The sequence below is a fragment of the Lissotriton helveticus genome, chromosome 11, assembly GCF_964261635.1.
Source record: "Lissotriton helveticus chromosome 11, aLisHel1.1, whole genome shotgun sequence".
NCBI lineage: Eukaryota > Metazoa > Chordata > Amphibia > Caudata > Salamandridae > Lissotriton > Lissotriton helveticus.
In genome coordinates, this window is record NC_136072.1 from 313,999,264 (window position 1) to 314,143,442 (window position 144,179).

Here is a 144,179-nt window from a genome sequence, read left to right on the forward strand (position 1 = left end):
CTTCTTGCCACAAGAAGGGCACTTGTCAAAAAGGGAAGGCATATCAAGATGAAAATGCCAAAAAACAAGAGAAAACCTACTTGACTAGTTGAAAAACGTCGAAGTAAGGGTAAAAATGTAGAAAACTGAGAGAATTTTCTGTCAGAAACAGAAAAAGAGTGGAGCTGTGAAACCAGGATCCTTGCTGAAGGAGCCGGAAAGAACAACTGACCCAACTGTCACCCCTGAGGCATGATGGGATACTGGGGGTCATGAGTGCCTTAAAGGCACGGTGTCAGTTTTTTGTAGCATGCAGCTACAGGTTAGCTTTTCAGTCTTTTTAGACTGTGTGTTTGCAATGCAGCCTGGGAGCTTTCTATGCTTTCAGGATATAATAAGAATTTGTACTGCTTTTTCAGCATTAAAACAGTTTCAAAACAATCTTTGGTGTGGTTTTTCATGTTTCTAATGCATATGTTTCATGTATGGTGAAAATACTTTACAGCATAATCCAGCTCTATTGTGAATTTGGCTGCAATTGCTTGTTTATATATATATATATATATATATATATATATATATATATATATATATATATATTACCTACTGGCGGTCGCCAGTAGGTATATATAGTTAGGATTTTTTCTCTATGGGTTTTTTGAAAATTCTATGTCTAATAACTTTGGCGTTTGTGGACGGAATTGGCTGAAATTTTCAGCAAAATGGAACATTTTGTTTCTGAGCAGCCACTGGAAATTTGGGGGGAGTTGGTCCAGGGGGGGCCGAGAAAAAAGGGGGGTCCCAAAACGTGTTTTTAACATTGAGTTTTCCATAGGGCGGTTAGCCTCACTTTTAGCCCGAACGGCTGAATGGATTTGCACGAAACTTGGCAAAATTGTAGGGACTGGTAGCCCGATGTGCCTTTTGTAGGTCTCAATATATGTGCTGCAGTGGATTTTGAGAAAATAACGTTCAAAAAAAGATATATATCTGTAAGCGCGGACCGGGCAGCGCCCCGGTACGCGTACTTGACGCGTAACGGAACTTCGCGTAGCGAAGTTGATTGGCTCTCCGGTGTCTGTCAACATTCTAAACAGTCCGGAGCGGCCGCCATCTTGTCTCTCGGTAGGATCGAGTGACAAGAGGAGGCCAAAACAAAGGGGGAAATGACCATAAGGGGGCATAGTAGATCCTCCCTGACCCCCTAGGTTTGATGTGGAGGCTTTAAAGGGGCCCCGCGGTTTTTCGTGGTTAGCGCCCGGTACGCGAACCGGGAAGCGTTCTGGGGAGCGTACCACAATGAAAAATGAATGATAGACTTTTCAAATGCTGTATGTTAATTGATTGTTGGTTTTGTTGATTATTTTTTTTTTTTTTTTTTTTTTAAGCTTTTTTTATTGTGTTTCATAATTTATTAAACTTTCTAACATTTCATTGTCAGAAATTTCATAATAATCATGGAATATAGATTGTAGTCTCTGAGGTTGTAAAATGTCCTCATTTGCAAGGAGGTTATCTACTGCTTGTACACATTGCAGTAGTTCTTGGTCCCAAGTTTCATCCATAAATTCAATCTCATTTGGATCAATGATTTCTGTGTTGGACTCTGGAAGGACAATTTCAAATGAAATGTTTTGTTCACTTTCCATTTTCCCTGAAATTTGCATAAAAAAAATATATATTAGTAGAGGTAGGGCACTGTTGGGATTAATTTTAGATAGGCAGTTTTTAACAGAGAATTTATCTTTGGGCAGTGTATAGTATCAGAGTGGAAGTAGGAATATAAAAAAGTGTATCTAAATTTATAAGTACTACAGAGGGATAGTATATAACTAACAGAAAAAGTTTGCCATATTAACTTAAAGTGCACAATATACTTCAGTTTTAAAAATAACAACTTACCTTTAAAAAGAAGTTGAAGTTATTAATGAAAATCCTATTGAAATGTACACCAGGAAGTAGTAGTCAAAATGGCTGTGTTTCCTTCTCTTCCTTTATATATATTCGGGTACATAACCAATCAAATGTGAGGTAAAAAAAGTAGAAAATGAAAGTAACATTTTAATTGGTTGTCAATTCCAATATTTCAGATGTGTTTTGTGAAGTAATTTACCTCACGGTATTTAGAGAGGTCTACAGGCTAAATGGCTAAATGGAATTCCAATCAAATTTGTGAAAATGGTAGGGATTGGTATGTAGTATGAGCTAATCTATATTTGGTGAAATTGTCTCCAGTGGCTTTTCTGTGAACTACTTTCCCACCTTTTTTGATGGTGCGCTTCCCAGGGAGCGACCCGGTACGCGAACCGTTGAGCGCCCCGGTTCGCGTACCTTAAGCGTTCCGGGAGTCCACCATTTTGTGTTTCGGTCGAATTAAGATACAAATAATGTTCAGAATGGGTAGAAGGGGGCACGGTAGACTTATCTTGACCCCCTAGGTTTTCTGAGGGTGGCTGAGGAGGTTTATATGTGCGAAAAAAAACATTTTTTTTAAAAATTTCGCGAGGTTAGCTCCCGGTACGCGTACCGGGTAGCGCCCCAGGGAGTGTACTTTGTTGAAAATTAGTGAAAAAAGTTAGAGTAAAATAATAATTGTGAGTGATTAGATGTAGGGTAGCTCTGAGAAGAGCTTTTGGGTTTATGGTACATTTTGGTACTTATAAGTAGGTACCAATGCACATTTTTAAATTCAGAGTGAAAACTCTGTTGCCCTCATCTGAGAAGTGAACTCCATCTCCTCTGTAGATATCTTGCATGTAGTAACGCAAGTTATTGTTGTACAGGGAGCCCATTCCATGGTCTCTCATGTAAGCTGAAACAGATTTGTTTACATGCTTCCTCGACTTCTCAATTTGTGGACAAAATTGGTTTGACCACCTCCATTTCTGTCTTTGGCATATATTTGAATATACCAAGGCAGTCTGAGGAAAAAGTGCCATTAATTGCTCAAAGGTGTCCTTTAAAAGCATTTCCAGACCTACACCAGTCAAAGTGCCCAAGTCATTACCTCCACAGTGCACAATTAACAGGTCAGGTTTTGGCAAATGCATAAAGGTTTTCACCAATGGTATCAATTGGTGACATTTTAATCCTCTGTGGCCAAACCACTTAATTTCCACATCTTGTAAATTGAGGTTAGGTAAATTCCTGCTTTCAACGTACCTTTGAGCCCAGTGAATATAACTATGACCAACAATCCAGACAGAAAACATGGTGAGAGAAGGTTCTCCTGCAGTCAGATGAAGTGTGGCAATGAAATGGCAGTTGAAAAAATGAGAGTTTGAAATGAAAAAAACTGTGGAGTTTCTGTGTTCATGAAGTAGTAACAGTGATTGGTGGATTTTGATTGATGAAAACAGAAAGTTAGGGTGTACAGATGTGTTGTTTGAAAGATGTATTTTGAGTGGTCAATAAAAAATCATTAAATGAAAGAAAGCACTGGATATGCAGGTGCACTGAGAGTTCAGAGTTCAATTGCAACATTGTTGTGTGAATTTGCAAACACCAGAGTTTCTCCAAGAGGTGGTTGCTATGGAAAATAGGCAGAAAGGGCAGAGGGGGAAGGGTTTTCATTTGAAAAAAAGTGAGGGAAGAGTTTTGATTGGGTGACATGAGAAATATGTGTGAAGAATTACACCATTTCTGTGCTTTTGATAGCTGCAGACTCTGGAGTGCATACCTTTTGCTCTGCTGAAGACAAATTGGTGTGTTTCTTAGACTGTTTTCAAACTCAAAGTATTTGCTAAGGTGAGAAAATATTTCTTTACTTTAGATAGAGAATAGTGTGCTTTAAGGAGAAAATTATGATTTATGTGGCGCAAATTGCTTGTAAATATGCTCTCACATGTGCATGGAAAATTTTGATTTTGAATGTTTGTGTTACATAGCCATGTTAAAAGTGACGCAACCATGCTGAAAAGCCAATCAAAAAATGATTTCATGTGTTTTAATGACATTTTAAGTCATTTTCTGATGTGCAGTGTTTAGAAATTATGATTTGAAAATCGTTTTTGTGGAAAAGGAATTGTTTTTAAATTCATGACAAGGATATAATGGTGTATGGTTCTTTATAAGGCAATTGACTGTCCTTGATGTTATTTTTCTCATTTTAGTGTAAGACCTTTCTCTGTGGCGCAAATTGCTTGTAAATATGCTCTCACATGTGCATGGAAAGTTTAGATTTTGAATGTTTGTGTTAAATAGCCATGTTAAAAGTGACCAAACCATGCTGGGAAGGCAATCAAAAAACGCTTTCATGTGTTTTAATGACATTTTAAGTCATTTTCCCATGTGCAGTGTTTAGAAATTATGATTTTAAAATCGTTTTTGGGGAAAAGGAATTGTTTATAAAATCATGACAAGGACATAATGGTGTATGGTTCTTTATAAGGCAATTGACTGTTCCTGATGTTATTTTTCTCATTTTAGTGTAAGACCTTTCTCTGTGGCGCAAATTGCTTGTAAATATGCTCTTACATGTGCATGAAAATTTTAATTATCAATGTTTGTGTTACATAGCCATGATAAAAGTGAACCAACCATGCAGGAAAGCCAATCAAAAAACGCTTTCATGTGTTTCAATGACATTTTAAGTCATTTTCTCATGTGCAGTGTTTTGAAATTATGATTTGAAAATCGTTTTTGGGAAAAAGGAATTGTTTTTAAATTCATGAGAAGGACATAATGGTGTATGGTTCTTTATAAGGCAATTGACTGTCCCTGATGTTATTTTTCCCATTTTAATGTCAGACCTTTCTTTGTGGCGCAAATTGCTTGTAAATATGCTCCCACCTGTACATGGAAAATTTTGATTTTGAATGTTTATGTTACATAGCCATGTTAAAAGTGACCCTACCATGCAGGAAAGCCAATCAAAAAACGCTTTTATGTGTCTTAAGGACAATTTAAGTAATTTTCCCATGTGTAGTGTTTTGAAGTTATGATTTGAAAATCGTTTTTGAGGTAAAGGAATGTTGTTAAAATTTATGTGCGCCATATGCCCCCAAATTTCTTTTTCAGGGTTGCAGCAGGGTGTTCTTGAGACACCCCTGCACCTTTGGAATAAATTCCTAATTTGTGATGAGCAAATTGTTAATCGCAAATTGCACCTTCATTTATATGAGCCTCCTAGCCCATGGAAATGAATGGGTAATTTGCAATTAGCAATTTTCTCAAACAAATTTGGAATGGTAAAGAATCGCTATTTATTCCTTAAAATTCGCTTTTTTGGAAATGCAAAATAGTTATATGATACATATGGCGGTTGATGTCTAACAAGATAAGAAGCTTATGGATACATTTATGATGACTGGTGCAATGAAGTAGAAATCACTTACTTCATTGGTAGGCCTTTACAATAAATTATCTCCTCTGTATTCTTCATCAAGCGTAACTTTAATCTGCAATCCTGAGTAGGCCTCACCTTAAACAAACCTCTGGATAGGCCACATCTTATTGTCATCCTGATTTAATCATTTATAATGCTAGGGACAGATTTATGATAGGTGTATACCTCTTTTGTGCCACTTAGAAAACATTGTCCATGGGGAAATGACTTAAAATGTCATTAAGACACATGAATGTGTTTTTTTAAAACGTTTGCAATTTTTTTGGGTCACTTTCAACATGGCTATGTGTCTGAAACAGTCAAAATCTAAATTTGCAATGCACAGGTGGGAGCATATTTACAAGGAATGTGCTTCATGGGGAAAGGTCTTATAATGTAATATGGGAAAAATGACATTAGAGATACTGAAATGCCTTATAGAGAAGCATACACCATTATGTCCTTGTCATAAATTTGCAAACCATTACTTTTCCCCAAAAACGATTTTCAAATTATATTTTGAAAACACTGCACATGTGGAAATTACTTAAAATGTCAATAATTCAAAATTTGTGATTCCTTAAATGCAATGTATCAAAAAAAAAATATGTAAAAAATGATATTAAGGATTTGGAAACTACCACCAACTTCTAGTTTGTGGTAATTTGCGAATTCTTTTCAAAAAGCATTTTTTTTTTAAAAAAAAAAAGGTCCCATATGACGCCCATACATGCCATTAGGGCATGTAGGTGTGCCATGTGCTCCCAAATTTCTTTTTCAGGGGTGCAGCAGGGTGTTCTTGAGATACCCCTGCACGCTTGAAAAAAATCCTATTTTGTGATGAGCTAATTGCTAATCACAAATTGCAACATTAATTCCTATGAGCCTCCTAGCCTATGGAAATGAATGGGTAATTTGCAATTAGCAATTTGCTCATTGCAAATTAGGAATAGTAAAGAATCGCTATTTATTCCTTAAAATTCGCTATTTATAATATGTAAAATATTTTGATGATACATATGGCAGTTCATCTGTAACAAGATAAGAAGCTTAGGGATAGATTTATGATGAGTGGCGCATCACCAGGGATGTGACAGTCATCCTGCGCCACTGTTCCGCCACCCATGTTGTGCTGCATTTACAATGCGGCGCAGCATGGGGCAAAAACGGCACAGATGCGTGACGCATCTGTGCCGTAAAGGTGGCGCATTGCTGGAGTTGTATCGTAAGTGCGATGCAGCTCCAGCAAGGCTCAGGGGTGCCCCATCTCTACAATGCTGCGTCAAGACCTATGCCAGCTTCAAGCAGGCGCAGGGTTTTGAAGCAGCTTTCTCCTATCTGATTGTAAATGCGGCACACCATGGGTGGTAAAGCAGTGGTGCACATTAACTGGTGCATGCCTGGGGATGTGCCATTTAATATAAATCTGCACTTTAACATTTGAGTATGTGCAGGGGACACAGAGTCGTTGAGGCTTATCCAAGGTTAAGAACAGATGAGTCCTGTTCAGTGAAAAATTAGACATAGGCTTCACCTGCTCAGCATCGCTGGACATGGCTAAATAATAGCTGCAAAATGTTACTCTTGTTAAATAATTTTACTATTATAATCTGTGAGATTTGTCTCTTACTCTGCAACATCTCATTGTTGTTATCTTTCTTTAAAGATAAAGACAACCTCAACATGAGCGACAATCTGCAATCAGTTGATTTTGACCTCATCATTGAACTTGTAATTGAAACATCAATGGATGTTGATCCATTGGATGATTTAAATCCTGAGGATGAAGAAGAGCGTGATGAGGATGCAGATTTGTCCGAATTATATGATATAGGATGGGAAGCTGACCTGCTTGAGCCTTTGGAATTATAAACATTTATTTTTAAAATTTATAATCAATAAAAAGTAAAAAGGTAAACCGTTTAATTTAAAAATAAAGACACCTTCAAAAACAGGTTATGTGTAGTGTCTTCAATAAAATATTAAAATATGCTCATAAAATTAGATCAGATTCACATATAAAATAGCATAGGTAACATAAATATAAATGTCATTTCTTTTCTGGTATTTCTGTATTGTAAAAATGGCAATGACTAAAAAATCTTCAAATTAAAATGTCAAGTAGTGTGTTATGTTTTTGATCACTATTACTGATTTACTGTTTGATAATAATGTTTATTAACATTTTTTATTATATTTTTCCTCAGATTCAACTGCAGATCATTTCAAGATTTCAATATGCCTACAAAAATAAGAGAGATAAAGGCTGCAAAACGTCAAAGACAGCAGGAGAAAAAAAAAACGCAGCAGTCCTCTAACAAAAAGATTTCTCAAGCCATGAAGAAAGCACCGGGTAAGAGCTCTAAATATTTCATAAGAAATATTTCTAATAAAAAAAATATTAGTACAGAAAATGTTTCAATCCATAACACGAGAAGTAAATCAAATGGAAAGAAAAGGACAAATGAAAATGTTACTGCTAGAGCAAGAGATAAATCTGTGCATGATAGTAGAAGGAAACAACAGTTTAGGGAGATTCGTAAACGAATGTTCCGTAACAGGATAATTGGCAATTTGTTAAAAAATATTAAGAAAGGTCAACAGAAATTAGTTTTTTATAAGAGAAAAAAAAAAGTTGAGAAAGTTATTGATCAGGCTTTTGAAATTAAACGTAAGTTATTTATTTTGATAATCAATAGAATTAGGAAGCTAAACAAGGCAATTTTTGATTTCAAAAGAAATAGTAGATGGAAGAGAATAGTTAATCGTAGTAATTTTTGTGAAGTTTTTTCTGGAGAATGGATACATAGTTCAAGCTGTGAGGCATTTTTTAATGAAGAGAGTTATTTCCAGGATAATGATTTGGTGCATGCAGTTGACATCAGTGGTCGTGCTTATGAAGTGAAAGATGGTTGTCCAGTTGAAAAAGAAAAACTTGTGACAACAGAGGCAGAAGAGTTGTTAGGTAATGAGGTTTTAGGAAGACGTGCTAAGGGTCCTGTGTACACCTGGAAGTGTAGTAGTATTTGCAGTGTGCGACAGGATTCCATCAATTTGCTTTGTGATTTTGTACGGACATTTAACAAGAAAAGTTTGAAACAGAAAATAAGGTTGTTGCAAGAATTAGATCCTTGCAGAGTGAGAGAAGTGACAGGTTTGCATGGTCATTCACTGGCTTGTCTTTCCAGGAGAGTATGCCAGAGTGTTTTTCATCATTTCAGGATGCTAGCAGTGCATCATAACAAAGTGAGGAAGTTAGTTAGACTGTTGTATTATGCTAAGAGTCCAGCAATTATGCTGAAACAATTATGCGCTGCTCTTTTGCATGGTTCTGAAATAGATGTGAAGAATATATGTGAAGAAATTGAGTTTTGTTACTTTGGAAGTAAAGAGGAGAATGTTGAAATTGAGCAAGAAGTAGAGGGTCATTTGGAAGATAGTGTACATGTTTCCAGTACAGATAATTTCCAGAGGGAAATTGCGACGTTTGACATGAAATCAAGTGAGAGGCCTAATTTCACTTGTGTGTGTTGTAGACGCACTTATTATAAGAATCAGACTAAGTTAGTGGATTTATATGCAAAAAGTGAAAGGGAAAATAATAGTGAATGGAAGGATTTTGCAACATACTTGATGGTAGAAAATTGTTTTGATTTGGGATTGGATCAACGTGTGTGTACTTATTGTTGTAACAAATTAAAACAAAACCAGATGCCTGCTAGAGCAGTTCATAATAATCTGGAATTGGTTGAGATTCCTTCTGAATTGAAGGACTTAAATACTTATGAATCTATTTTGATTCAAAGTATCCATCCCTTTCAGGCTATTGTAAGAATGGAGCCAAAGACAGGGAAATTGCCTCCATCAGATTTACAGAGAGGATTAAAGGGAAGAGTTGTTTATTTGCCTCTAGATTTCAAGAAAAACATTAACACAATTGGAGTAGAAAAAGTGGAAGAGGAACCTCTGGTTATCTTAGTTAATGGGGTTCCGACAAAGAATAAGAAAATATGGCAAGATTTAGTAGATGTTAGGAAAGTTAAAAAGGCAACATTGTATTTGAAAAAAAATAATAAATACTATAAGAATGTATATGTTGCAGAAGAGGAAGTAAGTGAGGAAGAGGATAGCGATTTGTGTGCTGGTCAAATTGAGAAAGTAGAACCCTCTACTAGTGAGGAAATATATGAACATTATAGTGTTCATCCTTTGCATTCAAAGGAAGTCATGGGGAATGCTATTGAGTTGTTTCAAATGAAACAAGCCAAAGGGAGTCCCATTAGTGTTTGGGAGGAAAGTTTGGAAGCTCGGTGTTTCCCACAGCTTTTTCCAACAGGTCAGGGAGGAAGATATGATGAGCGACCTCATCAAATTCCTGCTTCTGAATACCGGACTTTGCGATTGTATGCAGGAGATGCTAGGTTTCGACAATGCATTCCTTATTTGTTTCATCTCCTGTTTGAAAGCGATCTGTCTGGACTGTCATATGCAGTGAACCACATCTTGAAAAGTGGTATACACATGCAAAACATCTCGGCAAGTGATTTTATGGATAAAGTGAATGTCCAAGATAGTATTTTGGATTCTCACCTGATTAATCTCATGGCGTGTCAGCGTGGTACTAATGAGTACTGGTACCGTCGTCATGGTGATTTAAAATGTATGCTGAGGAACTTAGGTACTCCCACATGGTTCCTCACTCTGAGTTGTGCCGAGTATGGCTGGGAAGACTTACTTCAATTTCTACGAGAGGCAAATGCTAACGTAGAAAACATCGAATTCAAGACACCCGGAGAACTGTGCTCTTTGGATCCAGTCAATGTATGTAGGTACTTCAATCATAGATTTGAAGCTATGATGTCTTTCATCATGAATAAGAAGAATCCACCTCTTGGAGAGGTGTTGGATTTCTTCTGGAGAAAGGAGTACCAAGCAAGAGGTGCTCCTCATATACATATGTTGCTGTGGATCAAGGATGCACCTAAATTTGGAACGGATCCAGAAGACTCAGTGATGAGTTTCATCCAACAGTATTCTACGTGTGCTGTTCCAAACGCAAAGGAGAAGAAAAGCCTAAGAGAAAAAGTTCTGCGTTTCCAAAGCCATCGATGTGGAAAGTACTGCCGTCGTAAATTCCGAAACAAAGACAAGTTCTACACCAAATGTCGTTTCGGCTTTCCACGACCGGTGATTTCTAAAGGAAGAGTAAACAGTTTGATGTCTTCGCTGCGACATAATGTGATGAAGAAATCACCTAAAAACACTTACAATTTGAAGAGGAACGAAGAGTCCAAGTACATCAACGACTACAACCCGGTGATTTTGTCCATGTGGAATGCTAACATGGATATACAGTTTGTGGCTGATAACTGTATGGCTGTGGCTCGGTATGTGACGTCTTACATCACCAAAAAAGAGAAGACAGAATTGAAGGATATGTGGGAGGACATTTCCCATGAAAAGAGCCTCAGCAAGAAGTTGTACAGTTTCAGTCTGAAGATGTTGTCGCATCGAGAAATCGGAGCGTACGAATGTTCTGACCGGTTGTCTTCAGCAAGTCTCTATGCCAAGTCCAGGAGTATCGTTTGGGCGAGTCTTGGTCTTGCTGCAACGCGTAATCGAGTTCTCAAACCTGTGCGGGAAATTGAGTATTTGGCGGAAAAGGAGCCAAACAGTACCGACATTTTGAAGACAAACATGTTGGATACATATTATCCAAATCGAAGCAGTCACCTAGAGAATGTTTGTCTGTATGAGGTTCTGCAAAATTACATGTTCAAGAGGAACATCAAAGAAGATACTGAGAAAGGAGTGTATGCTGTAATAGGAAGTGAGGGATGTCTGGTCAAGCAAAGAAAATGCCACTTGATAAACCATCGAAAATTGAGTGGCGAATCTCCTGAAAAAAAGGAGTTTTTCTATTTAGCACTTTTGCAACTTTTCAAGCCTTGGCGTGCAGAAGAGGAACTGCTTGGAGATTTCCTCTGTTACGAAGACTCTTTCAATGCCGCCAAGGAGACCATAGAATGTCCTGCTTTTCCCAAATATGTAGAAATGTTGAATGCGGAAATTGAGCAGGAAGCAACGATTGCAGCCGAGATTGCCAGAGACAGTTCTCAGGACAGTCAGAGTTCTGCTTCATTGAGTCAGGATCCACTAGGAGGACCTCTTATTGAAAATGAAGCTGCCACTGCTATGAATGAGGTGGAAAGAGCCATGGCACATGCTCAAGAGGATGCGGTTAACTTAGAAGAGTTGGAAAGGCAACTCAACGTTGAGCAGAGGAAAATATATGACGAAGTTACCATGCAAATTGATCATGGATTAAGTCATGATAAGAAAGAGTGCTCATGTACGTCGTTGAAGCCTGTCCGACTGTACGTGAGTGGAGAAGCGGGAACTGGAAAAAGTTTCCTCATTAAAGCAATTTCATGCTATTTGCAGGAAAGGACAGAGTCATCGCTGTCTTGTGTTGTCACTGCTCCAACTGGACTGGCAGCACATAATATTAAAGGGATTACTTTACATCGTTTACTGATGCTGCCAGTGGAGCATGACAACAAATTAGAATATCACAAGCTATCTGGAGATGCTTGTTTTGAAGTTTCAAGAATCTTGAGGAAAATGAAACTTCTTATCATTGACGAAGTAAGCATGGTTTCCAATGTCATGCTTGCCTTTGTGCATTTGAGGATGCAAGAAGTTCTCAAAACAGAGTATGATGTGTTATTTGGTGGCAAACACATCATTGTTTTCGGAGATCTTCTGCAGCTGACACCAGTGAAAGGGCAACCTGTGTTCAAAATGCTCACGCATGAAGATACCAGGAAGTGCCTAGGCAGCATTGGCAACGTCAATATATGGTTAAACTTCAATTATGCTGAACTGCATGAAAATATGCGTCAGGCAAAGGATGAAGTTTACAAGACTATTCTACAAGATGTTAGAATTGGAAAAGTGACCGAGCATGGGAAAGAAGCTTTACATGCACGATTACTGTCAAATTTATATCCAGAACAAGATGTTGTGCCTGAGAATATTTTTCAGAAAATTACTGATAAGAAATCTGGAATATGTTTGATGCCAACTCTTGCAGAATGTGCCAAATTTAACAACAAAATGTTGCATTTAGAAAAGCAAGAGATTGTGAAAGTGGAAGCTATTGATAGAGTAGAGCATATGGGATCAACAATTATTTTGTCTGAGAATCTGAAAACAAAATTGGATTCATTAGAGAAGAGTATATCTAAAACTGCAGGTTTTGAAAAGACTCTGAATGTGTGCTTGAACTGCCGTATAATTTTAAGAAGGAATTTACATGTTGAAAGAGGTCTGGTAAATGGATCAATGGGTAATGTTGTTGATTTTGTGAAATACAGAAATAGAGATGGAATTGAATTTTTAAAAATTAAATTTGATGGCATTGAGGAAGTACAGCTAATTGCTCGTTGTTCTGCTAGATTTTTGCTTGTAAAAGACTTATATGTTCGCCGTAAGCAGTTCCCTGTTTGCTTGGCATATGCGGTGACAATTCATAAATCGCAAGGTTTAAGTGTAGACACTGCATTGGTGAATATTGGCAGTTCTGTGTTCAAGGAGGGTATGGCATATGTGGCATTGTCACGAGTTAGAACTTTATCGGGATTGTACTTGATTGAGTGTGATGTCAGAAACATTTGTGCAGATCTAGATTGTGTTAAGGAATACAATAGGTTAAGAAGAGAGTATGCGCCACATTTGCCTCAGTTTCCTTTGTTTGAGAAACGTCTGGTAGGCCGGAAACGAAGAAATGAGAACAATACTGGGGAGGTTGTAGCAAAAAGACAAAAAGTGAATGAACCTAAAATTACAAGCAGAAACAAAGAGGATTCTGTTGAAGATGTTGTTGGTTTTCAGTTTGAAAACAGTTCTGGTGTCAACTGCTATGCTAATGTAGTAATTAATGTTTTGTTTTCTCTAAAAAATGTAAAAGAAGAGATTGTGGTCAATTCTGATCAAAGATTTTGCAGTTTGTTAAATTCTGTGTTAGAGAAATGTACCACTGATAGAAGAAACATAGAAAGTGTGTCTGAAATTAGAAATCTGTTAGATAGATGTTCAGGCCAAACACAATTCTCTCAAAATATTCAGCAAGATTGTCAGGAGTTTTTAATGTATATGCTTGATGTATTACATGCTGAAGGTGTAGATGTAGATCAGCTGTTTGGGCTTTCTTATCAATGGCAGCATGACTGCGAGAACTGTATGGTATCAAGTACTACTAGTGTAGACTCAGAAAGATTTATATATTTAACTTTGCCAGACAGTAAATCAGTCTCCTTTAATAAGCTAGTAAAAGCTGCTAATCACAACATGGAGTGTAGCCAATGTAAATCTGAAATGATGTCCACATTATTTATACGAACATATGGCCAGTACGTCATTTTAATGTTCCAACGATGTAGGCCTGATGGAACAAAATTGACAACTTTAATAAAAAAATTTGTAGCTTCGCAGTTGTCAATATCAGGAAGGACTTTTGTAACTACAGCAATTATATATCATGACGGCCCTTCAATATCATCAGGACATTACACAGCTTATTTAAAGTCTAGAAATGGCTGGTCATTCTGCAATGATTCTGTTTTAATTTTCAAAAAAAAATTGCCGTATGACCTTAAAAACTCTTACCTGGTGTTTTTAAAACCAAAATTTTAGGAAAATAATCTCGGGATATGATCTGTGGAATTTCAAGAAGTTCTAATGGCTCCTACACAATTTGGCCTTGAGGATAAGTGTAGTTCAGAGACATAACTTCTAATCATAGGATTGGACATCATGGAGATGTATGTGCACTTTGAATGAGTTCAGAAAAACTGTTTCTTTTCATAAGCTAATTGAAGCAGCCAATCAAAACATGGAGTAGAGGGAATGTAAGTCTGCAATGCTGTCTACTGTTTTACATTGCTTTGTGATTAAAAGTGATGTAGAGAATTAAATAATTGTAGTACTCATAGAGGTAGTGTAAGTCTGCTTCATATTAAGCAGTATCAGTGTCATAGGAAATGTAGAACATGACTGAGCAAGAAGGGGAAGATATTACTATTCCAGGATTGTGAAAATGATCTTCAACATTTTAATTCTGAAAGTTGCGGAAATGCCAAATGATGGGATTGGCTTACAAGAAATCCAAGAGTTATAAATATCTCTGACTAGATTTGGCCTTGTGGAAAATAGTGGTAGAGAGCAAGAAGTCATTTATTGCATGTAACGTGTTTTTAAAAACGATGGAGGTTTTCTTTCAGAAAGTGGCGGGCTGAAAGTAATAACAGCACAAAAGAGTGTAAGCTGTTCATAGGACATCCTTGGACGTCATGGAAAGTAAGTTAACTTTAAGGAGTTCTGAATTTTAATTTCTGATGTTGTATGGGTTTTTTAAACACAATCATTTTGATTGTGTTTTTTTTTCCCCGCTGTTACATGATGAATACCTTCAAGTCACTGTTTTTAGTGAATTTTGATACATTCTGAGAACAGCAAAAATAAACCATTTAACATGTATAATTAATTCTGTACTGTTTGCATTTATGATGTATATGTAGAACTGTGTAGGAGGCATGGAGAAGGTGAGTTTTCTGTAAGTGTTAAATTTATTGTATGCAGTGCTGCACTTCTACGTATTCTTTCATATGCTGGACTACATCTGCACAATGAGATACCTAAGCAAAGGAAACACAAGTGATGTGATTGTGAAATGAGCAAAATAAATTGCACATATTTCAATTACATCACCTGTGTTTCCTATCATTACGAATCACATTGTGCAGATCAAGTTTAGGTCTGTCCAGGGAAACATAGGAGGTTTCTACTTTGTTGAAGAGTGCAGTGGACATGACTCACTTCATTAGTAGACTTTCACAGATATTATCTCCTCTGTACACTTCAACAAGTGTAAATCTCATCTTGAACTCTGAGTAGGCCTCACCTCAAACAAATCTCTGGATAGGAGACATGTTATTGGCATACTGAAGCGACACTTTTCTGAAACAAGAGCAATGCAAAAGATGCACCATGTTTTAAGATAGGCCTCACTTCATCTGCATCAAGATACTGTTAGTTTAAAATGTATATCTTTAGGATTGTGTAGAGGACTTGGAGAAGCAGAAGCTTCTGTCAGTGTCAAAGTTGTTGAAAAACTATTTGTCCTTCAATATTTTCCCTTGTCTTTTGTAATTTTTAAATACATATTTTAATTTTTTTCAAATGTTGGTTCTCTCTTTCACAGATTGAAAGTATAGAAATAAAATGTGATTAATTTAACGGCAATTACAAGGTAAATAGTTGTACTCTTTTCGTTACATTTCTATCACATTCACCTACTATTAGATCCACTGCTTCACTTCTTTAATCCTCAGTTTCCTGCCTTTGCTACTTTCCTCATTCCTTTCTCTATTACCTATTTACTCAACTCCTTCCACTCTTTTTCTCAGTCCCTCTGTTCTCATAGTTCCTCAGTCTTGTTCACTCACTCCATCTCTATTACTCTTAGTGTCTGTGAATTACTTTCCCAACTTTTTTTTTTTTGGACCGCTTCCCGGGAAGTTGCCCGGTTCGCAAACCAGCAGCGTTATGGCAGTCCACCATTTTGTGTTTCGGTCGAATCAAGATACAAGATGGAGGGCAAATAATGTTCAGAATGTGTAGAAGGGGGCACGGTAGATGTATCTTGACCCCCTTGGTTTTCTGAGGGTGGCTGAGGAGGACCATAGTTCTTCACTCTTGTTCACTCTCTCTGTTTCTATTAATGTCACTGTTTATGACTGATCAAAAAAATGTTTTTTAAAAAAGAACAGTAACTATAAGGGAAGGAAAGAGACAGTTATGTTAAAAGAAAGACAGCTATAGGGAGTAAACTAAGGATACTGTTACCTACAATCCACTGCTGTTGATGTTACTGACCATGTCATGAATGATGTAATATGTGACATCATCAGCAGTGGATTGTAGGTAACAGTATCCTTAGTTTACTCCCTAGAGCTGTCTTTCTTTTAACATAACTGTCTGTTTGCTTACCTTATACTTACTGTTCTTTTTTTTAAAAAATATTTTTTTTGGTTAGCTTCCGGTACGCGTACCGGGTAGCGCTCCGGGAGCGAACTAAGAGAAATAGAGGTTGGCAGAGTTCCAAATATTCTACCAATTTTTTTATAATGGGGAGTTAGTTCTGAAAAGAACTTTTTTTTTTATGTTTTTGTTGTTTTATATTTTTTTTAGTATTTTTTGAACATTTTTTTACTTTTTTTGTATTTTCTGAACGTTTTTAAATTTTTTTTGGTTTTTTTGGGGGGGGGGGAAACAAAAACGATCCATTATAAAGGGCTCAACAGGAGCAAAAAAAAAAAAAAAGAATTTATTTTTTGGTGCGTTTCGTACAAACATTAATATGATTTTGAATTGCTCGCAAAATCAAAGTGATGCTACTTTCTCTGTAGCAGATGAAAGTGCCACATTCCACGCACACTTGCTTTACGTGCCCAAACAACATTTGGATGTTTGCGATCATCTCCCTCGCCTCTGGTCCCGACACCTCTGGAACCACCGATCTTCTTGCCATTGGGAGGGGATTTTGTTGTTCGTCACGTAGCTGGGCAGCACTATAATTATTTGGGTGCCACCTACTCATATGCCGATGCATAGTATGATTGCCATAACTGTATTTTTTATCAGTGCCCCTTGACAATCTATCACCGCATATACGGCAAAACACGTAGCGTGCATTCACTTTCTTTTGCCCCTCAGGAATTCTGTAGAATTGCCAGATGTAATTCTCCTTTCGATTGTACCTCCTGGGCTCCTCTGGCAAAAACTCATGCTCTTCCTCCTCTTCCTCCTCTTCCTGTTCTTCCTCTTCTTGCAAAATTACTTCTGCAGGTGGTCTTCTCTTTCTTGGATTTGGTGGAGGTGGTGGGCTAGCACCAGCTGAAGCTACTAATGAAGCCATCTCAAAGTCTCAATAAAGGGTCTTTCTCTCACCAAGATGAAAGTCAGAGTGATGAAAGAAGGAGGGGTTTTCATCATTTGGGAAAAACAAAAGTTCTAAACCAATGAAAAGTGTTCATTTTAGATCACATGACCTAGTATTACATCATTAGGAAACCAAAAGTGAAATGAACCAATGAAAAGTGTTATTACCGAGTCACATGACCTGCTATGTTTACGTTACGCGGTCGGCGCCGCGCCGCGGATCGCTTCCGGTTCGCGTACCGCTGCGCTTCCGGGTACGCGAACGTAGCACGTAATATGACGTATTACGCGAGAACGCGAAACGTCATGCTGACGCGAAGCGTCACGATGTTGTTTTGTAACGCGAGAGGTGCGCAAAAGGAACGTTTACCGGTTCGCGTACCGGGTCGCGCCTCCGGATTGAGCTAACGGGAAGCTAACCGGTACGCGTACTGGGAGCGAAACAAAAAAAAATAAAAATAAAATTGTATAAAAAACATGTAAAAAATATTTTTCTTTTTAAAGAATAATACATTGTAAAGGTTTTGATATTAGCTATTAAAAAACCAATGAAATTCACTGAAAAAACCATAGGTTATAGACCATATATAGTTAGGAATTAGCATTTACAAAACCTTAAAAATTCACTGACAAAAACCATAGGTTATACACCATATATAGTTAGGAATTAGCATTTAAAAAACCTTATTTTACTCACACAAAACCAATGAAATTCCATATATAGTTAGTTGTACTAACTATATATCACGCACCCGCAATCCACTGCTGATGATGTCACATATTACATCATTCATGACATGGTCAGTGACATCACTGATGACATCACTGATGACATCTCAAATGACATCACTGATGACATCACTGATGACAACATCCAGTGACTGTATTTTTCTGTAAAGTTAAAATATGTCTTACATATTTATGAATGAGTCGATGTATAAGTGTCTGGACGAAGGATTTAGTAGGTGCATGACTGAATGTATGAGTGAGTGATTAAATGTGTCTCACTGAGTGCATGGGTTAGTGACTAAACTGTCTTAATTTGTGCATCATTATGTCTGTTGTTCTGTAAACTGCTGCATGTGTTGATCAGTAGCTATATGAGTAACTATATAGGTTATTGATTGGTTGCCCAAGCATTTGTATGGGAGACTGAGTGTGTGTGTGGGTGGCTGGGAAGTGTATGACTCTGTGCATAGATGTATGGATTCAAAAGTGCATGTTGGAAACAGCTGTATGGGCGGTTGACTGTGTGCATGACTGTATTGGTGAGTGAATAGATATCTCAGTGCTACATGTCAAATTAAGTACATATGTAAAATACAGTACATGTGAGAGTTGACATATATAAATAACTGTGCATAAGAGCCAGTGAATGTGTGAGTGGCTGTATGGATCATTGTGAACTTGTATCCAGGATTGTATAAGTGAGTAAATATGTTTTAGTATATGTTTGAATAAGTAAGGTGTGTTTAACTGTATAGTTAAGGAAACGGAGGTGTGATTGATTGTTTGCATGACTGTCTAGGTGTGTGTGTAACTTCATGGATGAGTGACAATCTGTGAGTCTGTGTTTACACTGAGTGTATCTAAGGTTATATTAGAGTCTGAAGAGGTTCATCGTATTATCACATGAATGATTTTATCAGTGATGTCATCAGTAATGTCATTTGAGATGTCATCAGTGATGTCATCAGTGATGTCATTTGAGATGTCATCAGTGATGTCATCAGTGATGTCATTTGAGATGTCATCAGTGATGTCATCAGTGATGTCACTGACCATGTCATGAATGATGTAATATGTGACATCATCAGCAGTGGATTGCGGGTGCGTGATATATAGTTAGTACAACTAACTATATATGGAATTTCATTGGTTTTGTGTGAGTAAAATAAGGTTTTTTAAATGCTAATTCCTAACTATATATGGTGTATAACCTATGGTTTTTGTCAGTGAATTTTTAAGGTTTTGTAAATGCTAATTCCTAACTATATATGGTCTATAACCTATGGTTTTTTCAGTGAATATATATATATGTATATATATATATATGAGTATATATATGTGGGGCACATATAATATAGTGTTTCTGGGGGCCCGCGCATGGGCGGGAATATTCTAATGCGTATGACTATTGATGAGGATCCCCTGGAAGAGAATCACTGGAGCAGCGAAGGGGACAGAAGGAGAAAAAGGCACAGAATCATGAGGGCAGCGAAGGGGACAGAAGAAGAAAAAAGGCACAGAATCACGGGGGCAGCGAAGGGGACACAAGGAGAAAAAGGCACAGAATCACGGGAGCAGAAGGAGAAAAAAGGCACAGAATTACGGGGGTAGAAGGAGAAAAAAGGCACAGAATCACGAGGGCAGAAAAAGAAAAAAGGCACAGAATCACGGGGGCAGCAAAGCTGAAAAGAGGCACAGAATGCCGGGGGCAACAAAGGGGACAGAAGGAGAAAAAAGGCACAGAATCACGGGGGCAGCAAAGGGGACAGGAGAAAAAGGCACAGAATCACGGGGGCAGCGAAGGGGAAAGAAGGAGAAAAAGGCACAGAATCACGGGAGCAGCGAAGGGGACAGAGGAGAAAAAGGCACAGAATCACGGGGGCAGGGAAGGGGACAGAAGGAGAAAAAAGGCGCAGAATCACAGGGGCAACGAAGGGACAGAAGGAGAAAAAAAGGCACAGAATCACGGGGGCAGCGAAGTGGACAGAAGGAGAAAAAGGCACAGAATCATGGGGCAGCGAAGGGGACAGAAGGAGAAAAAAGGCACAAAATCACGGGAGTAGCAAAGGGATAGTAGGAGAAAAAGGCACAGAATCACGGGGGCAGCGAAGGGAATAGAAGGAGAAAAAATGCACAGAATCACGGGGGCAGCGAAGGGGACAGAAGGAGAAAAAGGCACAGAATCACGGGAGCAGAAGGAGAAAAAAGGCACAGAATTACGGGGGCAGAAGGAGAAAATAAGCACAGAATCACGAGGGCAGAAAAAGAAAAAAGGCACAGAATCACGGGGGCAGTGAAGGGGGAAAGAGGCACAGAATCACGGGGGCAACAAAGGGGACAGAAGGAGAAAAAAGGCACAGTATCACGGGGGTAGCGAAGGGGACAGGAGGAGAAAAAGGCACAGAATCACGGGGGCAGCGATGGGGACAGAAGGAGAAAAAGGCACAGAATCACGGGAGCAGCGAAGGGGACAGAGGAGAAAAAGGCACAGAATCACGGGGGCAGGGAAGGGGACAGAAGGAGAAAAAAGGCGCAGAGTCACAGGGGCAACAAAGGGGACAGAAGGAGAAAAAGGGCACAGAATCACGGGGGCAGCGAAGGGGACAGAAGGAGAAAAAGGCACAGAATCATGGGGCAGGGAAGGGGACAGAAGGAGAAAAAAGGCACAGAATCACGGGGGCAGCGAAGGGGACAGAAGGAGAAAAAGGCACAGAATCACGAGAGCAGAAGGAGAAAAAAGCACAGAATTATGGGGGCAGAAGGAGAAAAAAGGCACAGAATCACGAGGGCAGAAGGAGAAAAAAGGCACAGAATCACGGGGGCAGCGAAGGGGAAAAGAGGCACAGAATCACGGGGGTGACAAAAGGTGAGAGAAGGAGAAAAAATGCACAGAATCACGGGGGCAGCGAAGGGGACAGAAGGAGAAAAAGGCACAGAATCATGAGGGCAGCGGAGAGGACAGAAGGAGAAACAAGGCACAGAATCACGGGGGCAGCAAATGGGACAGAAAGAGAAAAAGGCACAGAATCACGGGGCAGCGAAGGGGACAAGGAGAAAAAAGGCACAGAATCACGGGGGCAGCGAAGGGGGCAGAAGGAGAAAAAAGGCACAGAATCACGGGGGCAGCGAAGGGGACAGAAGGAGAAAAAGGCAGAATCAGGGGGCAGCGAAGGGGACAGAAGGAGAAAAAGGCACAGAATCACGGGAGTAGCGAAGGGGACAGAAGGAGAAAAAGGCACAGAATCATGGGGCAGCGAAGGGGACAGAAGGAGAAAAAAGGCACAGAATCACGGGGGCAGGGAAGGGGACAGGAGGAGAAAAAGGCACAGAATCACGGAAGCCGAAGGAGAAAAGGGCACAGAATCATGAGGGCAGCGGAGAGGACAGAAGGAGAAAAAAGGCACAGAATCACGGGGGCAGCAAATGGGACAGAAGGAGAAAAGGCACAGAATCACGGGGCAGCGAAGGGGACAGAAGGAGAAAAAAGGCACAGAATCACGGGGGCAGTGAAGGGGGCAGAAGGAGAAAAAAGGCACAGAATCACGGGGGCAGCGAAGGGGACCGAAGGAGAAAAAGGCACAGAATCAGGGGGCAGCGAAGGGGACAGAAGGAGAAAAAGGCACAGAATCACGGGAGTAGCGAAGGGGACAGAAGGAGAAAAAGGCACAGAATCATGGGGCAGCGAAGGGGACAGAAGGAGAAAAAAGGCACAGAATCACGGGGGCAGGGAAGGGGACGGAAGGAGAAAAAGGCACAGAATCACGGGAGCAGAAGGAGAAAAAAGGCACAGAATTATGGGGGCAGAAGGAGAAAAAAGGCACAGAATCACGAGGGCAGAAGGAGAAAAAAGGCACAGAATCACGGGGGCAGCGAAGGGGAAAAGAGGCACAGAATCACGGGGGTGACAAAGGTGAGAGAAGGAGAAAAAATGCACAGAATCACGGGGGCAGCGAAGGGGACAGAAGGAGAAAAAGGCACAGAATCATAGGGCAGGGAAGGGGACAGAAGGAGAAAAAGGCACAGAATCATGGGGCAGCGAAGGGGACAGAAGGAGAAAAAGGCACAGAATCACGGGGGCAGCGAAGGGGACAGAAGGAGAAAAAGGCACAGAATCACGGGAGCAGAAGGAGAAAAAAGCACAGAATTATGGGGGCAGAAGGAGAAAAAAGGCACAGAATCACGAGGGCAGAAGGAGAAAAAAGGCACAGAATCACGGGGGCAGCGAAGGGGAAAAGAGGCACAGAATCACGGGGGTGACAAAAGGTGAGAGAAGGAGAAAAAATGCACAGAATCACGGGGGCAGCGAAGGGGACAGAAGGAGAAAAAGGCACAGAATCATGAGGGCAGCGAAGGGGACAGAAGGAGAAAAAAGGCACAGAATCACGGGGGCAGGGAAGGGGACAGAAGGAGAAAAAGGCACAGAATCACGGGAGCCGAAGGAGAAAAGGGCACAGAATCATGAGGGCAGCGGAGAGGACAGAAGGAGAAAAAAGGCACAGAATCACGGGGGCAGCAAATGGGACAGAAGGAGAGAAGGCACAGAATCACGTGGGCAGCGAAGGGGACAGAAGGAGAAAAAAGGCACAGAATCACGGGGGCAGCGAAGGGGGCAGAAGGAGAAAAAAGGCACAGAATCACGGGGGCAGCGAAGGGGACAGAAGGAGAAAAAGGCACAGAATCAGGGGGCAGCGAAGGGGACAGAAGGAGAAAAAGGCACAGAATCACGGGAGTAGCGAAGGGGACAAAAGGAGAAAAAGGCACAGAATCATGGGGCAGCGAAGGGGACAGAAGGAGAAAAAAGGCACAGAATCACGGGGGCAGGGAAGGGGACGGAAGGAGAAAAAGGCACAGAATCACGGGAGCAGAAGGAGAAAAAAGGCACAGAATCACGAGGGCAGAAGGAGAAAAAAGGCACAGAATCACGGGGGCAGCGAAGGGGAAAAGAGGCACAGAATCACGGGGGTGACAAAGGTGAGAGAAGGAGAAAAAATGCACAGAATCACGGGGGCAGCGAAGGGGACAGAAGGAGAAAAAGGCACAGACTCACGGGGCAGCGAAGGGAACAGAAGGAGAAAAAGGCACAGAATCACGGGGGCAGCGAAGAGGACAGAAGGAGAAAAAGGCACAGAATCATGAGGGCAGCGAAGGGGACAGAAGGAGAAAAAAGGCACAGAATCACGGGGGCAGGGAAGGGGACAGAAGGAGAAAAAGGCACAGAATCACGGGAGCCGAAGGAGAAAAGGGCACAGAATCATGAGGGCAGCGGAGAGGACAGAAGGAGAAAAAAGGCACAGAATCACGGGGGCAGCAAATGGGACAGAAGGAGAAAAGGCACAGAATCACGTGGGCAGCGAAGGGGACAGAAGGAGAAAAAAGGCACAGAATCACGGGGGCAGCGAAGGGGGCAGAAGGAGAAAAAAGGCACAGAATCACGGGGGCAGCGAAGGGGACAGAAGGAGAAAAAGGCACAGAATCAGGGGGCAGCGAAGGGGACAGAAGGAGAAAAAGGCACAGAATCACGGGAGTAGCGAAGGGGACAAAAGGAGAAAAAGGCACAGAATCATGGGGCAGCGAAGGGGACAGAAGGAGAAAAAAGGCACAGAATCACGGGGGCAGGGAAGGGGACGGAAGGAGAAAAAGGCACAGAATCACGGGAGCAGAAGGAGAAAAAAGGCACAGAATCACGAGGGCAGAAGGAGAAAAAAGGCACAGAATCACGGGGGCAGCGAAGGGGAAAAGAGGCACAGAATCACGGGGGTGACAAAGGTGAGAGAAGGAGAAAAAATGCACAGAATCACGGGGGCAGCGAAGGGGACAGAAGGAGAAAAAGGCACAGACTCACGGGGCAGCGAAGGGAACAGAAGGAGAAAAAGGCACAGAATCACGGGAGCAGCGAAGGGGACAGAAGGAGAAAAAGGCACAGAATCATGAGAGCAGCGGAGAGGACAGAAGGAGAAAAAATGCACAGAATCACGGGGGCAGCAAATGGGACAGAAGGAGAAAAGGCACAGAATCACGGGGCAGCGAAGGGGACAGAAGGAGAAAAAAGGCACAGAATCACGGGTGCCGCGAAGGGGGCAGAAGGAGAAAAAAGGCACAGAATCACGGGGGCAGCGAAGGGGACAGAAGGAGAAAAAGGCACAGAATCACGGGAGCAGAAGGAGAAAAAAGGCACAGAATTACGGGGGCAGAGGATAAAAAAGGCACAGAATCACGGGAGCAGCGAAGGGGACAGAAGGAGAAAAAGGCACAGAATTATGAGAGCAGCGGAGAGGACAGAAGGAGAAAAAATGCACAGAATCACGGGGGCAGCAAATGGGACAGAAGGAGAAAAGGCACAGAATCACGGGGCAGCGAAGGGGACAGAAGGAGAAAAAAGGCACAGAATCACGGGGGCCGCGAAGGGGGCAGAAGGAGAAAAAAGGCACAGAATCACGGGGGCAGCGAAGGGGACAGAAGGAGAAAAAGGCACAGAATCACGGGAGCAGAAGGAGAAAAAAGGCACAGAATTACGGGGGCAGAGGAGAAAAAAGGCACAGAATCACAAGGGAAGAAGGATAAAAAAAGAACAGAATCACGGGGGCAGCGAAAGGGAAAAGAGGCACAGAATCACGGGGGCAAAAAAGGTGAGAGAAGGAGAAAAAATGCACAGAATCACGGGGGCAGCGAAGGGGACAGAAGGAGAAAAAGGCACATAATCAGGGGGCAGCGAAGAAGACAGAAGGAGAAAAAGGCACAGAATCACGGGAGTAGCGAAGGGGACAGAAGGAGAAAAAGGCACAGAATCATGGGGCAGCGAAGGGGACAGTAGGAGAAAAAAGGCACAGAATCACAGGGGCAGCGAAGGGGACAGAAGGAGAAAAAGGCACAGAATCACGGGAGCAGAAGGAGAAAAAAGGCACACAATTATGGGGGCAGAAGGAGAAAAAAGGCACAGAATCACGAGGGCAGAAGGAGAAAAAAGGCACAGAATCGCGGGGGCAGCGAAGGGGAAAAGAGGCACAGAATCACCGGGGTGACAAAGGTGAGAGAAGGAGAAAAAATGCACAGAATCACGGGGGCAGCGAAGGGGACAGAAGGAGAAAAAGGCACAGACTCACGGGGCAGCGAAGGGGACAGAAGGAGAAAAACGCACAGAATCACGGGGGCATCAAATGGGACAGAAGGAGAAAAAGGCACAGAATCACGGGGCAGCGAAGGGGACAGAAGGAGAAAAAAGGCACAGAATCACGGGGGCAGCGAAGGGGGCAGAAGGAGAAAAAAGGCACAGAATCACGGGGGCAGCGAAGGGGACAGAAGGAGAAAAAGGCACAGAATCACGGGAGCAGAAGGAGAAAAAAGGCACAGAATTACGGGGGCAGAGGAGAAAAAAGGCACAGAATCATGAGGGCAGAAGGAGAAAAAAGGCACAGAATCACAGGGGCAGCGAAAGGGAAAAGAGGCACAGAATCATGGGGGCAAAAAAAGTGAGAGAAGGAGAAAAAATGCACAGAATCACGGGGCTGCGAAGGGGACAGAAGGAGAAAAAGGCACAGAATCAGGGGGCAGCGAAGGGGACAGAAGAAGAAAAAGGCACAGAACCATGAGGGCAGCGAAGGGGACAGAAGGAGAAAAAAGGCACAGAATCACGGGGCAGCGAAGGGGACAGCAGGAGAAAAAGGCACAGAATCACGGGGGCAGTGAAGGGGACAGAAGGAGAAAAAAGGCACAGAATCACGGGGGCAGCAAAGGGGACAGAAGGAGAAAAAGGCACAGAATCACAGGGCAGTGAAGGGGACAGAAGGAGAAAAAAGGCACAGAATCATGGGGTCAGCGAAGGGGACAGAAGGGGAAAAAAGGCACAGAATCACGGGGGCAACGAAGGGGACAGAGGGAGAAAAAAGGCACAGGATCACGGGGGGCAGCGAAGGGGACAGAAGGGGAAAAAAGGCACAGAATCACGGGGGCCACGAAGGGGACAGCAGGAGAAAAAGGCACAGAATCACGGGGGCAGCGAAGGGGACAGAAGGAGAAAAAAGACACAGAATCACGGGGGCAATGAAGGGGAGACAGACAACAGCAGTCACGGACACCAAGAGAGGGCAATACAATGAAATGACAAATGACAAACAAACCTAAGGCCTACCACTGGCCACCAGGGATAAGGCGCAGGTAGTAGCCTGCAGGTGGTGGAGGGCCTCAAACTTCCTCAGCAGCAGCAGCTGAGGCAGGGGACACCCAGGCGGTGATGTGCGGAGGGGGATCATCCTACCTGGTGGGGTTAAGAGTCGCTCTCCTTACCGGACAGCGGCCAGCCTATATGGGGAGGTGGGAGGGAGGAGCAGCGAATTAGCATTCAGGGGGGTGGGGCCGCACGGGACGCAGCGGTGGGAACGGAAGCAAGGGCAGAGAATCCCGGGGGCAACGGAGGGGACAGATGGAGAAAGGCACAGAATCATGGGGGCAACGTAGGGGACAGAAGGAGAAAAAACGCACAGAATCACGGGGGCAACGAAGGGGACGGAAGGAGAAAAAAGGCACAGAATCATGGGGGGAGAAGGAGAAAAAAGGCACAGCATCAGAAAAAAGACACAGAATCACAGGGGCAGAAGGAGAAAAAAAGGCACAGAATCACGGGCAGAAGGACAAAAAAGGCACAGAATCACGGGCAGAAGGAGAAAAAAGGCACTGAATCACGGGGGCAGAAGGAGAAAAAGGCACATAATCACGGGGCAGAAGGAGAAAAAAGGCACAGAATCACAGGGGCAGAAGGAGAAAAAGGCACAGAGTCATTGGGCAGCGAAGGGGACAGAAAGAGAAAAAGGCACAGAATCACGGGGCAGCGAAGGGGACAGAAGGAGAAAAAAGGCATAGAATCACGGGGTCAGCGAAGGGGACAGAAGGGGAAAAAAGGCACAGAATCACGGGGGCAACGAAGGGGACAGAGGGAGAAAAAAAGCACAGGATCACTGGGGCAGCGAAGGGGACAGAAGGGGAAAAAAGGCACAGAATCACGGGGGCCACGAAGGGGACAGCAGGAGAAAAAGGCACAGAATCACGGGGGCAGCGAAGGGGACAGAAGGAGAAAAAAGACAAAGAATCACGGGGGCAACGAAGGGGACAGCAGGAGAAAAAGGCACAGAATCACGGGGGCAGCGAAGGGGACAGAAGGAGAAAAAAGACACAGAATCACGGGGGCAACGAAGGGGAAACAGACAACAGCAGTCATGGACACCAAGAGAGGGCAATACAATGGAATCACAAATGACAAACAAACCTAAGGCCTACCACTGGCCACCAGGGATAAGGCGCAGGTAGTAGCCTGCAGGTGGTGGAGGGCCTCAAACTTCCTCAGCAGCGGCAACTGAGGCAGGGGACACACAGGCGGTGATGTGCGGAGGGGGATCAACCTACCTGGTGGGGTTAAGAGTCGCTCTCCTTACCGGGCAGCGGCCGGCCTATATGGGGAGGTGGGAGGGAGGAGCAGCGAATTAGCATTCAGGGGGGTGGGGCCGCGCAGGACGCAGCGGTGGGAACGGAAGCAAGGGCACAGAATCCCGTGGGCAACGAAGGGGACAGATGGAGAAAGGCACAGAATCATGGGGGCAACGTAGGGGACAGAAGGAGAAAAAAAGGCACAGAATCACGGGGGCAACGAAGGGGACGGAAGGAGAAAAAAGGCACAGCATCAGAAAAAAGACAGAATCACAGGGGCTAAAGGAGAAAAAAGGCACAGAATCACAGGGGCAGAAGGAGAAAAAAGGCACAGAATCACAGGGGCAGAAGGAGAAAAAAGGCACTGAATCACGGGGGTAGAAGGAGAAAAAGGCACATAATCGCGGGGGCAGAAGGAGAAAAAAGGCACAGAATCACGGGGGCAGAAGGAGAAAAAGGCACAGAGTCATTGGGCAGAGAAGGGGACAGAAGGAGAAAAAGGCACCGAATCACAGGGCAGCGTAGGGGACAGAAGGAGAAAAAGGCACAGAATCATGGGGGCAGCGAAGGGGAAAAAAGGCACAGGGGCAGAAAGAGAAAAAAGGCACAGAATCACAGGGGCAGAAGGAGAAAAAGGCACATAATCACGGGGTAGAAGGAGAAAAAAGGAACAGAATCTCGGGGCAGAAGAAGAAAAAAGGCATCTGCCCCCCTGCACCCACGCCAATAACATCTGGCAAGAGACCGAGCAAACCCGCCAACACGGACAGACCTAGGGCACAGAATTCAAACAGCACAGGGACACTGGACACCCAGGAAGCTACAGACAATATCACCAGTAGCAACAGCTAAGGGGTCCCAGGGTCATCTGTGCATGCCACCACAGGTCCTGCCCATGTGGCTAGGGGTGGTGGGAGGGGTGTTAGGCAGAGGTCACAGCCTGCAGAGGGGCCTGAACTGCATGATGACCCCCAACTGCTACGCATCATGGATGCGTACCAGGATAGCACCGGAGGATTCGACCAAGTAGTGGGGATCCTCAAGGACATGCAACAGGGGCAGGCTGGCCATCATGCACGCATGGAGGCCAAGTGGGGCAAACTTACTGCGGTTCATAGCGACTTATTCACTTGTCTTTGCCATATCAACAGAAATATGTCCATACCTCCCTGTGTGCCCACAACATCTGTTGCTGCAATAGTGGTAAATGCCACAGGGAGGGAGGCTGAATCTTGTGGAGAGTCTGATGCACCGCAGCCGCCTGCACTTGAGGATCCCCCCAAGAAGAAGAAGAGGGATCGTCCGAAGAAGGACAAGTAAGCCACAGATGTCCATGCACATCCCCCAGGAACCCAGAAGCTGTTTTGTATATTGGTCTTTGTGTGCAAAGCGTTCACCTTGTTGCACATGACACAACTCCCCTACATGACATGGAGGGTTCATGTTGTTCTAATGTAGCAGGCGAATGTGGACTTTACTGTGGATATTTCATCTACCAAGACTTCAAACTCATCTGTGAACTTTAGATTCCAAACCTTATGTACAGCACCCACAATCCTGTGCACTGTCTCCACACATGTATGTAAATAAACTCACTATTACACTATACTTGCCTATGTTGTGATTCAAACTGGGTATGTATCATGGAGATGATGATTTGCCGAAGAACACAGTGCATGCCAACTACTACAGCAATGTCATTACCGTAATGTGACTCATGTTGATGTGACACATATGAGGGAGACACACCACTAGGGCACCACAACACATACTCACCATGGCCATGTGACACATTGCCTATAAAGATGTTTCCCAGAAATACAGTGGAATGCACAGACACCACACCTATCCACAGTCAGTGGTGACAAGCCCACAGGTGAGGTAAGCAAATGTCAGTCAGATGTGTGATCTGTTGTGATTCAAACTGGGTATGTGTCATGGAGATGATGATCTGCCGAACAACACAGTGCATGCCAACTACTACAGCAATGTCATTACCGTAATGTGACTCATGTTGATGTGACACATATGAGGGAGACACACCACTAGGGCACCACAACACATACTCACCATGACCATGTGACACATTGCCTACAAAGATGTTTCCCAGAAATACAGTGGAATGCACAGACACCACACCTATCCACAGTCAGTGGTAACAAGCCCACAGGTGAGGTGGGCAAATGTCAGTCAGATGTGTGAAGACAGACAACACACATAACTAAGTGAAGCACAGGTTCATTACACATCAGCAACAAGTTTATTACACAACAATTGCAAGGTAATTCCACCTGACAGTGGGCACACGGTCACCAAGTGTTGTAGAATTGAGCTTCTGGGGTGTGTGGTACATCACATGATGGGATACTAGAAGTTCCACCCTGAGATTGGATTCTGGTTGTTCTGTGTCATAGTTGACCAAGCAACAGGAAAAGTACCTTGGGAAGGACAGCTATAAAACACAGTCAGAAGCACACCAGAACAGGATAGAAATGCAATACACGTCACAAGAAAACTACACAGAAACAAGTTAGCATGTCAACACTATTGTGGACTACAGACAATCTGACAGGACACATCACTGCACGCATCTAGTCAAGTACCACATGACAAACTCAAACAGCAACTGAGCAGCACCAACACATCTCAGGCTAATCAAAGACATTGACCTAACAACCACGTAAACTCACATTCAGCTGAAGAAGTTGTTGATGAGCTGTGTGCGGATGTCACCCTCATCATCATCATCACTGGCATCGTGGCCCAGGCCAGGATCCTCCACAGGTGGGGGATGTTGGTCATCGACATCCTGTATGAGAAGCACCTTCTTCCGCACTGCCATGTTGTGTAGCATGCAGCATACTATGATAATCTTGCACACCTTTGCAGGCTCATATGGGAGGTCCCCTCCGGTCTTGTTGGTTTCAGGAAACCAAAGGTACTCTCAATCACTCTCTTGGTTCGACCATGTGCCTCATTGTAGCGCATCTCAGCTGCTGTCACAGGGTTCCTGAGGGGTGTCAGCAACCACGGCATGTTGGGGTATCCAGAGTCACCTACATACAAAGGATTGCACATTCGTTGAGTCTTGTAAGAGGGTGGGATACAACATGGAACACACAATGGAAAACAGTACACACCAACAAGCCAGACACGCTGGTTTGGCATCTGTGACATCATCAATGCAATGCAATGCGACTCCTCCTCATGATGTAGGGATTGTGCGCGGAATCGGGGAAACGTACACACACATGTGTAATACACATGTCCACTAGACATACCACCAGAGCATTGATGGAGTGCCCGTGGTGTTATTAGGGCCACATGTGTACCATCAATTGATCCAATGACGTTCGGCATCCTCCCAAGTCTATAAAAAGCATCCTTTATGTCAGTGAGTTCACCAGGGCTAGGAAACCTGTTGTACAAGTCAAGGAAATGCAACATCCCCTCCAAGACATCACGAAGCACACGGCTGAACATAGTTTGTGACATCCCACCAGCAGTAGCCACAGTGTACTGGAAGGTACCGGTGGCAAAGAAGTGCAAGGCTGCCATCACCTTCACCTTTGGGGTGAGTGCTGTAGGGTATGTCCGGCCAGGTAGAAGATGTGGCGCCAACTGCTCCGCCAACTCCTCAATCAGTGGCCTGGTGAAGTGGTACCGTCAGATGAAATCGCGTTCCACCATGCTTTCAAGATCTGTCAAAGGTCCATGGACAGCTGGTGCCCTGCAGTACAGATATGGGCAAAGTAAGATTATACATTTCTCCACCCATGTGGCACTGACCTTGCAAAATATCACATGATACATCATAGGAATACACAATGAACTGAGGTGTGTGCTGTTGGGTATGGACACATATGTCACCTTCATGCCCATCATCTCACATATCAATGAGACATGTGTACAGAAGTTCCATGGAGTGCAATGGCAAATCATTGGGCTGTGGCACAGTACCTATGTACTGCTGTCACATACAAAACACACAATACAGTGACAAGTGAGGACTGAAGTTTCACAGGCATTTCAACTCCATGACAGGAAGATTGCCATGGTCCCTGTATTGCCACATGGGCACTGCAATGACAAGGGGTATCATGTACACGCCACAACAAATAATGAGTCCCACAGGAAGTGGCCCCTGTGGTCTCTGCAGGCCATACATGGACGTCTCTGAGACTCACACACACTATCAATGTTGATGCACAAAGCACATGGTGGAGACTGACTCCCAGGGGGCACATGGAACCAGAGACATCTGAGATACAACATGCACACAGACTGTAGGTGTACATCATAATTGTGGCAAAAGGTCGCGCTGTGACGTACATAGCATGGACTCAGGGTGAATGTGACAGGTCATACACATATCCAAATTGCTACTGTATCCATGACTCATGCCCATAAGTGAACAGTTGCACATTATATTGGTGAGGTGCACAACACAAAAATGATTCTGTCCCCATGAACCCGTGCCCAGCCTGGGGGTGGCTGCACCAAAGTGCCACACAATAAAACAAATGTTGCCCCCCATACACACACAGGTAATGCAGCCTTACATGCCATGGGATTTTTATGTGTGGCACATGCTTTGGGGTTGTAGGTGTGCCCCTGGCACGTAAATCAGTGTGGGATCCATCTAAAAGTCACACCAATGTCATCCGACGCGGGTGACTTTTATGCAGACGCGTCATACATGCATGGACCGAGTTGTGCGCACGCCTTGGCCATTGACTGCACGACCCGTATGCATTGAAGTCGGTTCACATTGAAGTCAATGGCCAAGGCGTGCGCACGGCTCCGTCCGTGCATGTACGACGCCTATGCAATGTGAACCGACGTGGGTGACTTCTACAGTGATGCGTCGTGCAGTCCTGGACCGAGCTGTGCGCGCGGCTTGGCCTTTAACACCAATCTGAACCCACGTGGGTGACCTTTATGCAGACGCGTCATACATGCATGGACCGCGTCGTGCGCACACCTTGGTCATTGAATGCACAACGCGTATGCATTGAAGCTCACCCGCGTCGATTCACATTGAAGTGAATGGCCAAGGCATGCGCACGGCTTGGTCCATGCATGTACGATGCCTATGCAATGTGACCCGACGTGGTGACTTCTACAGTGACGCGTTGTGCAGTCCTGGACCGAGCAGTGCGCATGGCTTGGCCATTGACAGCAATCTGAACCGACGCCGGGGACTTTTTTGCAGACGCGTCATACAGGCATGGATCGAGTCATGCCCACACCTTGGCTTTCGAATCGTATGGAGACGGTGCGTGTGGATTTTCAAAATAGGCGTCGTACAGTCAGTTTACTGAGCCGTGCGCACTCCTTGGCAATGGACTGTCATGGAGACGGGCGCGAATTCAAAATTTGTACGAGTCGTGCACTGGAAATTCAGTTGGATGCCTACAACAATGTTGCAATCCTAGGGTGTCAGAAGGTGAAATTTTGAACGATGCGGAAGACGTGTACGAGTCTTACATTTCCTTGGATTGGACAGATTCATAGCATGCAACCGTGTTGGACCTATCAGTAAGGAAACATGGCACATAATCTGCCTCTGCAGCACTGATTTAAGGCTGGCAGGCTCCCAGAGAGCTTACTTGCCTGCACTACATGCTACAGGACCACATCTCTACTACCACTGCTGCTGTCTCTGCATCCTCTGGCTACTGCAATGGCACGTACTCTGGAGAGGGCCCCAGCCTTCACAGAGGAGGAGAACCAGGCCCTGCTGGACGGGGTCCTCCCACAGTACTGCAAGCTGTATGGGAAACCAGGGGAGCAGGTGAGTGTGCAGTCCACTGCCTACCAATTGTGCAAGTTGTCTGACTAGCAGTAATAGAAGTGTGCACAGCGCTGGGAAGCATATGCACTGAGTACTTTCAGCACCCAAAGTATGTAGGTATATGTGATGAACAGGTGTCCTGCTGCAACAGAACAGTAGTGCTAGCTTTTGATTCCCAGGCAATGTTACCATGTAAGCCCTGCAACACAAATGTCCTTTTCCATGGGTGCACTACCTGTGTACCTATTTTAGCTTTCTGATAACTTCATGTATTTTCAACTGTGTGCAGCACAATTATGTGGCATGTGTGGTAATGTCTTCTTTACTTTATCATCCTCACAGGTTGATGCCCAAAACAAGCAGAAGACCTGCCTGACCATCGCCCGGGCAGTAAGATCAGTGGGGGTCTACAAGAGCCGGATCCGCAACTGGCAGAAGAGGTGGCAGGACCTTCAGGGCTGAACCCGGAGGATCGCAAGGGTCCAGCTGAAGCTGTTGCCTCCTCGCAGTAGGGGTGGACACCGGACCCTGACCCCCCACATGCTCCGGATTTTGGCCATGGTCTTCCCGGACCTGGATGGGCAACTGAAGGCCAGACAGCAGCAAGGAGGGGATGAGTCCATGCCCAATTTGTTAACTATGTCTGACATGCTATTTGCAGTCTCTTGGCCTGGTCATACTTCCACATTACGTTGGTCTTGTAGTCCTGGACTCATGTCCCTCAATTGTGTAAAAGGAATAGGTGCTGCCAGAAGCGGAAGCAAACACTGTGCACTGTGCACTGTTGTCCCTAGAGACAAACAAAGGTTATGAACCAATAAACAGCGGTCAATAACTGATCATAAAAAAAGACTTCATAAATTGCAAAAATGATTTTATTCATCAGTAATGCGTTATATCAACATCATCATTATGATATATAAAATGATTGCAATAACCTCAAGTGAACATCAAGAATGTTGCTGTATATGATCATTACATCATGAACAATACTGATAATAGTGCGTTAATGTTAGACAATAGTCAAATTCTTGCAAATAATCAAATTCTTGAGAACAGCCCGATGCATTTCGGGACAGTGTCGTCCCTTCCTCAGGGGAAATCTATAAAGAAAACAAAGTGCAACTCACATGTAATAGAATGCAATATGGCTTCATACACATCAGACAACCACCGGATGCGAGGATTCCAATAAGGTATGTACATACAAGAACTCAATTTAGGGTTGGTGTTACTGTTAAAATTAAAAAAGGAATAATAACTATAGAGATTCAGGTGTGTAGGATATAGATGTATAGCGCAAAGGCTGGACTAAGGAGCCGCCCAGTGCCCCCACAAACAAGGCCGTGAAAAGTGCACAATGAGCACCGGAAAATGGGATAGTGACACCGAAATACGACTTAAAGCTGAGTGCATAGTAATCAAAACCGTGTGAATAGGAGTAGAGAAAAAAAGAGAGCACCACGTGCACATGCTGAAGTTGAATAACTATCGTGAAAAAGTGGAAGCGGACCACCGCAACTACCTGGCTGAATGAAACTGACAAATGCTGCAAAAGAAACCAAAGTCACTAAAGCTATTAGAACAACAGGTCATGGAGCTATGGAAAGAACAAGTGCCTGAACATACACCCACCTGATACGCACGAAGGAAGATAAGGCTTAAAGGTAAAATCGTCTGCAGGGTGTGTGGGAACCAAAAGACACCTATGAGTAAAAACAGCTGAACCTGTGGGTCCATATACAGCCGTTTAAGGTGAAGTATAATGAAACCCACTCACCGAATGGAGAAAATGCTCAATGCAGAAAAAGTAGACTGCCACAGTATCCCACGTATTAAATTCTCATCGCCTGGTCAGCGAGTAAACTGCAAACCTGGAGTGATGAACTTAATCTGCTTGAACCCGCTTTAAACTGTCAGAAGGCTTGCTGACGAGAGTTCTAAGTTGAACCAGGAAAGAACGTAGTGAAAATTAAAGGCTTACCTAGAGGGTACAGGAAAACAACTCGTCTAGTCTCACTATCTGCCGCCGTGTGCTAATGAACGCGGCTTCCGGGACGGGTTAAATGTTACGAAGAGGAGAAAAGAAACAAAGGACTAGCCTGAATCCAAAATCGGGCGCCATATTGGAATGGAGAATCTTGGCGTGCTACATATCATGTTCAGAATGGAGATAAACGTGGGGACAGCGAGGAACTATCTGAGTCCAAGAATGGAATTAAGAGATAGACTAAAGAAACTAATCAACTCTGGGATGTAACTAATGTGTGTGCCAGTAGTGCCACCGGAAACCCATGTGGGAAATGTTCAGATAAAGAGGGACAGGAGTAAAATAAGAAAAGCGGAAAGAATCATGTCAAAGCAACATAAAAAAATAATAGTAATAAAATTTATTTGGTTACAGTCAAACCCACAATATGAAAAAATAATACGACAACTGCAACATTTAAGACCCAATTAGATGTGGGTAATTCACAAATAACAGTAACAAGTAATAACCAGGAGACAACAATATGGAGGAAAAAAACACAATTTCATCTACCGAACATGTTCATAAGTCTACCATTGGTACTGAGAGTAAAGTAATCTCAGTAAGTAGAACAACAAGATCGAACATTAGCGAAAATGGTTACATACGGCCAAACATATAACAGGGCCAAATTACAAAATAAAAGGTTGACAAATTAAATGCTCCAAAAACATTAGATATTTCAAGATCACTCAAAAACATATACAGTGTAACTGTGGTACATTGTGACTTCACAGGAAGCACGACATGTCAAAACGATCATTAAGCCCTGTCGGGTGCATTGTCCCTAATGTTTGAATCCAAAATAGTTCCCTTTGAAGTAATAATCTGTTGGTGTCGGAACCTGGTCTGTCAATTATTTGTTCGATGACTTGAAACCTTAATTGTGATAGTGCATGTTTCGCCTCATCCCTATGAGTGGCTAAACTTGAGGATGTGCTTTTTGTGCGTATCCTGCTCTTGTGCTCAGTAATCCTGATTTTCAATTTGCGCGAAGTTTTACCAACATTTGCCTTGCCACATGGGCATTTAATGCAATAAATCACATGAGAGGAATTACAATCAGTGGTATGTTTAAGCTTAATTTTTTGACCAGAAGTAGCGAGGGTCAAAGTGTTACCAATCGTCACGTTGTGGCAGTGTGTGCAGTTGTTGCAACGTCTCGTACCCAAATGGTTATGCAAGTGCAGAGCAGTTTGCGGAGTAGCCAACAAAGTACGTAGATTTTTACCTCTAGTGTAGGCAAACAGAGGTCTCTCATTGAATATGCCATGAAAATCTTCTTCATGCTGAAGAAGGTCCCAACGTTTGGAAATAATGTTTTTGACTGATTGGGAAACAGTAGAGTACTTAGAGACATATACAATACGATTGCTTGTCTGGATCGGTTATTTGGACAACAATTCGTTACGTGTTTTTTGCTGCGATTTTTGCAAACATTGTTGTACTGTGGCCTGTGGGTATCCACGTGCATTGAATCTTTGAGAATACTCTTGGAGTTTAGCATCACAAACTTCTGGGTCTGAACAAATTCTGCGTATTCTAATGAACTGAGAATACGGAAGGTTTTTAACGAGGCTCCTTGGATGAAAGCTTGAATGCAAAAGTGTGCTATTACGGTCAGTGGGTTTAGAATACACGGCTGTATGGAATTTATTGAGATTGGTCTTATGCACCTGCACATCAAGAAAATGAATGGATTCTGGGTGTATGTTGAAAGTTAGATGTATACGTGGATTAAGATTATTCAAGGTATCAATCATCTGTTTCAATGCCTGCTCAGAGTCTTGCCATAACAAAACAATATCATCAATATATCTACTATATAAGAGGATGTTCTTCCACCACGTAGGGTTGGACATAATATTGTCGGATTCATATCCATACTAATATTATAAAGAGAGAGCTCAAATCTTTGAGGCGGGTAATCTCAGTAACCACAGCACCAATCACAACACCCAATACAGCATTGGAAAGGGCAGTTGCAGCAGAAGGACATAGGCTATGCAGATGGCCACCATATACATTTAAAAGGTAAAAGAACCGTGCCAGCAAAGTAGTCCCTTGTGGGCGTGTCTGCATTCTGCTGTGGGCGTGTGCTGGGGGCGTGACAAACGTTGGGGGCATGTGGTACGTTCTGCCCTTCATGCCATGTGAGTCGTAATTGCGCCGCATCAAGGGGCACGCTGGGGGCGTGACAGGCTGGGGCCATGACAAACGCTGTGGGCGTGTGTCCGCCCTTCATGCCATGTGAAGCGCCAATTACACAATTGTGCTGCATCAAGGGGCACGCTGGGGGCGTGACAAACGCTGGGGGCGTGTGCTACGTTCCGCACTTCATGCCATCTGGGTCGTACATTAATCAGATCGTTTGCTGTGGCCGTGTGCTGGGGGCGTCACTAAGGCATTCACCTCGAAGCGTGGTAAGGAACCATTCGCAAGACTCCCTTGGGGGACTGCACGTTGTCTCACACATACTGAGGGAGCCGAATGCAGTGTGTGCCTTGGCCTGGGTGCGTCTGAAAGGGCCGAACGCAGTGTGTGGCTTGGCCTGGTTGCGTCTAAACAGCATTTGGGGCCGAAGAGCGTCGGTGTGGGTCATAAAAAAATAAGAACAGCGGGAAACAATCATTCAAGACTCAAACAATTCTAATTGTTAGACGATCACCGCTGGCCCTCAAGCGAGGGCACACGTGACTGAGCGTGTCTGCGGGGACAATTACTGCAGCCTCTCATGCGCGCTGTTACTGAACTATCACATTAAACAAAATTACACGCGCCTGCTTACATCAGCTAGGGCTGTAGCCGGGCTCAGGCGGCGGATCACTACACTAATTACATGCACCTGCTAACAAGAACCAGGGCTGCAGCTGGGCCTTAAGCGGGGGGACACGCACCTGCTAACATCAACCAGGGCTGCAGCTGGGCCTCAAGCGGGGGAACACGCGAATGACCGTATCTGAATACACACATTACACACATTCTATTTCATACCCGGACAAGGTCGGGACGGGCTGCTAGTTGAGACATATAAATGTTGGCGTATGGCGCATGGAGGTTCCCGTTAATTGTATGTAGAAGTGCTGTTGCCTTTGGAAGTAGCTGTTGTGCAAGCAGAATTTGAGTAGTTTGAGTATGAACAGTTTTTCCATGGTGATATTGTCAGAATGGAGCAACGCCCATTCGACTGCCTCTAGTCCTGCTGCATGCGGAATCGAAGTGTAGAGAGCTGTCACATCAATAGTGCAAAGAAAAATTGGAATGTGCGGGTCAATGTCTAATGTTGCAAGTTTCTGAAGAAAATGGGTGGTGTCTTTGAGGTAAGAACGCCAATTCTGGACAAAGAGTTGAAGATAATAGTCCAAACATTTCCCAACTGGGTCGAAAATGGATCCACATCCCGACACAATGGGTCGGAATGGTGGATCACTCGCATTTTTATGCATCTTAGGTATCATGTAGATGCAGGGTCGCCGTGGGTTCTGTGTGGTCAGGTATGCTAGGGTCTGGTCGTCTATCCACTCATTGCTAAGAGCCTCATGCAACATACTGTGTAGCAGGTCCTGAAGTTGTGAGGTAGGATCATACGTGAGTAACATGTATGTTGCAGGGTCATGTACATGTGCATTGAGCTTTGCTTCGTAATATTGGGTGTCCATAACCACAAGGGCACCGCCCTTGTCGGCCGGTTGCATGACAATAGTAGGGTCATTGGCTAATGTGGAAATCACATTTCTTTCATGTTTGTAGAGGTTGTCATGTTTTTTATTAGTAAAAGACAATTTTTGTATGTCTTTGTGAACTAGCGCCTAAAAGGTATCCAACATTTTGTGTGAAATTGGAGGTATAAATGTATTTTTAGGTTTGAAGGGATGCTCCATCTGAGATAAGCTTTGAGGATTATCTGGAATCACGTTACTAAAAAAATGACGCAACCTCAATGATCTCATGAATTTGAACAGGTCAGCTTGAGCCTGTAATGGTGTTGTTGTGTTAGTTGGTACAAAAGATAAACCACGATTCAAGACAGCGAGCTGCAGTGGCTCAAGTTGTTTTGAAGAGATATTCATAACTAGGGCACAGTCTTGCCGCTGCGCAAGGACCATCCTGCTTTTTCTTTGTCCTCTCCTGGTTTTGGGGCAGATAATGTTGTTTCTGTCGCTACGCTTGTTGGAGGCCGGTCTAAATCCGGAACCTGTGCTAAAAAAGACACTGCCGATGAGGATTGTGGTTTTTCAATGGCTATGGTAGAAGGTCCAGTTGTTTGAGACTGTACTAGCTGGTTTGCCGGTGTACGGCTCATCGTAGTATCTTTATCAGATACTAAGCTCTCTTCAGAGGAAGCAGTGGTGGCGGTCGTTTTGCGTTGGTCAAACCTTCTTTTGGAATAAATTTCAGCCCATGTATAAACTTCGTTGAGTTTATAATCAATGGTATCTCTTTTGTATTTGCGAAGTTTTCCCTCTTGGAACTCTTTTTCATATTTTTCTAATTTTTGGTTGAGGACCTCTAGCTGGAGTGTCCAAGCAATAGATTCTAAATGAATTTCAAGTTTGCTTTTTAGTGAGTAAATGTCTTCCTCTAGATCTCTAATAGTTTTGGTCAGTTCTTCAATAATAAGTAAAATCAAATCTAAAGAACATTTATTTAAAATAGAATACCATTTGTCCATAAACGCAGAATTCAAATGAAAACTAAACAAAAGTGGTTTAATCGCTAAGCGCAGGCCCCTAGGAATACGTTTGGCCCTATGATACTGTACTAGGGTAGGTGCATGGAGTTTCTGATTAAGTTGACGCTTGTTAAAAATTCCAATTGACGCAGTTGCTGCGTGATGGATCCCCCATGCGTGTCTGAGGTTTTAACCTCTTGTATAAGTGCGTAAATATCACTAGCCTCCAGATGTGTATGCTTTTGTGCTGGCTCTGTTTTCAGTTATGTTGGTGATTGAATCAAACGACATTATTAGATTGGGGTGTTACTTCCTCATAGACAGAACAATGAATGCGAAAAAAGGGGGGGTAGGCGAGCACACCTCTAATAACAAGATAATCACGTGATCAAAATCTATAGCAATGTGTAATACAATGGTGCTACAGTGTAACACTTGCTGTCTTACAAGTGTAAGCTGAACAAAAGGAAAAGGTGCTGCCAGAAGCGGTAGCAAACACTGTGCACTGGTGTCCCTAGGGACAAACAAAGGTAATGAACCAATAAACAGCAGTCAATAACTGATCATAAACAAATACTTCATAAATTGCAAAAATGATTGCATTCATCAGTAATGCATTATATCAACATCATCATCATGATATATAAAATGATTGCAATAACGTCAAGTGAACATCAAGAATGTTGCTGTATATGATCATTACATCATGAACAATACTGATAATAGTGCGTTAATGTTAGACAATAGTCAAATTCATGCAAATAATCAAATTCTTGAGAGCAGCCCAATGCATTTCGGGACAGTGTCGTCCCTTCCTCAGGGGAAATCTATAAAGAAAACAAAGTGCAACTCACATGTAATAGAATGCAATATGGCTTCATACACATCAGACAACCACCGGATGCGAGGATTCCAATAAGGTATGAACATACAAGAACTCGATTTAGGGTTGGTGTTATTGTTAAAATTAAAAAAAGGAATAATAACTATAGAGATTCAGGTGTGTAGGATATAGATGTATAGCGCAAAGGCTAGACTGAGGAGCCGCCCAGTGCCCCCACAAACAAGGCAGTGAAAACAAGTGCAGAAAGAGCACCGGAAAATGGGATAGTGACACCGAAATCGACTTAAAGCTGAGTGCATAGTTATCAAAACTGTGTGAATAGGAGTAGAGAAAAAAAGAGAGCACCACGTGCACATGCTGAAGTTGAATAACTATCGTGAAAAAGTGGAAGCGGACCACCGCAACTACCTGGCTGAATGAAACTGGCAAATGCTGCAAAAGAAACCAAAGTCACTAAAGCTATTAGAACAACAGGTCATGGAGCTATGGAAAGAACAAGTGCCTGAACATACACCCACCTGATACGCACAAATGAAGATACGGCTTAAAGGTAAAATCGTCGGCAGGGTGTGTGGAAACTGGAACCTAAAGACACCTATGAGTAAAAACAACTTAACCTGTGGGTCCATATACAGCCGTTTAAGGGGAAGTATAATGAAAACCACTCACCGAAGTGGAGAAAATGCTCAATGCAGAAAAAGTAGACTGCCACAGTATCCCACGTATTAAATTCTCATCGCCTGGTCAGCGCGTAAACTACAAACCTGGAGTGATAAACATAATCTGCTTGAACCCGCTTTAAACTGTCAGAAGGCGTGCTGACGAGAGTTCTAAGTTGAACCAGGAAAGAACGTAGTGAAAATTAAAGGCTTACCTAGAGGGTACAGGAAAACAACTCGTCTAGTCTCACTATCTGCCGCCGTGTGCTAATGAACGCGGCTTCCGGGACGGGTTCAATGTTACGAAGAGGAGGAAAGAAACAAAGGACTAGCCTGAATCCAAAATCGGGCACCATATTGGAATGGAGAATCTTGGCGTGCTACATATCATGTTCAGAATGGAGATAAACGTGGGGACAGCGAGGAACTATCTGAGTCCAAGAATGGAAATAAGAGCTAGACTAAATAAACTAATCAACTCTGAGATGTAACTAATGTGTGTGCCAGTAGTGCCACCGGAAACCCATGTGGGAAATGTTCAGATAGAGGGACAGGAGTAAAATAAGAAAAGCGGAAAAAATCATGTCAAAGCAACATAAAAAAATATTAGTAATAAAATATATTGGTTGCAGTCAAACCCACAATGTGAAAAAATAATACGACAACCGCAACATTTAAGACCCAATAAGATGTGGGTAATTCACAAATAACAGTAACATGTAATAACCAGGAGACAACAATATGGAGGGAAAAAAAACACAATTTAATCTACCGAACATGTTCATAAGTCTACCATTGGTACTGAGAGTAAAGTAATCTCAGTAAATAGAACAACAAGATCGAACATTAACTAAAATGGTTACATACGGCCAAACATATAACAGGGCCACATTACAAAATATAAGGTTGACAAATTAAATGCTCCAAAAACATTAGATATTTCAAGATCACTCAAAAACATATACAGTGTAACTGTGGTACATTGTGACTTCACAGGAAGCACAACATGTCAAAACGATCATTAAGCCCTGTCGGGTGCATTGTCCCTAATGTTTGAATCCAAAATAGTTCCCTTTGAAGTAATAATCTGTTGGTGTCGGAACCTGGTCTATCAATTATTTGTTCGATGACTTGAAACCTTAATTGTGATATTGCATGTTTCGCCTCATCCCAATGAGTGGCTAAACTTGAGGATGTGCTTTTTGTGCGTATCCTGCTCTTGTGCTCAGTAATCCTGATTTTCAATTTGCGCGAAGTTTTACCAACATTTGCCTTGCCACAGGGGCATTTAATGCAATAAATCACATGAGAGGAATTACAATCAGTGGTATGTTTAAGCTTAATTTTTTGACCAGAAGTAGGGTGGTTCAAAGTGTTACCAATCGTCACGTTGTGGCAGTGTGTGCAGTTGTTGCAACGTCTCGTACCCAAATGGTTATGCAAGTGCAGAGCAGTTTGCAGAGTAGCCAACAAAGTACGTAGATCTTTACCTCTAGTGTAGGCAAACAGAGGTCTCTCATTGAATATGCCATGACAATCTTCTTCATGCTGAAGAAGGTCCCAACGTTTGGAAATAATGTTTTTGACTGATTGGGAAACAGTAGAGTACTTAGAGACATATACAATACGATTGCTTGTCTGGATCGGTTATTTGGACAACAATTCGTTACGTGTTTTTTGCTGCGATTTTTGCAAACATTGTTGTACTGTGGCCTGTGGGTATCCACGTGCACTGAATCTTTGAGAATACTCTTGGAGTTTAGCATCACAAACTTCTGGGTCTGAACAAACTCTCTGTATTCTAATGAACTGAGAATACGGAAGGTTCTTAACAAGGCTCCTTGGATGAAAGCTTGAATGCAAAAGTGTGCCATTATGGTCAGTGGGTTTAGAATACACGGCTGTATGGAATTTATTGAGATTGGTCTTATGCACCTGCACATCAAGAAAATTAATGGATTCTGGGTGTATGTTGAAAGTTAGATGTATATGTGGATTAAGATTATTCAAGGTATCAATCAGCTCTTTCAATGCCTGCTCAGAGTCTTGCCATAACAAACAAATATCATAAATATATCTACAATATAAGAGGATGTTCTTCCACCACGTAGGGTTGGACATAATATTGTCGGATTCATATTGAGACATTTAAATGTTGGCGTATGACGGAGCCCCCGAAAAACCCATGGAGGTTCCCGTTAATTGCATGTAGAAGTGCTGTTGCCACTGGAAGTAGCTGTTGTTCAAGCAGAATTTGAGTAGTTTGAGTATGAACAGTTTTTCCATGGTGATATTGTCAGAATGGAGCAACGCCCATTCGACTGCCTCTAGTCCTGCTGCATGCGGAATCGAAGTGTAGAGAGCTGTCACATCAATAGTGCAAAGAAAAATTGGAATGTGCGGGTCAATGTCTAATGTTGCAAGTTTCTGAAGAAAATGGGTGGTGTCTTTGAGGTAAGAACGCCAATTCTGGACAAAGAGTTGAAGATAATAGTCCAAACATTTCCCAACTGGGTCGAAAATGGATCCACATCCCGACACAATGGGTCGGAATGGTGGATCACTCGCATTTTTATGCATCTTAGGTATCATGTAGATGCAGGGTCGCCGTGGGTTCTGTGTGGTCAGGTATGCTAGGGTCTGGTCGTCTATCCACTCATTGCTAAGAGCCTCATGCAACATACTGTGTAGCAGGTCCTGAAGTTGTGAGGTAGGATCATACGTGAGTAACATGTATGTTGCAGGGTCATGTACATGTGCATTGAGCTTTGCTTCGTAATATTGGGTGTCCATAACCACAAGGGCACCGCCCTTGTCGGCCGGTTGCATGACAATAGTAGGGTCCTTGGCTAATGTGGAAATCACATTTCTTTCATGTTTGGAGAGGTTGTCATGTTTTTTATTAGTAAAAGACAATTTTTGTATGTCTTTGTGAACTAGCGCTTCGAAGGTATCCAACATTTTGTGTGAAATTGGAGGTATAAATGTACTTTTAGGTTTGAAGGGATGCTCCATCTGAGATAAGCTTTGAGGATTAACTGGAATCACGTTACTAAAAAAATGATGCAACCTCAATGATCTCATGAATTTGAACAGGTCAGCTTGAGCCTGTAATGGTGTTGTTGTGTTAGTTGGTACGAAAGATAAACCACGATTCAAGACAGCGAGCTGGAGTGGCTCAAGTTGTTTTGAAGAGATATTCATAACTAGGGCACAGTCTTGCCGCTGCGCAAGGACCGTCCTAATTTTTCTTTGTCCTCTCCTGGTTTTGGGGCAGATAATGTTGTTTCTGTCGCTACGCTTGTTGGAGGCCGGTCTAAATCCGGAACCTGTGCTAAAAAAGACACTGCCGATGAGGATTGTGGTTTTTCAATGGCCATGGTAGAAGGTCCAGCTGTTTGAGACTGAACTAGCTGGTTTGCCAGTGTACGGCTCATCGTAGTATCTTTATCAGATACTAAGCTCTCTTCAGAGGAAGCAGTGGTGGCGGTCGTTTTGCGTTGGTCAAACCTTCTTTTGGAATAAATTTCAGCCCATGTATAAACTTCGTTGAGTTTATAATCGTTGGTATCTCTTTTGTATTTGCAAAGTTTTTTCCTCTTGCAACTCTTTTTCATATTTTTCTAATTTTTGGTTGAGGACCTCTAGCTGGAGTGTCCAAGCGTTATATTCTAAACGAATTTCGAGTTCGCTTTTTAGTGAGTAAATCTCTTCCTCTAGATCTCTAATAGTTTTGGACAGTTCTTCAATAATAAGTAAAATCAAATCTAAAGAACATTTATTTAAAATAGAATACCATTCGTCCATAAAGGCAGAATTCAAATGAAAACGAAACAAAAGTGTTTTAATCGCTAAGCGCAGGCCCCTAGGAATACGTTTGGCCCTATGATACTGTACTAAGATAGACGCATGGAGTTTCTGATTAAGTTGACGTCTTGTTAAAAATTCCAATTGACGCAGTTGCTGCGTGATGGATCCCCCATGGGTGTCTGAGGTTTTAACCTCTTGTATAAGGGCGTAAATATCACTAGCCTCAGCAGATGTGTCCTCTTTTGTGCTGGCTCTGTTTTCAGTTATGTTGGTGATTGAATCAAACGACATTATCAGATTGGGGTGCTACTTCCTCATAGACAGAACAATGAATGCGAAAAAAGGGGGGGGGTGGGAGAGCACACCTCTAATAACAAGATAATCATGTGATCAAAATCTAAAGCAGTGTGTAATACAATGGTGCTACAGTGTAACACTTGCTGTCTTACAAGTGTTATTTGAACAAAAGGAATAGGTGCTGCCAGAAGCGGTAGCAAACACTGTGCACTGGTGTCCCTAGGGACAAACAAAGGTTATGAACCAATAAACAGCAGTCAATAACTGATCATAAACAAATACTTCATAAATTGCAAAAATGATTGTATTCGTCAGTGATGCATTATATCAACATCATCATTATGATATATAAAATGAGTGCAATAACGTCAAGTGAACATCAAGAATGTTGCTGTATATGATCATTACATCATGAACAATACTGATAATAGTGCGTTAATGTTAGACAATAGTCGAATTCTTGCAAATAATCAAATTCTTGAGAACAGCCCAAAGCATTTCGGGACAGTGTCGTCCCTTCCTCAGGGGCAATCTATAAAGAAAACAAAGTGCAACTCACATGTAATAGAATGCAATATGGCTTCATACACATCAGACAACCACCGGATGCGAGGATTCCAATAAGGTATGTACATACAAGAACTCAATTTAGGGTTGGTGTTACTGTTAAAATTAAAAAAAGGAATAATAACTATAGAGATTCAGTTGTGTAGGATATAAATGTATAGCGCAAAGGCTGGACTGAGGAGCCGCCCAGTGCCCTCACAAACAAGGCCGTGAAAAAAAGTGCACAAAGAGCACCGGAAAATGGGATAGTGACACCGAAATACGACTTAAAGCTGAGTGCATAGTAATCAAAACCGTGTTAATAGGAGTAGAGAAAAAAAGAGAGCACCAAGTGCACATGCTGAAGTTGAATAACTATCGTAAAAAAGTGGAAGCGGACCACCGCAACTACCTGGCTGAATGAAACTGGCAAATGCTGCAAAAGAAACCAAAGGCACTAAAGCTATTAGAACAACAGGTCATGGAGCTATGGAAAGAACAAGTGCCTCAACATACACCGACCTGATACGCACGAATGAAGATACGGCTTAAAGGTAAAATCGTCTGCAGGGTGTGTGGAAACTGGAACCAAAAGACACCTATGAGTAAAAACAGCTGAACCTGTGGGTCCATATACAAACGTTTAAGGTGAAGTATAATGAAAACCACTCACCGAAGTAGAGAAAATGCTCAATACAGAAAAAGTAGACTGCCACAATATCCCACGTATTAAATTCTCATCGCCTGGTCAGCGCGTAAACTGCAAACCTGGAGTGATAAACATAATCTGCTTGAACCCGCTTTAAACTGTCAGAAGGCTTGCTGGAGAGAGTTCTAAGTTGAACCGGGAAGGAACGTAGGGAAAATTAAAGGCTTACCTAGAGGGTACAGGAAAACAACTCGTCTAGTCTCACTATCTGCCGCCGTGTGCTAATGAACGCGGCTTCCGGGACGGGTTAAATGTTACGAAGAGGAGGAAAGAAACAAAGGACTAGCCTGAATCCAAAATCGGGCGCCATATTGGAGTGGAGAATCTTGGCGTGCTACATATCATGTTCAGAATGGAGATAAACGTGGGGACAGCGAGGAACTATCTGAGTCCAAAAATGGAAATAAGAGATAGACTAAAGAAACTAATCAACTCTGGGATGTAACTGTGTGTGCCAGTAGTGCCACCGGAAACCCATATGGGAAATGTTCAGATAAAGAGGGACAGGAGTAAAATAAGAAAAGCGGAAAAAATCATTTCAAAGCAACATAAAAAAATAATAGTAATAAAATATATTGGTTGCATTCAAACCCACAATGTGAAAAAATAATACGACAACCGCACCATTTAAGACCCAATAAGATGTGGATAATTCACAAATAACAGTAACATGTAATAACCAGGAGACAACAATATGGAAGAAAAAAACACAATTTCATCTACCGAACATGTTCATAAGTCTACCATTGGTACTGAGAGTAAAGTAATCTCAGTAAGTAGAACAACAAGATTGAACATTAACGAAAATGGTAACATACGGCCAAACATATAACAGGGCCACATTACAAAATTAAAGGCTGACACATTATATGGTCCAAAAACATTAGATATTTCAAGATCACTCAAAAACATATACAGTGTAACTGTGGTACATTGTGACTTCACAGGAAGCACGACATGTCAAAACAATCATTAAGCCCTGTCGGGTGCATTGTCCCTAATGTTTGAATCCAAAATAGTTTCCTTTGAAGCAATAATCTGTTGGTGTCGGAATCTGGTCTGTCAATTATTTGTTCGATGACTTGAAACCTTAATTGTGATATTGCATGTTGCGCCTCATCCCAATGAGTGGCTAAACTTGAGGATGTGCTTTTTGTGCGTATCCTGCTCTTGTGCTCAGTAATCCTGATATTCAATTTGCGCGAAGTTTTACCAACATTTGCCTTGCCACAGGGGCATTTAATGCAATAAATCACATGAGAGGAATTACAATAAGTGGTATGTTTAAGCTTAAGTTTTTTTACCAGAAGTAGCGAGGGTCAAAGTGTTACCAATCGTCACGTTGTGGCAGTGTGTACAGTTGTTGCAACGTCTCGTACCCAAATGATTATGCAAGTGCAGAGCAGTTTGCGGAGTAGCCAACAAAGTACGTAGATTTTTACCTCTAGTGTAGGCAGACAGAGGTCTCTCATTGAATATGCCATGAAAATCTTCTTCATGCTAAAGAAGGTCCCAACGTTTGGAAATAATGTTTTTGACTGATTGGGAAACAGTAGAGTACTTAGAGACATATACAATACGATTGCTTGTCTGGGTCGGTTATTTGGAAAACAATTTGTTACGTGTTTTTTGCTACGATTTTTGCAAACATTGTTGTACTGTGGCCTGTGGGTATCCACGTGCACTGTATCTTTGAGAATACTCTCGGAGTTTAGCATCACAAACTTCTGGGTCTGAACAAATTCTGCGTATTCTAATGAACTGAGAATACGGAAGGTTCTTAACAAGGCTCCTTGGATGAAAGTTTGAATGCAAAAGTGTGCTATTACAGTCAGTGGGTTTAGAATACACGGCTGTATGGAATTTATTGAGATTGGTCTTATGCACCTGCACATCAAGAAAATGAATGGATTCTGGGTGTATGTTGAAAGTTAGATGTATATGTGGATTAAGATTATTCAAGGTATCAATCATCTCTTTCAGTGCCTGCTCAGAGTCTTGCCATAACCCAAAAAATAATATCAATATATCTACAATATAAGAGGATGTTCTTCCACCAGGTAGGGTTGGGCATAATATTGTCAGATTCATATTGAGACATATAAATGTTGGCGTATGACGGAGCCCCCGAAAAACCCATGGAGGTTCCCGTTAATTGTATGTAGAAGTGCTGTTGCCACTGGAAGTAGCTGTTGTGCAAGCAGAATTTGAGTAGTTTGAGTATGAACAGTTTTTCCATTGTAATATTGTCAGTACGGAGCAACGCCCATTCGACTGCCTCTAGTCCTGCTGCATGCGGAATCGAAGTGTAGAGAGCTGTCACGTCAATAGTGCAAAGAAATTTGGAATGGCCCTGTTATATGTTTGGCCGTATGTAACCATTTTCGTTAATGTTAGATCTTGTTGTTCTACTTACTGAGATTACTTTACTCTCAGTACCAATGGTAGATTTATGAACATGTTCGGTAGATGAAATTGTGGTTTTTTCCTCCATATTGTTGCTTCCTGGTTATTACATGTTACTGTTATTTGTGAATTGCCCACATCTTATTGGGTCTTAAATGTTGCGGTTGTCGTATTATTTTTTCACAGTGTGGGTTTGACTGCAACCAATATATTTTATTACTATTATGTTTTTATGTTGCTTTGACATGATTTTTTCTGCTTTTCTTATTTTACTCCTGTCCCTCTTTATGTGAACATTTCCCACATGGGTTTCCGTTGGCACTACTGGCACACACATTAGTTACATTCCAGAGTTGATTAGTTTCTTTAGTCTATCTCTTATTTCCATTCTGGGACTCAGATAGTTCCTCGCTGTCACCACGTTTATCTCCATTCTGAACATGATATGTAGCACGCCAAGATTCTCCATTCCAATATGGCGTCCGAGTATGGATTCAGGCTAGTCCTTTGTTTCTTTCCTCCTCTTCGTAACATTTAACTCGTCCCGGAAGCCGCGTTCATTAGCACACGGCGGCAGATAGTGAGACTAGACGAGTTGTTTTCCTCTACCCTCTAGGTAAGCCTTTAATTTTCACTACGTTCTTTCCCGGTTCAACTTAGAACTCTCGTCAGCAAGCCTTCTGACAGTTTAAAGCCGGTTCAACCAGATTATGTTGATCACTCCAGGTTTGCAGTTTACGCGCTGACCAGGCGATGAGAATTTAATACATGGGATACTGTGGCAGTCTACTTTTTCTGCATTGAGGATTTTCTCCATTTCGGTGAGTGGTTGTCATTATACTTCACCTTAAACGGCTGTATATGGACCCACAGGTTCAGCTGTTTTTACTCATAGGTGTCTTTTGGTTCCAGTTTCAGGTATCAGGTGGGTGTATGTTCAGGCACTTGTTCTTTCCATAGCTCCATGACCTGTTGTTCTAATAGCTTTAGTGACTGCTGTTTCTTTTGCAGCATTTTCCAGTTTCATTCAGCCAGGTAGTTGCGGTGGTCCGCTTCCACTTTTTTACGTTAGTTATTCAACTTCAGCATGTGCACGTGGTGCTCTCTTTTTTTCTCTACTCCTATTCACAAGGTTTTGATTACTATGCACTCAGCTTTAAGTCGTATTTCGGTGTCACTATCCCATTTTCCGGTGCTCTTTGTGCACTTCTTTTCACGGCCTTGTTTGTGGGGGCACTGGGCGGCTCCTCACTCCAGCCGTTGCGCTATACATCTATATCCTACACACCTGAATCTCTACAGTTATTATTCCTTTTTCTAATTTTAACAGTAACAGCAACCCTAAATCGAGTTCTTGTATGTTCATACCTTATTGGAATCCTCGCATCCGGTGGTTGTCTGATGTGTATGAAGCCATATTGCATTCTATTACATGTGAGTTGCACTTTGTTTTCTTTTTAGATTGCCCCTGAGGAAGGGACGACACTGTCCCGGAATGCATCGGGCTGTTCTCAAGAATTTGAGTATTTGCAAGAATTTGACTATTGTCTAACATTAACGCACTATTATCAGTATTGTTCATGATGTAATGATCATATACAGCAACATTCTTGATATTCACTTGAGGTTATTGCAATCATTTTATATATCATAATGATGATGTTGATATAATGCATTACTGATGAATACAATCATTTTTCCAATTTATGAAGTATTTGTTTATGATAAATTATTGACTGCTGTTTATTGGCTCTTAACCTTTGTTTGTCCCTAGGGACACCAGTGCACAGTGCACAGTGTTTGCTACCGCTTCTGGCAGCACCTATTTCTTTTGTTCAGCTTACACTTGTAAGACAGCAAGTGTTACACTGTAGCACCATTGTATTACACATTGCTATAGATTTTGATCACGTGATTATCTTGTTATTAGAGGTGTGCTCTCCCAACCCCCCCTTTTTTCGCCTCAATTGTGTAAGTCACACTCCTTATCTGGTCCACAGTTGTGGCCCCTATAGTCTGTGATTTTTTTCACTTGGGCACTGTGTCCCTGCAGTCAGCTATGCTTAAGGTCCTGGACAGCATATATTACTGGGACTCTGATGTGTGCTTCGTGGGTGGGTCAATTATTTGCACAATGCCGGATCTCTAACATGTGTTCTGTGTGTGACTTCCTGTTAGACCTGTCAGCCCAAGGGTGGTCTTACCCCGTTTTTTTCCCTTTTCGCCTCATTTTTGCCACCATGTTTTTGTTGGACCTAGGCCTCTGGGCGCCTTACCACTGCTAAACAGTGCTGAGGTGCAGGTGCTCTCTCCTAATAATATGGCTGCCACAGGCCCCTGCTACTGCAGAGTGGCCATTGTGCATGCATGCACCAGTAGTTAGGAACAGGCTGGGACATACTGCTACTGTATCCTTGCTGTTCAGCCTTTTTGTCCTATAGACAGACATGTAGAAGCTCCTGGAACCTTCCAGCCCCGGGAGGAGTTATGCTTTGCCGCCTTTCAGAAGGGTCACCTGACCTAGGACTATAGGTGGAAAGGAGGGAAACCTGACTAGTTAGTTAGGGCACCACTGGACCTGGGGGAACCTCTGCCGGAGTATAGGCGGTTGGGCCTAGGGAGGAACCAACACTACTGAGACTCAGTCTGAGCTTAGGCCCTGCTGTACCCAATATAGCTGAGGGACTCTGCCAGCCTGCTGACCTTGCCCAGTGAGGGGGAAACCCAGGAGACCAACTCCAGTGTTCTGCAGGGAACCATCCTGCCTCTTGTGCCTGCCAACTCAACCCCCCATCTTCCCCCAAGTAACTGCAACCAACGACCTGCTAACAACTAGCGCTGAGACTGAAGCGCCGAGGAACTTGTGAGCGCTGCTGCTACTGGAGGATCACCAGGTAAAGCACTGTGCCAACCAAGCACCAGTACGAAAAGCCCCTGCTGCCAGTGCTGGACTGAAAACTTTGCTGCCTCCTGCTGAGGCTGGGCCCCTTGCCTAAAGCGATGTGGCCACCCTGCGCTATAGGGCCCGCATCTGTCCCCCACCTTGTGTTCTGTGGCTGTGCCCTACCACGGCGCTGTGACTTCTCAGCGCTGCATGCCCGATCACTGCCGCAGACCAGGTACTTGCGATCCAGCGCCGTGTCTAAGAGCACTATCTGCTGAAGATCTTCTCCTGCCACGCCAGGCTGCGGCGGTGAAGTGAGCTGAAGGCCTGTACTCTATCCGCCTACCAGGCGCTGGGGAGGAGGCGACGGTGCGACCCTAAATCACGCTGCGGCCCCCAGAGTGAAGGGAAGGCCGCCGCGGTATCTCCAGAGGCTGCGCTAGGCCTGAAGGGCGTGACGGGAGTGTTGCCTGGGAACCGGGGCGCCGACACAGTAATCAGCAGCGCCCCAGGAAGCTGCGCTCCAATTGGCTCCTGGGCCCAGCATCAGGGAAGAAGCCCGGAGCCCGCCCGGCCGAGGAGGAAGGAGCTTCGGGACAGCCAGATTGGTTCCCCCTGCAGCAGGGAAGCTTACCGTCTGCCGTGACGCGTGTCCCCAAGGTAAAGGCCCGAGAGGAGGGCCGAGGGGGCTAACGGGGAGGGGCCCAGCGCGGACCAGCCTGCAAGCGGACTGCCCCGCTCTCCCGGTCAGACTGGACTGGGGGAGGAGAGGGGTGCTGTAGGACATAGACATAGTCACGTCGATGACCGAGGAGTGCCTACAGCAGGGAGGGCCGCCCCAGGTCACCATGGGGATGGTTCACCTTCGGCTGTGAGGTGCTACATAAGCCGGATTCCTTTATTAGAGGAGCGCTACCTCGGGTGACGCTCAGCACCCAAAACAATACCTCTGCTGAGCCCCTGCCTGAGACTGAGTAAATACATGGAGTCAGTATCGGAAGTGCATTCCCCCTGCTAACTCCTTGCCTGAGAAATGTTGCCTGCATCATCCACCTACTTAGGAAATGTCACGAAGATGGAATGCATGCCTACAAAGCGTTGCATCTCATGAATGTGTCCCTGATACAGCATATATGCGTCAGAAGTAGGCCTTGAGTTAACCCTTGCATAGGGACTGTTCTATTTAGAGTTCCCCTGCATAGGAAATGTTGTGTATGTGGCCTACATGATCCCCCTATTTAGGAAATGTTCCTGATGTTACATTCATGTTCACGAAGAGTTGCATTTGATGACCAGGCCTATAGGAAATGTTGCCTATGAAGCCCCTGAATATCAGAAGTGTTATCTTTATTGAATTGATGCCTAAGAGATGTTGCCTACATTAGCCTAGTACTTAAGAAGTGTTACCTGCATGGACCTAATGTTATGAGAACCTAGCATTACCTACCTGAACTAAAAGTAGATAAAGAATCTTGTTTCATCAACCAGCCTGGTGTGGTGTCTCTTCATTGCGAGCGTACTCTTGAGTCAGTGTGAGTGGGTGCTGCACCACTGCTTTACACATTGCCTTCGGGTGCCTTCCTGCCTCGCGCCGAGCTACCGTTTCGGAATTGGTGACCCCAGTTCTAACACTTTCATATGTGTTTAAATTGCTGGTCTGACTCGCCACATGTGTCTGAGGTATTTAAAACACACCCATGCAGCAGGTGAGTCCATTTAGTAGCTTCAGTGTGTCACACCTGCCCAGACACCTGCCTACTGTCCAGGCCTATTCACTGTTTCAGGTTTACCTGGGCAGTCATGCCCACTCCAGGGCATTGGGAGACTCTGTACTCACACTCCCGTGTATCAACCTACTGATTGTGCTTAGTGAAATGTGCCATCAGGTGTCCACCTCTATGTCATTGTGGTGTGGCTTCCTTTTTGTGACAACTGGTGTGTCCGTCATTTTAGTGTCAGCAGGACATCTGAGATGTGACTATGGGGACGATACCTGTGCACCATATAGGTGTGTGATCACTTGACTGTGCACAATGCTGTATGCAACAGTGAATTTCAGGCAACTGTGTTTCATTCCCAGCAGACTGTGAGGTGCTCATGTTCATGTAGTTGTGTTTGCAGTCACTCATATGTCTGATATTTGTGATGTGGGTTCATCATAGTCCAGATTATGTTTTTTGCAGGGGACGGACAAGTGCACTTGCCAGCTGCAGAGTTTGCTTTGGCCATGAGCTATGATTGTGACACAGTGCAGACTGTTGTTGTCCGGATGCCCTGCCCCTATGACATGTGGCAGTGATGAATGACTTATCATGCATGCCTGTGCCAGGGCATTGAACTTGCTAAGAGGGAGTCAAAGGTGCTCCATGCACCCCCTTGTGTCATTGACTAGCAGGACGTGAGGACATCATTGTGTGTGTTGCTGCTAGGCATCACAAGAATGTGAAATGGGACTCTGGGCATCCATTCATCCTGACACCTGTACTGAGTGAGCGGCATGTGATGTGATGTGTGTATATAGTAACAAACTTCTACATGGTCACTTGCATGTCCAACAACTGTGTAGGTGCTGCATGTGTGAACATTGGGGTATTAGCAGCCAGCATGCAACAGACATATGGGTGCAAGTCCAGGAGGAATATGGGTGCCATGGTTGATGCTCAGACTGGCAATTGCCCTATGAAAACCAGTATGGGCAGTTTGAGCAATTATCAGCTGACAATGCCAGAGCTTGCCCTGTGATGTGCTGTAATCACTGTGTTGTGTGCAGTCAGTGCATGCGACTAATGTGGGTCTTGTTTTCCAAATTATATCCAGATACATCCATGGGCACAGGAGGGGACCGCGCAATGGAACCGGATGAGCCGCAGAGCCAGACTGGGCCTGCAACCGAGGAGTTGGAGGGACCCAGTGGCACGGAGGGTGAGTGGAGCCACACCGAGGAGTCCTCAGCACCATGAACTTCAGCTGAGGACCACAGCAGCTCAGAGGATGACTCCCTTGTGGGGGCGGGTATCAGCAGCCAGCAAACCACAGCTAGTGAGATTGTTCCTGCCACCACCACCACCCTCCCATCGGCTCCCATCCCAGAGGCCCGTGGCAGCTCCCGTGTTCGGGAGCATGTCTCCTTCATGTTAGGCACCGCACCCCCTGCCCCTGTGTCCCCTGCTGCCCTGAGTGTGGAGTCTGTGGACTTGCCTAAACAGATCCATGTAGGGCAGACATCAATGCTGAGTGTCCTCCATGCACACACCAGTCTGTTGACATAACTGGTGTCGTTCATGGAGGGCATCTCATCAGGCATGTCTGCCCTACAGAGGACCAATCAGTCCATGGCCTCCTCCCTGATGGCAGCAGCGTCCCTCCTCCAACAGTCCCACACCCCTCCTGCCTCTGCCCCATCCATAATTCCTAGCACCCTACCTGTCCCCAGCACACACACCAGCACAGTCACCCAAACACACAGACACGGACAGCACACAAACACCCAAAACAAAGTCAAAACGTGCACGCAAGCAAAGTCAGGGGACTGATACCACACTCACAGGGGATGGTTTGCAAACACACACACAGGCATGCACAACCACTCTGCAGACCTCCAATCCCTCTCCCTCCAAGAGCCCTTCGCTTGCCTCACAGGCAACCCCATCTCCAAAGCAGCTCTTCCTGTGTGACCATGGCCTCTTCCCCACCGATCCAGCAGATCCAGGGTACAGGGGGAAGAGGAAGTCCCCACGCACAGAGGGGAGTCCCCCTCACACCCGGACACCCTCCCCTAGGTGCAGGCAGACTGAGGCCCCAACCCGCAAGTCCCCCCATACCTGGAAGAGCAAGACCCCACCCCCACCCCACAGCTCCACTGCACAGACTCCTTCCTCCATCGCCCCGGTCAGCGCTCCACAGGTTCCCCCGCCACACCCTGCCCCAGGTTCACCCACCCAAAATGGTCAGGTCCTCCCCCCTCCCACTTGCTTTTCCACTACCACCACCACCTGTCAGCCTGTTTGTGCAACTGTTGTGGGGACCGTGCCCCCCCCCCCCCTCTGTCCTGCCAACCTCACCTGAACCCCATTCCGCTCCCATGGAGTTAGGCACTGCAGTGGAGTCCACGTCCAGCCAGTCTGACTTGGGCCCAGCAGGGGGACCCAGTCCACTACAACTGACCTGCCCACTGCAGTTGTTCCGGCATCCACCACATCAGACTTGTGCCCCACAGTTGTGACAGCACATACCATGCCAGATACCTCCACTGCAGTTGCCAGTGTCTCTCTTACACCCACCACCCCTTCACTGCCTCCTTCTGCTGTGCCCTGATCCTGTCCCTGCGGTGCCTGGCATGCCCCCATGTATGCCCCTCAGAGTGGATGTCCCCTGTCGTTCACAGTGCAGGCAAGCAACGGGTGACAGGTGTCACTCATACCCAATTTGGACTTACTCTATGGACTGGATATTGGCCTTTATTTCATTATGGATTATCAGTTTCAGTTTTCACTTTGCTTAATAAAGCCTTTTTTTTGCCCTTGTGACTTTGATTTTGATGTACATTCTGTTGATGATGTTTGCCTTGACCTTGCTGTTATGATGCTGGTTTTCCAATTTTCAAAACTGAGGTGTTGATGTGATGTACTCCATGTGGTCCATGAGATATGTATCCTGTGTTTTTTGGTATCCATGTCATCCTTTGCAGCTAACTGGGTGTGTCAATATTAAGCAATTTTGAACAGTGCTGTCAACATTTCATTTGCATGGTCACATCTGTGGCTTGCACCCATGCACATATGATGTGCTTTCCATTGTCCAATTAGTCGATTTTCCTGACTGTGAGCCCATCTCCACTGGACATGCAGGTGTGGGCATCATTGGTTTAGGAGTCAACTGTGTCCTCTGTGCAACTAGCTAGACATATGTATTGAATATGTGTCATCCAACGTAACTATCTGCAAGTAATCATTCCACTCTGTGAATGGTGATAAGTACATTCGTTAATGTACAAAAAATCAATAAGTCATCTTGTCCGTATGCGCATATCAGCTTGGACTTAGTCAGGAAAACTTCGCGTGCTACCTTTCCTGTTACATGTTATGGGATTTGTTGAAATAAAGACGAGGAGTTTGTATATTCGTGCTACAAGACTCATGCTATTGTTTGTTGAAAAACTTGAAGAATAATTTACTGAGGTTATAAAGAAGAATTGGAAGTTTGAGGGCCCTGAAGAAGTCCGTATGTCAGAGACTGACAAGATGAAACACGTGTTGGCTGTGTTTTGAGAATTACGTTGGATGATGGAATAAAGAAAAGAAAAATTTGGAAGAAACTGACTTTATTACTTTGGACTCCATTTAATAATTTTGAGTGCTTGGTGGATACTTTGGGATTGTCTTAAGTCACTTGCTGGCTTTACACTAGAGTCGTGGTAACCGACTCTTGTCTACTTAGAGCACCAACTGGACTTTGTTTGAGATACTTACTTATACACGCTGTGCGCTCCTGTGTAACTGTTACCATTTTTTGCTGTATTGAATATGTGCACATGACTTAAGGGACACTACCGTACCCAGGCTGATGTGACTAGTGCCTACATTGGATGTTTGAATGAACAAGTGTTGGGCTGACATGACTGTGACCTGCTGGACCTGTGTTTTGCACAGCTGTGCTTCCACAGGAGTTTAGTCCCCTCAAGTTAGTGTATTGTTCCGTGACATTGCCTGGGCCCATGGTGTGTGTTGTGTGGGCATGTCTGTGTGTGTTCCCATCCCTTTTTCTACACAGGCTGTGTTCCCTTAATATGTTAGTGTTGGTGATGCTTGCTGAGTTGTCCTGTGTTCATCACACATCTTTGTCTGTAGCTTCCAGATATCTATGTGTATGAGACACTACTGTTCATTTGTGTGTCATCACTATGATTTGTCAGTTATGAGTGGTGATGATGTAGTCAGACGCTGATGGTACACAGTCAGGGCTCCTCCCCTGGGCACTTGTTTGTTTGCAATATCATGTAGATGTCCATAGGTGGTACCTTTCAGTGATTGAGACATGTGTATGTGTGTATGACTGCTCCCACCCGTCAGGTTCAGAGGTGCAATGTTGGCAGGTGTCAGCATGTGTGCCTTGTGGTTCTCCTTGGCTTCTGCATTGTCCTGGGAATGTGTCAGGGATTCCAAAGGTAAATGGAATGTGATGTCATGGCCATGTACCGCATACTGTGCAGTATGTCTGTCATTCACCATGGTTGTAGACTGTACTTGTGTGATGAGTCTGTGCACCTTAGATCCTCCCAACATTACTGTGTTTATCATGGGTGCCTGTGCAATGTTACCACTCCATGTGGGCTTCACTGATGCACATCAGTGCAGTTCAGGGTGTGTGGTGTTGAGGTGGACAGATGTGAATGTTTGCATGGCTGGTCCCCTACCTCCCTTTTGTCCCTGGTTGACGGGCCATGCTGAGTGATTTGTGTTTGTGTAGGTGTGATGTACGTTTGTGGTACAGGACACATGTCTGTGTTTCCCAGTTTGCACGTCATCTCCCTTTGGCATCACAGTGGACGTTTCATGCAGGGTTGTGTCTCCCCAATTTATGGTCCCTGGGGGTGGTGCTGTTGTGGGTCTGTCCCATGCTGTTTCAGTAACTGTTCATTCCAGCTTGTGTCACATGTGTCTGTTGGGATCCCTCTCATCTTACAATGCCTAATTGCCCACTAAGGGGTGCACAATTGATGGCTTACTTTTGTATGGCACTGTGTCCACATCTGTGTCCTTGTGGTTCAGCCCCCCTCATTTGTTGTGTAGTTGCCTAGGGATACTGAGACACACACAAACACATGCTGTGTGAGATGTGTGGTGTGAGGTTGACTGTTTGTGTTTGTGCATCTGCACCAGTGCATTGGTATTGCTTTGTGGGCAATGATCTGGGTGTTGTTTTGTTGATTTTCCCTGCTGTCCATGTGAGTCATTTCTCATCATTCTGCACATTGATCCTGGTTGTCGTGTCCCATTGCTGCCATGGAATGGGATTTTGTGACCTGACACCTACAGTCTACACAGGATGTATTGATTTGTGTGTCTATTTGCGAGATGTGTGTATGCATTATGATGGTCACTTCTGCTTTTGTGTCATTGTACACTGTATGCAATGTCAGCCCCGTGGGTGTTGCTTGTCTGCACATGGCCGAGAGAATGTTGTATTTTCACAGCACTGTTTACCTCACCACAACACTGTGGGTATGTGACACAACCACTACTTTGCCACAAAATGTGTTTCATTTGTTGAGACCAGGAATCCTACATGCTGTTTGGCATTTGCTGCTTTCACTATGATGACACTTACCTTTAGGTCACTGTGATGATGGGGGATTTAGCCTCATTACCACAGTGCTCAACTTTTGCGACCACACATTTTACAATGGATCTGCAAAGTGATGGGGGTTAGAGCACATTGGCACAGTGCTACTGTGATGCTTGACTTGTGTAGTCCACACTCTGGTGTTGGTCAATAATGTGATGGTAGTTACATTGTGTGTTCGAACTCATATTCCCTGTTGGGGGTATTTGTCAAACACTACACACTGTTGTCATGATGTTATGGGGGATGTTTTTTGCAGACAGAGGTTGATGTATGATGGATGTGTGGCGCATGATGCATCCTATTTGTGGCGGAGTTGATATTGATGGTCACACAGCCCCCTGTGAGTGGGGGTGGCAGTTGTGGTTTACAACATGCCCTATGGGGGGTGGCAGTAGTGATGGGCACCATGCCCCTATGGGTGGGAGTGGCAGTAGTGATGGGCAACATGCCCCTATGGGTGGGGTGGAAGTAGTGGTTTGCAACATGTCCCTGTGGGTGGGGGGGCAGCAGTGGTTTGCAACATGCCCCTATAGGTGGGGTAGCATTAGTGATGGGCAACATGCCCCTATGGGTGGGAGTGGCAGTGGCAATGGTCATGCGACCCCTATGGAGGCCTGTTGCTAGTGGACAGGGTCTGGACCCCCTGTGTGTGTGTGATGTTGGGCAGGTATGTGTCGTTTGTTTGTATGGTGGGTGTCCGACTTACCGTCTGCACCGTCCGCATCTGTTCCTGATCCGGTCATAGATGTACAGGACTGGTATGACCTGCACGATGGGATTCATGATGCGTTCGTCTCATATCCGTCGCTGGCTGGTCCATCTCGTAGCCGTGTATTGTGTTCTGGCGCGCATCATTGATGTTTTGCAGCTTTACCGGATGCTGTGACGTGCTGTACATGGCGACCCACCTGGCACGTAGGAAGTACGCATCATACTTGAACGGCTGGAAATTTCAGTGTTTATGGTGCCGTGCGATGCGAATTGTGTGTTTATGGGTCAGACTTGTACGGAAAATGTGGATGGAGTACGTGTCGGTCGCAAATTTGGCACTTTCCGCATCATACTTCCTCGCTCAGACGGTCCCGCTCCTGGTACGATTTGGCCGTAAGGTGAGGCTACAGACAGCTCTCAAGGTGCGGTCCGATCGAGATCGGAATCGATCCCTTAGTTTTGCTGAGTACGCATAGAATGGCCTGCTTGAATTTTTGTGAGAAGCAAACTGAAACAAAGGATATAAAAGTGAAGACAGCAGGAGAACTTTGCTCATTGGATCTTGCAAATGTTTTCAGATATTTTAACCACAGGTTTCAAACCCTAATGTCTTTCATCTGTGACAAAAGTAATTCTTCTCTTGGTGAAGTTACTGATTTCTTTTGGCAAAAAGGGTTCCAAGCAAGAGGTGCTCCACATATTTTCACATGCTGTTAAGGATAAAGGATACACCAACATTTTTAATAGACTATGAGTCTGTCTTGTCTTCATACAACAGTATGTGGCATGCATATTACCAATAGATGGTTGTGAAAAGGGCTTGAGACACCTAGGGCCATATTATCAAGCAAGGGCGATACATTATCGCCGCTTTTATCGGCAGGAAACTGCCGCTAAAGCGGCGATAATGGGCTTGATAATATGCCCTTGTGAATTCCCATAGCAGCCCAGGTTCTGGTGTTAACCTGGGCTGCTATTGGAATTCACAAGGGCATATTATCAAGCCCATTATCGCTGCTTTAGCGGCAGTTTCCTACCGATAACAGCAGCGATAATGTATCACCCTTGCTTGATAATATGCCCCCAAGTTCTATGGTTTCAAGCTCATAGATGTGGGAAGTACTGTTGTCGAAAATACAGATGCAAAGCTAAATTTTACACAAGGTGTCAATTTGGATTCCCTCGACCTGTGATTTCACAAGGGTCAACAGCTTTATGTCTGCAGTCAGACATACTTTGACACAAGAATCACCGAAAAACACTTACAACCTGAGAAGAAGAGAGGCCTCTAAAGTTATACTATAACCCTGTGATTCTATAGATGTGAAATGTGAACATTGATCTACAATATGTTGTAGACAACTTCGTAACCTTTGCTCAGGTTGCCCCTTCATATATTACAAAATCCGAGAAGTCACAGATGAAGGAGAGGGGGGAAGAGATTTCTGCAGAATTTTCTGCAGAAATCTCTTCCCACATCTCCTTTATCTGTGACTTCTCGGATTTCGTAATATATGAAGAGGCAAACCGGGCATGACAAGCTTCACCAGATAAGTTCTGGTAGTTCAGTTTATTTTCATGTTCAACAGGTAGCTAAGTAGTAATTGTAAAGTGATTCCTTTAATGTTGTGTGTAGCCATTCCAGTTGGTGCTGTTACTACACATGATAAATTAGATTCTGTAATCCTTTGTGGATAAGCTGTGAGAAATGTAATTAGAATTATTTCCCAGTGCCAGGTTGATCACTGATGTCTAGCAATATTTGCTTAAATGGAGAGCATTCACATTTTTTTCTCGTGCAGAAAACCATACTCTATTTTACTTTTTACTTTAATAATAATGTCTTTCTGTTTGTCGTTTAGTTGTGCTACTAACTTGCTTGTTGCATTGCAGTCTCAACCTCACTCATGGCTATGGCTGCTTCATTTTGAATAACCGGTTGTCCAAGTGCATCTTGACTCAGTGCTCCAGAACCTTGGCTGCTTTGTGAAATTTCCTTAGCTACTTCGGTAGAAATGGTTTCTTCCTGTTCAATTTCATCTTTCAACATTTGCAAGTAGTTTGAAAAGACTGGGCACTGAATGCGAACTTTTACAACATTAAAAAAGTCTTCATAGCCGTTTTGGTCTCCATGTACTTCTGAACCAGCAAACCAAGGCTTGAACAGCTGCAGACATGCCAAATAGAAAAACTCCCTTCTGTCTACAGTTTGGCAATTCAGTTTCTGTGATTAATTAGATTCCCTTTGCTATGCCTTATCTAAACAACCGTTTATTTAGAGATAGGGGAAGTAACCAAGGACCTAGGGTGTCAGTTAATTACATAGAACAGTGGTCCTTGTAACAAAATAAGAACAATCTGTAAATATAGAACAGAGTCGATTCTATATGATCTATCCAGCCGGATAGAAAATTTAATACAAATAAATGAATTTTCTGTCATGAGACAGTTGCATTATCCAGTAGGATACAATCCTGTATCCAAGGAAATACACAAACAAGTGTGACAAGGTGACAATTTTAACAAAAAAATTATAAAAATACCAAAACAAAATTCAAGACAGTCAGGCGAAACAGAAAGATTGCTTGTTCTTAATTATACATGATGCGACAAGCATGATATGTGACAACAAACGTGACACATAGGGTTAGAGTTATTTGTGTGCACGCTGTTTTTTATGGTCGACGACGTTTCGATCCCATTCATGGAGTAACTGGGATCATCATCAGGACAGTCATACTGTTATGTTAATGTTAAAAATGATTTATAAAGCGCACTTACACCGATTGGTTTCAGGGCGCTGTAGAAAAAGGCAGAGTGCGTAGCACGACAGAAACTTTAATTGTAAGCTTGCATGTAGAGCCAGGTTTTAAGTGCTCTTCTGAACTTCATGAGGTCAAGGCAGGCTCGGATTTCGAGGGGGAAGGAGTTCCAAAGACGAGGAGCGAGAGTAGCAAATCTGCAGCCTCCTGTGCGCTTCCGTCTAAAGGAAGGAGTATGGAGAAGAGAAAGGTGGGCTGAACGTAAGTTTCGGGTAGGGGTGAGCCTGACTATCTAGTTGTTTATGAATTTGGGACTTTTGCAATGCAAAGATTTGAAGATCATGCAGCCAGCTTTGAAGGTGCAACGTTGGAGCATGGGGAGCCAGTGTAGTTTCCTAAGTAGTGGGGTGACAGGTTGCCATCTGGGTTGGCCCAGAATCAATCTAGCTGCGTAGTTCTGGACCATCTGCAGTCGCTTCAGCAGGTAGAGAGGCATGCCAAGGTACAGAGAATTGGCGTAGTCCAGGTGAGAAAGAACAGTGGCTATCACCACCTGGGTAAGGGCCTCTGGTGTAAGGAGGCGACGTATCTTTCTTATTTTCCTAAGTTGGAAAAAACACTTGGAAACCACAAGACCCACTTGTGATTTCAATTAGAGGTCGCTATTTAGTGTGACTCCAAGTGTCTTTGCCCTTGGAGAGGGAGAAGGTGGTGCGCCCATCTCTGAGGGTCAATAATGTGGGCCACAGTGCTTAGGACTGTCCCCTGTAAGTATCAGCTCAGTCTTACCAGGGTTTAGTTCGGGATGGTTTTGGTCCATCCAAGATTGGATGAACCTCATGGTAGACTGAAAGCTGGTAATTGAACTCTCTGTGTTATTTATCGTGAAGAGCAGTTGTAAATCGTCTGCATAGTTGAAGACCGTCACGTTCCTGTCTCTGAGGGACTGAATTAGGGGAAAGATGTAGATGTTAAATAAGTGGGGAGACAGGGAGGAGCCCTGTGGGACACCGCAGGTAATTCTCTGTTCAGGGGCTACCAGGTTGCCCAGGCGGACGGCCTGGGATCTGTTCTCCAGAAAGGATTTTAGCCAGCTGGCCGCTGTGCCCCGGATGCCGGCCTGGTCGACACGGTCAATCAAGATAGTATGATCCACCGTGTCAAACGCGGCCGAAAGGTCCAGGAGCACCAGGGCCTGGGGGGAGTTATTATCTGCGCAGTTGCGGAGTGTGTCCAGTACAGTAAGTACGGCAGATTCCGTCGAGTGAGCAGGCCGGAAACCTGCCTGATGGGGCTCGAGATAGTTGGATTCCTCCAGAAAATTAGATAAGCATCTGGCTACATGTGCCTCCATCACCTTTGCTTGATAGGGAAGTAGGGATATGGGGCAGTAGTTTGAAGCGGTACAACTATCGCTTCCTTGAATGATGAGGGGACTTGGCCAGATGATAAGGAGTAATTCAGGAAAGTACAAGCAGGGTCTGGGAGAGCAGAAAAACAATATTTTAGTATGTAGCGGGGACAAAAGTCCGAGGGGGCACCAGATTTGACTTTAGCGAGGAGCTCTTGAAATGCCTCAGAGGTGATAGGGGGGAAGCTGTTGATAGTGCAGTTGTTGTTGAGCATAGCGAGAGCGACCGTATTGGGGAGTTTCGGAATACTGCCTTTAATAGACAAGATTTTCTCAATGAAGTAGTCATTGAGTGAGTCACAGAGGATTTGGATGGGGATGGTCCTAGGACATACACTGTCTAAGTTAGTCAGCTCATTCAATATGGAGAATATGTCTTTTGATCTGTTGTTTGAATTAAGAATGCGTGAGGAGAAGTGGGCAGCTTTGGCAGAGAGGATAGCCTTCATATATTTGTTCCGGGTAGTGGTAAACCTGAGCTTTATATCTGGAGCGTAGTTCCGGCACATTGTCGCTCAATTTGGCATAGGGCCAATTTCTTAGATTTCAGCTCAGTCAAGAACCATCTCTGGGCGTCTGCACGGCGCGCCGCTTTGACTTTCCTAAGGGGAGCGTGTATGTCGCTTGCTGCGCGCATCCAGCCAGAGAGGTTAGCTTTGTGTGTATTGATATCAGGGTGGGGGGACGGAATAGTATTAGTCATTGTCTGGAGAAATTCCGTTTTATCTAAGGCATTCCATTCCCTAGCCAAGCCGCCTGCAGCCGTAGTGGCTTTCTTGGTGGTTGAATGAACAAGTGGGAATTTAAGTAAGTGGTGGTTAGACCATAGGCAAGGGGACCGTGACCAACGGGGAATTAGTCCAGACTTGATCTAAGATATGTCCTTTTTGGTGAGTGGGTAGGGCAACCTGCTGAGTGAAGTTTAGGTTGGTAAGAAGGTCAGTGAGTTCACTGGAGTGAGAGCTTTTGAGAGGGTCGTTAGCCAAGTTTCGGTCAGTAAAAGAATGTCGGGTCTTTCTGTAGCTAACAGGAGGAAGATGTCTAGCTGGTGTTTTACAAGGGAACGGGTATTGAGATAAAAAGTAGTTAAGGGATGGGGTCTGGACTCGGCCGGCTTGGGGAGATTTGATCTGGAGGAATGGGCCAGCCCCCTGATTTCCGGAAAGGAGGTTCGGTCCGCAAGGATTCCCTGCTTAGTATCCCATATACAGGTGGCCTAGGGAGGGTGAGCTTGGCCTGTGGTGTGTTTGATGAGGTCGTCAGAAGAGTAGATAATCCGACGGGCAGCATGGCTGGCCCCTGGGCCCGTCTGGGCGCTCGCGAGAGTGTAGCCATTTTATGGCGGTGAGGGCGGGAGTGCCAACCAGCTGGTCCGCCAACCCAGGACCTCACCCAAGATGGCGGCTGAAAACCCCCCGGCAGCACCTAATCGGCTGCGGTGGGTGATGCGGCAAGAGTAGGTCTGTGCAAATGCGGCAAGAGGTAGGTCTGTGCAATCAGGCAAGTTTAAAAAATAATGTTTTAAAAGTTAGAAGCAGTTCTTACAATCAAGTTTGGCGCTATGCTATACTCCCGGCTTCCGCCTCAGGAGCGATCGTGTCCTTAATCTGTGCGCGTGAGAAAGAGCGCGGCTTTTGTGGTGGTGAGGGCGGGAGTGCCGAACAATTGGTCCGCCAACCCAGGACCTCACCCAAGATGGCGGCTGAACACCCCCCGGCAGCACCTAATCGGCTACGGTGGGTGATGCGGCAAGAGTAGGTCTGTGCAAATGCGGCAAGAGGTAGGTCTGTACAATCAGGCAAGTTTAAAAAATAAGGTTTTAAAAGTTAGAAGCAGCAGTTCTTACAATCAAGTTTGGCGCTATGCTATACTCCCGGCTTCCGCCTCAGCAGCAATCGTGTCCTTAATCTGTGCACGTGAGCAAGAGCGCGGCTTTTGTGGCGGTGAGGGTGGGAGTGCCGAACAACTGGTCCGCCAACCCAGGACCTCACCCAAGATGGCGGCTGAAAACCCCCCGGCAGCACCTAATCGGCTGCGGTGGGTGATGCGGCAAGAGGTAGGTCTGTGCGAATGCGGCAAGAGGTAGGTCTGTGCAATCAGGCAAGTTTAAAAAATAATGTTTTAAAAGTTAGAAGCAGCAGTTCTTACAATCAAGTTTGGCGCTATGCTATACTCCCGGCTTCCACCTCAGGAGCGATCGTGTGCTGTAAGCCTGAGATAGCACTATATACAAAACCAACATCATACTAAAAACATAAAGAAATGGGGAGGAAAAGGAGGGAAGAAAAGACATAGATCAGGGATATACTTAGTTATTAAAAACTAGTAGTTTGTACTTCGTGTCATTTGAATAGTCCCATATTAAAGGTCATATTAAGTACAACATTAAGTATTATTGCGAAATACAGACGTCGAAAGAACGCCTAAATCATTCAAGACTTCCAAAAGATGGTCAATGCAGTGGTGGTGACAAAATCATGCACAATGTGCAATGAGGTCACAAGCGAATTACAACTGTGCGTGGAAGTGGAAAACGCTGAGTGCGAGGGATTAGAATTCTCGAAGTAAAATCATGAGTTAAAAGGTTAGCGTCAATAAGCCTAGAAATGTCGGTCAAAACCTAGTGACTGAAGGGGATTTTGGTGAGGAAACTGCACGTCGTTCAGAGGGTGAGATCGCCAGGTGGTGGAGGCATAGGAGCTGATCAGAAGCCGAAGGTGGAAACAGCGTGTGAACATGAAGTGCGATGACTAAAACGGCAGAGGACATATATTACCTCAAGCGCATGACGAAAGAACACAATGGTCCATGAGGGGAGCCAACTCCTGGCGTGGCCAATGGCGATTCTGTGAAAGAAAATTGTGAAATGAGCTATCGGGGGAGATCGCGGAGTGCTCCCTAAGGTGGTAGGGGAAGAGGCGGGAAGTTACCTTGTCCGATGCTCGGGGAGCGCGTTAAGGGGTCCTGGCTGGGAGGCCGGTAACCTGAGGGATAAAAAGACATGCGAGGCTGAAGCCAGTGTGCTTCACATGACAAGGGTGATAATGCGGCGGTTGTGAAGGAGTAGTTTCTGTCCTGTAACTCCAGTTCTGTAGTAGGGGTATCTCTGTTATAGTCATAATCTAGTGAATAGTCCCGCCCATGTGCGTGGACCCCGGAGCAATCAAAAATAATCTCTTAAAGTGTCGAAAAAATGCAGAACTGCACAGACACTTAAGAGAGAATTTAAAGACAGATAATGCAGCCTATAAAAGGCTTCACTGTTCAGTACTTCAACTAGATATTCCACCACAAAATTCACAAAACAGCAAAGCCTGTACAGATTTCCCTTGCTTTAACAGCAAACACCCTCTGGAATGATAGAGAGGAGGACCTGGACAGACAAGCCCCATAGGCTGCCATTATGTGGCTCAGAACAGGATACTGTGCCTTTAAGAGAACCTTCCAGAACTTCACAGTATCCCAGAATGCCCTGCAGGTCCCATTTACTTTCAGTCCTTTTTGAAGGCGTAACACGCCAGACCTGTAGCATTCCTGACATGAATATCTCTCTCCACCGGGGAGGAGGGCGGGTGCTTATGACTATAACAGAGATACCCCTACTACAGAACTGGAGTTACAGGACAGAAACTACTCCTTCTGTAGTAGGGGATCTCTGTGTATAGTCATAATCTAGTGAATAGAATGGCAAGCCCATCCCCACACCAAAGCGGCGGTGGAGAACGAGAAATAACACCACTATTGTGCGAACAGATTTCGCAGCGAAGCCTGCCCAACCTGAGCGTCTGCCCTGGCATCAGTGTCCAGGCAGTAATGCTTAGCAAAGGTATGAACCGACTTCCAAGTGGCCGCCTTGCAGATTTCTGCAATTGGCACATTACGGAGCAAAGCAGTCGTGGCGGCTTTGCCCCTGGAGGAATGAGCCTTAGGTCTACCCCCTAAGGTCTTATTAGCTTTTTGGTAACACAATTGTATGCAGGACACAATCCACCTAGAGATGGACTGCTTAGAGGTAGCAAGACCTGTCCTGACTGATCCATAATTGACAAACAATTGGTCCGACCTACGAATATCCTTGGTTTTATCCAGTTAAAATTTCAACACCCTCCGAACATCCAGGGAATGCAAAGACCTTTCCGCTGGAGATGAAGGGTTCTGAAAAAACGTAGGCAAAGTTATAGTCTGGTTGACATGAAAATCAGAAATAACCTTGGGAAGAAACTTAGGGTGAGTACGCATAACAACCTTAGCAGCATGAAATACAGTATAAGGTTCTTGGCAACACAAAGCCTGAATTTCACTCACCCTGCGGGCCGATGTAATGGCCACGAGGAACGCCCCCTTCCAGGACAGGTGCTGCAACGAAGCCTTATGAATAGGTTCAAAAGGCTCCTTCATCAACCTGGACAGCACCACATTCAGTTCCCATGAAGGCGAAGGAAGCCTGACAGGAGGAAACACTTTCTTCAAGCCTTCCAAAAAATCTTTGATCACAGGGATCTGGAAGAAGGAAGTCTGTGAAGGGCATTTCCTGTAGGCAGTCAATGCAGCCAGATGGACCTTAATGGAATGGACATTAAGGCCAGACTGCGCCAGATGTAGAAGATATGGAAGGATGACAGCTTCCTTACATGTCGTCGGGTCATAGTTCTTGGACTTGCACCAGATACAAAACCTCTTCCACTTGTAAGCATAAGAAGTCCTAGTGGAAGGTCGCTTAGCCTCCTTCAGTATGTCCATGCAATCTTCTGGGAGATTAAGATGGCCATATTGCACTATCTCAGGAGCCATACCGCCAAACTCAAAGACGAGAGGTTGGGGTGCAACATCTGCCCCCCGAACTTCGTGAGAAGGTCCGGCCTGCACGGCAACTTCATGTGAGGAAGGAGAGACCGGTGAAGCAGGTCCGTGAACCACCACTGCCTGGGCCATTCCAGGGCAATCAGTATCATCCGCGCCCTGGACTGGGACAGCTTGATGAGAACCGTCGGAATATGGGGAATGGGTGGAAAACCGTACAGAAAGCTGTTCGACCAGTTGATCCATAACGCATTCCCCAGCGTCCCCGGCTGGTAGTACCTGGAGGCGAAGTCTCGGCATTTGCTGTTTTCTGCGGTGGCGAACAGATCTACGTCTGGAGTTCCCCACCTTGCGAAGACTTCTCCTAGTACTTCGTCGTTTATGACCCATTCGTGGTTTTCCTGAATCAGTCTGCTCAGTGCGTCTGCCTGAACATTCTGCACATCGGGCAGATGGGTGGCCGTTATCGTCAGTCCTCTGGCCAGAAGCCAGTGCCAGATCGCCTGCGCCTCCTGCGACAGGGTGCGAGATCTCGAGCCCCCCGGTTTGTTGAGGTAATACATCGTGGTTGTATTGTCCGTCTGTACAAGCAAAGAGTTGTTCTGGAGGGACGGGTGAAAGGCCTTCAGTGCCAAGTGGACAGCTCTGAGTTCCAGGAAATTGATGTGGTACGTGGACTCCGTCGGGGACCACATCCCTTGAATCTGTAAGTCTCCGGAGTGCGCTCCCCAGCCCTGGAGAGACGCATCCGTCACGATAGTCTGAGTGGGAATGTCCTTGTGGAAGGGAACCCCCTTGAGGAGATTCTCCGCTGAACACCACCACTTCAGAGACTGAAGAGCATGCAGAGACAGTCTTATCTTGTCGTCCCAAGATCCTCTCCGTTGGTCCCACTGATCCTCCAAGCACTCCTGCAGCGGCCTCATATGCAGCCGCGCATGTGGCGTCAGGAAGATACAAGAGGCCATCGATCCCAGCAGAGAAGACACCGTCCTCACTGTTGTAGGAGTGGTCAGAAGAGCCTGAGCCTTCCGATGAAGCGATAATCGTCGCTCCTCCGAAGGACACGCTTGCTGACCTCGTATCGATGGTGGCCCCCAAGTACTGAATGCACTGGACCAGAGTCGGGACAGACTTGGACATGTTGATGTGCAACCCCAGCTTGTTCAAGAGAACGCACGTCTTCTGGAAGTGCGCCTGAGCTTCCGAGAAGGAGGAGGCCTTGATCAACCAATCGTCCAGGTACGGGTAGACAAACACCTTGTTCCTCCTCAGGTGTGCTGCTACCACTGCCATGCACTTCCAGAAAGTCTTGGGCGCAGATTTCAGCCCGAACGGAAGTACTGTGTACTGATAGTGATTGGTGCCGACTTGAAATCGCAGGAACTTCCTGTGTTTGTGTGCAATGGGCACATGGAAGTACGCATCCTGTAGGTCTATTGCACAGTCTCCCTGTTGCAACTGAGGATAAATCTGATGCAACGACAGCATGCAAAACTTCTCTCTGCGAATCCATTTGTTCGCCTGCCGCAAGTCCAGAATGGGCCTGAACTGGTTCTTGTCCTTCTTGCGGACCAGAAAGAACCGGGAGTACAGACCTCTTCCTCTTTGAGACAGAGGTACGTCTTCTATCGCCCTTTTCCTTAACAGGATATCGGCCTCCGCCTGGAGCTCGCGCAGTTGATACGGAGGAATCGATGGAGGAGGGCTGATGAACCGAAGACTGTATCCATTGCAAACAATATTCAGCACCCACTTGTCCTGAGTAATTTTTCTCCACTCTGCCAGAAAAAGTTGAATGCTTCCCCCCACCGGAGCGGGTAACGGATGAAGGGGAAGTAACCGCTCAGGGTCGAGACCCGGCCGGGCCTTTGGTAGCGGTAGAGGACTGTTGTCCACCTCTACCCATCTGGCGCTTTTGGAAGGGTCGCCGGAACTGCTGCTGTTGTTGCTGCTGCTGTCCCGAAGACTGTCCGCATCCTTTTCCCTGTGCCCCGAACCGTCTCTGGAACGGGCGGTAGGACTTCTTTTCTTTGGGCTTCTCCAAGCCCACAGCCGTTAGGGTCTCCGCCTCCGCCTTCATGCGGGCCATCTCATCATCGGCGTGTTTTCCGAACAGTGTCTCTCCGGAAAAGGGCAGATTGGCCACCCGCTGCTGGGCCTCCAGCTTGAGTGACGTTAGCCTGAGCCAAGCATGGCAGCGCTGGTTGATCCCGTGACAGTAACCATGGGCTGCCAACAGCGAGATATCTGCAGCCGCGCTAATGACCTGGTTTGAAACCAGCATCCCTTCCTTAAGTATTTCCAGGAAGTCCTCCTTCTTGTCACGTGGCAGAAGGTCCGCGAACTGTTCCAGGGAGTCCCACAGGGCACGGCTGTACCGCTCCAGCAAGGCCGAATCGCTGGAGGCTTTCATGGTTGTGGAAGAAGTTCCACAGGCCTTACGCCCAGCCGAATCAATCCATCGGCTTTCCTTATCAGGCGGCACGGTGGAGGACGGGGAGGTAGAATGTAACTTCCTGGCCGCCGTCACTATAACTGAGTCGGGCACTGGGTCCATCCGCAGGAAGCCCGGGTCCGAATCCGGTGCTCTGTAAGGCGGGAGGGAGCGGCCTTCACCACCGCAGGCGTAAGAAACAGCTCCTCCGCAGGCTCGACCAGCCCAGGCACCAATGGCAGCAGAGGGCGAGACAGATGCTTCTTGTGAAGTGTCTCGAATATCACGGACGTCGTAGGTGTAGGAGCCGTCACCATGATGCCCAACTTTGTAGCCCCCCCTCAGGAGAATCTCCTGGAACGTGCTGATGTCGTCCACCGGAGACACCCTTGTCCCCGGGGAATCCGACAAGGTCGGCGAATAGGAGCGCGTCCTGGAGGAGTCCGTGCGTGACCTGGACCCTCGCCTCCTATGGTGGCGCCTAGATCTCGTGGAGGATCTGCGCCGACTCCTAGATCTTCCTCTCCGTCCGGAGCGCGATCTGGACTTCCTAGGCCTCGGGCGATCCGCCGGTTCCACCGGCGCGGACGTCTTAGGTTTGGCCGGGGCCTGCGGCTTAGGAGTCCCCTTGGGAGGTGTCGGAAACCTGGGCATCGAAACCGACCTCGGAGGCACCGGAGGAGGCTTCTCCACCTGAGGTTGAGGTACAGGTTGCGGAAGCGGAGGCAAAGGAGGAGGGGTAGGAGCCCTCGGAGGGAGACCCCTCGGCAATGGAGGCGGAGGCGTAACTCGCGAAGGCGTATACACCTCGGAATACACCGAGCCCGGTGATCCACCACCAGCCTGGGACGTCGGGGAGCCTCCCATGGCATCAGGCCTCCTCTCCCGTTTCTTCGACGTTGAAGAACGGTGACCAGACGGCGAGCGTCGGCCCCTCGACGTCGAACATCTCTTTCTCAACGTCGACCGACGTCCACGCCTCGACGTCGACTTCGAATGCTTCGACGTCGATCTCTCATGTCTCGACGACGACCTCTTGTGTCTAGATGGCGATCTCTTGCGCCTCGACGGCGACCTCTTGCGCCTCGACGTCGACCTCGACCTCCTCGACGGCGACCTTGACTTCTTCCGCCTCGACGGCGACCTCTTCCGCCTCGACGGCGACCTCTTCCGCCTCGACGTCGGGCCACTCCTCGACGACGAGGATCCCCTCGACGTCGATGTTCTCCTCCTCTTCGCCGACGGCGAACGGCGGTGTCGCTTCGACGGCGAGCGCCGACGCCGGGCCCTTCGACGCCGATCACTCGACGTCTAGACCGACGAGGATGACGACGAAATCATCACTGGAGACTTCGACGGCGGCCTGTGCACATCCCTCGACGTCGAGTGTCGACGGCGCTTCGCCCCAGAGCCCTGGGGGGACGGGGAACAGACCGCAGTCATTCCTCTCGACGTCGTGGTCTCAGCAATCGACCCAGACGGAGAGTGGGCACGTTTGCTGGTCTTCCTGCCCCTGGGGAGCCCCCCAGAGGCCTCAGCATGGGTAGAAGGAGCCCCTCCAGACCCACCTTGTGCCTTCAGCCTTCTTTCCTCGAGTCCCTGAAGCCTGATCTTCTTTCTTTCCTTCAGGGTCCTTCCAGAGAAGCCCTGACAAATCTCACACTCTTCTGGGACATGGGAAGATGGAAGGCAGAGGATACACACCTCATGGGAATCCGATTTGGCCTTCTTCCTGGAGCACTCCGGGCATTTGTCAAATAATGCAGGCATATTTGACATCAAAAGGGAGCAAAAACCAAGAAGAACAGCACTAAAGTACTTTAGAAGCACTCAAAACGAAATTAATAGTGAAAAATCACCAATAAACCCTTGAAAAGGGAGAGCTCAATGCTCCAGGGTCCTGCTTGCAGGAGCCGGAAAAAAGAACTGAAAGTAAATGGGACCTGCAGGGCATTCTGGGATACTGTGAAGTTCTGGAAGGTTCTCTTAAAGGCACAGTATCCTGTTCTGAGCCACATAATGGCAGCCTATGGGGCTTGTCTGTCCAGGTCCTCCTCTCTATCATTCCAGAGGGTGTTTGCTGTTAAAGCAAGGGAAATCTGTACAGGCTTTGCTGTTTTGTGGATTTTGTGGTGGAATTTCTAGTTGAAGTACTGAACAGTGTAGCCTTTTATAGGCTGCATTATCTGTCTTTAAATTCTCTCTTAAGTGTCTGTGCAGTTCTGCATTTTTTCGACACTTTAACAGATTATTTTTGATTGCTCCGGGGTCCACGCACATGGGCGGGACTATTCACTAGATTATGACTATACACAGAGATCCCCTACTACAGAACTCGTCTTACCTAGAACCTGAAGTAAGCGGGCAGAGCCGGCTGGCAGGGGGTCCCCAGAGGAAGAGGTTGGCACCGTGCGGTCACGGGTCCGTTAAGGTTAGCGGTGGATGCCGCGTTGTGGCCAGTCTGTGGATCACGAGTACTGAGCTCAGTGGCTCGCAAGGATCTAGGCTACATGGCTAGGGGGAAGGGAGTTAGCCGCTGGGATCGCAGAGGGCCGGATGAGTGGTGCGTTAGACCCGGAAGTGGGTTTGTACAGGAAGTGAGTTGATGGCAAGCCCGCAGCCATCTTGGGTGTGGACCGGAAGTTGGGGAAAAATTATTCTTGATGCATGCAAATAAAGGTCCAGACATTAATAAAATGCAGTCAGAGGAAACTAAAGGTACATGGAGGCACACAAAACAACCTAAATAGTATACTGTATGAATTGGCGGACAGCATAGTACAAAGCAATACTGTTCTCAGTGTGGTAGAGACACCTTAATAATAACATTTGTTAAAAATGCTCTAGGTGTTGATGTTACAGAAGGGTTGTCCAGTCCTCAGCCCTATTTAGGCCATTTTGTATACTTTGACATGTAAAACTGGGGGGCCCAGAACATAAAGCCCCCGAGAATAGCAAACCCAAATACGCCTCAGCAGATTGCTGATTCCACACCTTCTCTTCCCAATACTGTCTGCGTGTGTGGCAATAATAATATTATTTATATATAAAAAATACTGTGGCAATCATAACATTAGTTCACTTCCCAAAACAACTCCTAGTGCGATTTCTTCAACTTGCATAGTGTCTAGTAGTAATAGCAATAATAATAGTTTGCCCTGCAACCCTGTGTTGGCCAACCCCACAATCCCGGACCCTATGCAACCAAACATTTCAAACATTCCAAATGTCACCTCTATCTGGGATAATTATGACATTAGGCTGTCCCTAGATGTTCTCAACTTACCACCTGAAGCATGTCCTTATGTTTTAGTCTTAGCAGGCGTCCCTCCTCTGAAGAAAGGTCACACAGAGTCCTGGGAGCAACTCCGGAACAAGAGAGCCGACTGGCTAGCCAAAGATAAAGGTCTAAGGATGGCAAATGTCAGTGAGATACTAATGGTGCGCAGGGTGGGCTGGGTTGGATCTTCCTAAAATAACATTAATGAGGGTTGCATTGTAGTTAATTTTAGACGCCCCCGATTGGTAAAACGGTTATTGTTAGCACAGGAACTCAACAATAACCTTCCAATCCTCATTTGGTCATTGCCTTTGGGTTTCTTCTATAAACCATCCCCGGATTCACATCATTTTGCTATCCCCACACACACCTTGCATAACCGGTTTTCTGCTTTGTCCAGCTTAGAGAGCCCAGACTGACTATCGACCAGCCCATCACCTGTTATTATTGGACTTTCAACAGATCCGTCCGTTGTTGTTGACCCTGAAATGACCAATTTAAATTTAGATGTACTCAGCTGGAATGTTGCAGGACTAGCTTCCAAGTTACATTCTACGGAGTGGGTTGATATAGTTCAAAAATATGATATTTTAATGTTTCAAGAAACATGGTGCACAAAGGAACAATTTTTAGAAGGCTTTGTATGTAATAATAGCACTGTACCTAGTCCTAAAGCAGGTTGCCCATCCGGTGGTCTTTCAACCTGGATAAATATCTCAGCAGGGGGAGCATAAAACCACTTGTGACAAATAATGATAACTTTCAAGCAATGATCTATACACGGTGGGCATCCATTTGTTTAATTAATTTTTACAATAACGATTTTTCATCAGTACCAAATATGAATTTTATTAACTTGTTTAAGTTTATCGCTGATTTACAAAATCGGAATGTGTATGCTAAACTGGTCAGAATTTGTTTAGGCGGTGATTTTAACGCAAGACTTCCCAGGTATATTGGCCCAACTGCCATCTCCTTGGTTATCAAGCCTCCGTGTAAAAGAGGGGTGGAATTAGCAGACCATTTATCAATTTGTAATTTAGTTAATGTAATGGAAACAGCAGACGTACATCAAAACAAGAATTGTCTAATACCTACTTATAGGGGTCATGGCTGTTCCTCTATAATTGAATATGTTTTTATATTGGCCCTTTTGGAGAACCTCTTAGTAAAAGCAGAGGTTTTAAGTACCACGTTGGGTGACCACAATCCAATTTCAACAACCATTAGATTTTCCCCCAGACCCAGTTCCGCAAAAGAACCTGGGGCAAAATATTTTGTGATATCCACTTACAAACTAAGAGTGATTTGGAAGAGCATAGATAACAAAGCTTTATTTATCACACCGACTGCTTATTGAAACTTGTCTGTCAAGCAGTATAGTTGATGCAGAGATTATTGTGGCGTTTAGTAGCTTAGACGCCGGTATCAAACATATGATCTCAAGACCAGCTTTAAATATCAGTGAGAAACCCAAATGGTTTGCCCCTTCCTGCTTGCGGGCAAATAGAGAACTGCGTCCAGCATTAGCGGCTTCACCCAGGGACATAATTCTTGTCAGATTGTTACGATTTTGTTAGAAAAAAGATACCAGGTTGAGAACAGATGAGATTCTAAAAGAACGCTGGGTTAAAGAACGCTGGGTTAATCTTGCCAGCACTGCTACACTAAATGATGGAAATGGATTTTGGGCAGCGGCTAAAGCGATGAGATCTATGGGTCTAACCATTATTCCCATAAGTTGTAATATAACGAGCGAATCATGGAAGGCGCATTTTGCCAGGATCTATACAGCACCGTCAAAGACCTCAAACACCTGAATAAGCCCTTCTGTCACTAAGATATCTATTTCAGTGACAGAAGTTGAGGATGCCATACACAAAAGCATAGGGAACAAAGCTCCAGAGCCGGATGGGCTTTCCATTGACCTTATTAAACATGAACCGGATTTTTGGGCACCCCTCCTATGTAATGTTTTTAATAATTTGACTAACACAGCCATCCCCAGCACTTGGTCCTCTAGCATCAATGTGCCCATTTTTAAAAAAGGAGATCGATCTAATCCTAGTTGTTACCGACCAATTTCTTTGTTAGATAACACCTTAAAAATCTTAGGAAGGGTCGTGTTCAACAAAATTAAGATCTGGGCAGAAAAGGACCATATTTTAAATCAGTGCCAGTTGGGCTTTAGAAGCAAACTGGGAACAATTGAAGTGTTTGAATTTAAATCTTATTCTTGGAAAGTACACAATAGCACAAAAGTCACCTATTTATTTGGGTTTTATGGACCTCACATCAGCGTTTGATTTTGTCAACAGGTCACGCTTGTGGTTGGTCCTTTTAAATTATGGGTTGGACGAGGCTTTGGTTAATTTTTGGGCACATTTGCACAGGGATTTGAAGGCGCGGGTGAGGATTAGTAACGATGGGGAGGTCTTAGGGGACATTGTTATTGGCAGAGGGGTCAGACAGGGATGTGTACTCGCCCCTCTGCTTTTTATTCTTTACATAAATGAATTACATAACACCCTATCAAAATTGACCAATGACGTACCAAAAATGAATGGTAACATACTCCCTGCGCTTTTATACGCAGAGGATGCGGTCCTTGTGGGCCGCACCCCTAACGCACTGCGCTCTTTAGTTATTATTATTATTATTATTATTGAATTTTGTACCGCGCACGGTTACCCTAGGGCATCCCAGCGCTTAAAGAAACCAAGAGCAGGCTTACTAATAGGAAACAGAGGAGCTGCAGTTATTCTGGGAAAAGATACGTTTTCAGATGTTTCCGGAATCTGAGAAGGTTTGGTTCGGACCGCAGCGAGAATGGGAGGGAGTTCCAGGCGAGCGCTGTATGGATAGCAAAACTCCTGCCCCCTGAGCGGGCTCTCCTGATTCTCTTAGTCTGAAGGAAATGTTTATTGTCAGAGCGTAAGGCTCTTGTGGGCTTATAGGGGCGAATCATGTCCTTCAGAATAGCTGGTCCTTTCCCCTGTATGCTCTTGTGGGCGATGCACAGGGCCTTGAAGGTAACTCTCTCTTTGACAGGGAGCCAATGGAGTGCTTTTAAAGCCGGCCTGGCTGACTGCCTGGCCGGAACATTCCGCAGCAGCCTTGCTGCTGCGTTCTGCACTTGTTGCAGGATCTTAAACGTTGACTCTGGCGCTCCAAGAAAGAGCGCGTTACTGTAGTCCAGGCGTGAGATGATTAAGCCTTGGACTAACAGCTTCCGGGAGAGTTCTGGTAACAGGGGGAGAACCTTACGGGCCGACCGGAGCATTCCATAACAAACGCCCGCGATCTTCTTGGCGTGTGTCCTAAAGGACAAGTCCGGCTCCAGCCAGACCCCCAGGCTCTTAATCTCCTTTTTTGGGTCGGGCGGGGTGCCCATGCAGTTGGGCCAGCTGCTTGGCGAGAGGGCAGAACTTGACTGGCCCAAGATCATCAGCTCAGTTTTTGACCCGTTCAGTTTGAGCGATGACCTGGACATCCAATCAAACACATCTCTCAAGCATGCATGGAGTGTCTCAGGCTGTTTCTCCAGCTGTGTAAGACTCACCACTAGCTGGGTGTCATCCGCATAGCTTATGGTCTTAAAGCCAAACGGAGACACCACACCCTCCAGGGGTGCCATATACACGTTAAATAACGTGGGGCTAAGGGATGAGCCCTGTGGCACCCCGCAGTGGAGTGGGAGGGGAGGGGATTTAGCATTTCCTTCCCAAACCTCGAAGGTACGCCCCTCCAAAAAGGAGGCCAACCATTCCAGGGCCACTCCTGTGACACCCGACTCCGCTAGACGTTGTATCAGGACCCCATGGTTGACGGTATCGAAGGCCGCACTGAGGTCCAGGAGGATCAATGCCACTGATCCCCCTGCATCCAAAGTGCTTCTGGCCTCCTCTACCACTGCTAGCAGAGCCGTGTCCGTTCCATGGCCTGGTCGAAATCCCGTCTGGGAGTCCCTCAACCGGCCATTCTCCTCAAGAAAGTTTGATAACCGCTGGTTCGCCAGCCTCTCGGCCATCTTACTAACTCCTGGTAATAAGGAGATGGGCCTGAAATTGGCCAAGTTCTGCGGGTCCAAGCCCGGCTTCTTCAGAAGCGCTTTGACGACCGCACCTTTCCAGTCAGGTGGCACTGTCCCCTGAGTGAACGAGAGATTGATCAGATCGGTCAAGGGCTCTCCTATCGCCAGGGCGGCCTGCTTTAGGTACCGCATCGGGACTGGGTCCCGAGGTGAGCCGCTTTTCATGCTCCCGAGGACCTTCAGTACTTCACCTGTAGATACAGGGCCAAATGCCGTCAGTTGATTCTCCGACATGCTGAAGTCCTCAGAAGGGGGCGATGTTCCCAAGACCGAGGGGAGAGAACTAATAATAATGTCAATTTTGTTTTTGAAGTAGGTGGCTAATTCCAGACATTTTTCCTGTGGTCTATCATAGACAGGAGTAGGCTCAGGTGGTTTAAGAAGCTCCTTCATCACTAGGAAGGCTTCCCTGGATGAGGACGCAGCGTGATTTACTCTCTCCCCATAGAAGGAGGCCTTAGCAGTACGTATAGCACGTTTGTATGTTCTAAGTTCCATGCGATATTTTTCCCTGCTATCTATCTCCGGGCACCTTCTCCATAATCTCTCCGCGCGTTTGCAGTTCTGTCTCAGGGTTCTGAGCTCTGGGGTATACCAAGGGGCAGACCCCATTCTCTTGTCCCTAATAAGCATCTTCTTGAGGGGAAGCACATGGTCCAGTGCATTGGTCAGCCAGTTCCTCACTATAGCATCTGCAGTCACCGGATCACAGCCCTTCTCAGGCTGAGTGTCCTCCAGGCGGGCATTCCAAGTTTCTACCGGGAGCCTTGACCATGCCCTATCAATTCTAAATTCCCTGAGTGGGAGCGTGTAATCAGACTTAACCTCCCAGTTAGCCATGATCAGTGAGTGGTCGGACCAAGGAAGAGCGAGGGGAGGCATAGCGGATATACCCGTCATGTTCGAAAAGATGGGGTCAAGAAGATGACCTTTGACATGGGTGGCCCCAGTATTTATCAGTTTCATCTGCAGGGCGCTCAGCTCACTCACTAAATTAGTAGCCCTAGGGTCAATTTCTTCATCGAAATGGCAATTGAGATCTCCTAGCAAGATGAAATTAGATGCGGACGCGGCCAACAGAGTAGTAGTTTCCATTAGTGACGATGTAAAATCACCCATGTTTCCAGGGGGCCGGTAGACAAGGAGGCCTGTCAACGTGAAGGTATGGGAAAATTGAAGTGAGAATTGGCAGCTCTCACAGTCCTTGACCCCTGCCTCACGTGCCTTACAACTCAGTGACTCCCTGTATAAAATGGCCAGACCTCCCCCTCTCCCTGTGCCTCTGTCAAGATGGTAGATCAGATACCCCGGCGCCAGCGCTATCACCACATCCGGACCCGAGGTGTCAGATAGCCAAGTCTCAGTGAGAAACAAGGCATCAACCTTGTGGTCCAGTAGTAGGGAGTTAATCTCTGTAGCGTGGCAGGGGAGTGATCTGCAGTTGAGCAGGGCAAGGCGACACAAGGTAGTGGGGATGGCTTCTTCTACATCCAATTGGCAAACTCTACATCCCCTAAAGCGCTTTCCATCTTTGGCAACATAGCAGCATTTATCGTATTTCGGTATTCGGTAGGATAGGAGCTCGTCCTTCGTATACCTGATCTTGATGGACTGCTGGGGACTCGCCTCGGGCATAGCTACTGGCCCTGGGCCCGTCTGGGTTTCGCCAGACGGGCTTAACTCTGGCGAAACTCCGGCGCTAGTCCGGTGCGTCCGCTGCTCGCGTCCGCTGCGCGGAGCCATAAGGGACTATTTATATAGGGCGACTAGACCGCTCGGGGAATGTGGCCCCACCTAAGATGGCCGCCAAAACCAGATCGAGCCCGGGACCGGTCTAAACCCAGCACCCAGGGATCGGGGACAGAGGGAAATTAATTCTCTGCCTAGCGAGGGTAGGAGCGTTCAGAAAAACAATTTTAAAAACGATTTTAAAACTCCGTTTTTTTCGTCCTAAAATGTACTTCTAAATGCAGGGGGGATCGGACACAAGGGGTAAATCAAGTAAAATTCTTTATCAGGTAAAAGCAGCAACTGAGCGCTCGACTAGCAGCCTCTCAGTAGTTCTTAATCCCCGGTCTGGACGCTAAGCCCTCCTTTTATAGGGCGACTAGACCGCTCGGGGAATGTGGCCCCACCTAAGATGGCCGCCAAAACCAGATCGAGCCCGGGACCGGTCTAAACCCGGCACCCAGGGATCGGGGACAGAGGGAAATGAATTCTCTGCCTAGCGAGGGTAGGAGCGTTCAGAAAAACAATTTTAAAAATGATTTTAAAACTCCGTTTTTTTCGTCCTAAAATGTACTTCTAAATGCAGGGGGGATCGGACACAAGGGGTAAATCAAGTAAAATTCTTTATCAGGTAAAAGCAGCAACTGAGCGCTCGACTAGCAGCCTCTCAGTAGTCCTTAATCCCCGGTCTGGACGCTAAGCCCTCCTTTTATAGGGCGACTAGACCGCTCGGGGAATGTGGCCCCACCTAAGATGGCCGCCAAAACCAGATCGAGCCCGGGACCGGTCTAAACCCAGCACCCAGGGATCGGGGACAGAGGGAAATGAATTCTCTGCCTAGCGAGGGTAGGAGCGTTCAGAAAAACAATTTTAAAAACGATTTTAAAACTCAGTTTTTTTCGTCCTAAAATGTACTTCTAAATGCAGGGGGGATCGGACACAAGGGGTAAATCAAGTAAAATTCTTTATCAGGTAAAAGCAGCAACTGAGCGCTCGACTAGCAGCCTCTCAGTAGTTCTTAATCCTAGTTAAGGGTTTTGTATCCTTTATGGCTGATTTAGAGCTCTGTACTAATTTTAACAAATCATTCATAATGACTTGTAGCCCGAAAAAACATTAATCAATTCAATACCCTCTGGCAGTGAAACCCTATTACGCACTCGCACTTTCCCCTATATGGGCCTAGTTTTTTCCGAGACAGGATCCTGGCAAGCTCATGCTGCCCATAGTAGAGGCAAGTTTTTAAAAGCAACTAATTCTATTCTGAGTCTTCCGCTACCAAAACAGGCAGAGGTGGTTTTACCCTTAATGAAGATTTACAAATCACAGTGCATCCCGACGGCCACATTTGGTGCTGAAGTTTAGGGATTTACAAATTGCAGCGGGATTCAAGGGGAAGAAAAGAGATTCTGCAGGAAAATCCTGGATGCCCAAATTTCTTCACCGACCTATGTATGTCATAGGGAATTAAAGCACAAGTTACTTACCTTCGGTAAGGATATATCTGTAAGAAACAGTAGTTAGTGTTAGATTGCTTACCTTAGAATATCCCCAGGCGTCAGACTGGATCCGGAAAGATTTAGTCAGCAGTATCCTTGCGCGTCTGTAGACGTCATCTGCGGCTTCGTGTCCGTCGTCGGCATCGTGATCGCTGGGATGACGTACTTGGAGTACTTAAACGCAGCCTCGCGCGCTGACCTCAGTTCTGTACATAGCTTTCCGTGCCAGGAACGCAGAGCCATGATAGAAACCAACACTAGTGCCATAAAACTAGGGTCCTGAAAGGGATGTCCTTAACCCTAGATATCGGTTCGCAGAACGGGGAGGATGGGTGGGGCTTAAAGGAATGTAAACTAACTACTGTTTCTTACAGATATATCGTTACCGAAGGTAAGTAACTTGTGCATCTGAAAGAAACAGGTAGGTGTTAGATTCCTTACCTTCGAATAAATACCCCAGCAATACCAACACCGGTAGTGGGTCTGCGAACCAAGATCACACCAGAAAGTCCTGGAGAACGGAACAGCCCAAAAAGCCATCTCTCCGAACTTGGCTGTCCAGGCAGTAGTGCCTAGCAAACGTGTGCAGCGAGGCCCACAGAGCTGCCTGACAGATGTCCTGAAGGGGGACTCCCCAACCCAGGGCAGTAGTAGCCGCCATGGCCCGAGTGGAATGGGTGCGCAGCCCCACAGGAGGCTCCTTTTTCGCCAAGGAATAATAGACCTTGATGCACCAAACGACCCACCGAGGGACGGGCCGTGCTTGTGCACGGCCCGTCCCTTCTTAGCGCCCACGTAACCAACAAAGAGCTGGTCGTCCACCCGGAACTGGTGTGTGCGGTCTAGATAAAAGGAGAGCGCACGTTTTGGGTCCAGACGGTGGAGCTTCTCTTCATCTTTCGAGGGATGCGGAGGTGGAAAGAAGGTGGGCAAGGTGATGAACTGCCCGATATGAAAGGCTGTAACCACTTTAGGCAGGAAAGGACGAATCCTGAGAACAACTTTGTCCGGATGGACAGAGAGGAAAGGAGGCTTAGAAGACAGAGCCTGGAGCTCACTCACTCTCCTGGCAGCGGTGATGGGAACCAGGAATGCAGTTTTAAGAGTCAGAAGACGAAGAGGACAGTTATGAAGTGGCTCAAAGGAAGCGCACATCAGATAAGTCAGTAAAAGGTTCAAGTCCCACTGAAGCATCACGAAGGGACAGGAGGGAACATGTGTGTGATGCCCTTTAAGAATCTATTTACAACAGGGCACTTGAATAGAGAAGGCTGATCAGGAAGCCGTAAGAAGGCTGAAATGGCCGAGAGATAGCCTTTGATAGTGCCCAGAGCAGAGCCCTGCTAGGCAAGAGAAAGAAGGAAGAGGAGAACCTCTGAAAGGGAGGCATAAAGTGAATCCACAGCCTTTGCTGTGCACCATGCCCCAAATTTGTTCCACCTGCAGGCGTATACCATTTTTGTGGAGGGACGCCTGGCTGCCAGAATCACATCACAGACTTCAGGAGGCAAGTCAAATGGCCTCAACTGTCGCCGCTCAATCTCCACGCATGTAGGTGGAGACTGGACAGGTTTGGGTGGTGGACAGTCCCCTATTGCTGCGACAGAAGGTCCTCCTGAAGAGGCAGCTGAATCGGGGGATCGACTGACATACTGAGTAGCTTGGGATACCAGTATCATTGTACCCAGTCTGGAGCCACAAGGATGACTTGAGTCCGGTCGCGCCTGATCTTCTTCAGCACTCTGGGCAGAAGTGGTATCGGCGGAAAGGCATATAATAGACCGCAGCTGCACTCGCTAAGAAAAGCGTCGCCGAGCGAGTGCCACCTTGGGAATTCCAACGCGTAGAACTGATGTCATTGCGCGTTCTCTTTGGTGGCAAATAGATCTAACCAAGGCTCTCCCCACTGCTGAAAGAGACCTTGCGCCACGCCCGAGTTCAGACACCATTCGTGATCCATCATGCACCGGCGGCTGAGTCCGTCCGCCCTGGCATTCAGAGAACCTGCCAGTTGTTGAACCACCACGGTGATGCCTTGGTGTTCCAGCCATGTCCAGAGGCGCAGAGCCTCCTGACAGAGGGTCCACGACCCCACCCCGCCCTGTTTGTTGCAATACCACATTGCAGTGCTGTTGTCCGTGAACACCTGCACTACACTTCCCCGGATAGAGGAAAGGGAATGCCTTCAGTGCAAGCCAGATTCCCCGCAGCTCCAGAAGGTTGATATGGAGCCGTGACTCCACGGAAGTGCTGGATTAGATACCGCCGGAGGGGCCGCATTGGGGTACCGTATGCCCCTGAGATCCTGCTACAGCTGTGCGGGGCACTGCCGCATGGGGGATCGTGGCACGGACTAGGGGATTGGGAACAGCAGGGACTCAAGTCCATGGGAGACCTCTATGAGGAAGGGGCGATGCTGCCTTTCGACCTACTGAGAGACCGCTTTGAGCTGTCGGGGGGGGACTTCCTCCTTCACGCGGCGCTAACGTCGGCAATCCGCAAGCACTGGAAGACGGGTATGTCGGAGCCGCCACTGTCTCTGGGATGCCAGTACGTGGTGATGATGGCGGGGACGGTCAAGGCAGTCACGTGCCTATACAGACGCATGGTCTCGGAGACTGTTGCTCCTCTGCTGGCCCTGAAGACGAAATGGGAAGCGGATCTGGCGATGGAGATCCCTGACGAAGCATGGACTGGCATAGTGGCGCGGACCCGAAACGGAACGCGCAACACTAGGTTTCAGCTGATGCACTTCTATGTCCTACACAGGGCCTACCTGACACCTGACAAATTACATAAATACTTCCCTACCCACCCGGCGGCCTGTCCGCGGTGCCCGGCACCCTTAGCTGACTACCAACACATGTTCTGGTCCTGCCCAGAGCTGGGTCCCTTTTGGCGAGAGGTAGTAGATACCCTGAGGGAGGTCACGGAGAGAGACTTGCATCTATCCATGGCACACTGCATCCTACACTGGTTCCCACACACATCAAAGAACAAGATTACTAGCAAGTTCTTAGACCTGGGTCTGCTCCTGGCGAAACGAGCCATAACATCCCAGTGGAAGGCTAATAGGGGCCCTGTGGTGGGGAGGTGGAAGGCTGAGCTGCTCAAATGGGCCCGGTGTGAGGGAGAACTCCGTATGCAGGCTGCGCTTAGAGCGGATAATGACACGGCACTGGAGAGGGCCAGGGCATGGGAGGGGCTGATCTTAGACCTCACACTTTTGGGCCTGGAGGAGGAAGACACCCCGGCGCATAGCCCTGCCCCGGCGGACCACTTGCCCGGAGAGATGGCGACCTAGGCTCCCTCCCCTGTCCCCCTACTTCCTGAGTGAGGAATACGAATCATTTGTTGATTACTCCTGAGGGCCTACTTCGGGACTGCATTGGTCGGGATGACTGTGATCTCGCATTGATGGTGAGCTGGCACGCCTGGGAGGGTGGGGGGTGGAGTTGGGCGAAGGGGGGATAGTTCTGGAGGGAGGGAGGAATGGGGGGGGGACGGGGTGGGTTGGGGGAGTGGGGAGTTCTAGCTCAGACGAGTAGGGAGAGAGACCATCCTGATCTCACTGGACAACGTGATTCGGTGGGGGAGCAAGAGGATTGAAAAGCAGCACTGTCTTGCCCCAGAAAGCTGGTAACAACTGCTCTGTGTTATTCCACCCTACACACGTATTTATCTACTATTGTGCTGCTCGACCTCCGGGGTGTGAGCTAAAGAGCTGTGTAGAACGACTGTTGCAAATTTATAAGGGGAATGTTTACCAGTAGTATTGACACATATGATGTGATTGTACCATTTATCTTGCTGCAATAAAAAGAAAGTTACAAAAAAAAATGGAGCCGTGACTCCACCGGAGACCAGAGGCCTCTGATCTCCGCCTCTCCCATGTGGCCCCCCATCCCAGGAGGGATGCATCCGTCACCACTGTGTGCTCCGGTTGGAGAAGGGAGAGGGACCTGCCGCTGACCCAATCGCGGTCCGTGAGCCACCACTGCAACTGTCTTGAGTGCCCTCCGAGATCAGGACATGCTCGGACAGGTTGCCCTGATGCTGTGCCCACTGAAACTTCAGGTCCCACTGCAGAGCCCGCATCCGCCACCTGGCGTAATGCACCAGTAGGATGCAGGAGGCCATCAGCCCCAGGAGCCGCAGCGTCAACCTGACCGAAACTCGGGATAAAGGCTGAAAGATCCGAATCAGAGCCTGAATACCCCGAAACCGCTGCTCGAGAGGATAAACCCGAAACTGTGCAGAGTCCAGAACTGTTCCGATGAAAAGAAGCTTCTGAGAGGGGCACAGGTGTGACTTCGGCACGTTGATGGAGAACCCCAGCGAGTGAAGGAGATTGGCCGTAGTCTGGAGGTGGGAGACGACTGTCTGGGGCGAGCCCGCCTTCAACAACCAGTCGTCGAGATAGGAAGATATCGAAGACTGGAACCCCTGATCTGTGCAGATGAGCTGCGACCACTGCCATCACTTTCGTGAACACCCGAGGGGCACTGGTGAGGCCAAAGGGGAGCAAGGTAAACTGAAAGTGCTCGTGGTCTACCGAGAACCGCAGGTAGCGCCGGTGGGCCGGCAGGACGACGATGTGGAAATATGTGTCCTGCAAGTCCAACGCTACCATCCAGTCTCCAGGGTCTAGGGCAGTGAGGACATGAGCTAAAGTCAGCATCTTGAACTTCTCCTTCCTGAGGAAGCCGTTGACCCTCCGGAGGTCCAAGATAGGGCGTAGGCCTCCTTTGCCCTTTTTTGGGTACCAGAAAGTAGTGGGAGTAGCAACCACGTCCTCCTTCTGGCCCAGGAACGCGCTTGATGGCCCCTTTGGCCAAGAGGGATGTAACTTCCTCCTGCAGAAGTTGCAAGTGATCCCCTGACATGCGGTGGTACTGCGGTGGCATGGCTGGAGGGGTTGCCGCAAAGGGGAGAGAGTAGCACCTTCGGACGATTTGCAGCACCCACCTGTCCGAAGTGATGGTACGCCAGTGGAGAAGGTGATGGCGGACCCTGCCCCCCACTGGCATCGAATGGGCCTGAAAGCTCGGACTAGGAAGGCTTTGAGGCAGATGCTGCGGGAGTGGATGTGGACTGACCTGGCCTTTGTCCCCCTACACCGCCACGGTGGTTCCCACGTCCGCGTTGAGGTTGGTTCTGCGGCCTGTGGCTGGACGAACGTGTGCGGGCACCCGTTCCTTGGCCACAAAAGGGGCAGAAGGCTGCTGGCGCTGGCCCGACAGACCCAAGGACTTGGCTGTAGCCCTGGAGTCCTTGAAACGCTCAAGCGCACTGTCTGCCTTGTCGCCAAAAAAGCGACGGCCATCGAAAGGGCATGTCCATGAGCGTGGACTGGACATCCCCCGAAAAATTGGTGGACCTCAGCCAGGTAAGGAAATTGCTCTGCCTAGCGAGTCCGTGGTATCAAGTCCACATTGGATGGATTAACGTGCTGCTTTCTGCCCCTAAGCAAGAGCTTGGGCGAGCCGTGCCTGGGCCTCCTCTGGGTAATGGGGCAGCATGTTGCAACCGTATCCCACAAGGAGTGGGTGTAACGGCCCAAAAGGCAAGCGGTGTTGATAGACCGCAACCCCAGACTAAGTGTGGACACAGTTTCTTCCCAAACTGGTCAAACCTTTTGGATTCCCGATCTGGAGGAGCAGTCGGGAATGCGGTCTGGGACGTAGAGGCCTGGATCACCAGACTCTCGGGGGTGGGGTGTACGGACAGAAAGCAGGGGTCGCCCGGAGCCGGGCGGTGGCGTCGGGCCACGTTCCGATCTACAGGGAGCACTGTGGAGGGCTTGGACCAAGTGCCCATCAGAACGTCCGGGAGGGCCTCATTAAAAGGCAGCAGAGGCTCCGAAGAGCTTACTGGCGGCTGAAGCACCTTGGTGAGGAGATTAGTCCTCACGGCCGCAGCAGGGAGCTCGAGAGCCAAGGCCTTGGCTGCCCTGCGCAACACCACACCATAGGTAGCACCCTCCTCCATAGCCACGGAAGGAGGAGAGATGAAGCCAGTGTCAGGCGAAGTGTCAAGACGACTGGCCCCCCCAGCTCGTCTGCCCAGTCCTGAGATAACTGGCACTGTCGTGCCAGAGGGTCCTCAGATCCCTCCCAGTCCTCCCCTTCATCCGTGTCCTGATAAACGGGCAGAAATGACGGAGCCGAGTCATAGGTGATTAGCTCACCCTCCGATGTCGGACCCGGACTGGGGCTGAAACCGTGGACGGCGTTGTCCAAAGACAGCACTGGGAGCGACTCCAGAGGGGTCGGCACCAGCAGAGGAGTCGTGAGGTCAACTTGCGTCGACCGGGATCCAGGCCTGGATCCCACGGGGGCCTGCGGGGTCAGGACCAAAGTCAACAACGGCACCGGGGCCGAAGCCGCCGGCTCACTGGGACCCCCAGTCGGGTCTGCGGCCTCAACGGAGGGATGTGAGTCCTCATGGCAATGAGGAAATCACAAATCTCCTCCGGCGTCGCACGCAGTCCAGGGACTGGAGGGTATGGAACCAGATGCGCTGCCTGCGGCTCCGGCGGAGCCGCGAGGGCGGTCTCACCCGCACCCTCGGCCGAGTCGCGCGACCGGCGAGGGGAGTCAGAAGGGCGATGTTGTCTCGTCGACTTCTTTTTAGAGTGCCTCGACTTACCTGAATGCGAGGACTTGGAGCCCGACAAACGGTGTGGGCTCCCACTCCGCGACCGGCCACTTGACTTACTCCTCAACCGAGACATTGAGCGGCGCGGAGCTGACTGCCAGAACTCGAGGAGCTTGCGGGACCTCTCCCGCCTAGCCTTCGACGTCAAGGCCCGGCAGTCGGGGCACAACTTGTCATCGTGGTCGTCCCCGAGGTAGTAGAGACACCGGCGGTGGGGGTCGGTCACTGACATCAGGCGGTGACAGGAGTTGCACGGCTTGAAACCAGGCATCCCTACCGGCACCAGGAGTCGAAGTCAACTCGAAAAGAGTAGCCAAAATAGGCCAACAAAGTAGTCAGAAATTGGCTAGGGTACGGTCTTCCCGGATCAGCGCTTGCTGGCGCGGAAAAAAGAAGAACTGACGTCAGCGCGCGAGGGGGGCGTCTAAGTTCTCCGACAACGTCATCCCGGCGATCACAACGCTGACGACGGACGCGGAGCCACAGACGACACCTACCGACGCGCAAGGGTACTGCTGACGAAAACTTTCCGGATCCAGTCTGACATCGGGGGATATTCTAAGGTAAGGAATCTAACACTAACCTGTTTCTTTCAGATTCTGTGTTATATAGATTTTATTAGGTCACACCCAGCTATATTTTGGTTAAAAATATGGCAGAACCCTGCAGCAACTCTAACGAGAGAGATTATTGTAGACTGCCTCAAATGCGATAAGGGTGGATCTATACCCTGGCTTTCCACTGTCAGAAAAAGCTTTACCAGCGTGAACCTCGAACATGCTTTTTTACATCTTTTAGTACTAGAGGGCATGAATAAAAGAGCACTCATGGGTGTTTTGTATGAATCGTATAACAATGAAAGATGCGCCATCGAGTGCCCCAAACCATCGGTTGCCTGGTATATGGCCCTTCTAGAGGCAAACAGCTCCCACTTACACATGCTACCCAAATATCTCTTGAAGAACATTGGACGATGGAAGAGGAGCTTACTTTCCCGCCTTAGGGATGGTACCATAAAATATTGACTTTGCTTCTCCTTGGGATTTAATAGTAACCTTAGCAAATGCCTTGAACGTGTGGCACTGGTAGAAACCAAACGGTGGTACATTTTTTATTGTTCTGTGATTTTTAAGGAAAATATACGAAACAATATTTGATTACATATTTTAAGGCATTAGCCATCGCCGATCACAAAACAGCGTATCTTGAAATCTTATGACTTGGTAGCGATGACCTGATTTTCCGTACAAGCTTGTTTTTACAAGCAGCAGTTCGCTCACGTGCCTCTATGAGCGATTTCTAATGTGATAAGAGCACATAATAATGTTTGGTGTATATAATTATTATGACCTTTTTAGTCGAACACCAACTTAGGTGCTATTTTGCAGGCATGTAAGCTCAAACAAAACCAATTACTCCTGCACCATGCTGCTAATAATGTAATATTGCTTACAACCAATTGCACTTTAAATCAATATGTTGCTGCAGATAAATGCCTTCCCAACCCTTTTTATATCTTTGCAGGCACAAAAGCACAAACACAATTAATTTTACCTGTACGATGCTGCTCAAACTGTTTTCAACTAATTGCACTTTATTTTTAATGTGATGCTTTTGCTAAATGCATACCCAACCCTTTTTAACTTTTGCGCAGGCTTGGAACCTTAACCATAATCAACTACATTTGTATTATGGTGTTAAAATTCCTCACATGTAATTGCACTTTATTATAATATGATGTTGCCTTTACATGCCTGTCTAATTGTTTTTAAACGTTAATTTTATTGGTTTGTTTACTTGCAAATTGCTATTATGGTAGTGCTGTCGTGTATTATGCCTTTTTATATATTGTATATAGTTGTCATTTTTCTTATCAAATTTATGTGTTCTATCTAGCCTTAGGCACCGTGGATCTAAATAACATTTTAAATATAAACCTATATGAGAATTTTGATAGGAGTTGTATTTCTGTTGGTGGTGATTGAATTGTGCTTTTATGGATCTTTGTATCCGAATAAAGATTATTGAACTATGATAGCTCATTTCACAATTTTCTTTCACAGAATCGCCATTGGCCACGCCAGGAGTTGGCTCCCCTCATGGACCATTGTGTCCTTTCGTCATGCGCTTGAGGTAATATATCTCCTCTGCCGTTTTAGTCATTGCACTTCATGTTCACAGGCTGTTTCCACCTTAGGCTTCTGATCGTCAGCTCCTATGCCTCCACCACCGTGCGATCTCACCCTCTGAACAACGTGCGGTTTCCTCACCAAACTCCCCTTCAGTCACTATGTTTTGATCCTTGTTTCTAGGCTTATTGACGCTAACCTTTTAACTCATGATTTTACTTCTAGAATTCTAATCCCCCGCACTCGGCGTTGTCCACTTCCACACACAGTTGTAATTCGCTTGTGACCTCATTGCACATCGTGCATGGTTTTGTCACGACCACTGCATTGACCATCTTTTGGAAGTCTTGAATGATTTAGGCATTCTTTCGACGTCTGTATTTCGCAATAATACTTGATGTTGTCCTTAATATGACCTTTAATATGGGACTATTTAAATGGCACGAAGTACAAACTACTAGTTTTTAATAACCTAGTATAACCCTCATCTATGTCTTTTCTTCCCTCCTTTTTTCTCCCCATTTCTTTATGTTTTTAGTATGATGTTGGTTTTGTAAATAGTGCTATCTCAGGCTTACAGTATCACTGTCCTGATGATGATCCCAGTTACTCCATGAATGGGATCGAAACGTCGTCGACCATAATAAAACAGCGTGCACACAAATAAATCTAACCCTATGTATCACGTTTGTTGCCACGTATCATGCGTGTTGCATCATGTATAATTAAGAACAAGCAATCTTTCTGTTTCGCCTGACTGTCTTGAATATTGTTTTGTTTTTTTAATGATTTTTTTGTTAAAATTGCCACCTTGTCACACTTGTTTGTGTATTGCCTTGGATACAGGATTGTATCCTACTGGATATTGCAACTGTCTCTTGACAGAAAATTCATTTATTTGTATTAAATTTTCTATCCGGCTGGCTAGATCAAATAGAATTGCCTCTGTTCTATATTTACCGTTTGTTCTTATTTTGTTACAAGGACCACTGTTCTATGTAATTATCTAAACAACTGTCACAACCAACTTCTGCATATTTTCCTTCTTCTATGTTTTCTGTCACATTCCTTTTGTATATGTTGTCTTGAAGTTCTTATTAAATGCACATGTCTTCTAGATATGGACTTCTTCTTGGATAGTCCATATCCAACATATTTGTCTTCACAATGTCTGTACTTTACAGATCAAACTCTGTAAGATACTGAATTTCTGGGAAGGAGGCAAGTGACCCATGAATGAGAAGGTACACAATGCCAGGTGTGGCAGAGATGTCCTGGACAGACTGCAGTATGCAGACCACAGACATATCGATGTCTACATGTACTGCTGGTGTTTGGAGTGTAGTGGACAATGAACGCAACCATGTCACCCCAGCCAGTGGGGAAGATCCCGGAAATGTAGCTTGTGACGTCCCCCCGTAAGCGTCTGCAGAGTGAGCTGGCCCGGCGTACGCCAGCCAGCGTAGGGGTGTGAACAAAAAGCATGTAGCTCTGGGCGTGGTTCTCTTCCGGAATGCCCAACGTGTCTGCCAGGGCGGCGCCTCCCAGCCCTCCACGAGGCCGAAGCCGTCGCCATGAGCGTTGTTGCTTGCGATCCTGTGTGCCTGCTGCACCCGGGCCCACTGGTCCCCGAACCCGTCTTGCCCACCCCTGCGCACCCAGGCCTCACTGCTCACCTGCCGAACTGGGGTGGCAGAGTGGGCTAAAGAACGGTGATGGATTAAACCCACATCTTTTGACTGGGTGTGAGTGTTTGATTGATTCAGATGCTCTGTCCATCACTACCCCCTTTTGTACCGTTTTTGGCCGCCATAAGTGTGGCAGGGTGTGCTCAGACATGAGTCCCTTGCTCACTTTGCCACTGGATTCAAGCAAGCCGGGCTGAAGACGGCTGGAATGCCAGAAACCGGTCCTTGGAAGCTTGTTTCCGGTCCAGGGAAGACATGGCTTGGCAGTTCGGGCTGGACTGTTCCCATGAGGCACAGGGTCAGACTGATTTCCATATAGCCATGTCTGAACTGGGGTGGCAGAGTGGGCTAAAGAACGGTGATGGATTAAACCCAGATCTTTTGACTGGGTGTGAGTGTTTGATTGATTCAGATGCTCTGTCCATCACCACCCCCTTTTGTACCACCTACCGACACCGGCATGTGTCAAAGAGGGCCCACCACGTGCCTGCGCAAGCCCAAGGCCCGCGACCTTTGTAGCCTCCTCAGACCATCATGGCCTCCGCAACACAAGCCCACAGTACTTCTTTCTCGTTGACATACTCCACCGGCCTACACAGCTGCCAAGTAGGTCACACATTTGGAACTGAGTCTTGATTATGCAATAGCAGAGTACACATGCTAATGCAGAGTTCAAATCACTATACTCCCTTCGATGTGGTGCCACTAACTTTGTGCATATCATTACAACCACACCTGTCCGTGGCCCCTTGCTGACAATGCCTTCGGCCTACAATGCGATCCAGCAGGCCTCACACCAATCCAATCCAGTCCGTACCAGGCAGCACACGGCATTGTCGCTGGCTAAACACCCGCTCAGCTCTTGCTTCTACCTCTGTCAACCCCAAGTCACCCCCACATGCCATTTCAACGTCGTGTGTCAGAGTTTCAGGAGGAGCTTACTGAACAGTGTTTGGCCCGCACTGACCGCTGCCTCCGGCCTACACAGCGGTCAAGTAGGTCAAACAAGTGGAACTGAGTCTTGATTATGCAATGGCAGAGTACACACTTTATGGTAGTTCTTATGTCACTGTAGTCCCTTCGATGTGGTGCCACCAACTCCGTGCCTAGCATCCGAACAACACCTGTCTGTGGTCCCTTGCTGACTACTGCCCTCGGCCTACACTGAGGTCAAGTAGATCACACAGTTGGAACTGAGTCTTGATTTGTGTATGACAGAGCTCATATCATTGTGGGCAAGGAGAGGAGTAAGAGGAAGACGTGGTGCAGTCCAGAGGAAAAAAGGATCCTCGTTACAGAGGTGATCGAACACTACCAACCCCTGCTCTGGTGCCACTAACTCATGGCATCGCATGCCAACAATGCGTGGCTGTGGGCCCATGCTGACCACTTGCGGGCCACTAACTCTGTGCAGCTCAAGTCATGGACCCTTTCTAAATGAATGTTGGATGGTCTGTGTGTCGATGGCCTGGGCCACATCAACGCCATGTGTCTATGGCCCTGCGCTGTCCGCTGCTTCCGGCCTCAACTACGGTCCACCTGGGCTCACACATCAAATCGATACCTGACCTGCCCGGATGTCGCATCACCGCAGGATGCACGCGCCACCACCGCCAGGACCAACTCCAAACAACAGGTGCCAGAGTATGAGGTGTCTTTCTGCCAGACTATCAGAATTGCTCACACCTGTCGTGGGTGCCATCATCAACTTGATAGCCTGCTCAGCTCTTCAGGTGCCACTAACGCAGTGCACCACACTTCATGGACCATTGTGTTTGCATATTGGGTAAACACTGGACTTTCTCCGGCTACCACCATGATGCTTTACAGTTGTTTCTATTATGCTGTTTTTTTGTATTTCCGGTTTAATTGTGATCACTGTTCAAGTTGTTGCCAGCATGAGGGCTGGCTTACACTCACCCCACACATGTCCAGCACAGGCGTCACTGTACATGTGACCCTGGCAATAAAGGTGTCGAGTGCACTTGCCTGTAGCCAGTTCAACGAACTGAGTGTGTCTGTGTGCTTATGATGTATGCATTAGGCCCCTGGGCCCTACATCATTACATTGTGCCGTGTACAGCAGACGCAGCCATGTCACCGCAGGCAGCGGGTGTAACCTTGCACATGTAGCTTCATCGTCCCCCACTCAATACGTAGGAGGGGTGAACTGGGCCGGCATACGCCAGTCCAGCGGGGTGTGTGGATGATTATTCCGTGGCTCTGGGTGTGGTTCAGTGCTGGAAATGTGCAAAGGCATGTGTCTCTGTCGCAGTATGTGTCTCCGTTGGTGAGTATAGGTGTGCCCCCCGATGAAGCATCCTCTTGCCTCCGTACATCTCCCGTGTGTTTCCCTATTGAGGATAGGGGTATGTGTTCCTTTTACAAATTGTTCTCTCCACCATAGGCATGGATGTTTGATACACGGGTGGAATGCTTTCCGCTATTTGAGTTTTGGTGACGGTGTCTTTTTCTCACGCACTTTTAGGTCTAATTTTCCTGGACACATGGGGATACTTTGGGAACTTTGTGATATCTCTTGTTCCGCTATTGTTTTACTTCGTTTATGGTTTCCATTCTTTTTCTGGTTTCTATTTTGCCCTTCATTCTAGGGTTCAAGAGTCCAGCAGCTTCTTTTTTATGATATGTATATAGGTTATTTATGGGTCATCTTCATTGTTCCCACAGAGTTGACCGATTGATGTGATGTGAACCTGCCGCCTGGATTTCATCTTTCAATGATAACTTTAACAAAAGCATTGAAAATAATTATATGACTTTTTTGTTGTGAAATATTACTAAAGAACTTTTATGTACCTATTTGCGCCCTGACGAAGGATTGGATAATATCGGTCCTGTTCCGAAACGCGCGTCGGCGCCTGTTGTTTTGCTGTTTTCTTCTTTCTGTATGCCAGTTTCACAATGATGTATATATAGGAATGTTTTTCTTTTTGTGGTGTGTGTATGATTTTGTAAATAGTGTTAAGTGGTATGATTGATGATGGTTTGATTGAGTGTGATTGATGACTATATTGAAGTGGCGAGTGGATAGGCTGCAATTTTGTGTTCTAAATGTAAATAGAGTTTGTATATACATTTATGTCGTCACTGATATTGGACTTGATTTATAAATGAAAAGAAATCTCTCTAGAAAATAAATTTATATATGATTTTCAAATAAATTGTTTTGTGTGGGACAATGATGATGTTGTGAATTATAGATTAGAGCGTTTGCCTTTCTTTATACCCGGACCTAGGGGGGGTTCTCCTGTTTTTGATTCCCTGATGGGACCTAGACACCCATGTATGTGATTTAGTTCGGCTTCCATGAGGTAGAACCCCAGCTGGTTGGGCCACCCCTTCTGGCAGTCGACACCTGGCCTTGGAATGTGATGTGTGGTTCGGTGGGCTGCTGGGAGCCAACCGTGGTGGTGGGTGCATCCAGCTGTGTGGTCTGTGTAGGGGCTGGGGGTTCCTCGATGCAGATGGAGGTCGATTGCCTAATATGTCCATGAACTGTTGTAGGGCGTCGGGGTCGGAAGTGTGGAGGTCCTCGGAAGTGTGGAGGTCCTCTTCAGCATACTGTAGAGTTGTTTGGTCTGCTCTGCTGGAGGTGTTGTTTGTCCCTCTGTAATGTGAAAGGGAGACGCTTGTTGGCATGTATGTTGACACATTGTTCAAGTTTACATACAGACTGACATTTCATCTCACAGTTTCCTGCTATGTCAGATGTGATTGGCCCTTTTCTACGCACAAGCGGACCCAGTTGTGTCCTCTGTTCTGCAGTGTAAGTGTCGCACTGTGTACCAGATTGTCGTCCATGTGGATGTGCTGTTATTGCTATGTGTGTGTGCTGCAATGTGGGAGAGACGCACCTGCAGCTGTGATTTTGCTGCCCCTTATCCCTCTGAGGTGGTGTGCCTTTGATTTCTGTGCTTTTAAGGTGCTGTGATGTTGGCGACTTGGGTCATTTGTGCTCTTGAACGGTTTTTGCATTGTTTGTCTGCAGATGTGTTTTTGACGTCATGGGTTGTAGGGTTGCACATGTATTTGTCAGGGTATGACCTGCTCCTTTCCGGATATGGTCCACACTCAGCCACCTCAGTCTGGTGGCGTGCACAATGTCATGGCGATTGTACTCCAGCCATGCTGCTCGTCATGTAGTGTCACTTGCATTGTCGGTGTGGCTCACAAATATGCATCTTTGCTGTGTTTTGCACGGGTGAATGTGTGTGTTGTGGAATTGGTGTTGTGTGGGGCGGCCCCTTTGGGCAGGGACATGACCCAGGGTCATTGTGGGTGTGCTGTGTGGTACATGTCGTTGTGCATGTGTGCCATTGTGCCCGTAACCCCCTGTCCTCCCAGTTCCTGTTCGTTGCTCACCCTGTTGATGTTGTGTCAGGCCATGTCGAGCTGTGTCCGGACTACCGACTCCTTGCACCGTCTACACACTGATGACTGTGGCCATCATTTGCTCCAGCTCCTCCTGTGGCGCTGGACTCCCACCTCCATTTGTGGTTGCTGCCTTCCTGTTGGCAGCGGGTTTCTGCTTGATTTGGCTTTTCACATCATGCCAGCGCATCTTGGCCTCCTCGACACTCCAACTTTATTCACAATGGAATGCCATTTTTCCGTCTGTGTTGCCAATGACACGGCGGAGGTGACGGACAGTTGTCGTTAGTGTTCTGTCACCTCCGTGACGACGATCCGGTTGTCATGGGGACTGTACCCTGTCTTCCTCTTCTCCTTGGCCTTCCCCGAGCCTCCTTGCTGGTGGTCTGTGGGGCTTGAGGGGTTCGCGTTGGCCTGGGCACTCGGTCATGGTGCATCCATGTTGCTACCGATTTTATTTTGTTTTTGGTGTGCTTTTCTTGTTCTGCTTTTATGGTGCAATTTCCCGCATGACGCGTGGGAGTTGCAGGCCTGTTGCTTGTTATCGCTGATTTTTGTGTCGCGCTTGGCCTCATTGCAAATGTTTTCGTGTTTCGCATTTTTGCGGCGTCGCGTTGGTTTTAACGCGGTCATTTGATGTGTTATCGTGGGACTATCGCATGGTGCTGCCGGCTTGAGAATAACACCTTAACACTGAGTTATTTTCACGGGATAGACTGTGATGTGAAGAGTTGCGTTATGCTAATTTTGCAATGGTTATCGCACGTTCTTGAGACTATGCCCTCTGTTGCTATTATTAGGACAAACGCATTTAGTGTTAGAGTTTTTAACTTCATAAAACGTTCCCAACTATAGCAAAATAATGAGTGATACTGATAACCAGTCTCAGGAACTTGACCTGATCTCTTACATGGACCAGTCCTATGCCAGAATAATGGTCCCGTACGGGTTATGGTAGCAATATTGGTAAACATGCTAAAAAGACAAGCTTAGAAGGCTTTCTTCAGAGTTTGAAAGCGATCTTTCAGAACTTGTAGCTCAATAATAATAATAATACCAGTATTTGTAAACACCAAACAATTACCAGAGGGTGTCAAAGAGCTGGGGGCTATCGGGAAGATTAAGCAAGCTATTGCCCAGGGTCAAATGGGGCTGGGCTAACCTACCGCCGGCACCGGGGATCGAACCATGTGCCCCCGTGTTCCGGAGTCAGCCGCCCTGGCTGCTGTGCCACACCTCTTCCCTAAATCTGCTGAAGATGAGACTGCTGGGGATAACACTGAACATCAAGCTGAGGAGGTTGCTTAGTCCATCCACTCAGAGCCAGATGAGGGTCCTTTAGAGAAGGATTTCATGCTGGAAAGGTTGACCAGGAGATTAAACTTAGAACGTAGAAAGACAAAGAAGAGAGATGGGCTGTAGGAAAGTAGGAACTGCTTTCATGGTTACACCCACTTTTTGCTTGTCTCATTCTGTTTTCTGACTAGTCTGACTGAGATCCTGCTAATGTCAATGTCCAGTCAATGTGCTCTCTCCCTAAATTAGACTAAGGTAAGTACTTTGGTGCCTTACTAATTGGCTACTGGTATAGCCTTTTAAGTCCCTAGTATGTGGTACTAAGGTACCCAGGGCATAGGTACATCAGGGTCTCCCATGGGCTGCATCATGTATTATGCCACCCATGAGAGACCACTCAAACTGTGACTACAGGCCTGCCTGCCATTGCAGTCTGTGTGAGCTGGTGCTAGCACCATTCACCACAGATATATGTTTCCCTATATCTGAGGTCATTGCACTTATAACCTATAAGTCAACCCTAAGGTAGGCCTTTCAGTCCTCAAGGCAGGGTGCTAGGTTATATGTATGAGGGTGCCTGAACAAGCAGGAAACCCCCTACAAACCCCAGAGTCAATACTCCAGGCTTTGTAATTGCAGTCAGACATGTTATACATATAGTGGACATCAACTCAATTATGAGATGTCTAACTATATATTGGCTGCACCGAAACCGGTCATGTTTGGTATCAAACATGTTAGAATCCTTCCCAAACACTGAGTCCAGTGATGGATTCAGGATCTCATGTACTGGGGGGCTCCCCTAGGGCGCCCCCTGTATTCCCAGAACCAGCCTTTCAGGGTCTAACAGCAAGCTAGTGCTGCTGCTGACCACAGACACGATTCTGCCCCCCTGCTACTGAGCTGAGCTGGAGCAGGGGAAGGTAGACCAATAGGTTTCCTATTACAGGGAGTGTGACCACCTCCCAGACAGGACTTAAGTGTATTGGGCTGTGGTGGGGGCGCTTGCAAGCACCACTTAATTGCTTTGAAGGGCACATTTGGTGCTCTCCTTGCATACTCCAGTTGAAACCAGTTCAGCAAGCAGTTGGCTACCGCCCTGGGGCAAAAGTGGATAAAGGATATGGAAGTATTCTCTGTCCAGCCCTTCCTTTGGGAGGGAACCCTGAATTGTCCCATCCCTTTTCTTAGGGTACCTAAGGGCTTCCTTGTGGGTGGCTCTTTAGATTGGTCATGGGGCAAGATTCAGATCCGAAACCACTTCTACTTCTACAGTCTTGGCACTTTGGACTTCCCTTTGGGAACAGATACTGCATCTGGGAAGACTCCTGCTGCTCCTAGTCTTGTCGCCCTGCCAGTCTTCTACGTCATCTGCACCTGTGCTTCATCTAGGTTATTCTACAGGCCTGTAGGCATCAGAGACACCCAAAGGAATCTCCCTTGAAGTCAAGGAGCAACTAAGCTAACTGGTCCGCTTTTCCTGATGTCCTCCAGACTATGAAAGACCCAGCAACATAGGCAGTAGTTCTGCAACTCCCTCAAAGCCTGCACTGTGGTCTCACCAAGTGTGAGGCCAGTATCCCCTGTGGAACCGCTGGAACAGCACCCCTGTGCTACAAGTTGACTTGCCGTTGCCAAGGCTTATTGCCTCTCTTCTCCAGAGATTTTTGAGCTCCAAGAAGCTCCAGCATCTCTTGCTGCCAAGATCTTTGTCCTCACCACATCCGCTGCATGGTGGACCTGCGGCTTTGGTGAGCTGTTCGAGGTCCTCTTGTGACTCCAGTGCCTTCGGCCTGTGGGTCCCCTTGAGGGTCTTCTTTGGCTCCAGTGGGCTCCTGTGCTTGCTTGGGGCCTGCTCTGACTCTCTTGCATTTGGTGAAGCCCTTAGACCTTCCGGGTCACCTTCTTAGTTTTTCACATCTGTTGCTGTTGCCAAGGCTTATTGGTGCTCCCGCTGGACACCGACCCCTGCTTCTCGACTTCCAACGTGTTAATGCTCATTAACAGCTCTGGTCTTCCGCAGTGTAGGCTGGTCCTCACAGCTACAGCGACAAGGCCACCCTCAACTCTCCTGCATCTTCCATCATCGGTGGTCATCGGTCTTCCGTGTCTCCTGATCTGTCCCGAGTGGCATAGACCCTGTCTCCTATGCTTGCAGGTACTTCTCTTCAAGAATCCAACCTTGGATTCCTCTGGACTCTTTCACCTTCTTTGCCAGCAGCATCTTCACTGAAGTCCTCCATTTTGGTCTACGGCGGTTTCCAACACCACTTAGCACCTATGTATGCGGCTTCTCGGGTATAGGTATCCTGGTTCCTGGGGCATCTACAGGTGGGGTGACTCTCCAACCTTCCATGTTCCATGAGGTTTCTTCAGGGTCCACTGGGAAGGATCCTTCTACAAAACTGCAACGTTGACTTCCACATTGACTTGCATTGAGTACGCGGCTGTGTTTTCACTCTGCACGCAGCCTCTGTGGGTTTCCTGGGTACTTACCTTGGGTGGCTCCTTGGGTCACCAGCTCTTCAAAGTCTTCTGGGTAAAGTCTCGACTTCGGTCGCAGTTCGCATTCCACTTTATTAGTGTATAGTTTGGTCTCTCCCTGGAGACCACTGTGTATTTGTGCCACTTACCTGTTCTCCTCTTGAAATATTGTGTGAATTATGTTTATATCGCCTGGTAGGAGATAAACCAATGTGTTAGTGATTGTGTATAATTAATATAACTATTTTATAGCTACACTGTGTTTCTTTTTTGTTTAACCTACTCTACATGATTAGTACTGGTAAAAGAAGCTGCTTAACACTCCTTCTGGACTAAGCTCGAAGGCTGCTCTCCACAGCTACCTCTTAGGGAGCTTTCTATGGTTGTCTAAGACCACTTAAATCACCAAAAGGGCTGTCTGGATTAGTGCAGGGTGCTTCACTTAAATAAGTGTGCATCATATACCAAACCAGCCTCCTACATGGGCCTTGCACCTATCTCTGAGGGCAGCAATTTTATAACTAGGTAGAGAGAAGACTCAATGCACTTGATGCACTGAGGCCAACCACTTTCTTGATCGTCGCTGCTGCTGCCCCCGCTCGTCTGACATCCCACTCATGCTTCTGCTGCTTTAAACTGCTGCTTCTGCTTCAGGTCGTTCCAGGGTATTCCAGACATCGGACATTGCATCTCACTGCAACACTGCACTGCAACGTTGAATTTTCGCACTGCCCTGGACATTCCCTGCTGGCAAGAAATCCTATATCCGCCTCAACTTATTTCTGACAGCTGACCGCATTGAACTACTCTGCACCACATCATTCGGCAACATTGCATTGCAACGAGCAAGGAATCCTGTGTCACTGAAATAGGTGCAGACACACTCCTGTGGTTACAAGCCTGTGGGTCCAAGCCTGGCTCCATGTGGAGTCAGCCCAGGAGATTTGCGGGTGACCACCGCCAAAGGATATCAGGAGAGGTCTGGGGCCCGGGTCTGGAGGTACCTGTTGGCTGTCAGCTACCAAAGGCACCTCTCCCCCAATGTGTCCTATCCCCTTGAGGAGCCATGGGGTTCTGGATGTGCGGTAGGGTGGGTTGTTGTTTCCTGTAAACTGGTAGTCGGCCTGCTCAGGGAGGCCCGTAGAGCCCAGTGAGCACACAGATCTAGGGTACCCAGCTTTCCAGAGTTGTAACCCCCGTGAGAAGTTGGCCTGGTATATACTGTTCACTAATTAAAGTGGGCACCTTGCACCAGTCCAAATGACCCAATGATGTATAAGGTGAAAGATAACCTTTAGAAAGCTATCCTAGTGGTAGCTGTGGAGAGCAGCCTTCAGGCTTAATCTTGAAGGAATGTAAAGCAGCTTGTTTTTACCATAATCTCACCTCCTATATCGACTAAATGAAAGAAGAACCACACAGTAGTTATATAAAAATATGTATTTTTTAATATAACACTCTATAGTATCCTCTACACTAGGATAGAACATAAAGCACACAATACGAGATCATCAGAACAGTTGTAAGTAGCATAATACACAGTGGGCTCCAAGGGGAGACCAAACTGAATGCTAAAATAGTGGTGTAAAAACCATGACTCAGGTCAAGACAAGGTCTAGAGCACGTAGAATCTCTGGGACCCCAAGGAACCATCCAAGGTGAGGAGATAGGGACCCGATGGAGGCGGTTGCAGTGTGCTATCACGGCCAGGGGCTCCGTACAATTCTATGGGGAAGTAGTGGTTACGGTTTTAAAGTTTAAGTACCCTTCTAGGAGGACTTCAAGCAAACCCTTTGGAACTTAAGAGGTTGGAGAGCCACCCCACCCGTGGATACCGTAGTATCCGAATTACCTATCCCAGAGGAGCCGGGTGCACAGGTGTGGAGTGGTGTCGGAAACCGCTGTCGTTCTCAATGGAGGGCTGTGAAGAAGTACTGCTGCAGTGAAGGTGAAAAGGGTCCGGTGGAATCCAAGCCTGGATTCTATAAGGAAGGAACCTGAAAGCAGAGGGGACAGAGTCTGGGTCACTTCAGAGTGGCCAGGGGCTCGGGAGACGGATGCCCACCGATGTCGGGTGCTTCAGGTGCAAAGAAGGGATGCCTGACTCTGCAGCCACGAGGACCAGGAGATGTCGAGGATGACCAGGAATCAGATGCGAACTGTCCCACGAAGAATGTTGAGAGCTGAGGGGGTCGGTGTCCGTCTGGAGCACCAACAAGCCTTGGCAAAAGCAACCCACGCAGGAAGGTCAAGCAGGTTACGGTGTGACCAGCAAGGTCCAGGGGACTCACCAAGCAATGGAGAGTCAGGGCATGTCTGGAGCAACCAGGAAAGCCCAACAGAAATCAAGATGACCCTCAGGAGGACCCACAGGCTGAATGACCAGGAGTCGTGAGGGGACCTCGAGCAAGATTGCAAAGTACCAGCCCACGGAGCACTCAGTGCGAGGAGGCCGGAGTTCTTTGGTGCAAATACTGCTCAGGGTCGGGACTACAGGAAGTCCAATGCACAGGCTCGGGAATCACCAACAAGCATATGCAACAGCAAATGGACACGGTGCAAGGGGTTTGGGTTATGCAGTCCCCACAAGGGATACTGGCCTCAAACTTGCTGAGAGGGCAAATCAACCTCAGGGACCTTCAAACACCCACCTCCTGTGTTGCTGAAATCTTCAGAGTCCACAGGAGCTCGAGAGCAGCAGACCGGTCAGTTGCATTAAGGTGCCTGCAAATGTAGGGGAGTGACTCCTTCACTCCAAGGGAGATTCTTCAGTTGTCCTTAGTGCACCTGCACCACATGTCCTGCACAGAGCCTGTATGGAGCAAGGGCACAGACAAAGCTTTGGATGGAGAGGGAGACAAAGACGAAATCAGGCCTAGTAGAAGTCCAGCGTGTCCAGACAGTCGAAGGTCAGTGGTTTCTTCTTGTAAAATCTTGTCCACATAAAATCTAAAGTCTTACAGCCAAGTAAGCCCTTTTGTACCCACTGGAGGAGGTTGGACAGATTCGGGGATCCCTCCTAGGGGAGGGTCAGGACAGAGGGGTGGTTACACCCATGTCCTTTGTCCAGTTTCGCGCCAGAGCAGAAGCCAATGGCTTCCAGAAATGGTTTGAGCTGGACTATGCACAGGGACACCAAATGTGCCCCCAGTGCAGATTTTCAAGCACTCTCAGAGTGCACTCACCCAGCCCCAATACAATAAATCCTGTCTGGGATGTGGTCACACATCCCCATGACAGGCTGCCTATTGTGCTGCCTTCCTCTGCTCGAGCTTGGCTCAGCAGCAGGGCAGAAATGTGTCTATGGTCAGCAGCATCCATTTTGTGCTCACCGGGTCGAGAAGGCTGGCACCAGATAGACCAGTGACCTCACGAAACTCGCTTCAGAAAAGTGGAATCATACCTCCCACGCCGGTGACCGGTGTGGAGGTATGATTCCAAGGTGTTTGATACCAAACACAATATGTTTCTATGCAGCCGTTCTCGAGATAGCATTTACCACTAGGTTATAATGCACCTCTACCTATATGTACGGCTGATTCACAAACAACCCAGGAGAATGGTCTCCGAAGGCTGCAGAGAGGCTCTGCTCATGCAGGGGCACCCTCTCACTAAAAACCCAGCACCCTGCCTTCAGGATTAATAAGGCCTGCTATAGGGGTGACTTATCAGTTTAAGTTTAGTGACCTATAGATATAGTGAACCTATATCTAAAGTAAGTGATGCAAGCACCAACTTACACAGGTTGCAGTAGCAGATCTGTAGTTCCATTTTGCATGGTCTGTCATGGATGGCATAATACATGCTTCGGCCCATGGGAGGTTTCTGGGGTACCTATGCCCTGGGTACATGGGTGCCATATACTAGAGACTTATAAGGGTACCCCAGTATCCAATCTGGAGTGTACCAAAGTACATGCGTAACAGTTTAAAGGAGAAAGCAGATAGACTGGGGTCCTGTTAAGCCGGATCCCAGTCAGACTTGTCAAAAACAGTACAACATCAAGCAAAAAGTGGGGGTAACCATAAGAAGCAGATCCTACTTTCCTACACCCCCTTCAATTCCAGACATTCCTTGGCCCTCACCCTCATATCGTGGAAGAAGACGGTTACTCCTCCAACCCTGTGGAAGTCAAAGGTTTGTAAAAGTTATTTTAAGAAGCCCCAAGAGACTTTCTGGCAGTCGGATGGCAGCGCTAAGTTGGGGGCATGTTCAAGAAGGAGATTCAAATGTAACTTTTACTTTTTCTGCCTGTAGACCTACTTTTCCTTTGGTTTCACCACAAACAAATACCTCCTCAGGAAGAAGGAAGAACTCAGGAGAGAGTCTGTAAAAGGAGGAAAACTGGAGGGAAGAATGTGACCGTTGAATCAGACTAAAGTTCTGTATCAAATAGTAGTAGTAGTAAAGCTTTTATTCGACAATTTGTCATAAAGCCAACACATATAAAATACATACATAAACGGATTTTAAAAACTAAGTTACATTTCAAATAGGAAAGCACCATGCTCCCCTCTTGTCACCTCAATAAGGAACTTTGTTTTTAAACATTTTAATACAGGAGCCCTCCAGTCATTTCAAGGGGGAGCAAGATACCCAACAAATAACCCAGTCTATCCGACTAAGCAACTAATGTACTGTGTTCAGCAATAGATGGTGCGCAAATAGCCAACCTTTTGGCGTCTCCTCTGCAGACCTGAAGTGAGAGTCCAACTAGAGGTCTAAGACTGACTTCTTCACCCCGCCTAGACATTTCTTTATTATCCTCCCTTTCAGAAGGTCCTGAACTCTTGCAGGTGGATCGCATAAGAAGGCCCTCCAAATCGAACCATTTCATCACCTGGCAAGGCCCCCTTGGTTGAGGAACCAAACTTTACCTTTGGATCCCAGGGAGGGTCCATAAATATTGAGCCTACCTCTTCTTCATCTTTGTTGGATGTAATGCTGCTTATACAAAACACTTTACATGGCATTTTGGAATCTCAAGTGTCTGTAAGGTCAAATCAGGTGGACAAATCAAAGCTTCTGAGGCCTCTAATGTAGGTGAAACCATGAGCACCAAGTTCCCTGTTGCAGTCCCAGAGATTCGGGGAGGTCAAAGCCTCCTTTTAGGAAAGCATGAGGTTCAATCAACCTCGGAATACTCAGTCTATATTTCCAAACTCCCAATGCTTGTTTGGAAAAAAGCACCATTTCTTTAATTCTCTTAGATTTTCCTCACGGTTTTATTGTTCTCAGAGGGCTAGTACTCGAATAGATTTTTTAGACTCTCTTATTTCATGTGCAGGCAAAAAGAAGGCTTTGAGTCCGAAGGAAAAGGCCTGCAGGGGTCTTTCTTCCCAAGATCAATCTTTGAGGTCCTGAAATCCGCTTGGTGGCAGATCTGAAGACGCATGTTTTGAAAAGAACCGGGGCCCCTGAATCTAGGATGAAACGCCTGGACAGGGAATATCTGCCATGGGGAAAGAAACACCTAGGCACAGTGGTTTTTAACACATTGCAGCTATATCAATTCCAGACATACATTGAAACATGATTATTTCCAAATACCAACTCTTTTTTATACAAAATAGTTTTTTATATTTCTTTTTATTGAATTTATTTATTCACCATTTTTAAAAAAGGAAAATATATATATATATATTGACTTATCTTTGGCTTACAAAAATATATTTCCATACATTAATCTCACAGTTGGACGGATTTGTTTTGGCTTTGGTATTATGTAGCAAATGTTGCCTATCATAAAACCTTGCTCTTTTGTAAGAATCACGAACTAGACGCTTCGGATAGCCTCTGACTAAAAACTTGTTTTTCATAGTTTTTGCCTTAATGTCAAAGTCTTTGATGCTCGTGCATGTGCGTCACAAACGTAAAAACTCACAGAAGCGTATGCTATTCTTTTGTGTAGATGGATGAGAACTATCATAATGTAGCAACATGTTTCTTGCGGTGGGTTTGGTATACAGCTCCACTGCCAAAGAGCCTGAGTCATTTTTAATGACAACGTCTAGATATTCCACTTGGCTATTACTGACGTTATTTGTGAATTGGATGTTCTCATCGCACAAATTGAGCCAATCTAGAAATTCTTCTAGTTTGTCCAATGTATCTGTCCAAATGAAAGAAATGTTGTGATAGTGTGTCAACTTGATACACTAGTAAAATGTATCTCTTGAAATTTATCAGTGTAATCATTTTTTGGAATACATTAAATGTATCAAGCAGGTAAATTAATTCCAGACCAAAATGTTGTCTATTTTTTCAGTCAGCAACTACTGTGACGGAGTCCTGGTGATGGCTTTAGCCGAAACGCACATAGTCTGTCAACAAGCTGCCAGTTTCTTTGCATCAATATAAAGTTGTATGGTTTCAATATTGATTATATGAACATGTGTTAAAAAATATTGTTATTCTCTGTGAGATTAATGTATTGAAATATATTTTTTGTAAGCCAAAGATAAGTCTATATATATATATTTTTTTTTACTATATAAAAATTGGTGAATAATTAAATTAAATTTAACAAAAAATCTTTTGTATAAAAAAAGAGTTGGTATTTGGAAATAATCATGTTTCAATGTATGTCTGGAATTGATATACCTGCAATGTGTTAAAAACCACCGTGCCTAGGTGTTTCCTTCCCTATGGTAGATCTGCAGACGCACCCACCTATAAGGAAGCGAAATCTAATTCTAGCGTTAAAGCCAGTTCAGTCTCCATCTCCTTACCCTTAAGTTCCGCCACACTTCAAATAATAAAAGCCTTACATCAGCCTGTAGCCAGGAGCCCAACCCCCCGAATCCGAATAAACCCTGTAAAGAACCCTTCTTCGGACCTGAATTTCTTCCTAGCCTTGGGGGTCTCCAGATCTACTGTTGGATATTATCCGCCGGGGAAAAAAAGCAAAGAAACTTTGGTCTTTGAACTGTTTCGAAATCCTCCACGTATTTTATTAAATTCCCTCCCTCTCAGGGATATCCTTGTTAGATTCAATTTCAGTTGGGTTTCAGCCTGGCAAACAAGGCAGGGAAGTATCTAGAGTCTCCTTTATTTCACCTTTTATTGTGCAGATAGTGCTCCAGGCGTTAGATGATTTAACTAAGGAAGACCTACAACCCCCATGCCCCCCTAAAAGGAACCCCGCTCCACCTGTTTCTGAGCCGGGCCCTACTCCATCCTCTGTTTTACATGTCCATGGTGGATTATCTGCCACCCAATAGGAGCGATTTATTCTTCCCAAGGCCTGGAAGATTGTGGCAAGGCAGCAAGCCACCCAAAAATCTGAGGGCGGTTATAGTAAAGTATAGACCAGCCGAGCAGACTGAGGTAACTGTATGGGGGCAGGGTAACATGTTCTTTTCCCTACAGCAACTCTCTGAGGATGCCGACTAGAATGCAAGGCTTAGGGTCCCATGGAGTGAGGGGTCCTCTCCAAACCTGAGAATACTGAGTTTTAATATCCATGGGTGGTGAACTTGAAGAAAGTTTGAAACCCTTTCATTTGATTTTCTTACAGGTGTCTTGCTTGAGAGAGGATCAGACAGTATAAGGTTTTATGGTATTACACAGTAAAGGCCAGGGCCGGAGTAAGGGAAGAGCATCTGCAGGTGTTCTAACATTAAAATCCACGAAGGTAATTAAGAAATCATTGGAGGTCCTAAACGTTTCTAGTGGTCTGCAGCTTTCTGGGGTTGAAATTGGCTTGAGCAATAACATATATAGATGCTTCCTTCTTGCAAATGAGAGGCTGGCTAGAATAGTTTGAACTTTCTTTCCAGAGTCTGGTAGCAAAATACCTGGAAGCAGGAATAATGTCCAGGGATGTTAACACCCATCTTTTTCCTACACAGATGGACTTACAGTTGGAAGAAGCTTTGGAATCATATAACATTCCTCTAGCACAATTTCCTCCTGGTGTTCTTAAAAAGGAGGCCAAAGTGCTGAGCTAATGGCTGGTGAACAACGGTCTGAGCTACTTAAATGGCAGATATAAAAGTGATATGCCAGCAGCCACAACCTTACGGCAGGGTCTGTCCCCAGGCCCGATTCACGTTCTATTGGCACTTCAATCTCATCCTGGACTTTGAAGTGGCAAAATATGATGGCAGTGACCACTGGGAAACCTCAGCAGTTCTGAGCCTGTATGAGCTGGTGACCCCTGAAAGGGTATTGCCACTAGGGGTGTCCTATCCACGAAGGCTTACAACACGCCTAGAAGCCATTAATCTCCAACATTTAGCCGCCTTTCAGTTAAATGAGAATTTCGATATCCTATCCATTTGTTTCAAGAACAAAATTGAATGGTACAACAAAGTTGTAAATCAAGATCTGGCCTGTATAACACCAAACATTAGTGAGAAGGGGCTTCGACTAGACCCTTGTATTAAGGGGGAAGTGTAGGAAAGTGGGTTTCTGTTGCAGTAACCCCCCACTTTGTGCCAGACTACTGATGCACCTTTACTTGGTGTGCCCTCGGTCCCTGCCAATCAGGTACCCAGGGCATGTGTTCTTTTCCCAAAACTAAACCAAATTGGCATTTCTGGCCACAGGTCAGTCCCTGGTAAATGTTACCACAGGTACCCAGGGCACTGTGACCAGAGAAGGCCTCTAAGGGCTGCTGCACTTATTGTGCCACCCTTAGAGGTCCTGTACCACTGCACACACACACTGCCTTTGCAGGCTGCGTGTTTTGGTGCAGAACAAAGTGAAGAGTCGACATGGCACACATTCCTGTGTGCCATGCCTACAACCCACTGCCCTGGCATAGATCAGTCACCCCTCTAGTTGGATGCACTATACCAGTGGTGAGGGTACAGGTGCATGAGCCCTGTACCCCTACAGTGTCTAAGTCCATTCTTAGACATTGTGAGTGCAGTACTGCCATTAAGAGTATAGAGTGCTGGGAGCTTGTCATTATGAACTCCACAGCACCATAATGGCAACACTGAAAACTGAGAATCAAACTTCTCAGCACATTAAACCCACACTGATGCCAGGGTGGGATTTAATGAAAAATGCACACCAAGGGCATCTCAGAGATGCCCCCTGAAAAGTAACCCACCTCTAGTGTCCCGCCTGAGTGGCTGCTTAGGCTGCCATCAACAGACATGTTTCTGGACCCCTGGGTTGAGAGCCTGCTGCTCTCCGGGGCCTGAAACAATGCACATCCTGGGATGAGGTGCAAGTCTACTCCCCCAGGATGGGCAGGGTTCACAAAGGGGAAGCTTCAAAGGCCTGCTGCCTTTGTGAGCTTCCCCCGGCCACTTGCTGCTTTCAGCAACTGGTCCCCACTGTTTCTACCCGCCACTTTAGGCGGGAGAACCGGCAGGAAAAACACGTAAGGATGAGAGGTGTGCCCACCTCTGCCAACTGCACCCCTCAGGTTGGGGAGGCCAGGTTAAGTACAACTTCGAGTCCCCGCCATCTTGAGGATGGGGGACCCAACCAACCAGGGACAGGCTCCTGCCCCCCTCCCACTGGAGGGTGGAACAATAGGGGTGTGTCCTGCAGCCAGCAACCTCAAAAACCCCGAAGGACCTGCCTGCCTTCACTTCCAAAGACTACTTCTCCTGTCAACACCGGATTTGTTCAAATGCAACCTCTGGCAGCAGTCGGAGACCGCAAATCCAGTCCACTCTGCACCCGCCGAACCCGACCCGGCCCGAGCGGAAAAACATCACGAGGAGGTCACCCCGGCGATCCTGACCCGAGATCCGGCGACCCCTGACCTGCCTCCAGCCCACTCCTACTGACTAAATCCACAAGGCCCTTCTGATTGCGACCCGGAGTTGGTAAGAAGATCCGACCCCAAAAGGCAACCCTGCACCCGACGCCCCACAGCCTTGTGTGCCCAAACCAACGGTGCCTAACCAACCCCTTCGCTGCCAAAGTCACTGAGAGACTTGTAAACGCTCAGCTGACGGCCTTCATCGAAGAGAACTCCATCCTAGACTCCTCCCAGCCCAGATTCCAAAGCAACCACAGCACCGAGACCATCCTCCTTGCCGCCACCAACGACATCTGCATGCTACTTGACCAGGGCCACATGGCGGCCCTCATCCTACTAGACCACTCTGCAGCCTTTGACACTGTCTCTCACCGCACCCTCGCAGCCAGACTTCACGATGCTGGGATACGAGGAACCACCCTCAACTGGATCCAATCCTTTCTCTCCGGCAGAACGCAGAGGATCAGACTCCCGCCCTTCCTCTCCGAACCCACAGAGATCAACTGCGGAGTACCCCAAGGTTCATCGCTCAGCCCCATGCTCTTCAACATATCCATGGCCCACCTCGCCGCCATCGTCGGACAGCATCGTCTCAGCATAATATCACACGCCGATGACACCCAGCTCCTCCTCTCTCTCACGAAGAACCCCGAAGAAACCAGACTCTGCTTCCAGGAAGGAATGAAGGACATCGTAGCCTGGATGAAAAACAGCTTCCTGAAGCTCAACTCGGAGAAGACCGAGGTCCTCATCCTCGGATCCTCCACCTCCGCCTGGGACAACATCTGGTGGCTCTACGCCCTCGGGAGTCCACCCACCCCTACAAACCACGCACGGAACCTCGGCACCGTCCTTGACCCCTTCCTCACCAAGACCCGCCAGATAAACTCAGTCGCCTCCACCAGTTTCAACTGCCTTCGCATCCTCCGCAAGACCTTCAAATGGATACCCCCGTATACTCTATAAAACTCTGATTGATTGATTGAACATGAACAAACTACATTTTTACTGTGAAACCTGACCCTTTTTTTGCAAAGTGCCTAGCTGAAGGTTTTGAACACTAGCTCTGCCGGCACCAAGGAAACCTAGCAAACCTGTACATTTTTTGAAACTGGACACCCAGGGGAATTCAGGATGGTGTAACTTCTGTGGCTCTCACCAGGTTGTGTTACCCAGAATCCCTTGCAAACCTCAAACTTTGTTTTAAAAAAATTCTGCGATGTAAAGTTCTGGAATCTGCGTGGGTCAACAAACTTTCACCCACCCCACAATCTCCAAAGTCTCTCAATAAAAATGGTAGCTCACTTGTGTGTGTGGTTCAAGTACCCACAACAGGCAATTGCCCAAACGGTATTGTGGAGATACCAAAATTACCTATCACAAAACTACCTGGTTTTGCAAGGGGGGCACCTGGGTTTTTGGCCCCGGGTTCAGCAGCTATCTAGGCAACCTACCGAACCCACACATTTCTGAACACTAGACAAACTGGGGAGTCCAGGGAGGTATAGTTTGCGTGCATCCCCCAATGTTTCCCTACCCAGAATACCCTGCAAGCCTCAAATTTAGCTGGAAAAAAATCACATTTTCTGCACTTTTCTGAGTGGGAACCGGGCTGACACAAATTTCCTACCACCAAAGCATTCCCCCGGGTCTCCCGATAAAAAAGAAACCTCAAGTGTGTGGGTAGGCAAAGTGGCTGCAACAGGAATTGGCAACATGAATTGGCCCAAATTGTACTGCGCAGTGTTTTCACTGTAAAAATATGGAGTGTCCACGTTGCATTTTGGGCTGTTTCCTGTCACTGGCACTAGGCCTACCCACACAAGTGAGGTACCACTTTTATCGGGAGACTTAGGGGAACAAAGAATTGTAGAGCAACTATTATCTATTGACTTTTGATGAATATCTGCCTTCCAAATATAGGACAATGTGTAAAAAAGAATGTGTAAAAAAGAAGTCACATTGAAAATTGTCCTATATTTTACATGCTAGTATGGGTACCCACCATTTCGGAGATGTGCAAATGGCTACTGTTTCTAAACTCTATATTTTGTTCCCATTTCGGTAATACATAGGTGTCTTTCATACCGATTTTCACTATTTTTATTTTCCCAAATGAATTGCTATATACTCGGTACACAATAAAAAAAAACATTGCAAGACACTGCTCAGCTATTGGTTCTGGGTTACTCTGGTTCGTGGTGAACCTACCGATTCGATATATCCCCAGAACCAGAAAGGTCCAGCAGATGTAGCGGTATATTGCTTTCAAAACGCTGTCATACTTAGAAGAATTTACAGGTGAAAACGTTGGCACAAATGGCTGTTTTTTCCAACCCTTTTTCAATTTTTCCTATTTTCAGCTGTTTATGTAAAAAAACCTTGAAGGAATTTACACAAATGACCCCTTGCTGAATTCAGAATGTTGTCTACTTTTCTGAAATGTATAGCTTTCGAGGATCCATTATTTCTTTCAGACCCATTTCTACCATTAACTAGAAGGAGGTTGAAAGAACAAAAAATAGGCTATGTGCCAGTAAAATGGCAAAACTGTGTAAATAATTTTGGTTTTCTGACAAAAGTCTGTCAGTCCCTGAAAGCTAGGAAGATGGTGATTTCAGCATGAGAAATCCTTTGTTGATACTATTTGCAGGGAAAAAACACATACGCTTTCTTCTGCAGCCCTTTTTTCCCCATAAAAAATAAATTGCCTTATTTTGGCTAATTTCTGGATCTCCTTCAGGGTAATCAACAAACCCTGGGTACATATGAAATTCCTATGATGTTGGAAGAAAAGGAAACAACTTTGGCGTGGATACCTTATTTGGTCAAAAAGTTACAGGGGCCTAAGTGCGAACTACCCCAATTAGCCAAAATAAGGCTTAGCACAGGGAGGGAAAAGGCCTAGAAGCGAAGGGGTTAAACATAATTTACGCTGTGAAAGAGCGTTATCTTAAAGAAGGGAATTTATATGTGCTTCAGTCTCTCGCAGTGCGAATTTCTTCTCTTTTTAAACATTTTAAAATGGGATAAGTGGATAAATGTTTAATGAATCAGACCCTTAGGGCTACAAGAGAATACTTATTTATATTCCCATAAACCTGATCTTCGTAGGCTAATTAGTTAATGATTTCACCCCGGCTTGTAATATAAAGCGTTTTATGTTCAATAATAATTTAAAAACTGTGTAAACTTTACTCTTTATTAATAAACATTAAGGGCCCGATGTAGGTAGCCAAATACCGGTCGGTAACGGCCGAAAATCGGTAAATTCGGCCATTACCGACCGGTATTAGTGCATCGAGATGTATGTCACCAAAAACGTACCGAATCGGTAAATACCAGTCGGTAAAACACCGAATCGGTATTACACGATTCGGAATTTACCGAATACATAATCTCCGATTCGGTAAATAAGAAATGGTAAGTTACCGAATCGGTAAATACCGAATTCATATTTACCGAGTCGGTAAATAAGAAGTGGTAAAAAAGGCCATTTGAGATGTAGCAAAGTCAGGAAATACCGAATTTCGTGAAATTCGGTATTTAAGAGTCGGTATTTAACATGGATTGGAAGCAGGTGGAAACCAGGAACAGGATATATAAGAAGCTCCCAAAATGCAACAGTACACCCACAATGGCGGCCTTCTACGTAATTGCAAGGCGGCTACGGATACAGGCAGCAGGAGAGAGGGTCTGGCTAAGGGAGGAGCATGTATATAGGCAGAGGATCACCCTCTTCCAACTCACTGAAGCAGAGATCCTGCAAAGGTACCGACTCCACCCCAGAACAATCCTGGACTTGATCAGGGACCTCCACCCATATCTGGAACACCCAACCCCAAGAGCACATGCCATCCCACCCCATGTACAGGTGCTGTGCTGCCTACACCTTCTTGCCTCTGGGAGCTACCAGCACGTGATAGCCACTGTAGGTTGAGTGTCCCAGAGCTGCCTGTCACGCTTCTTCAGAAAATTCCTAAACGCCATGATGCAGAGGATGGAGCACTACATTGATTTCCCTGAGACACCTGCAGAACTAGCAAGGACATAAACCGAATTCTATCAACTTGCACAGTTCCCGCACATAATAGGCTGCATCGATGGTACGCACATCCCACTATGCCCACCTGCAGCAACTGAGCACCTTTACAGAAACCGGAAGTCCACACATTCAATCAATGTGCAGGTGATCTGCAACGCTAGCAACATGATAACGGACATTGTAGCCAAATATCCTGGGAGTACCCACGACTCCTACATATTCACCAACAGTGGGATATACAGACGCCTTGTTGCAGGTGATTTTGGGGATGGATACCTGCTGGGTAAGTATGTGTGAGACACCCTGACAGTTCATGCAGAAGGAGCACTCCTGAGTATGTGACTAATCTAATTATCCTTTCCCACCCAGGTGACAGTGCATATGCCCTGCGTTCATTTGTGCTCACCCCCTACCTGAACCCATCCACCAGGAGTGAAAGGCGTTATAACCTGGCACACAGAACAACACGTTGCGTAGTGGAACGTACATTTGGGCTGCTGAAAAGTAGATTTAGGTGCCTCCATAAGAGTGGAGCTGCACGTCAGTACACGCCAATAATCTGTTGCAAGATTATTGCGACCTGCGCCATGCTGCACAATCTTGCCACCAAGGAGGGCACAGAGATAGAACTCACATATCATGAGGACATTGATGATGGGACAGTACAAGCAGATCACAATGCAGCAGGAGCAGCACCAGCAACAGATGGTCGACTGCGACGTGCTGAAATTACCAACAGATACTTCTAATTGAGCGATGACACACAGCCATGTCCAGTGATTGGAACACTCACTTTAATGTACACAACTGCACCTTCCAAAAAAACAATAATCAAATTAAATGCACCTTGCACAATGTTTTGCCAAAGTTTCCTCTCTTTGACCTGTCCTATGATCAATATGTCTTTCAATGCTTGCGCTTCCGCATGATGTTTTGCGAGGCACGGGGCTGGGGGTCTAGATGTGCAGTGGTGCCGGTGTCTTCGGCATGGAGTCTGCTGTTCCTACGTATGTCCTGAACAGGCGTGCTGGACCTACTTCTGCTCATTGACTCCTCAGTGTCCCCAACAACCATGTTGCCACCTGTGGCTGTCAGCTGTGTCAGCATTGCCTCCATTGCTGACGTCACCCTCCCCATCCCCCGGGACAAGTCACTGCAGCAGTGAACAATGTCAGTCTGCAGATTAACAGAGCGGTGACACTGCAGGGTGGTGGAAGTTGCCAACCGGTTAATCGACTGATTGAGCAGCCTGACCTCGCGCCTATACCTGCGAATCTCTTCTTGGTCACTTTGCAGCCTGTCACAGAGGGTGCCCATGCGCACCTCCATGCCCCTCACCCCTCTGCCATGGACTCCATCCCTTTGCCCATTGCCTCCATCCCTTTGCCCATGGCCTCCATTCCCCTTGCCATGGCACCTATCCCCCGATCGATGTCCGACATCCTGGTATGCAGGATGCGCACCTGCCAGTGCACAGCCATGATGCCTTTGGCCTGCATACGCTGGACTTTCACCATTGTGGCTTCAAGCCCAGCGAACACACCCTGCACATCCTGCCCCTCATCCTGCTCTCGTGCCCTACGGACACGGTCACCTGCACGGCCAGATCCCAGTGAGCCAAGTTGTCCAGCGTGGCCAGCCATTGTTGGTGTAGTAGGTCTGGGAGCCACTACCATTTCCTCATCGCAGCTCTCCAGGATCCGTAAAGGTGGTACATCCTGCCTCCTTGGCCTCACACGCACAGGGGACCCTGAGCTGGGTGTTGTGGCTTCTGCTGGTGCTGGCTGAGTCTGTGTGTCGAACAGCAGGGGCGAGAGTGGATGAGCAGTGGTGTTGTGCTCCATTGCTGTGGGTGCCTGGGGTGTGGATGTTTCCTCAGGGACAGTGCTAGGTCCAGCAGTGTCTTTGGCCTTCTCCCACGCAGACGATGTTGTGGCACTACACTCCCCTCCCAGCGCTGCTCTGCGCGATGACTCTCCTGTGAACAGACATGGACAATGATCAGCTGCCTGTTTTCCCAACACAGATTCCTAACACACATTTTCATTTGCCTAGACTGTTTGTGCATGGGGAGTGTGGCATGGCATGCAGGGTTCGGTGTTGGCAGCTTTGATGTAAGTACCTATGACTACAACTACCATGATGCATTGCTGGGGACTACAGTCATGTGTGCTAGATTGTGAGTGATTCACCCACATTGGGTGATTGATTGATTGATTGATTGGGGAAGGGGCCTGGGAATGGGTGGGGTACATGTCCATGCATCTTACCTTTCTTACTTGCAGCTCTGGCTGAGCTATCAGCATCCCCGATCCCATCCGATCCCATGTATGCTTTCAGGCTCCATGGTTGATTCCACGAGCTGCTCCAGGTCGGTGAGGCTTGGGGCACGGCTCTTCCCTCCACCGGTTGCTGCTGATTCCTTCCTCTGGGTGGCTAGTTTTTTTTTGGTGGTGATCCTCAGATCATACCACCTCTTCTTCATGTCGTCAATTGCTCTGTGGGTCACTCCTAGAGCATTGACCTTGCTCTGTATTGCCAGCCAGGTGGTCCTCTTTACAGACTCAGCAACTTGCAGAGACTGTCTCCCAAACAGCTGGCTGTAGTGCTGCACAACCTCCTCCACCAGCACCTGAGCTCTGTTGGGCTGAATTTCACCTTTCTCTTCCTGTCCCCTTCATCCTTTTGTGCCTCCTGGGACTCCATGCTGTTGCTCTTGGTCTCACTGCAGCCTGCTCCTCTGTCTCCCTTCCAGCTCTCTCTGCAGTTCTGTTGCTCTGCACCTGCATGGGTGTGGCCACCTCCAGGTACTGGGGTGTGGTACTTGCACCTGATTGGCTGATCTCTCAGATGCTAGGTTGTGGGGTGTGGTGGGTGTCCCTGATTGGTGCACAGGCTCACATGTCATGTATTCGAAATTTCGAGATCGGATTTTACCGATTCGGTATTTACCGATTCGGTAAATTCCGATTCGGTGTCTCCCATTCATTCCTATGGGACTGGAAGGCCATAGGGTTGTATGGGTGTTACCGAGTCGGATATTACCGAATCGGTAGATACCGATTCGGTATTTACCGAGTTTGAATACCGATTCGGTATTTTTTACTGGATTTTTACCTACATTTGGGTTTCCGGTTCATAAATACCGATTTGGTATGAGTCGTTATTTATGAACCGGTAAAAAAAAATTACCTACATCGGGCCCTAAATGCTTCTGTCTGGGGGAAACCACAATGAATTCCTCTCTCTTCAGTATATCGGGATTTCTTACGCTGTAAAATGCATACAGCCTAGGATATTGGCTGCGTTTTCTCTACCCAAAAATATGCAACAATACAAAATGTAAGCGAAATTGACATGATATTTTTCCTCGTAACAAGGAGTCTGCAGAAGTGAAAAATCAACAAGTTCAGTGGTATAGGCATTACAGGCCGGAAGAGGTGGCCGCTTACAAGGGCCTTCCAGTAAAATGGAGCTCAGGCAGAGGGCAAGCAGCATGTTATGAAATTGGTGTTGTGTGAGGAGAAAAGACAAATGTATGTCAAATCTAAAAAAATAAGAAATAGCTCACATATTTTTTTCATTCAGCATTGCTTTTTTCCAAACATAGTTTAAATGAATGATTTCACACTTTAAAAAAACAAAACTTTTTCACCCAGGGAGTTTCAGTGATTTGGACAGAATCACCGTTTTCCTGCATGTTCCTCCCCACATTTCTGCCATATTGTTGCTTGTAATTTTACTTACGGCACTGCTGTACCACAGGTGAAAAAAGTTTGACAAAAGCGAAAACATTTGGGTTTAGAAGTTCTGCCTCACCACTTTTAAAATCCATGAGCTGCCACTGTTATAGTTCATATTTTCAACTGAGTCACCTCAACGTATATATAACCCATAACACACTGAATGCTCCAGAGTTGAGGCTGAAGCACTGTAAGTTTTTCCTCATTTCTCAGTCGGTCAAAAAGAGTTAAAAATTCAAGGTCACCCAAACCTTGGCCTCTCTGCAGAGCGCTTAGAGCAATAGTCGCTTATTCCAGTTGCAAATCTGATTCTTTGCAAATGTGGGTGAAGGGTGTACAAAGTTGTTACTGACGAAATACTGACAAGACAAAAGTAAAAGAACCCATCGCTACATTAAAAAAAAGATACGCTTGGTTGTACAGTATTTTAATGTAAACAGAAAGCAATTTATGCTACCTTCTAAGAAAAGAAAAATGTTTGTTTTTGCGACATAACACACACTTATGCCCACCCCTGCCAGACAGAAGGAGAAACAAGGCACAGAATCACGGGGGCAGCAAATGGGACAGAAAGAGAAAAAGGCACAGAATCACGGGGCAGCGAAGGGGACAAGGAGAAAAAAGGCACAGAATCACGGGGGCAGCGAAGGGGACAGAAGGAGAAAAAGGCAGAATCAGGGGGCAGCGAAGGGGACAGAAGGAGAAAAAGGCACAGAATCACGGGAGTAGCGAAGGGGACAGAAGGAGAAAAAGGCACAGAATCATGGGGCAGCGAAGGGGACAGAAGGAGAAAAAAGGCACAGAATCACGGGGGCAGGGAAGGGGACAGGAGGAGAAAAAGGCACAGAATCACGGAAGCCGAAGGAGAAAAGGGCACCGAATCATGAGGGCAGCGGAGAGGACAGAAGGAGAAAAAAGGCACAGAATCACGGGGGCAGCAAATGGGACAGAAGGAGAAAAGGCACAGAATCACGGGGCAGCGAAGGGGACAGAAGGAGAAAAAAGGCACAGAATCACGGGGGCAGCGAAGGGGGCAGAAGGAGAAAAAAGGCACAGAATCACGGGGGCAGCGAAGGGGACCGAAGGAGAAAAAGGCACAGAATCAGGGGGCAGCGAAGGGGACAGAAGGAGAAAAAGGCACAGAATCACGGGAGTAGCGAAGGGGACAGAAGGAGAAAAAGGCACAGAATCATGGGGCAGCGAAGGGGACAGAAGGAGAAAAAAGGCACAGAATCACGGGGGCAGGGAAGGGGACGGAAGGAGAAAAAGGCACAGAATCACGGGAGCAGAAGGAGAAAAAAGGCACAGAATTATGGGGGCAGAAGGAGAAAAAAGGCACAGAATCACGAGGGCAGAAGGAGAAAAAAGGCACAGAATCACGGGGGCAGCGAAGGGGAAAAGAGGCACAGAATCACGGGGGTGACAAAGGTGAGAGAAGGAGAAAAAATGCACAGAATCACGGGGGCAGCGAAGGGGACAGAAGGAGAAAAAGGCACAGAATCATAGGGCAGGGAAGGGGACAGAAGGAGAAAAAGGCACAGAATCATGGGGCAGCGAAGGGGACAGAAGGAGAAAAAGGCACAGAATCACGGGGGCAGCGAAGGGGACAGAAGGAGAAAAAGGCACAGAATCACGGGAGCAGAAGGAGAAAAAAGCACAGAATTATGGGGGCAGAAGGAGAAAAAAGGCACAGAATCACGAGGGCAGAAGGAGAAAAAAGGCACAGAATCACGGGGGCAGCGAAGGGGAAAAGAGGCACAGAATCACGGGGGTGACAAAAGGTGAGAGAAGGAGAAAAAATGCACAGAATCACGGGGGCAGCGAAGGGGACAGAAGGAGAAAAAGGCACAGAATCATGAGGGCAGCGGAGAGGACAGAAGGAGAAACAAGGCACAGAATCACGGGGGCAGCAAATGGGACAGAAAGAGAAAAAGGCACAGAATCACGGGGCAGCGAAGGGGACAAGGAGAAAAAAGGCACAGAATCACGGGGGCAGCGAAGGGGGCAGAAGGAGAAAAAAGGCACAGAATCACGGGGGCAGCGAAGGGGACAGAAGGAGAAAAAGGCAGAATCAGGGGGCAGCGAAGGGGACAGAAGGAGAAAAAGGCACAGAATCACGGGAGTAGCGAAGGGGACAGAAGGAGAAAAAGGCACAGAATCATGGGGCAGCGAAGGGGACAGAAGGAGAAAAAAGGCACAGAATCACGGGGGCAGGGAAGGGGACAGGAGGAGAAAAAGGCACAGAATCACGGAAGCCGAAGGAGAAAAGGGCACAGAATCATGAGGGCAGCGGAGAGGACAGAAGGAGAAAAAAGGCACAGAATCACGGGGGCAGCAAATGGGACAGAAGGAGAAAAGGCACAGAATCACGGGGCAGCGAAGGGGACAGAAGGAGAAAAAAGGCACAGAATCACGGGGGCAGCGAAGGGGGCAGAAGGAGAAAAAAGGCACAGAATCACGGGGGCAGCGAAGGGGACCGAAGGAGAAAAAGGCACAGAATCAGGGGGCAGCGAAGGGGACAGAAGGAGAAAAAGGCACAGAATCACGGGAGTAGCGAAGGGGACAGAAGGAGAAAAAGGCACAGAATCATGGGGCAGCGAAGGGGACAGAAGGAGAAAAAAGGCACAGAATCACGGGGGCAGGGAAGGGGACGGAAGGAGAAAAAGGCACAGAATCACGGGAGCAGAAGGAGAAAAAAGGCACAGAATTATGGGGGCAGAAGGAGAAAAAAGGCACAGAATCACGAGGGCAGAAGGAGAAAAAAGGCACAGAATCACGGGGGCAGCGAAGGGGAAAAGAGGCACAGAATCACGGGGGTGACAAAGGTGAGAGAAGGAGAAAAAATGCACAGAATCACGGGGGCAGCGAAGGGGACAGAAGGAGAAAAAGGCACAGAATCATAGGGCAGGGAAGGGGACAGAAGGAGAAAAAGGCACAGAATCATGGGGCAGCGAAGGTAACAGAAGGAGAAAAAGGCACAGAATCACGGGGGCAGCGAAGGGGACAGAAGGAGAAAAAGGCACAGAATCACGGGAGCAGAAGGAGAAAAAAGCACAGAATTATGGGGGCAGAAGGAGAAAAAAGGCACAGAATCACGAGGGCAGAAGGAGAAAAAAGGCACAGAATCACGGGGGCAGCGAAGGGGAAAAGAGGCACAGAATCACGGGGGTGACAAAAGGTGAGAGAAGGAGAAAAAATGCACAGAATCACGGGGGCAGCGAAGGGGACAGAAGGAGAAAAAGGCACAGAATCATGAGGGCAGCGAAGGGGACAGAAGGAGAAAAAAGGCACAGAATCACGGGGGCAGGGAAGGGGACAGAAGGAGAAAAAGGCACAGAATCACGGGAGCCGAAGGAGAAAAGGGCACAGAATCATGAGGGCAGCGGAGAGGACAGAAGGAGAAAAAAGGCACAGAATCACGGGGGCAGCAAATGGGACAGAAGGAGAGAAGGCACAGAATCACGTGGGCAGCGAAGGGGACAGAAGGAGAAAAAAGGCACAGAATCACGGGGGCAGCGAAGGGGGCAGAAGGAGAAAAAAGGCACAGAATCACGGGGGCAGCGAAGGGGACAGAAGGAGAAAAAGGCACAGAATCAGGGGGCAGCGAAGGGGACAGAAGGAGAAAAAGGCACAGAATCACGGGAGTAGCGAAGGGGACAAAAGGAGAAAAAGGCACAGAATCATGGGGCAGCGAAGGGGACAGAAGGAGAAAAAAGGCACAGAATCACGGGGGCAGGGAAGGGGACGGAAGGAGAAAAAGGCACAGAATCACGGGAGCAGAAGGAGAAAAAAGGCACAGAATCACGAGGGCAGAAGGAGAAAAAAGGCACAGAATCACGGGGGCAGCGAAGGGGAAAAGAGGCACAGAATCACGGGGGTGACAAAGGTGAGAGAAGGAGAAAAAATGCACAGAATCACGGGGGCAGCGAAGGGGACAGAAGGAGAAAAAGGCACAGACTCACGGGGCAGCGAAGGGAACAGAAGGAGAAAAAGGCACAGAATCACGGGGGCAGCGAAGGGGACAGAAGGAGAAAAAGGCACAGAATCATGAGGGCAGCGAAGGGGACAGAAGGAGAAAAAAGGCACAGAATCACGGGGGCAGGGAAGGGGACAGAAGGAGAAAAAGGCACAGAATCACGGGAGCCGAAGGAGAAAAGGGCACAGAATCATGAGGGCAGCGGAGAGGACAGAAGGAGAAAAAAGGCACAGAATCACGGGGGCAGCAAATGGGACAGAAGGAGAAAAGGCACAGAATCACGTGGGCAGCGAAGGGGACAGAAGGAGAAAAAAGGCACAGAATCACGGGGGCAGCGAAGGGGGCAGAAGGAGAAAAAAGGCACAGAATCACGGGGGCAGCGAAGGGGACAGAAGGAGAAAAAGGCACAGAATCAGGGGGCAGCGAAGGGGACAGAAGGAGAAAAAGGCACAGAATCACGGGAGTAGCGAAGGGGACAAAAGGAGAAAAAGGCACAGAATCATGGGGCAGCGAAGGGGACAGAAGGAGAAAAAAGGCACAGAATCACGGGGGCAGGGAAGGGGACGGAAGGAGAAAAAGGCACAGAATATCGGGAGCAGAAGGAGAAAAAAGGCACAGAATCACGAGGGCAGAAGGAGAAAAAAGGCACAGAATCACGGGGGCAGCGAAGGGGAAAAGAGGCACAGAATCACGGGGGTGACAAAGGTGAGAGAAGGAGAAAAAATGCACAGAATCACGGGGGCAGCGAAGGGGACAGAAGGAGAAAAAGGCACAGACTCACGGGGCAGCGAAGGGAACAGAAGGAGAAAAAGGCACAGAATCACGGGAGCAGCGAAGGGGACAGAAGGAGAAAAAGGCACAGAATCATGAGAGCAGCGGAGAGGACAGAAGGAGAAAAAATGCACAGAATCACGGGGGCAGCAAATGGGACAGAAGGAGAAAAGGCACAGAATCACGGGGCAGCGAAGGGGACAGAAGGAGAAAAAAGGCACAGAATCACGGGGGCCGCGAAGGGGGCAGAAGGAGAAAAAAGGCACAGAATCACGGGGGCAGCGAAGGGGACAGAAGGAGAAAAAGGCACAGAATCACGGGAGCAGAAGGAGAAAAAAGGCACAGAATTACGGGGGCAGAGGAGAAAAAAGGCACAGAATCACGGGAGCAGCGAAGGGGACAGAAGGAGAAAAAGGCACAGAATTATGAGAGCAGCGGAGAGGACAGAAGGAGAAAAAATGCACAGAATCACGGGGGCAGCAAATGGGACAGAAGGAGAAAAGGCACAGAATCACGGGGCAGCGAAGGGGACAGAAGGAGAAAAAAGGCACAGAATCACGGGGGCCGCGAAGGGGGCAGAAGGAGAAAAAAGGCACAGAATCACGGGGGCAGCGAAGGGGACAGAAGGAGAAAAAGGCACAGAATCACGGGAGCAGAAGGAGAAAAAAGGCACAGAATTACGGGGGCAGAGGAGAAAAAAGGCACAGAATCACAAGGGAAGAAGGATAAAAAAGGCACAGAATCACGGGGGCAGCGAAAGGGAAAAGAGGCACAGAATCACGGGGGCAAAAAAGGTGAGAGAAGGAGAAAAAATGCACAGAATCACGGGGGCAGCGAAGGGGACAGAAGGAGAAAAAGGCACATAATCAGGGGGCAGCGAAGAAGACAGAAGGAGAAAAAGGCACAGAATCACGGGAGTAGCGAAGGGGACAGAAGGAGAAAAAGGCACAGAATCATGGGGCAGCGAAGGGGACAGTAGGAGAAAAAAGGCACAGAATCACAGGGGCAGCGAAGGGGACAGAAGGAGAAAAAGGCACAGAATCACGGGAGCAGAAGGAGAAAAAAGGCACACAATTATGGGGGCAGAAGGAGAAAAAAGGCACAGAATCACGAGGGCAGAAGGAGAAAAAAGACACAGAATCGCGGGGGCAGCGAAGGGGAAAAGAGGCACAGAATCACCGGGGTGACAAAGGTGAGAGAAGGAGAAAAAATGCACAGAATCACGGGGGCAGCGAAGGGGACAGAAGGAGAAAAAGGCACAGACTCACGGGGCAGCGAAGGGGACAGAAGGAGAAAAACGCACAGAATCACGGGGGCATCAAATGGGACAGAAGGAGAAAAAGGCACAGAATCACGGGGCAGCGAAGGGGACAGAAGGAGAAAAAAGGCACAGAATCACGGGGGCAGCGAAGGGGGCAGAAGGAGAAAAAAGGCACAGAATCACGGGGGCAGCGAAGGGGACAGAGGGAGAAAAAGGCACAGAATCACGGGAGCAGAAGGAGAAAAAAGGCACAGAATTACGGGGGCAGAGGAGAAAAAAGGCACAGAATCATGAGGGCAGAAGGAGAAAAAAGGCACAGAATCACAGGGGCAGCGAAAGGGAAAAGAGGCACAGAATCATGGGGGCAAAAAAAGTGAGAGAAGGAGAAAAAATGCACAGAATCACGGGGCTGCGAAGGGGACAGAAGGAGAAAAAGGCACAGAATCAGGGGGCAGCGAAGGGGACAGAAGAAGAAAAAGGCACAGAACCATGAGGGCAGCGAAGGGGACAGAAGGAGAAAAAAGGCACAGAATCACGGGGCAGCGAAGGGGACAGCAGGAGAAAAAGGCACAGAATCACGGGGGCAGTGAAGGGGACAGAAGGAGAAAAAAGGCACAGAATCACGGGGGCAGCAAAGGGGACAGAAGGAGAAAAAGGCACAGAATCACAAGGCAGTGAAGGGGACAGAAGGAGAAAAAAGGCACAGAATCATGGGGTCAGCGAAGGGGACAGAAGGGGAAAAAAGGCACAGAATCACGGGGGCAACGAAGGGGACAGAGGGAGAAAAAAGGCACAGGATCACGGGGGGCAGCGAAGGGGACAGAAGGGGAAAAAAGGCACAGAATCACGGGGGCCACGAAGGGGACAGCAGGAGAAAAAGGCACAGAATCACGGGGGCAGCGAAGGGGACAGAAGGAGAAAAAAGACACAGAATCACGGGGGCAATGAAGGGGAGACAGACAACAGCAGTCACGGACACCAAGAGAGGGCAATACAATGAAATGACAAATGACAAACAAACCTAAGGCCTACCACTGGCCACCAGGGATAAGGCGCAGGTAGTAGCCTGCAGGTGGTGGAGGGCCTCAAACTTCCTCAGCAGCAGCAGCTGAGGCAGGGGACACCCAGGCGGTGATGTGCGGAGGGGGATCATCCTACCTGGTGGGGTTAAGAGTCGCTCTCCTTACCGGACAGCGGCCAGCCTATATGGGGAGGTGGGAGGGAGGAGCAGCGAATTAGCATTCAGGGGGGTGGGGCCGCACGGGACGCAGCGGTGGGAACGGAAGCAAGGGCAGAGAATCCCGGGGGCAACGGAGGGGACAGATGGAGAAAGGCACAGAATCATGGGGGCAACGTAGGGGACAGAAGGAGAAAAAACGCACAGAATCACGGGGGCAACGAAGGGGACGGAAGGAGAAAAAAGGCACAGAATCATGGGGGGAGAAGGAGAAAAAAGGCACAGCATCAGAAAAAAGACACAGAATCACAGGGGCAGAAGGAGAAAAAAAGGCACAGAATCACGGGCAGAAGGACAAAAAAGGCACAGAATCACGGGCAGAAGGAGAAAAAAGGCACTGAATCACGGGGGCAGAAGGAGAAAAAGGCACATAATCACGGGGCAGAAGGAGAAAAAGGGCACAGAATCACAGGGGCAGAAGGAGAAAAAGGCACAGAGTCATTGGGCAGCGAAGGGGACAGAAAGAGAAAAAGGCACAGAATCACGGGGCAGCGAAGGGGACAGAAGGAGAAAAAAGGCATAGAATCACGGGGTCAGCGAAGGGGACAGAAGGGGAAAAAAGGCACAGAATCACGGGGGCAACGAAGGGGACAGAGGGAGAAAAAAAGCACAGGATCACTGGGGCAGCGAAGGGGACAGAAGGGGAAAAAAGGCACAGAATCACGGGGGCCACGAAGGGGACAGCAGGAGAAAAAGGCACAGAATCACGGGGGCAGCGAAGGGGACAGAAGGAGAAAAAAGACAAAGAATCACGGGGGCAACGAAGGGGACAGCAGGAGAAAAAGGCACAGAATCACGGGGGCAGCGAAGGGGACAGAAGGAGAAAAAAGACACAGAATCACGGGGGCAACGAAGGGGAAACAGACAACAGCAGTCATGGACACCAAGAGAGGGCAATACAATGGAATCACAAATGACAAACAAACCTAAGGCCTACCACTGGCCACCAGGGATAAGGCGCAGGTAGTAGCCTGCAGGTGGTGGAGGGCCTCAAACTTCCTCAGCAGCGGCAACTGAGGCAGGGGACACACAGGCGGTGATGTGCGGAGGGGGATCAACCTACCTGGTGGGGTTAAGAGTCGCTCTCCTTACCGGGCAGCGGCCGGCCTATATGGGGAGGTGGGAGGGAGGAGCAGCGAATTAGCATTCAGGGGGGTGGGGCCGCGCAGGACGCAGCGGTGGGAACGGAAGCAAGGGCACAGAATCCCGTGGGCAACGAAGGGGACAGATGGAGAAAGGCACAGAATCATGGGGGCAACGTAGGGGACAGAAGGAGAAAAAAAGGCACAGAATCACGGGGGCAACGAAGGGGACGGAAGGAGAAAAAAGGCACAGCATCAGAAAAAAGACAGAATCACAGGGGCTAAAGGAGAAAAAAGGCACAGAATCACAGGGGCAGAAGGAGAAAAATGGCACAGAATCACAGGGGCAGAAGGAGAAAAAAGGCACTAATTCACGGGGGTAGAAGGAGAAAAAGGCACATAATCGCGGGGGCAGAAGGAGAAAAAAGGCACAGAATCACGGGGGCAGAAGGAGAAAAAGGCACAGAGTCATTGGGCAGAGAAGGGGACAGAAGGAGAAAAAGGCACCGAATCACAGGGCAGCGTAGGGGACAGAAGGAGAAAAAGGCACAGAATCATGGGGGCAGCGAAGGGGAAAAAAGGCACAGGGGCAGAAAGAGAAAAAAGGCACAGAATCACAGGGGCAGAAGGAGAAAAAGGCACATAATCACGGGGTAGAAGGAGAAAAAAGGAACAGAATCTCGGGGCAGAAGAAGAAAAAAGGCATCTGCCCCCCTGCACCCACGCCAATAACATCTGGCAAGAGACCGAGCAAACCCGCCAACACGGACAGACCTAGGGCACAGAATTCAAACAGCACAGGGACACTGGACACCCAGGAAGCTACAGACAATATCACCAGTAGCAACAGCTAAGGGGTCCCAGGGTCATCTGTGCATGCCACCACAGGTCCTGCCCATGTGGCTAGGGGTGGTGGGAGGGGTGTTAGGCAGAGGTCACAGCCTGCAGAGGGGCCTGAACTGCATGATGACCCCCAACTGCTACGCATCATGGATGCGTACCAGGATAGCACCGGAGGATTCGACCAAGTAGTGGGGATCCTCAAGGACATGCAACAGGGGCAGGCTGGCCATCATGCACGCATGGAGGCCAAGTGGGGCAAACTTACTGCGGTTCATAGCGACTTATTCACTTGTCTTCGCCATATCAACAGAAATATGTCCATACCTCCCTGTGTGCCCACAACATCTGTTGCTGCAATAGTGGTAAATGCCACAGGGAGGGAGGCTGAATCTTGTGGAGAGTCTGATGCACCGCAGCCGCCTGCACTTGAGGATCCCCCCAAGAAGAAGAAGAGGGATCGTCCGAAGAAGGACAAGTAAGCCACAGATGTCCATGCACATCCCCCAGGAACCCAGAAGCTGTTTTGTATATTGGTCTTTGTGTGCAAAGCGTTCACCTTGTTGCACATGACACAACTCCCCTACATGACATGGAGGGTTCATGTTGTTCTAATGTAGCAGGCGAATGTGGACTTTACTGTGGATATTTCATCTACCAAGACTTCAAACTCATCTGTGAACTTTAGATTCCAAACCTTATGTACAGCACCCACAATCCTGTGCACTGTCTCCACACATGTATGTAAATAAACTCACTATTACACTATACTTGCCTATGTTGTGATTCAAACTGGGTATGTATCATGGAGATGATGATTTGCCGAAGAACACAGTGCATGCCAACTACTACAGCAATGTCATTACCGTAATGTGACTCATGTTGATGTGACACATATGAGGGAGACACACCACTAGGGCACCACAACACATACTCACCATGGCCATGTGACACATTGCCTATAAAGATGTTTCCCAGAAATACAGTGGAATGCACAGACACCACACCTATCCACAGTCAGTGGTGACAAGCCCACAGGTGAGGTAAGCAAATGTCAGTCAGATGTGTGATCTGTTGTGATTCAAACTGGGTATGTGTCATGGAGATGATGATCTGCCGAACAACACAGTGCATGCCAACTACTACAGCAATGTCATTACCGTAATGTGACTCATGTTGATGTGACACATATGAGGGAGACACACCACTAGGGCACCACAACACATACTCACCATGACCATGTGACACATTGCCTACAAAGATGTTTCCCAGAAATACAGTGGAATGCACAGACACCACACCTATCCACAGTCAGTGGTAACAAGCCCACAGGTGAGGTGGGCAAATGTCAGTCAGATGTGTGAAGACAGACAACACACATAACTAAGTGAAGCACAGGTTCATTACACATCAGCAACAAGTTTATTACACAACAATTGCAAGGTAATTCCACCTGACAGTGGGCACACGGTCACCAAGTGTTGTAGAATTGAGCTTCTGGGGTGTGTGGTACATCACATGATGGGATACTAGAAGTTCCACCCTGAGATTGGATTCTGGTTGTTCTGTGTCATAGTTGACCAAGCAACAGGAAAAGTACCTTGGGAAGGACAGCTATAAAACACAGTCAGAAGCACACCAGAACAGGATAGAAATGCAATACACATGCACAAAACATGTCACAAGAAAACTACACAGAAACAAGTTAGCATGTCAACACTATTGTGGACTACAGACAATCTGACAGGACACATCACTGCACGCATCTAGTCAAGTACCACATGACAAACTCAAACAGCAACTGAGCAGCACCAACACATCTCAGGCTAATCAAAGACATTGACCTAACAACCACGTAAACTCACATTCAGCTGAAGAAGTTGTTGATGAGCTGTGTGCGGATGTCACCCTCATCATCATCATCACTGGCATCGTGGCCCAGGCCAGGATCCTCCACAGGTGGGGGATGTTAGTCATCGACATCCTGTATGAGAGGCACCTTCTTCCGCACTGCCATGTTGTGTAGCATGCAGCATACTATGATAATCTTGCACACCTTTGCAGGCTCATATGGGAGGTCCCCTCCGGTCTTGTTGGTTTCAGGAAACCAAAGGTACTCTCAATCACTCTCTTGGTTCGACCATGTGCCTCATTGTAGCGCATCTCAGCTGCTGTCACAGGGTTCCTGAGGGGTGTCAGCAACCACGGCATGTTGGGGTATCCAGAGTCACCTACATACAAAGGATTGCACATTCGTTGAGTCTTGTAAGAGGGTGGGATACAACATGGAACACACAATGGAAAACAGTACACACCAACAAGCCAGACACGCTGGTTTGGCATCTGTGACATCATCAATGCAATGCAATGCGACTCCTCCTCATGATGTAGGGATTGTGCGCGGAATCGGGGAAACGTACACACACATGTGTAATACACATGTCCACTAGACATACCACCAGAGCATTGATGGAGTGCCCGTGGTGTTATTAGGGCCACATGTGTACCATCAATTGATCCAATGACGTTCGGCATCCTCCCAAGTCTATAAAAAGCATCCTTTATGTCAGTGAGTTCACCAGGGCTAGGAAACCTGTTGTACAAGTCAAGGAAATGCAACATCCCCTCCAAGACATCACGAAGCACACGGCTGAACATAGTTTGTGACATCCCACCAGCAGTAGCCACAGTGTACTGGAAGGTACCGGTGGCAAAGAAGTGCAAGGCTGCCATCACCTTCACCTTTGGGGTGAGTGCTGTAGGGTATGTCCGGCCAGGTAGAAGATGTGGCGCCAACTGCTCCGCCAACTCCTCAATCAGTGGCCTGGTGAAGTGGTACCGTCAGATGAAATCGCGTTCCACCATGCTTTCAAGATCTGTCAAAGGTCCATGGACAGCTGGTGCCCTGCAGTACAGATATGGGCAAAGTAAGATTATACATTTCTCCACCCATGTGGCACTGACCTTGCAAAATATCACATGATACATCATAGGAATACACAATGAACTGAGGTGTGTGCTGTTGGGTATGGACACATATGTCACCTTCATGCCCATCATCTCACATATCAATGAGACATGTGTACAGAAGTTCCATGGAGTGCAATGGCAAATCATTGGGCTGTGGCACAGTACCTATGTACTGCTGTCACATACAAAACACACAATACAGTGACAAGTGAGGACTGAAGTTTCACAGGCATTTCAACTCCATGACAGGAAGATTGCCATGGTCCCTGTATTGCCACATGGGCACTGCAATGACAAGGGGTATCATGTACACGCCACAACAAATAATGAGTCCCACAGGAAGTGGCCCCTGTGGTCTCTGCAGGCCATACATGGACGTCTCTGAGACTCACACACACTATCAATGTTGATGCACAAAGCACATGGTGGAGACTGACTCCCAGGGGGCACATGGAACCAGAGACATCTGAGATACAACATGCACACAGACTGTAGGTGTACATCATAATTGTGGCAAAAGGTCGCGCTGTGACGTACATAGCATGGACTCAGGGTGAATGTGACAGGTCATACACATATCCAAATTGCTACTGTATCCATGACTCATGCCCATAAGTGAACAGTTGCACATTATATTGGTGAGGTGCACAACACAAAAATGATTCTGTCCCCATGAACCCGTGCCCAGCCTGGGGGTGGCTGCACCAAAGTGCCACACAATAAAACAAATGTTGCCCCCCATACACACACAGGTAATGCAGCCTTACATGCCATGGGATTTTTATGTGTGGCACATGCTTTGGGGTTGTAGGTGTGCCCCTGGCACGTAAATCAGTGTGGGATCCATCTAAAAGTCACACCAATGTCATCCGACGCGGGTGACTTTTATGCAGACGCGTCATACATGCATGGACCGAGTTGTGCGCACGCCTTGGCCATTGACTGCACGACCCGTATGCATTGAAGTCGGTTCACATTGAAGTCAATGGCCAAGGCGTGCGCACGGCTCCGTCCGTGCATGTACGACGCCTATGCAATGTGAACCGACGTGGGTGACTTCTACAGTGATGCGTCGTGCAGTCCTGGACCGAGCTGTGCGCGCGGCTTGGCCTTTAACACCAATCTGAACCCACGTGGGTGACCTTTATGCAGACGCGTCATACATGCATGGACCGCGTCGTGCGCACACCTTGGTCATTGAATGCACAACGCGTATGCATTGAAGCTCACCCGCGTCGATTCACATTGAAGTGAATGGCCAAGGCATGCGCACGGCTTGGTCCATGCATGTACGATGCCTATGCAATGTGACCCGACGTGGTGACTTCTACAGTGACGCGTTGTGCAGTCCTGGACCGAGCAGTGCGCATGGCTTGGCCATTGACAGCAATCTGAACCGACGCCGGGGACTTTTTTGCAGACGCGTCATACAGGCATGGATCGAGTCATGCCCACACCTTGGCTTTCGAATCGTATGGAGACGGTGCGTGTGGATTTTCAAAATAGGCGTCGTACAGTCAGTTTACTGAGCCGTGCGCACTCCTTGGCAATGGACTGTCATGGAGACGGGCGCGAATTCAAAATTTGTACGAGTCGTGCACTGGAAATTCAGTTGGATGCCTACAACAATGTTGCAATCCTAGGGTGTCAGAAGGTGAAATTTTGAACGATGCGGAAGACGTGTACGAGTCTTACATTTCCTTGGATTGGACAGATTCATAGCATGCAACCGTGTTGGACCTATCAGTAAGGAAACATGGCACATAATCTGCCTCTGCAGCACTGATTTAAGGCTGGCAGGCTCCCAGAGAGCTTACTTGCCTGCACTACATGCTACAGGACCACATCTCTACTACCACTGCTGCTGTCTCTGCATCCTCTGGCTACTGCAATGGCACGTACTCTGGAGAGGGCCCCAGCCTTCACAGAGGAGGAGAACCAGGCCCTGCTGGACGGGGTCCTCCCACAGTACTGCAAGCTGTATGGGAAACCAGGGGAGCAGGTGAGTGTGCAGTCCACTGCCTACCAATTGTGCAAGTTGTCTGACTAGCAGTAATAGAAGTGTGCACAGCGCTGGGAAGCATATGCACTGAGTACTTTCAGCACCCAAAGTATGTAGGTATATGTGATGAACAGGTGTCCTGCTGCAACAGAACAGTAGTGCTAGCTTTTGATTCCCAGGCAATGTTACCATGTAAGCCCTGCAACACAAATGTCCTTTTCCATGGGTGCACTACCTGTGTACCTATTTTAGCTTTCTGATAACTTCATGTATTTTCAACTGTGTGCAGCACAATTATGTGGCATGTGTGGTAATGTCTTCTTTACTTTATCATCCTCACAGGTTGATGCCCAAAACAAGCAGAAGACCTGCCTGACCATCGCCCGGGCAGTAAGATCAGTGGGGGTCTACAAGAGCCGGATCCGCAACTGGCAGAAGAGGTGGCAGGACCTTCAGGGCTGAACCCGGAGGATCGCAAGGGTCCAGCTGAAGCTGTTGCCTCCTCGCAGTAGGGGTGGACACCGGACCCTGACCCCCCACATGCTCCGGATTTTGGCCATGGTCTTCCCGGACCTGGATGGGCAACTGAAGGCCAGACAGCAGCAAGGAGGGGATGAGTCCATGCCCAATTTGTTAACTATGTCTGACATGCTATTTGCAGTCTCTTGGCCTGGTCATACTTCCACATTACGTTGGTCTTGTAGTCCTGGACTCATATCCCTCAATTGTGTAAAAGGAATAGGTGCTGCCAGAAGCGGAAGCAAACACTGTGCACTGTGCACTGTTGTCCCTAGAGACAAACAAAGGTTATGAACCAATAAACAGCGGTCAATAACTGATCATAAAAAAATACTTCATAAATTGCAAAAATGATTTTATTCATCAGTAATGCGTTATATCAACATCATCATTATGATATATAAAATGATTGCAATAACCTCAAGTGAACATCAAGAATGTTGCTGTATATGATCATTACATCATGAACAATACTGATAATAGTGCGTTAATGTTAGACAATAGTCAAATTCTTGCAAATAATCAAATTCTTGAGAACAGCCCGATGCATTTCGGGACAGTGTCGTCCCTTCCTCAGGGGAAATCTATAAAGAAAACAAAGTGCAACTCACATGTAATAGAATGCAATATGGCTTCATACACATCAGACAACCACCGGATGCGAGGATTCCAATAAGGTATGTACATACAAGAACTCAATTTAGGGTTGGTGTTACTGTTAAAATTAAAAAAGGAATAATAACTATAGAGATTCAGGTGTGTAGGATATAGATGTATAGCGCAAAGGCTGGACTAAGGAGCCGCCCAGTGCCCCCACAAACAAGGCCGTGAAAAGTGCACAATGAGCACCGGAAAATGGGATAGTGACACCGAAATACGACTTAAAGCTGAGTGCATAGTAATCAAAACCGTGTGAATAGGAGTAGAGAAAAAAAGAGAGCACCACGTGCACATGCTGAAGTTGAATAACTATCGTGAAAAAGTGGAAGCGGACCACCGCAACTACCTGGCTGAATGAAACTGACAAATGCTGCAAAAGAAACCAAAGTCACTAAAGCTATTAGAACAACAGGTCATGGAGCTATGGAAAGAACAAGTGCCTGAACATACACCCACCTGATACGCACGAAGGAAGATAAGGCTTAAAGGTAAAATCGTCTGCAGGGTGTGTGGGAACCAAAAGACACCTATGAGTAAAAACAGCTGAACCTGTGGGTCCATATACAGCCGTTTAAGGTGAAGTATAATGAAACCCACTCACCGAATGGAGAAAATGCTCAATGCAGAAAAAGTAGACTGCCACAGTATCCCACGTATTAAATTCTCATCGCCTGGTCAGCGAGTAAACTGCAAACCTGGAGTGATGAACTTAATCTGCTTGAACCCGCTTTAAACTGTCAGAAGGCTTGCTGACGAGAGTTCTAAGTTGAACCAGGAAAGAACGTAGTGAAAATTAAAGGCTTACCTAGAGGGTACAGGAAAACAACTCGTCTAGTCTCACTATCTGCCGCCGTGTGCTAATGAACGCGGCTTCCGGGACGGGTTAAATGTTACGAAGAGGAGAAAAGAAACAAAGGACTAGCCTGAATCCAAAATCGGGCGCCATATTGGAATGGAGAATCTTGGCGTGCTACATATCATGTTCAGAATGGAGATAAACGTGGGGACAGCGAGGAACTATCTGAGTCCAAGAATGGAATTAAGAGATAGACTAAAGAAACTAATCAACTCTGGGATGTAACTAATGTGTGTGCCAGTAGTGCCACCGGAAACCCATGTGGGAAATGTTCAGATAAAGAGGGACAGGAGTAAAATAAGAAAAGCGGAAAGAATCATGTCAAAGCAACATAAAAAAATAATAGTAATAAAATTTATTTGGTTACAGTCAAACCCACAATATGAAAAAATAATACGACAACTGCAACATTTAAGACCCAATTAGATGTGGGTAATTCACAAATAACAGTAACAAGTAATAACCAGGAGACAACAATATGGAGGAAAAAAACACAATTTCATCTACCGAACATGTTCATAAGTCTACCATTGGTACTGAGAGTAAAGTAATCTCAGTAAGTAGAACAACAAGATCGAACATTAGCGAAAATGGTTACATACGGCCAAACATATAACAGGGCCAAATTACAAAATAAAAGGTTGACAAATTAAATGCTCCAAAAACATTAGATATTTCAAGATCACTCAAAAACATATACAGTGTAACTGTGGTACATTGTGACTTCACAGGAAGCACGACATGTCAAAACGATCATTAAGCCCTGTCGGGTGCATTGTCCCTAATGTTTGAATCCAAAATAGTTCCCTTTGAAGTAATAATCTGTTGGTGTCGGAACCTGGTCTGTCAATTATTTGTTCGATGACTTGAAACCTTAATTGTGATAGTGCATGTTTCGCCTCATCCCTATGAGTGGCCAAACTTGAGGATGTGCTTTTTGTGCGTATCCTGCTCTTGTGCTCAGTAATCCTGATTTTCAATTTGCGCGAAGTTTTACCAACATTTGCCTTGCCACATGGGCATTTAATGCAATAAATCACATGAGAGGAATTACAATCAGTGGTATGTTTAAGCTTAATTTTTTGACCAGAAGTAGCGAGGGTCAAAGTGTTACCAATCGTCACGTTGTGGCAGTGTGTGCAGTTGTTGCAACGTCTCGTACCCAAATGGTTATGCAAGTGCAGAGCAGTTTGCGGAGTAGCCAACAAAGTACGTAGATTTTTACCTCTAGTGTAGGCAAACAGAGGTCTCTCATTGAATATGCCATGAAAATCTTCTTCATGCTGAAGAAGGTCCCAACGTTTGGAAATAATGTTTTTGACTGATTGGGAAACAGTAGAGTACTTAGAGACATATACAATACGATTGCTTGTCTGGATCGGTTATTTGGACAACAATTCGTTACGTGTTTTTTGCTGCGATTTTTGCAAACATTGTTGTACTGTGGCCTGTGGGTATCCACGTGCATTGAATCTTTGAGAATACTCTTGGAGTTTAGCATCACAAACTTCTGGGTCTGAACAAATTCTGCGTATTCTAATGAACTGAGAATACGGAAGGTTTTTAACGAGGCTCCTTGGATGAAAGCTTGAATGCAAAAGTGTGCTATTACGGTCAGTGGGTTTAGAATACACGGCTGTATGGAATTTATTGAGATTGGTCTTATGCACCTGCACATCAAGAAAATGAATGGATTCTGGGTGTATGTTGAAAGTTAGATGTATACGTGGATTAAGATTATTCAAGGTATCAATCATCTGTTTCAATGCCTGCTCAGAGTCTTGCCATAACAAAACAATATCATCAATATATCTACTATATAAGAGGATGTTCTTCCACCACGTAGGGTTGGACATAATATTGTCGGATTCATATCCATACTAATATTATAAAGAGAGAGCTCAAATCTTTGAGGCGGGTAATCTCAGTAACCACAGCACCAATCACAACACCCAATACAGCATTGGAAAGGGCAGTTGCAGCAGAAGGACATAGGCTATGCAGATGGCCACCATATACATTTAAAAGGTAAAAGAACCGTGCCAGCAAAGTAGTCCCTTGTGGGCGTGTCTGCATTCTGCTGTGGGCGTGTGCTGGGGGCGTGACAAACGTTGGGGGCATGTGGTACGTTCTGCCCTTCATGCCATGTGAGTCGTAATTGCGCCGCATCAAGGGGCACGCTGGGGGCGTGACAGGCTGGGGCCATGACAAACGCTGTGGGCGTGTGTCCGCCCTTCATGCCATGTGAAGCGCCAATTACACAATTGTGCTGCATCAAGGGGCACGCTGGGGGCGTGACAAACGCTGGGGGCGTGTGCTACGTTCCGCACTTCATGCCATCTGGGTCGTACATTAATCAGATCGTTTGCTGTGGCCGTGTGCTGGGGGCGTCACTAAGGCATTCACCTCGAAGCGTGGTAAGGAACCATTCGCAAGACTCCCTTGGGGGACTGCACGTTGTCTCACACATACTGAGGGAGCCGAATGCAGTGTGTGCCTTGGCCTGGGTGCGTCTGAAAGGGCCGAACGCAGTGTGTGGCTTGGCCTGGTTGCGTCTAAACAGCATTCGGGGCCGAAGAGCGTCGGTGTGGGTCATAAAAAAATAAGAACAGCGGGAAACAATCATTCAAGACTCAAACAATTCTAATTGTTAGACGATCACCGCTGGCCCTCAAGCGAGGGCACACGTGACTGAGCGTGTCTGCGGGGACAATTACTGCAGCCTCTCATGCGCGCTGTTACTGAACTATCACATTAAACAAAATTACACGCGCCTGCTTACATCAGCTAGGGCTGTAGCCGGGCTCAGGCGGCGGATCACTACACTAATTACATGCACCTGCTAACAAGAACCAGGGCTGCAGCTGGGCCTTAAGCGGGGGGACACGCACCTGCTAACATCAACCAGGGCTGCAGCTGGGCCTCAAGCGGGGGAACACGCGAATGACCGTATCTGAATACACACATTACACACATTCTATTTCATACCCGGACAAGGTCGGGACGGGCTGCTAGTTGAGACATATAAATGTTGGCGTATGGCGCATGGAGGTTCCCGTTAATTGTATGTAGAAGTGCTGTTGCCTTTGGAAGTAGCTGTTGTGCAAGCAGAATTTGAGTAGTTTGAGTATGAACAGTTTTTCCATGGTGATATTGTCAGAATGGAGCAACGCCCATTCGACTGCCTCTAGTCCTGCTGCATGCGGAATCGAAGTGTAGAGAGCTGTCACATCAATAGTGCAAAGAAAAATTGGAATGTGCGGGTCAATGTCTAATGTTGCAAGTTTCTGAAGAAAATGGGTGGTGTCTTTGAGGTAAGAACGCCAATTCTGGACAAAGAGTTGAAGATAATAGTCCAAACATTTCCCAACTGGGTCGAAAATGGATCCACATCCCGACACAATGGGTCGGAATGGTGGATCACTCGCATTTTTATGCATCTTAGGTATCATGTAGATGCAGGGTCGCCGTGGGTTCTGTGTGGTCAGGTATGCTAGGGTCTGGTCGTCTATCCACTCATTGCTAAGAGCCTCATGCAACATACTGTGTAGCAGGTCCTGAAGTTGTGAGGTAGGATCATACGTGAGTAACATGTATGTTGCAGGGTCATGTACATGTGCATTGAGCTTTGCTTCGTAATATTGGGTGTCCATAACCACAAGGGCACCGCCCTTGTCGGCCGGTTGCATGACAATAGTAGGGTCATTGGCTAATGTGGAAATCACATTTCTTTCATGTTTGTAGAGGTTGTCATGTTTTTTATTAGTAAAAGACAATTTTTGTATGTCTTTGTGAACTAGCGCCTAAAAGGTATCCAACATTTTGTGTGAAATTGGAGGTATAAATGTATTTTTAGGTTTGAAGGGATGCTCCATCTGAGATAAGCTTTGAGGATTATCTGGAATCACGTTACTAAAAAAATGACGCAACCTCAATGATCTCATGAATTTGAACAGGTCAGCTTGAGCCTGTAATGGTGTTGTTGTGTTAGTTGGTACAAAAGATAAACCACGATTCAAGACAGCGAGCTGCAGTGGCTCAAGTTGTTTTGAAGAGATATTCATAACTAGGGCACAGTCTTGCCGCTGCGCAAGGACCATCCTGCTTTTTCTTTGTCCTCTCCTGGTTTTGGGGCAGATAATGTTGTTTCTGTCGCTACGCTTGTTGGAGGCCGGTCTAAATCCGGAACCTGTGCTAAAAAAGACACTGCCGATGAGGATTGTGGTTTTTCAATGGCTATGGTAGAAGGTCCAGTTGTTTGAGACTGTACTAGCTGGTTTGCCGGTGTACGGCTCATCGTAGTATCTTTATCAGATACTAAGCTCTCTTCAGAGGAAGCAGTGGTGGCGGTCGTTTTGCGTTGGTCAAACCTTCTTTTGGAATAAATTTCAGCCCATGTATAAACTTCGTTGAGTTTATAATCAATGGTATCTCTTTTGTATTTGCGAAGTTTTCCCTCTCGGAACTCTTTTTCATATTTTTCTAATTTTTGGTTGAGGACCTCTAGCTGGAGTGTCCAAGCAATAGATTCTAAACGAATTTCAAGTTTGCTTTTTAGTGAGTAAATGTCTTCCTCTAGATCTCTAATAGTTTTGGTCAGTTCTTCAATAATAAGTAAAATCAAATCTAAAGAACATTTATTTAAAATAGAATACCATTTGTCCATAAACGCAGAATTCAAATGAAAACTAAACAAAAGTGGTTTAATCGCTAAGCGCAGGCCCCTAGGAATACGTTTGGCCCTATGATACTGTACTAGGGTAGGTGCATGGAGTTTCTGATTAAGTTGACGCTTGTTAAAAATTCCAATTGACGCAGTTGCTGCGTGATGGATCCCCCATGCGTGTCTGAGGTTTTAACCTCTTGTATAAGTGCGTAAATATCACTAGCCTCCAGATGTGTATGCTTTTGTGCTGGCTCTGTTTTCAGTTATGTTGGTGATTGAATCAAACGACATTATTAGATTGGGGTGTTACTTCCTCATAGACAGAACAATGAATGCGAAAAAAGGGGGGGTAGGCGAGCACACCTCTAATAACAAGATAATCACGTGATCAAAATCTATAGCAATGTGTAATACAATGGTGCTACAGTGTAACACTTGCTGTCTTACAAGTGTAAGCTGAACAAAAGGAAAAGGTGCTGCCAGAAGCGGTAGCAAACACTGTGCACTGGTGTCCCTAGGGACAAACAAAGGTAATGAACCAATAAACAGCAGTCAATAACTGATCATAAACAAATACTTCATAAATTGCAAAAATGATTGTATTCATCAGTAATGCATTATATCAACATCATCATCATGATATATAAAATGATTGCAATAACGTCAAGTGAACATCAAGAATGTTGCTGTATATGATCATTACATCATGAACAATACTGATAATAGTGCGTTAATGTTAGACAATAGTCAAATTCATGCAAATAATCAAATTCTTGAGAGCAGCCCAATGCATTTCGGGACAGTGTCGTCCCTTCCTCAGGGGAAATCTATAAAGAAAACAAAGTGCAACTCACATGTAATAGAATGCAATATGGCTTCATACACATCAGACAACCACCGGATGCGAGGATTCCAATAAGGTATGAACATACAAGAACTCGATTTAGGGTTGGTGTTATTGTTAAAATTAAAAAAAGGAATAATAACTATAGAGATTCAGGTGTGTAGGATATAGATGTATAGCGCAAAGGCTAGACTGAGGAGCCGCCCAGTGCCCCCACAAACAAGGCAGTGAAAACAAGTGCAGAAAGAGCACCGGAAAATGGGATAGTGACACCGAAATCGACTTAAAGCTGAGTGCATAGTAATCAAAACCGTGTGAATAGGAGTAGAGAAAAAAAGAGAGCACCACGTGCACATGCTGAAGTTGAATAACTATCGTGAAAAAGTGGAAGCGGACCACCGCAACTACCTGGCTGAATGAAACTGGCAAATGCTGCAAAAGAAACCAAAGTCACTAAAGCTATTAGAACAACAGGTCATGGAGCTATGGAAAGAACAAGTGCCTGAACATACACCCACCTGATACGCACAAATGAAGATACGGCTTAAAGGTAAAATCGTCGGCAGGGTGTGTGGAAACTGGAACCTAAAGACACCTATGAGTAAAAACAACTTAACCTGTGGGTCCATATACAGCCGTTTAAGGGGAAGTATAATGAAAACCACTCACCGAAGTGGAGAAAATGCTCAATGCAGAAAAAGTAGACTGCCACAGTATCCCACGTATTAAATTCTCATCGCCTGGTCAGCGCGTAAACTACAAACCTGGAGTGATAAACATAATCTGCTTGAACCCGCTTTAAACTGTCAGAAGGCGTGCTGACGAGAGTTCAAAGTTGAACCAGGAAAGAACGTAGTGAAAATTAAAGGCTTACCTAGAGGGTACAGGAAAACAACTCGTCTAGTCTCACTATCTGCCGCCGTGTGCTAATGAACGCGGCTTCCGGGACGGGTTCAATGTTACGAAGAGGAGGAAAGAAACAAAGGACTAGCCTGAATCCAAAATCGGGCACCATATTGGAATGGAGAATCTTGGCGTGCTACATATCATGTTCAGAATGGAGATAAACGTGGGGACAGCGAGGAACTATCTGAGTCCAAGAATGGAAATAAGAGCTAGACTAAATAAACTAATCAACTCTGAGATGTAACTAATGTGTGTGCCAGTAGTGCCACCGGAAACCCATGTGGGAAATGTTCAGATAGAGGGACAGGAGTAAAATAAGAAAAGCGGAAAAAATCATGTCAAAGCAACATAAAAAAATATTAGTAATAAAATATATTGGTTGCAGTCAAACCCACAATGTGAAAAAATAATACGACAACCGCAACATTTAAGACCCAATAAGATGTGGGTAATTCACAAATAACAGTAACATGTAATAACCAGGAGACAACAATATGGAGGGAAAAAAAACACAATTTAATCTACCGAACATGTTCATAAGTCTACCATTGGTACTGAGAGTAAAGTAATCTCAGTAAATAGAACAACAAGATCGAACATTAACTAAAATGGTTACATACGGCCAAACATATAACAGGGCCACATTACAAAATATAAGGTTGACAAATTAAATGCTCCAAAAACATTAGATATTTCAAGATCACTCAAAAACATATACAGTGTAACTGTGGTACATTGTGACTTCACAGGAAGCACAACATGTCAAAACGATCATTAAGCCCTGTCGGGTGCATTGTCCCTAATGTTTGAATCCAAAATAGTTCCCTTTGAAGTAATAATCTGTTGGTGTCGGAACCTGGTCTATCAATTATTTGTTCGATGACTTGAAACCTTAATTGTGATATTGCATGTTTCGCCTCATCCCAATGAGTGGCTAAACTTGAGGATGTGCTTTTTGTGCGTATCCTGCTCTTGTGCTCAGTAATCCTGATTTTCAATTTGCGCGAAGTTTTACCAACATTTGCCTTGCCACAGGGGCATTTAATGCAATAAATCACATGAGAGGAATTACAATCAGTGGTATGTTTAAGCTTAATTTTTTGACCAGAAGTAGGGTGGTTCAAAGTGTTACCAATCGTCACGTTGTGGCAGTGTGTGCAGTTGTTGCAACGTCTCGTACCCAAATGGTTATGCAAGTGCAGAGCAGTTTGCAGAGTAGCCAACAAAGTACGTAGATCTTTACCTCTAGTGTAGGCAAACAGAGGTCTCTCATTGAATATGCCATGACAATCTTCTTCATGCTGAAGAAGGTCCCAACGTTTGGAAATAATGTTTTTGACTGATTGGGAAACAGTAGAGTACTTAGAGACATATACAATACGATTGCTTGTCTGGATCGGTTATTTGGACAACAATTCGTTACGTGTTTTTTGCTGCGATTTTTGCAAACATTGTTGTACTGTGGCCTGTGGGTATCCACGTGCACTGAATCTTTGAGAATACTCTTGGAGTTTAGCATCACAAACTTCTGGGTCTGAACAAACTCTCTGTATTCTAATGAACTGAGAATACGGAAGGTTCTTAACAAGGCTCCTTGGATGAAAGCTTGAATGCAAAAGTGTGCTATTATGGTCAGTGGGTTTAGAATACACGGCTGTATGGAATTTATTGAGATTGGTCTTATGCACCTGCACATCAAGAAAATTAATGGATTCTGGGTGTATGTTGAAAGTTAGATGTATATGTGGATTAAGATTATTCAAGGTATCAATCAGCTCTTTCAATGCCTGCTCAGAGTCTTGCCATAACAAACAAATATCATAAATATATCTACAATATAAGAGGATGTTCTTCCACCACGTAGGGTTGGACATAATATTGTCGGATTCATATTGAGACATTTAAATGTTGGCGTATGACGGAGCCCCCGAAAAACCCATGGAGGTTCCCGTTAATTGCATGTAGAAGTGCTGTTGCCACTGGAAGTAGCTGTTGTTCAAGCAGAATTTGAGTAGTTTGAGTATGAACAGTTTTTCCATGGTGATATTGTCAGAATGGAGCAACGCCCATTCGACTGCCTCTAGTCCTGCTGCATGCGGAATCGAAGTGTAGAGAGCTGTCACATCAATAGTGCAAAGAAAAATTGGAATGTGCGGGTCAATGTCTAATGTTGCAAGTTTCTGAAGAAAATGGGTGGTGTCTTTGAGGTAAGAACGCCAATTCTGGACAAAGAGTTGAAGATAATAGTCCAAACATTTCCCAACTGGGTCGAAAATGGATCCACATCCCGACACAATGGGTCGGAATGGTGGATCACTCGCATTTTTATGCATCTTAGGTATCATGTAGATGCAGGGTCGCCGTGGGTTCTGTGTGGTCAGGTATGCTAGGGTCTGGTCGTCTATCCACTCATTGCTAAGAGCCTCATGCAACATACTGTGTAGCAGGTCCTTAAGTTGTGAGGTAGGATCATACGTGAGTAACATGTATGTTGCAGGGTCATGTACATGTGCATTGAGCTTTGCTTCGTAATATTGGGTGTCCATAACCACAAGGGCACCGCCCTTGTCGGCCGGTTGCATGACAATAGTAGGGTCCTTGGCTAATGTGGAAATCACATTTCTTTCATGTTTGGAGAGGTTGTCATGTTTTTTATTAGTAAAAGACAATTTTTGTATGTCTTTGTGAACTAGCGCTTCGAAGGTATCCAACATTTTGTGTGAAATTGGAGGTATAAATGTACTTTTAGGTTTGAAGGGATGCTCCATCTGAGATAAGCTTTGAGGATTAACTGGAATCACGTTACTAAAAAAATGATGCAACCTCAATGATCTCATGAATTTGAACAGGTCAGCTTGAGCCTGTAATGGTGTTGTTGTGTTAGTTGGTACGAAAGATAAACCACGATTCAAGACAGCGAGCTGGAGTGGCTCAAGTTGTTTTGAAGAGATATTCATAACTAGGGCACAGTCTTGCCGCTGCGCAAGGACCGTCCTAATTTTTCTTTGTCCTCTCCTGGTTTTGGGGCAGATAATGTTGTTTCTGTCGCTACGCTTGTTGGAGGCCGGTCTAAATCCGGAACCTGTGCTAAAAAAGACACTGCCGATGAGGATTGTGGTTTTTCAATGGCCATGGTAGAAGGTCCAGCTGTTTGAGACTGAACTAGCTGGTTTGCCAGTGTACGGCTCATCGTAGTATCTTTATCAGATACTAAGCTCTCTTCAGAGGAAGCAGTGGTGGCGGTCGTTTTGCG